This window comes from Lynx canadensis, chromosome E1, assembly GCF_007474595.2.
Source record: "Lynx canadensis isolate LIC74 chromosome E1, mLynCan4.pri.v2, whole genome shotgun sequence".
NCBI classification, from domain to species: domain Eukaryota; kingdom Metazoa; phylum Chordata; class Mammalia; order Carnivora; family Felidae; genus Lynx; species Lynx canadensis.
This window is the reverse complement of record NC_044316.2, coordinates 735052-873344: the sequence shown is the minus strand read 5'-3', so window position 1 is coordinate 873344 and position 138293 is coordinate 735052. Positions and strand designations below refer to the sequence as shown.

The following is a 138293-nucleotide window of genomic DNA, read 5'->3' as shown; positions in this document are numbered from 1 at the left end:
GATCTTATTTTTGCTAACCCCGGGGGGCCACGAAGATCGGAACAGAGAGGCGCGCCCTGGGGAGAGGCTCTGGGGGCTGGGGAGCCACAGCCAGCCTCCCTAGGGACTGTGACAGGAGCGCGGTGATTGAGGTCTGGGAAAACCGCAGCCCGTTAAATTAATGCTGTTAATTTGAATTTTATTGATTTCCTAGTTTGCCGTTCTGTAATTTGTCCATTTGTTTTGCTTTTGTAGTGAAATGAGAGCCATAAATAGACGGTCTTGCTTCTTCCGTGTCGTACGTGTTCAAGCAACATTCTGATGGGAATTAACTTGAATCAACAGGAGTCGGGGAGAGGTCTTGGAAAATACTTGCATCTTATAAAGGGACCCTCAGCGTTGCTTGGGTTTGAGAATCTATATTTTATTTGGCGTTAGATTTTTTCAGCCAAGATCACGGTCTCAAGCCTTCCAGCCGCAGGTGACTTCACGTGAAATCTGTGTGATTTTCCTGGTGGTACCCGCCCCCCGGGGCAGCTCAGAGCTTTGCAAAGGGACGAGCTGGGCGTTGGGGGCAGGGATGTTGCTCCCCGAACCTGCCCGAAACAGGCCCAGCTCCCGCCCGGTTACAAACGAAGGGGATGGGACACAGCCATCACCGTGGGCCCCCCAGTCTGGGAGCGCCTGGGCTGTGAGATGTCGCAGGACAGACCCTCGGTGCTGAGAAGCCGACCCTGATGACCGGTCCTGTGCCAGCACGGCCTGGCGGGAGACGGTTTTCTCTCTGGAGCGACGGGATTCACTTCACGAGCAAACTCCCCACCCCCGCTGCCAGTTCTCACGTTCTAACGGGCGGGGAGGGCGCGGTGAAAGCCAACAGGAAAAGCACAGCCACCAGTGCGGCTGTGACCGCAGGCCCACAACCGCCGGGAAGGTTCAGTTGCCACAAAGTCCCTGGGACCTTGCTCCCCACACACCTTCCTCTTGAGCCTGCTTGTTCCCTCGCAGCGGTGGAGATGTCGCCTCCTCCAGGAAGCCCTCCCTGACCCAAGCAAAGACAGGAACTTGTGCCTCTCCTCCACGCCCCACGCACCCTGCATGTGCCCTACTCAGCAGTCACCACACGACAGTACCATGTGGTTTGAGTGTCTGTCCCCCCACCGAGGCAGGGTCTCGGCTCCTTAATACTCCCCTGGCCCAGCAAAATGCGGGGTACCTCCGGGTACACAGCTCATATTTGTGAATGGGTGGATGAACAAAGTTTCAGAGGAAACCCTCCCACTGGAGAAGAACGAGGATCCTTGGTGGCAGCTGTCCCGTCCCCCCTCTGCCTCTTCTGCTCCCTGATCCCCGCCTGCTGGGCACACTCGGCCTTGGGCCGCCCACTCCCCAGGGCAACAGGCCCGGAGCAGCCTCACTCTCCCAACGAGCCGACCCTGTCACAGACCCCAGGTCTCCCCCGTTGGCCTGATCCGGGACCCAGAGCAAATCGCCAGCCGCCACAGCCACGCCATGGGCTCTCCCCGGGTCTGGAAGGCCGGTGCAGGCGGGGAGGAGTCCCTGGGGCCCAGGCCCCCCGCCAGGGGCAACCGAGTCCCAACAGGTGGCTCTCTTGGTCCCTTCTCTAATCACTGGCCATTTGGCCCCCAGCTTCTCAGGGATGGTTCTGAACGTGGTTCTGTCTGCCCAGCCCCGCCGTCCCCAACTCCACATCACCGGGCAGGTGCCACAGCACCTGGGGGCGCTATCTGGCCCGCTGAGACATGCCCCATCATTCTCCTGCACTTTCCCGGGCCATCCGAGCCCCAAAGATCAATCCGGACGGCTGCCGGGAGGCAGGAGGGGGCCGGGTCGTGCGTGGCCTCCCCGTGGTTCCTCGTCCACACCAGCCCGGCCCCCGTCTGTGACGGTGCGCACAGCCTCCAACCCGAACCACAAAAGCTGCTTTCCCTGTGCCTCTAACATCCCACCGGAAAATGAGCCGTAATTTGAAACACACGGTGAAACGTAATCTTCCCTCTGTGGCGCCCAAGCGCCTTCGCTTCCAAAGGAGGCAGCGGCCGGCAGATTGCATTCTGTGTTTTGCCAGTTACACATCTTGCCTCAAAAGCTGCCTGGAGAACAGGGAAGCAGCGAGGACGTTCACGCTCTGAAGACGGGCCGCCCGCGCCCACGCGCGCCCAGTCGCGAGCCGGTCGCTCGAGTCGTTAGCGGGAGCCCGTGTGACAGGCCCCAGTTACGACTCGCGTTTGCTCTCCGCAGTCAGGAGTGTCCTCTATTAATGACAACAGCTGGCGGTTTAATAACCCCGGAAAAGATCATTAAATTCCTTCGCGTTTCCCGGGAACAGATGGAAGAATTTCAGAAAAGGTTCGAGCATATGGGGGAACATACGGGGCTGCGGCGGCTCCAAGGCGGGGCCGGGACGGCCGGTCCACGCCGCGTGGCCGGGGGCACCGGCGGGGGCCGCAAGCCGGGAAGGTGGCCGCCCGATGGCGGGTCTGGTGAAGGCCAAGGGGGTGGCTGGTGTCACGGCCCTCGGCCCCGCGTGGCCGCCTCGGTGACCGCCAGAGGCACCGTCCGCCGGCCGAGGAGGACGCGCACGCACGCGCTTCCTCGGTCCCGGCACACTCACCCCGTGGAAAGCATGGCCGTTCCTTCTCGGAGGAAGCGTGGCCTCGTAACCCTCGCCAAAGCGTGGAGAGACAGCAAGCGGAGGGCCCCGCTGGCGTGGGGATGCGGCCGTGAACGGCCCTGTGAGCAATGGCAGGACGCACACAACTCCTTTAAGCGATACACGCGGGTCGGCCAGGTTTGCGAGAACGCTGCGACGTGACGCAAGTGATTGCCACAAGGTAGCGGATGATGCCGTCGCGTGGAAACGGGACGCGTCGTAAAGATTTCCGTTGCTGTTCCCGCCGCTGTGTATTCTGCTCACGTGGAGTTACTGGCGTCACGGGGTGAAGTGCGTCCTGCCTAAAAGGGTCCGGGGAGCGCTTGTCCCCGTACTTCACGGGGACCTTGTTCGCAGACAGGGACCTGGCAGGCGGAATTAGTTAAGATGGGGTCACGCTGGAATCAGGAGCGCCCCTCATCCGGCGCGACTGGTGTCCTTACGGGAAGAGGTCCGAGTGAGGACCGAGACGCGGGGAGAAGCCGGGACCACCGCCGAGGACGCCCACCTTTGCTGGTGGCACCGGAGGCCAGGGAGACGCACAGAGGGCTTGAGGTCGGCGAGGCGGCGCGGTCCCGCGGGCACCTCAACTCGGATCGCTGCAATGCACTGTGGGACCGTAAACCCCCCGGGTTCCGAGTCACTCTGTCTCTGGTACTTTGTCACAGTCCCAGGAAACCCCCACACACGGTTGGTTTCAATCGGGGACCTGCTGGGGCGCCTGGGTGGCTCAGTTAAGTGTCCGACTTCGGCTCAGGTCATAACCTCGCGGTTTGTGGGTTCGAGCCCCGCGTTGGGCTCTGTGCTGACCGGCTCAGAGCCTGGAGCCTGCTTCGGATTCTGTCTTTCTCTGTCTCTCTCTCTCTCTCTCTGCCCCTCCTCCACTCACACTCTGTCTCTCTCTCCTTCGGAAATAAATAAACATTTAAAAAAAAAAAAAAAAAGAAGGATGCCTGGGTGGCTCAGTTAAGTGTCCGACTTCGGCTCAGGTCATAATCTCGCGGTTTGTGGGTTCGAGCCCCGCATCGGGCTCTGTGCCGACAGCTCGGAGCCTGGAGCCTGCTTCAGATTCTGTGTCTCCCTCTCTCTCTCTCTGTCCCCCCTTGCTTGCACTCTGTCTCAGTCTCTCAAAAATAAATAAACATAAATAAACATTAAAAAATTTTTAATAAAGCAGTTGTTGCTGTCTTTGCTAGAAATTTAATTTTTAAACAGCATTTTTATTAAGATGGTTGTTTTTTGTTAGTGTTGTGGTTACAACAGAACATAATTTTCAGTGATCTGCCTTAAACACATTTTCTCCCATAAGTCATGTCATGTTTACTGCATGATTTTACAGAACACAATATTTTTTGGCACTTTATATGACATATATATACACATATATATCACATTACCGTATGACACCTCCATACCATAATCAAAATCCTCACACACAAAAAAAATTAACCAGCAACTCCACTCACAGCGATATGGACGTAGGGGAAAAAAACAGATACGCACAAAAATTTATGCACAACGGTGCTCGTCAAGGACTTATTTATAAAACTAAAACATTGGAAAAAATTATCCAAATGCATAATAATTGACCGAATGCCTGAAATTGCATCTATACGATGGAACGTATGAGCCATTAGACATAATCTTTGCAAAGAACGCTCAGAGCAATGACAATTTTTCATAATAGTTCATTAACTGGGGGGGGGGGAAGGCAGTCTATAAAATAATGCAAATTTCGTAATATACATTATTAAGTTGTGTGCTTATTTAGATGTGGCAAACACATAAATATGAACAGCGAAGTATCAATAATAGTCATAAGTGAAAGTAGACGGGGTTGGGGGCAGACATCAGCTAGCTTCTCGTGCTTGACATTTTCCAGGGATTCCACCGTGAACACATTACTGTTATAAATAAAAGGAAAATGAACAGTATTTTTAAAGCAAATAAAAACCTAATGGATTTTTTACAACACCGAAAGGAGAGGACGAAGGAAGGGCAGAGAAGGGGAGAGACGGGGCCACCCCAGGGTCGAATCGCGGCTCCTTGTGCTCAGAGACCCGAAGGCCGGGGGAGGGGGCCTCTTAGCCCGTGGAGACCCTCAACCCCTAGAGACTGTCTTCCTTCTCCCCAAGCCCGCAAGGCCTCATTGTTGGGGTAGTCCCTCCACCAGGATGGGCTCTCCGCCCAGAGACCCACTCGCTCGTCAGGTTCTGTGCCCTGGGGTCAAGCCCTCAGCTGCCCCCGTCCCTGCCGTCCCCTGCCCTGCCCACCCCTGGAACCCAGGCAATCAGGGCCAGACCCCCTGAGGAGGATCCCCAAGCCCACTCCCACCGCCACCCTGCCCTGGAGGGTCGAGAGCTTCTCTGTAATTCCGGCCCTGGGAGGGGAGGGGGTGCGGCCCCCAAGAGAGGCGCAAAACTGCCGATCTGAGAGGGCCAGGTAGCTCGGTGGGCATCCAGGTATGTCCACGGGGATGGGATACGCCCTGCTCCCACACCCCTGCCTTGGCACTACAAGGGGGGAAAGAAAAGAGGGACCTTGAAAGGACAAAGCCAGTGGTGGTTTTGCGAAGAATAACACGGTGGCCCGTTTCCGGAGGCAGCGTGCCCCGGTCCCTCGGAGGACCCCTCTCCCCACGATACAGAGTGGCTGGATACGAGAGCTGTAAAAATGCACCTGAACCCACTATCGAGCTGGCACAAACGTGAGGGACCTATGAAGCCCCAAAAGGGAAATAAGGAGCCCGGGGAGAACAGGGGGCCCGAGGTCTGCTCTGTCCCTGGACACCGAGAGGCTCTTCGCTGGGAGCCGCCGGATGTTTGGGGCTGAGGACACCCGGCCGCGGCCCGAGGCAGGTGGTCTGATGTCAAACCTGTCGGTGAGGCTGGGAGGGGTCCCAAACCTGGACTCCCACAAAGACACAGCCGGGAGACTCCTCCGGCCTGAAGAGGAAAAGCTTCCTGGAAACACAAGCCACTTCCGATGTGACTTTGAGGTCCCGGATGACACCACCTGTGAGTCACAAACAGCCTGGCGTCAGGCTTCCGGCCACCGCAGATGCAAACAGAATCCGGAGAAGCCTAACCCCAGGTGAGGCCTCAGAAGCCCCATAAATACTTGCCGCTGGACAGGGGCGGGCAGGGTGGACAGGGGCAGGGAGTGTGGACAGGGGTGGGCAGTGTGGACAGGGGCAGGGAGTGTGGATAGGGGCGGGCAGTGTGGACAGGGGCAGGGAGTGTGGATAGGGGCGGGCAGTGTGGACAGGGGCAGGGAGTGTGGACAGGGGCGGGCAGTGTGGACAGGGGCAGGGAGTGTGGACAGGGGCGGGCAGTGTGGATAGGGGCGGGCAGTGTGGACAGGGGCGGGCAGTGTGGACAGGGGCAGGGAGTGTGGACAGGGGCGGGCAGTGTGGACAGGGGCGGGCAGTGTGGACAGGGGCGGGCGCTGTGGACAGGGGCAGGCAGAGTGGACAGGACCCCAGACTGGAGCTCACCGGCCATCAGAGCACCAGGTCACAAGGTACATATAAGAATGGCCGACAGTAATGAATGCCAAGAAGGGGGGCCCCTGGGGGGCTCCGTGGGGTAAGCAGCAGACTTCAAATCAGGTCATGATCTCACGGATTGTGGGTTTGAGGTCCACGTTGGGCTCTGTGCTGACAGCTCAGAGCCTGGAGCCTGCTTCGGATTCTGTGTCTCCATCTCTCTCTGCCCATCCCCTGCTCACACTGTGTGTGTCTCTCTCTCAAAAATAAATAAATATTAAAAATAAAATAAAAAATATTAACTCGGACATGCAGACGTTCTGTGGAGACTGATGTGCAGCCACAGTTGGAGCCACCGAGGTCCCCCAACCGGGCCATGTTGGCCACTCTCCTGTCGTGATGCAGGACTTCTCAGCGCGCGTGGACAGCGTGGGTGTGTAAGGGTTAAATTGTAGTGTAGGGCTAAGGTAGCTTGAAAAATAACAGCTTTGTTCTGACACTGAAGGTCAAGAGATAACAGCCTTGCTTTACTCTTGTAAATTATGCTTCATACTCTTGTGAATCAGGCTTCACCAATGAAGGAAACAAAAACTCAAAGAAAAGAGCATCAGAGGCAAGTTCAAAGAGATCCACTGGTTGCAACTTGGCGGCAGAAAGTCTAAAATAATCACCTCATCTGGCAACTGTTTCTAACTCGTCTGACAACTGTTTCTAATTCATCTGGAAACTGTTTCTAAGTCATCTGGGAACTATTTCTCTGTTCTGTTCCCAGGTAATGATAAAACGATGTGATCGGCTTTAAAAACTCTGTACCCCGGCTGTTCGGGGCCGCACTCTTATCAAGAGTGTTGGTCCCGACCGGTCGGCCTTGCCTCTCACTGCAATGAACTCTGTTGTGACTGTCACTGGTGCCCGTAGCATTCTGTTTCAGGAGTCGTGTGGATGCAACAGGTGGAGAACCACGTGGCGGGGGAGCCGAACGGAGCAAAAGAGGGAGGCAGGTGAGCTCCTAATACATACAGGAGGCCACCAGCAGGGCCGTGTCCCCCAGGAAGTGCGGGGGGAGGGGGCGTCACCGGGAACCTGCCCACCGCCCCCCAGCGCTTGTGGCGGGAACTGTCCACCCCGGGATTTCCGGTACAACCTGCTCACCGGGATTGGTCCAAACGGAGGGCACGTGACTCAAGCAGGACCAATCCGGCCTCTCCCATAGGCACCTGCCAGACTACAGGGTGCCCAAGGGACTCTGAGTTTTAGATGAAAACCAAATAGCTTTCTTTTCTTTTTCTTTTTCTTTTTTTTCTTTTCTTTTCTTTTTTAACTGTAAGCCACAGCTCTCCATCCAGAGGCCAAGGTCTTGTCACCAGCCGCGACCTGCCACGGGGGGGTGCCGTGGCTCGGTTCCCTACCCCGGACTGGCCCCGGCAGAGGTGAGGGACGCCCATGTGCGGGTGCCTGTCCGCTGAGATCCTAGCAGCTCTACAGCGAGCTCTCTGGGAAATTACAAGACCGCGCGATGTGCAGGTCGTCCTGTAATAAATAGGGTCCAGCCCTCCGTGCAGAAGCCCCTCGGGACTGGCCACAGCTGGTGTCCCCGAGACCTCTTCCCCCTGGGGCGACTCACCGCCAGGAGCCTGTAAGGCCATTGGGAATGGCCCCCGCAGCCGAGGCAGGAGGACAAGGACCGGGAGGCCCTGAGCCCGGCTCACAGGCCCAGGCAATCCCACTGGGGACACTGGAGAAAGGAGCCCGTGGGCACTTCCTTCCCCCAAACGGAGGACACGGTCCCGACAGCAGGGGACACGGTACTGCTGCTGAGGTCGGAGGTGGGCGGCCGGCCTGGTTCAGGGCTCGGGGGCGTCCCTTCCCTCCGGCACTGAGGCCGTCCCAACCCTGCTGCCCCGCTGTCCAAGCACGCCCACCCGCCCGCCCCGCCGGCCCCTCTGCCCGCAGGCCCACAGTCCACACCGCCCCCAGCTTCTCTGCCCCTCGGGCCTCAGGGGAAGCACAGGGTCGGGACCCAGCCTCCGAGCCCCCACTGTGTGATGCCCGGCAGGCACCTCCGCCTCCGAGCCTTGGTGTCCTCACCTGTGAGACGACATCACAATACCCACCTCGCAGAGCGACTGGATGGACTCACAGTATCGTGACAAGGAGCCCCGGCGGGATGCTCAGCACAGAGCGGGGCTCCAGAATCCACGTCTTTCATTGTGCTTAGCACGCGCTTGTCATCCGCCTCCTCCAGGAAGCACTCCCTGACCACCCAGCTCCGACGGTCCTTGCAGCCTGCCGCGCGGGCACAGCACCTGACTCCTCTCCATGGGCGGTCCTCTCTCGAATGCACAGAAAATCCTCTGAGGGCAGAGACTCGGACCGGACCCAGGCTCTCCGGCCTTGCCCTCGGTGCCGGGCCGGGCACATAGTAGGTGCCCCGGTCCGCAGTTCGCCGAGTGCCGGAAGCTTGGCTTTTACGGGGAAGGCAAGGAGCCAGGGAGCTGGGGAGGGCTCTGGAGGAGGGGAGATGGGGGCAGGGGCCGAGGACGGACAAGGCACTGAGCAGCGGCAGCCCGCAGGATTCCCGGCCCGTAGCCTTCCTCCCTTCCCGGCCGGGGCCATCGGCAGAGTGATGGATGTGCCGGGGGCTGCGCATTATTAATCACCTTAAAAGCACACATTCATCTTCGTGCAGGATTTTTACTTTTCTCCTCTAATAATGGATTAAAGCGCCCGGATATTAATGGGCCAGATAATTTATGTTTTGCTTAAGCAGGAAAAACAAACCATCAAGCCCTCACGGCAACAGCACTTTGCCACGGATTGAGAGATCTGCCGAATAAATCGCCGGGACGGAAACACGCGGACGCCCGCTCACCTGCTGACACTTGGCGGTTTGCAGCACGATTTCCGCGCACGAACAATTACCTCCTCTCACCAGCGGGTTCCGCCCTCCTCGCCTTCGCAGCCGCTTGGGGCAATTGAGCCTCTAACCCGCGGACCGCACGCCCGTGTGCCCCGGTCACAGACTGTGACCTCGGCCCCGAACGAATCAGTCCCGGGAGCTGACGCCCGGAGGAATTTCCAGCACCCCCGGAGACGGCAGACGGGCCCAGGCCGTGCCCCGCCCCCCCAGGCTCCCGTCTCCTGATGGGGGTCTTGGGGACAGAGAAGGCCTCCTGACCCTTCACCTTGACCCTCTGGCCTGCACGCTGTGCAGCACTGGCCGTGCCGGGCTGTCTCGGGTCCCGGCCCAGGGCCGAAGCCATGGAGAGGGGACGGGAGAGCTGACACTCGTTCCCGCGTGGCACCACTCAGCACGTGACCTCCCCCAATCCCCCGCCGCCCTCTGGGCTTCGGCTCCCCATCGGAACGACGAATGCTCGGTTCTGGTAACTTCAGACTCTGCGGTGGGTGGTTTAACCCCTGCTGGGCTCCAACAGCCACATGGGACGGGAGCCCCGAGGGTCGGGGCCGAGCAGTCAGAAGGAACGTGCACGCTGGGGGCCCACGCGCACTGCCCACCGACCACGCTGGGTGCAAGGCAGTTAGAGGCCTCATCTAAGGCACCAGAGCAGACTCTGGCTCACCGGGCACATTCAGTTCTGAAGGAAAGGGCACCACCCACGCTTAGCCACAGGCAATATCCCATCCCCTGATGAAAGCTTGTCTCCCCACCTCCAGCTCCCCAGCCAGGACAGACACACCTGACGCCCTTAGTGAGTAGTCGACTTAAAGAAATCGAGTAACCTTCATCTGCTGGTGTAGACAGTCTCTAAGCGTGAGATACGTGGGTTCTGAATTGGCGTGTTACAGCAAAGCCTGGTTCCTTGCAGGGAGACCCTGTCCGCCAGTCCCACCAGCACAGAGCATGTCCCCGGAGCCCTCCTCACTGTCTTCGTGCCCGAAGAATACAGAAGGTGTGAAGGAGGGCCTTGCACACCATCGAGGGGTCACCCCATCAACAACTCACATTCTTCCCAGGAATGCAAGGAACGGTCGCCAGGACAGGCCATTTGCTTGCCCATAAAGCATGTCTCAAAACACACAGGAAGACGGAAATCATACAGGTTATATTCTCCAATCCAGTGGACTCAAACTTAAACGTGATAACAGTAAGCCATCTAGAAACTCACCAAGTATCAGGAAATCAAGCCAAAACACTTTTAAATAAGCCATCAATCAGTGGAAAAGGGTAACAAAGGGGAAAAGGCAATTGGGAAATATTTCAAAGTGAATGATAATGAAAGCAAAGCATATCAAAGTTGTAGGCGACAGCTAACACGGGGGTTAAAAGAAAAGCCGGAGCGTTAGATGCCTGTGTTAATAAAGAAAAAAGACATGAGAGCAATGGTCTCAGTTTCCACCTATAGGTGCAAAAAAGAAAGGAAATAAAATTCAGGGAAAGCAGGAGACAGACAGGAAACAAGAAGAAGGAGAAGAGGGAAAATCAATGATCTAAAACTTAGATAAACAATCACGAAAATCACCAGAGTCATCTCCTTGGAAAGGCTAATACAATTGATAGCCTCTCTGAGGAGACTGATCAAGAAAAAAGGAGTGTGTAGAAAACTGGAAGAAAAAAAAAAAGTGTGGTGCCTGATGGCTCAGCAGGTTGAGCGTCCGACTCTTGAGGGCGGCTCGGGTCATGATCCCAGGGTCGTAAGATCGAGCCCCACGTTAGGCTCCACGCTGACCTTGGAGCCTGCTTGGGATTCTCTCTCTGCCTCTCTCTCTTTGCCCCTCCCCCTGGCCCTCTCTCCCTTTCTGAAAGAAAGAAAGAAAGAAAGAAAGAAAGAAAGAAAGAAAGAAAGAAAGAGAAAACACACTGCCAATATCAGGAACTAAAGAGGATTTCAATACAGATTCTCTATTAAAAGAAGCATAGAGGGGCACCTGGGGGGCTCAGTCGGTTGAGCGTCCAACTTCGGCTCAGGTCATGGTCTCATGGTTTGTGGGTTCGAGCCCCATATCAGGCTCTGTGCTGACAGTGTGGAGACTGCTTGGGATTCTCTCTCTCCTTTCTCTGCCCCTCCCCACTCACACATGTCCTAAATAAATAAATAAGTAAACATTTCTTAAAAAGGAAAAAGTTTTTACTTTTAAAATAAAAAAGGGGCGCCTGGGGGGGCTCAGCCCAGTCGGCTCAGTCGGTTGGCTCAGGTCACGATGTCGCGGTCCGTGAGTTCGAGCCCCGCGTCGGGCCGTGTGCTGACAGCTGGGAGCCTGGAGCCTGCTTCGGATTCTGTGTCTCCCTCTCTCTCTGCCCCTTCCCCCGCTCATGCTCTGTCTCTCTCTGTGTCTCAAAAATGAACAAAGCTAAAAAAATTTTTTTTCAAAAAAATATTTAAAAAAAAGAGGTAAACGGAACAGAACAGAATACAAAGTCTAAAACGTGGGCCCAGCATAGACCTAAAGATAGTGCCAGAGCCACAGAAGTTCCAGAGAAAACACACTCGTTACCTTCAAGACTTGGGGCAGACGACGTATGAAATAAGAGGACAGACCCGTGTGTAGGGCTCTGCCCCTGTTTCTGGCGCAGAACTCCTAAATCCTTCGGCATCGCCTGGGTGATAGGAACGTCCTTTGTCCTAAGGAGGTGGCTCTTGGTGGCTCCTGGACGGGGGCTGCTCGCCAGAAAGACCAAGCTATGAATAAAAGCTTAGAATTTTCAGTCTCATCCTCTGTTCTCTGGAGAGGGCCTGGAAATTGAGTGATGACCGGTTCTGCCCCTAATAGGAGACCTGCACAGAAAAGCCCAAAGTACCAGGTTCCGGAGGTTCCTGGCCGGGTGACCACGCAGGGGTGTGGGGAGAGTGGTACCTGCAGACAGCACGGAGGCTCTGCCCCCTCCCCCGCCCCTCGCCCTGGGCACCCCTTCCGTCTGCTGTCCCCGAGCTGTGTCCTCTCATGGCACACGGGTCACCTGTTTTCCTGAGGTCTGGGAGCCACCCGGCAAAGTGATCGAACCCGAAGAGGGGGCCGTGGGAACCTCGGACTCAGAGCTGGCTGGTCAGGACCTACAAGTGGCCCCCGAAGGGGGCTGGGCAGTCTCGTGGGGCTGAGCCCTCACCCCGTGGGATCCGAGGCCGTCTCCAGGTGCGCAGGGTCAGAAGCGGGTTACGCTGGAATACATCCGGCTGGCGGGACGGAGAACTGCTTTGGTGCGGGGAAAACCCACTCATCCGGGGAGAAGGGAGGAGCCCCGCGTGGCAGGCACAGCGAGGTTCCCCGGCTCACAAAGGCTTCTCAGAACACGGAAAACAACACTCGTAAGATTTTTAAAATCGAACAGGCCAACTTAATCAAAAGGTACGCGTCTTCTCTCCGATGTGTACCATTAACCAAGTGAATCAGCAGGCTACAAACTGAGAGAAACGTTCAGCATGCAGATCCCAAACAAGGGACTCACGCACAATATGTAAGGAATCTCGCCAATCAACGGCAAAAAGACAAGTAACACCAGTTTGGAAACGAGCCAGACTGGAAAAGACCTTTCACGAAAGGAAACGCACGGGTCAGTACTAAGACACGGAAATGCTCCGTACCCGCGTCCGTCGGGAAATGCAAATTGAAATCACAAGGAGACACGTTTCATACCCACGAGGACGTCTTTTTTAAACGACGGCAGGTGGGTACAAGGAATCCTTTGGGGGGAGGCGGGTGGAAATATTCCGGACTGCATGTGATGGTGTTACAACTGCTCACATTTATGGGGCCGCCCGGGGGGGGGGGCTCAGCCGGCTAAGGGTCCGACTCTTGATTTCGGCTCAGGTCCTGAGGTCACCGTGCGTGGGATCGAGCCCCGCGTCAGGCTCTGTGCTGACAGCATGGAGCCTGCTTGGATTCTCCGTCTCTCCTCTCTCGGCGTCCCTCCCTGCTAGCGCTCTCTCTCTCAAAATAAACAAATAAGCTTAAAGAAAAAACAAAAAACCCACAACTGTCTGCATCTACGGAAAGCAGGGAACACCACCACACAAATGAGTCCTGACCAAGCTCATTCGTTGCCGCGAGAGCGTCGGCCGCGTATCACAACGGAGAGACACACGCCTGTGGGGAAACTGGAGCAAAGGGCTGGAGGACGGTGAACGCGAAATCCGGGGCAGCGATCGCCTCGGAGAGGGTGGAAGTCGTGAAAACGGACAGGAAGCTTCCAGGGCGTCCGTCACCTTTTTCCGGCATGTTGGCGGTGATACGTGGCGTTGCTCGCCACGCCGATGTTTTCTGCTTACAAACGTCGGCCTGACGCTATGCCCGAGTTTATAAAAACCACGCCACGCCAACGAACCGTGGAAGAGACCGGGGGTGGACCGGGGAAGAACACGCATTATGGCAACAACCCGCCCAGCGGGGAGGGGGTGGGGGGACTCGACTCCACCCCAAAACCGCTGACGGCGCCCCAGGCAGAGTCAGGAGAGCCCCCAGAGTTGGAAGCCCACGGGGGCCACCCCGAGCGACAGGCGGACGGATGGGGACGCACGGGGGGCAAGGGAACGCGACCTCCCCGGCTCCGCGCCCGTTACACGCCGGGCCTTTGCACTTCCCGGAGCCGCACTGCGTCCTCGGAGCTCAGTGCCCGTCCCGCTCGGAGAAGGTGCACGAGGACGTCCGTCCGCGAGCGGGGCTGGGTGGCGGTGCCCTCGGGTCCCTCGAAGCACTGGCACCGGGGATTCCTTTCCGCCACAGGCGCCCCGGTGCGAGGACGGTGGCCCTGGCGGTGACTCCCTCGTGCGGAGCTTTAAGCCCCAGACGCGGGGCGCCTGGGTGGCTCCGCCCGTTAAGCCGTAGCACCTTTACTACCCTCAAAACGAAGGCACAGAAAACAGCCTCAACCTCGACCAAAGTCAAGTGATTAAGAACTCAGAACAGCTCGCTAACGGAACCAGAAGGAGGTACCAAGAAAAGTAAATTCTAACGAAGACAGTGCACGGCTCAGTATTCGCTGTGCGAGTGAACGCGCGGGCGTCGCGCTGGGGGAGGGCTATCAGGACAGGGCTACAGACCAGAAATGCACGGTGCGGAAGCCACAGAACATCACCCGAGAGGACCGCCAGGGAAACGAGAGGAAGGAAGACGGAGGAGGTGCCCGGGAAGGGTGGCGAGGCGGGCGGGGCTCCCAGCAGGTCACGGAGCCAGGGGTCTGTGCTTCCCGCCCACATCAGCATCAGGAAGGACTCCGCGATGCAGCTTGGGGGAACCCGGCCGGGCCGCCCCCATCCCCGTGTGGCTCGTACGCCCCGTCCCGAGGGCCCCCCCCCATCCGAAGCTCACGCTGGGGACGAGCTCCTGTCGGGGCTGGACGAGCAAATGCAGCGCCACCGGGCGGGGGGCGGGGTGCCGGGGCAGGTGCACCCTCTAGATTTAGTTTCTAAGTCTGTGCCCCTCCCCCATCCCAGGGCTTTTTCTTGAGAAGCGAGGGGAGGTCGCGGCCTGACTCGAAGGCTGTGGATGACGCGGCCGGGTCCCCAGGGGCACAGGGAGCCCGCCGGGAGCCCGCGTGTGTCTGCCGCGGCACTCTTAGACCGCGACCTACGGCTTATGGACTCATTTCTGTTAATTAAACTCCTTAATATAATTTTGAGGTAAGAGTGCTTGGCCCGTATTTCAGACGGTCCCCGGAGGACCGGGAAAGGGAGAATATGCCATGTGGCAAAGCGCCATGAAGCTTAATCACCCGGGGACATCTGCAGGAAAAGGCACTGACGGAGGAGGGACACGTGGGTGGACCAGTCCACACGCACAATCCCGACTCACTTCACCAGCCCGTCAAGGCTCAGAGCCCGACTCGGTTTCCCCGGGGGCCCACCCACCTCTGAATCGCAGCCTCGGGGTGGGGGGGGGGTGGCTGTCGCTGCCGTGCCCGCCCCGCTCACCCAGGAGCCGGGCTCCCCTGACTCCCCCCCGAAAAGGAACCCTCTTCCTCCTCAGACCGTGTTTATGCAGGGCCGCGAAAGTGCTGCACTGACCCCGGGCCGTGCATCTTCGGAAGGAAATCAATACATAACTATGTCTTCCGTCCGAGCAGCGCGGCCCAGAGCCCGGCTGACTGGGAATTAGAGAAACTGGAAGCAGAGGGGTCAAGGCTGGCCCAGGGGGCCCAGGTCACGCCCGAGGCCCTGAAGCCGGGGCCGCCTCTCGGGCCGCACGGCCTTTGTACCCGGACCTGCCGTGCGCTGGGACGAGGCGGGACAGGCAGGGCCCGGGGTGACGGCTCCTCCCCTCTCCCCGCGGAGGAGTCCCTCCCGCGTCCGCAGAGGGCCGGACTCCGTGCGGCCACCCCGCACCCCGCTGCCGGCTTCCCGGCCCCTCCCTTACCCCCCTGCTTGGGCCCAGCAACCCAGATGCTCCCCCTCAAGGGCAGGTATGACCTGCTCATTTCCCTGCCTCTCGCCCCTCTTGGCAGGGAGCACGGTGGTGGGGGGCGGCGGTTAAAAGCGCCCCCGTGACCTAGAAAGGCCTAAGCTTGCGTCTTGCTGGGTCACCGAGTCCCTGGCGCCCCGTGTAAAACGAGCAAACAAAAACACCCATCCGTCAGGTTGTCCGCGGCGGGATGATGACGCGAAGAACGCCGACGAACGTGAGCCCGGTGGCTGGTCGCGGTGGGCGCCACCATCATCATCACCGTCACTTTCACAGCTTCCCAGCTGTGGTGCCTGGTGAGCCGGGTCAAAGGAAGAGGCGAGAAGGGGTGAGGACGGGGCTGGTCGTCCACCTGGGCCGTAAGCAGATCCGGCAGAGACGGGGCGGCTCGAACAGCAAGCGCTGACCCGTCACGGCTCTGGAGGCCGCGGGGCGCCATCAGGGCTCCAACAGATTTAGCTGGTTCGCAGACGGCCGTCTTCCCGCTGTGTCCCCTGCGGTGCAGAGAGATCTCGCGTCCCTTCCTCTGCTCACGAGGGCACCGATCCCACCCTGGGGCCACGCGCACGACCTCCTGTCATTCAACACGTTACAAGGCCCCTCCAGACACCATCACGCTGGGGATCAGAGCTTCACCATGCAGATGGGGGGGGAGGGGGACACGACCGGGCCCCAGCAAGGGGACGTCAGAGGAGGCTGGGGCGCCCTCCAACCGGCTGGGCTTGGGCAAAAGGCTTGCCTTCTTCATCCTCCAGGCCTCCTGCACGCCTGTGCACCTGTAGCATGTGCGATCTGGGGAGCCCCGGCCGTCTCCCCCACGTGTGGAGGCTCCGAGCCTCACGGATGCAGGACCCGGACGCCAGCTGTGTCCCAGGGCGGGGGGGAGAACGAGCTTACGAGGGAGGCCAGGCTTGCCTCCGGCCTTGCGGACGCCCAAGCGCAGGCTGGGGCTGGCGTCTGGACCTCAGTCCTGGGCAGGCCCAGAGCCCCGTCCGCAAACGGAGCCGGAACTCAGCCCGAGGCCGGGATCAGTCCTCAGCCTGCAACCAGATCCGAGCTGCGCTGGGGCCACCGCCGAGACCCCGCCTGAGGACAGGAATGGAATTTTCTGATGCGAAGTTTAACGGTTTCTGCGAACAGAACCCGCGGCCAAAGCTTCGCGGGCGTCGGGCTCTAACCACGCCACGGATGCACCGAGGTCAGAAGTGAATCGTTCCCTCCGTGGTTTTATGTGTCTTCAGCCCACGTGCAGCATCCCCACGGACATCGTCTGCGACAAGTGCACGGACGTCAGTGGTTTCCCCTCTGCAGCCAGCGCACCTGCCGAGGCCGTTCTGCTGCTCGATGCCCCTGGAGACCCCCGGCAGGCATCGCCCCGACCCTCGAGACTCTAAAGATAAACCTCTTGTGGACGTTTCCACAGACCCAGGCATCTGTGCCCTCTGTATCCAATCCTCTGCCCTCGCAACAGGGGAGCCACGGCGGCAGAAAGGCGGAGTGTGGCTCACGGCAGCGGTCTGTGGACCGGGATCACGCGTGGGGTCCGGCCAGAAGGGGCCTGAGAAGTGATCAGCAGGGGCCCGGGGTGGGGCCCCCCCTCTTGGCCAGCAACAGGTGCCGAGACGGGAGGAGACTGGGCAGAGCCCCGAGGGGACCCGTCCCCTGTCCCTGGGGGTGAGGAATGGACGTGTGAGTGGGGCTCCTCCCCACCTCACTCCAGACACCACGTCCTCTCTCATTGACCCCCCCACGTCTTTCACCACGGCGGTTCCAGAAGGAAGGTCCGAGCTCTGGCAGGAACATGAGTCTCTCCCACTCCGGGCGTGCTCGAACGCTAGGGACCTCCCCCGGCAAATATAATACATGGACTCGGAAAGTTTAACTCGCGGTGTAACCGGGCCAGGCCGGCCCCGCCCGTCCTGCTGCAGAGAGCCCTCCAAGGGCCGGCTCATAAATACAAGGACCGGGAAAGCAAACTCACTCCTGCTCCTTTTCCAGCTTCCTTTTTTTTTTTTTTTATAATTAAACAGTTAGTGGCTAAATTGCATTGTAATTGATTGCAAAATTGCTTTTTTAATGAGATTTAGACACTAGGAAATAGCTTTTTGTTTTTTTTTTCCTCCAATATGCCCAGAGTGAACTTGGTCATTTTGACAACAAATTGCCTCCCTGGCCTCCCGGGCGCTTGTCACTGGGAGCCGAGCAGAGGGCAGGGGACGGGGCCGCCTTGCAAAGAGGCGGCTGGAGCCCCGGCCCCTGCCCGCCCCCCCGCAGGAAGGGCGCCCGGCAGCCCTGGTGTCTGGGCCCCTCGGGGCTCCTCCAGGCCCTCCCCCGCCCCCCCCCCCCAAGGTGCCGGCTGTCCGAGCAGGGCTCTCAGACTGTCCTGTGTGCCCCCTTGTCATCCGGGGCGCGACCCTGAAGCCCCCTCTGGGAAGCGTGTCTCCTCCAGCTCGTTCCAGCTCACCCCGTGCCGGTCACCGGAGGGAACCTCGAGGTCTCCCGGCCCCCAGCCCACGGGGCCCACCGGGGAGGCGGGAAGGCCAGAGCCCCCTTCCGGGCTCCAGGAGCCCTGTGACTGGAGGCGAATAAGACAGAATTCCTGCCCCGAGATCACAGGTCACGGCTGGGGACAGAAATAGGGGCACAGACAGATCAGGAGGCGAGGGACACTTGCACGGGGCCTTGAAGGGTGAGTAGGAGTTGGTGGGGAGTGAGTCAGAGCTGGAGAACAGAGCTCTCTGCTCACACTGGGTGCTCAAAGGACAGATCCTGGAGCCGGGAGAGCGTGGCAGGAGCCCGGCGGTCGCCAGAAGGAGCCTGGCCGAAGTCCTTGCTCCGCCCCACCCTTGGCCGTGCTGGGCTGGTTTCTCCCCTGCACGCCGGGGCCGCGGTTGTGAACTGCTACAGACGTGCCTCTGCCCTCCGGAAGCTCAGAGGTCTCCACGTGGCCACAGGCAGATGTGTCCCCGGAATCACGCGCTCCGCCCTGTGCTAGGCATCCAACCACGTGGGCACACCCCCGGAAAGATCCTGTAAGGGGTGCGGGTTCCGGGCAGGCGGTCAGATGCACCCTCCCTCAGGAGGACTCACCTCCCCCGAGACCCAGAAGATAAGCATCACCCGCGAGCCGGGGAGGCCGGGACGCTGCTCCGTGTGGAGAGGCCCTGGGGGGTGATCGCTGGGGACCGGGGGCTTCTCACGCGGGCAGGAAGGCAGAGCGGTGGCCGCGGAAGGGCGCCTGGTCTCCGCCAGGGAGGACGGGTCTGTACGCAGAAAAGCATCAGTCTGTGATGTGCAGACAGGACCTGAGGGGGCGCGGGGGCCGGGGGCGGGCAGGGGGTTCTGCAGCTGGCCTGGCAGGGCAGGGTGGTGGCAGCCGGGATGCGGGGCGCAGGGGGTGGGGAGGCAGAGGCTGTGGACGGGGAGAGTGGACGGATCCGAGAGGGACCTAGCCGGCAAATCAGGGCCTACGAGGTAGGCTGCGGCAGGTGGAGGGGAGGAGTCAGGGCGGGGCACCGTGGGCCTTGGAGGAGTAGCCGGCCCGGCGTCCCCCCTGCACGCGCGAGAAGCCGGCCTGGGTCCCCACCCCATGTGCCAGGAGCCGCACGGTGTCCCCACCCCCGCACGCCAGAAGCCACAGGCTCGCAGAGACGAAGGACCTGGCCGCGGCCACCCAGCTCACCAGTGGCGGGTCTGGGGTCCGTCCACGCCCACCCAGCCCGCCTCTGTCCCGGCCCAGCTCCAGATCCCCGGGGCCTCCCTCACCTGCCTGCCGTGTGACCCCGTCTCTCCTGTGCCCTCGTGTGTCCTTTCAGGGACCCCCCCCCCAAATACTCGAGTCGACTTAGGTCTGTCCCTGTCCCTGGCCACCTGGGGACACAGCCCTGCGCAGGGCGCTGCTCCGCTCTGGGAGGAATCAGGGTCCAGTTAAAACCGAAAATGCAGTGGTTTTTAAGACACGACACGAGCTCCCTTTCTGAGGCTTTTGGTTTTCAAACAGGTGACGGACACACCAGGCTGAGAACCACGGTCCTGCCGGGAGCTGGTGGAAGGGGCAGGAGATCTGCGGGGGCCTCACAAGGACGGCCTCCGGCCCTTGCTGGGAGAACCCTGCGTCACAGCACCGTCAAAGGGGAATCATCTGCACCCCAACAAAAAGAGCGAACACCGGGGCGCCTGGGTGGCTCCGTCGGTTGGGCGTCCGACTTCGGCTCAGGTCACGATCTCACGGTCCGTGGGTTCGAGCCCCGCGTCGGGCTCTGTGCCGACAGCTGGGAGCCTGGAGCCTGCCTCAAGTTCTGTGTCTCCCTCTCTCTGCCCCTCCCCTGCTTGCACTCTGTCTCTACCTCTCAAAAATAAATAAACATTAAAAAAAAAAAAGAGTAAACACTTAGATCCCTCAAGTTGAGCCAGAAGGGGAACCAGCCTCGCCTGGAGCCAGAAGGCCTCGTCCTAAGACTCCGTCACGGGAACAGCCGCATTTAAAACCTCGGGGGTCCTAGGGGCGCCTGGGTGGCGCAGTCGGTTAAGCGTCCGACTTCAGCCAGGTCACGATCTCGCGGTCCGTGAGTTCGAGCCCCGCGTCGGGCTCTGGGCTGATGGCTCAGAGCCTGGAGCCTGTTTCCGATTCTGTGTCTCCCTCTCTCTCTGCCCCTCCCCCGTTCATGCTCTGTCTCTCTCTGTCCCAGAAATAAATAAACGTTGAAAAAAAAAAATTTTAAAACCTCGGGGGTCCTCTACACCTTACGACAGGGAGACATTCCCACGAGCTCGTGGGGACCCTCACAAGTGACGCGAGGTGGACGAGGCCGGCTCCCTTCCCTCCAGTGGACAGAAGACGACACCGAGGGCCCGGGAGGTCAAGCGGCTCCCCCGACGCCACACGGCCGGCGGATTCCCGGGACCAGGGCTGGTTCTGAAACCGCTGAGGACCCGCCTCCTCTCCCGGCCCGCGGCTCCGGCCTGAGAACCAAGTATCACCGAGTGCCCGTCTCCAGAGTTTAGACCCTTTTTAGAAAATTCTACACCCAGTCGCCGAAGCCCGTGTGTATTTCAAATGCTCAGAGTTGCAACTTGGCAAAGCAGATGAAATGAAGGGCCCGGGGCAGGCGGCCCTGACGCGACAGATTTACAGAAAACCCGGCCTCGGGGGCCGGAGCCGCTCCGGGTGTCGTGGCCTCCGGCAAGTCGCTTCTTCCCTCAGGGGTTTATTCTCGGTGGCGACACCCGGGCTGGGGTCGGATGCTCCCTGGAGCCCTTCCTACTCCAGCGAAGTGCTGTCACCGATCGGCTCCGGGCACTGGGCCGGCGTGCGGGGAGGGGGCTGCGGGGCGTCCCTCGGGCGGTGCGGCAGAAAGAGCTGGGCCACGGGGAGGGCGGGCGGGGGGCCGCTCGGTGCCCCGACGCAGGTGCACGCGGGGGAGCGGGGCTCCCGCCGCTTTGCGGGGCGCCTGAGCCCAGACGGCCCGTCTCTCTCGTCTCCAGAAGGCGAGCCGGGCACGTGGTAGGAAGAGCCCGCCACGGAGGCCACGGGCCGTGGCCGGGGGAGCGTGGCCGGTTCCCAGCGCGTCCTCCGAGGGCGGCCAGACGTGGGGTTTGGTGGGAATTGGCAGACGGGGAGGGAGGGACAGGACGTCCCCGGGGGCTGGTTCGGAATGGGAACGAGCCTCACGCCCAAGTCGAGATTTGTATTTCTTGTTTTTCCGAAGCCGCGTTGACGGGCGCCAAGTTCACAGTACAAACAGTGGTGATTGCAATCGCTTGCCGTTCCCATGGCAACGGGCGAGATGAAAAGGGCAAACATTCGGGCTGGAGCTCTCCTCGGATTCAACTCGGTGGATTTTCACGGCCAGGCAGCACGCGAGCACGCGGCGCCCCCCCGCCCCCCGTTTCGAGAGTGAAAACCCCTCCTGGGTCAGTCACCAGGGGCCCCCGGGCTGACCGGCCAGGGTGTGAAGCCGCCGGGCGGCTTCTTGAATACCTCCAGCGACGGCGAGCTCACTTCACCTCTGGCCGGATGTAGGTGCTCACTGAAGGGGGACGCTCGCTGAGCGGGCAGGGGTAAATCCACGAAGGTGTGGGATCAGGCCGCCCCAGCGGGAACGGAAGGACAACCGTGGCCAACAGCTCACGTTCATCACAGCCTACGTTCGTGCACGTGCGGCTCCCAGCACCCCACCCTCGACGGACCGCAGAGGACCAGGTCCGGCGGCCGGTGAGCTGAACAGTTGCACGTGTCACACACTGTGCAAATCGCCCCACACCCATGACCTCATCTGGTTCCCGCCACGGCCTGCCTCAAGCATTATTATCTTTCCTACTTCGCGGATGAAGACAGTGGCCTGGAGAGATCAGGGCCACGGTCGCGGAATCACGGCTGAGGCTCGGACCCGCCGACCCCGGGGCCCACGCCTGGCAACCACACAACGGGGCTGGGGATGCCGGTTGCACAGCTGGGCCTGGTCTCCCGAGCCCCACGCCCCCCCTGCAGAGAGGTACGCCGTCACCAGGGAGGATCAGACTCCGGAAAAACATCACCGACACAAAACAGTGAGTCCACAGAGAAAACGGCAATTAAATACCTGCCCGGGGCACCTGGGCCCCAGGTACAGAGACACAAGGTCTTTCCCAAACTCAGCCGTCAGGTCAGCGTGTGCCTACTGTGTGCCGGGCACCGGGGGAGGCCCTGGGGATCCAGAAGGGATGAGGCCTGGACCACACGGAGGGTGGTGGGCAGGGAGGGGCGGGCAGGGCCGCAAGCCGACACAGGGCAAAGAAAAAGCAGTAGGTGTTACAAGAGTGGTGAGGACTGTGGCCGCTGAGGCTGGGAGAGGGGAACCCTGGAGGGCTTCTTGGAGGAGAGGGCCTTTTCAGTCATTCCTTTGCTCGCTCACCAAAGCCACGTCTGCTGTGTCCCCACAGGCGCTCTGCAGAGCGTGGGATGTGAGGACAGCCTACCCCTCCCCGCGGGATGGGATCAAGAGTCGACCGGAGGAGCAGACAGAAACTCGTCCAAGTGCCGGGAGGGGGAGAAGGGCTCTGGGGACGAGGGAACCAGACGCCGGGCTCGTCTGCGGTGTCCAGGGGAGGCTTCCTAAAGCGAGAGGCGTTTGGGCCGGGAAGAGAACGCTGAGGGCCCAGAGGAGGGGTCGGGGGCTCGGCCGGGACCGGGAGTGGCCCTGGATGAGACTTGACCGCGGGGACGACGCAGGAGGGCTTCCTTGCGCCCCGGCGGCACCAAAGAATGACCTCAGTCCTTCCCGGCCAAGGCCTCCCTCTGGCCCAACCCCCCGGGTCAGGAGGCACAGGTGCCCCTGGTGTGGCCCATCCCGAGAGGCACAGAGCAGACCAGAGGAGAGCACAGATGCACCTGCCGGGGCAAAGGGCCATCAGGCGGGAGCGAGGGGGCAACGCGAGGGGCCTCGGCCAGGCCCCGCGGAGACGCCGGACGGAGAGGAGCAGGGAGAGGACAGCGGAGTCCGCGGTTACCACGATACCGGCTCCAAGCGGGTGGGTTTGCCCGGCGGTGTCCCCAGGAGGTCACAGGCAAACTGACCCCGTGTGAGGGGAGCCCCCCGACCCAGGGCCACCAGGCGGGCAGAGGGTCAGGCGTGGACGGGCTTCCGGGAAACACAGGTCTCCGGGAAAGACCCGGGTGTTCCTGCCTGGATAACCCGCCGAAGCCGGGAGCGCCGGGGAACCCCAGGGGTCTGCTCGCCCGACCCGCGACCTGCAGTGAAGCCCCCGCCCCCAACAGCACGGCCCAGCTGTGGAGGCTGCAATCAAGCCTTCACTGTCTCACCTTAAAAACGCACGGGCCAGCAAGGATGTCTAGACCCGGGGGCAAGAAGGACCCAGTGGGGGAACACTGGGGAACTAGGGCTATCACGGGCGCCAAAGCGAAAATTCAAAAACCTCCTCCATATCCTCAGGGAGATTTGGTTCCCCATAAAACAAGAACAGGGGCGCCCGGGTGGCTCAGTCGGTTGAGCGTCCAACTTCGGCTCAAGTCACGATCTCACGGTTCGTGGGTTCGAGCCCCGCATCAGGCTCTGTGCGGACAGCTCAGAGCCTGGAGCCTGCTTCGGATTCTGTGTCTCCTCCTCGCTCTGCCCATACCCCGCTTGTGCTCTCTCAAAAATAAATGAATAAAGGTAAAAAAAAAATTTTTAAAAATTAAACAAGAACAGAATTCCGTGAAAGGGTGGAGACGACCCCCAAGATAAGAAAGAGCCCCAAGGAACTCACGATACAATAGCAGTAATGCAAAGCTCAGTGGAAAGTGTTGCAAACGAAGTTGCAGAAATATCCCCAAAAGTAAGACAGCAAGGAGACAGCGTCGGTGGGAAGTAAGAGTACGAAACTCGGAACATCAGCGCATGAGTCCAACATCCAACAGACGAGAGCTCCAGACAGACCGGGGGGTGGGGGAGGGGGGGAACACAGGAAGCCAAACGAGGAGCGTTTGCAGACGGACCCAAAGACCCTCCACGGCACGTTGCCCGGAAATTCCCAAGTGTCCGGCAGGAACAGGAGGTCCGAAAAGCCGTGAGAAGGCCCGGACGGTCACACACAGAGGCCGGGGAATGAAAGTGACTTCTCTGTGTGTTCCGGGCTGAACTACGACCCCCCCACCCGCTTCCTATGTGGAAGGTCCTCATCCACAGCACCTCAGGGTGCCATGTGACCTGGAAATGGGGTCCTGACAGACATCACTGACTGGGGTGAGGTCACACCGCAGCGGAGCAGGCCCCGAGTCCAGGATGACCCAGGTCCTCGGGAAAAGGGGGCATTTGGGGGGCGCCTGGGTGGCTCCGTCAGTCAAGCGTCCGACTTCGGCTCAGGTCATGATCTCGCGGTTCGTGGGTTCGAGCCCCGCGTCAGGCTCTGTGCTGACTGCTCGGAGCCTGGAGCCTGCTTGGGATTCTGTGTCTCCCCTCTCTCTACCCCTCCCCTGCTCTCACTCTCTCTCTTTCTGTCTCAAAGATAAACAAACATTAAAAAAAAATTTTTTTTTGAAGGGAGCATTTGGACACAGACACACGCACGGGGAGACGCCGCGGGACGGTCAGGGCGCAGGAAAACTCCCAGGAGCAAGAAGAAGGGCATGGAATTCATTTGCCCCCAGCCTCGGAAGGGAGCAGGCATGATGTCGGAGTTCCGACCCCCAGAACCAGGGGACAGGGAAGGGGGAATCGTGATGCGTGAGCTGCTGTGACAGCAGCCGGAGCAGACTAACGTTAACGGCGGGAGAGGGACGGGGACCCCCGAGAGAGGTCTCCAGCCTCAAGTTCTGCAGCCAGCCAAGGACCAGCCCAGGGTGAAGGTGGAATAAACACACCGTCAGCGACGCGGCATCGCAGGAACGCCCACCCCCCACGCGCCTGTCCTGAGAAAGCCACTGCAGGATGACGCCTGGCCCGAAGTGCAGCGGCAGACGAGAAGGGAGGAAGACAGGCTCCGGGAGGCGGGGAGGCATCCCAGGGGGCCCGGCGGTCCTGGGGGCGGCTGGAGCAGGGCGCTCGGGAGGCTGGCACAGCAGGAGGCGCTGAGGGACCGAGGAGTGTTTGGAAACAACTTCCGGCAGACGCAGGGCACCAAGCGCACCCGCTCTCGCACACGTGAGCGCCACCCGTGCGACAGACGACACTCGGCACCTGGGCCGCGGCAGCGAGACGATGGCACGACGAAAGCCAGGGCCCAAACGGGGCCGTGAGAGGAAGCGTCGCCACCCCTCCGGCTTGGCCAGCGTTCACACGGTCAGAAGGAAGCAAGCGCGAGGTCTCGGCCGTGGTGGTGACGTCCCCGTGCGGCGGAAAGTGCCGGGCCGTGGGGTTCGGCGCGCCGAGGCCAGGTTCAAACAGGATCCTTGCATCCAGTGTGCGAAATCCAGACCCGGGAGCGCAGGGTCACAGTCTGCGTCCCCTCGCCCCCTCCCCCGCACGCAGGCCGGAGAACCTGGGACACGGCAGCGCTCGGCCGTGCCTGACGTGCACAGAGAGGCCCCGAGCCGTTAATCGATTCACCCCCCTCCCTGGTGGTTCCGGTAAATTCCGGCTCCGGTCCCCGCGGGCGAGTGAGAGGCCGATGGGGGGCCCCCCACCCCAGCGAGGACGGCCAGCTGACCACCGGCGGGCAGCTCTGTGACACCCCCGTCGGGACCTCTTGGCCCCGTTGGCCCTGAGTCCTTTCAGGGAATGACTCGCACCGGTGATCATGAAAGAAGGGACCAGGGACACCGGGACGTGCCCCGGCTCCAAGCTGGGCCTGCTGTGGGGCCCTGGCCACGCGGCCTCGGGCCCCCTCCCCGAGGAGCCCCCGGGGAGCGGCCCGTGGGGGCTCGAGAAGGAGGAGAGTGAGGGCCTGGCTCGCAGGGGACGACCCGGGCCTCCTCCGCCAGGTCACGGCCACCAAGTGATGGGAAAGCAGGTTTGGACAGAAGGGTCCAGGGGAGCGTCCAAAGCCCCAGGCAGGGCGGGCCCGCAGTTGGGAACCGACCCACGGAGAAGGAAGACGCTCGGGGCCTCGGGGAAAGAGAGACGCAAACATTTTCGAACTGGTCCCAGCGAGCACAGACGTGGATTCTTAGGAACGTGGAGACCAAGGCTCCGGATTCTGATTCTTTCCCTCCACCTGCGAGGTTTTGCCCGCGTTACCCAGAAGCACGCACGTCTGACCACAGAGGGGGCTCCCGTTCCCCAGCATCACCACGGTCGAATCTCGGGTCGGGGGGCTTCCTCCTCGAGCACAACCTGATCCTACCGGTTGTGGTCCTGGCTTTCGGGTGCCCTCGTGTTCCCGGTCCCTGACATCAGGCCCGGCCCTCTGTCCCCCCCCCCCCCCACCGACACCTCTCAACAAGACCACATTACAGTCCGGCCGTCACACACGGGGCCCCGGGGACGCTGGCATCATCGGTCGGCAGGTGGGAAGGCGGTCAGGCAGGGGGTTCTAGGGCGCAGGCCCAGAAGCGGCCACACCGGCTGCATCCCGCTCTACGGGCCAGCCAACCACCAGCAGGCTGGGGACCGTCTGTCTGTCCAGTCTGTCACAAGGTCCCTTCCAGCACATCTGCGGGTTCCCGAGCTGCTGTCACAAAGACCGTCTGCTCGCCCCGCGCCCTGGGAGTTCCTCTCCACCAGGGGGAGAAGGCGGCCTTCCTGGGGACTGGCTTCTGTGGGTGCCGGTGGGCGGTTCCCACTGACGGCAGCTGTTCCTGAATTAACGGGAACGAGGAGGGAGGGAGGGAGGGAGTGTTCGGGGAGACTGGACCCCCGGGGGCCTCTTTGCTGCTGCCCCCCCCGCCCCCCACTGCAAGTCTCCCCTCCCTGTTCCCTCCTCTGATGTGAACTCACCCAGCGGTGGGGCCCGGGGATGTGGCCCGCGAACGGGCAGGCCGGGCCGCAGATGCCAAGTCCTGGGAAAAGCAAAGAAATTTCTAGGAGACAAAGGCGAGCCATCGGCAGGATGAATGCGAAAGCTCGAGACCAGCCTCTCTTTTCTCGTATAGAATCCCCCGCGGGGTCCTGAAAAACTTGTTCTTGGTATTTATTAGGAACAGGGGACCTGTGTCCCTGAAAGCCTGCACCACTCGCCCCCCCCACGACATACGCAGCAGGTGCCCCGAGGCTGCGCGTCCCTCCCCCGACTCGGGGCTACGACCAGGCTGTGGAGTAAACTCTGCTCTCCAGCCAGAGGACAAGCCGGTCCCGGAGGCAAGCCCAGGGCTGAGGCCGGCCAGCGTGCGAGCAGGTGACCCCGGGGCCACAGCGTGCCTGGTGGTCAGAATGACAACAGCAGGGTCACCCGCTTTACGTGCATTAACTCGCTCGCTCCTCCCGAGCACAAACCAGGAAACCTCGGGCCAGAGGGGCAGGGATTGGGGGGGGGGGACCCACTTCGAAGGTTGTTTGTTGAAAGACTGGATCAACCTGGAGAGAACATGCGCTGAGGCTCAGCAGGGACCCCCGAGCACCGCCAACACGAGGAAGGTTTACGGGGGGCGCGGGCAGGACGCGCAAGGCCGTGGGAGACAGTAACAGCCAGGCCCCCACGAGCCCTGAGGTGGAGTGCGGGCGGCAGGGGAGCGGCCCCTCTCCGGTGCCCACGGCCTCACCCCCCAGCCTGTGCACGCGTGGCCTTCCACCCCAACAGGGGCTCTGCAAGAGTGATCCTGGGGGCACGGGGGCCCGGCTGGTCATGGGGTCCTGCTAAGGGGGACGCAGGGGACTCGGAGGAGGAAATGTGACTACAGGGACTGCGGTGACAAGGGGCAAGGAGCCACGGCCCGCAGGCCCGGAGCAGCTGGAGGCAGAAGGAACAGGGTCCCGTCCCCGAGCCTCCAGGAGGAACACCACGCGCCCACACCCCAATTTTAGTCCCTCGAGGTCCATTTCAGACTCCCGACCTCCAGAACCCAGAGACACACGTGCGACGTCTGAGCCTCCGCGTCTGTGACGGGCGACACCTCGATCACAGGGACACCCGGTGACCTGAGCGCAGCACTGCCCCGGCAGCACGTGCACGAGAGCCCCCCCAGAAGGCAGCTGAGGGGACAAAGCCTTGACCTCACTGTCCCCAGCGCCCGACCCGCTGGCAGGCTTCCATGGGAAGAGGGAGCCACTGAGGAAGCACCCGGACAGCTTCCGGGAGAACAGAGCATAGTGAAGACACGGCAGAAGGGCCACATGGAGATGCCGCTCGTGTCCCGTGCAGGGTTCGGGGCCACGCGCGAGTTCTGCGGAGGAGCAGGGACGTTCCTTCCGGCTGGAACACGAGTGGACAGTCCCAGGAGGACTGTCACGGCCCCGGGCACAGAGGGGGACGTACGTCCTTCCGGCGTCCTGTCTTCCCCCCCACCCCAGCCTGGCCACCCCTCGCTCGCCTTCAAGGACGGGATTCTGCTGGATGAGAGAAGGGCGCCCCGCGTCACACGGGGACGCCCTCGGGCCGTGCCCCTGGCAACGGACGCTCACAGGCCAACATAGCTGGAACGCGGGGCCAGCTAGCCGATACGGCAGCTGAACAAATTAGGAAGAGGTGCCCCTTCCTCCAGACATTTTCCCGCCCCCTGCTGGGAACTTGCAATAACCACATACCTACGACGACCATGAGACAAACAGGGGCCCCTGGGTTGTGCAGTGCCCAACGCGCACAACTGTAAGTGGCAGCCCAGGAAGCTTTCGTGGAGCCCCATCACACCCCGAACGATGGCGGTGATAGGTGCTCTCCTTTGCTCTGTTTGTCTGCCTCCCGGGCCCCCGCCCAACGATCTCGCACTCCTGCCGGCAAAGACCACCAGGAGCACAAACGCAGCCGGCTTCCGCGCTAACCCAGGAGAGAGCACAGAAGAGACTCCCCCGTCGCATCACGTTCACACGCAGCTCGACGAGTCACACTGAATTGTGAACGGTGCGCAGGGTCGGAGTGGGACGGGGGCACGGTCCGCCACCACCCACACCCCGACACGCGCCCCTCGGGACGCGCTGGGAGCACCACATGCCCCAGAGACGGCGTGAGGCACGGAACGCAGAGCACCTCGTTTGGGACGAGCCGGTAACGCTGCTGACACACGGGGTCAAGGTTAACGCACCCATTTTTTGCCTTTTTAACGTAACTTCCCGGAAACCGGACGTCACAGCTGCCGCCTGGACCGCGATGCCCTCCCCGCCTGGGCCCCCGTGGGACGCGGTGCCCGGCTGTGGGCTCAGGGCCGCTCGACATCAGACCTCAGGGGCTACGGGACACTGTCCCCCCAGCTCTTCCCTGGGGGAGGGCTTGGTGGGGACGTGGGGTCAACTCGCTATGAGGACACACGATGTCCCGGCCGAGAGACAGATCTCAAACATGCTCTTCCCCCCTTATCTTCCTTCCCCCTCCTTCCCCCCCTTCCTCCCTCCTCCTTCCCTTCTCCCTCCCTTCCCTCCTCCCCCCTTCCTCCCCTCCCTCCCTCCTTCCTCCCCTCCCTCCCTCCTTCCTCCCTCACCCCCTCCCTCCCTTCCCTCCCCCTTCCTTCCTCCTTCCCTTGGCCCCCTCCTTTCCTCCCTTCCCTCCCTTCCTGCCTCCCTCCTTCCTCCCTCCCTCCTTCCTCCCTCGCCCTCTCCCTCCCTTCCCTCCCCTCTTCCTTCCTCCCTCCCTTGCCCCCTCCTTTCCTCCCTTCCCTCCCTTCCTCCCTTCCCTCTCTCCAGCCCCCATTCCCTCCCTCCCTCCCATACATCACACTCACGCGTAGACTGTCCCGGGAGGAGCATTGTACAAAAAGTCCCAGCCCGGAAACATGGAAACCTTGAACACTAATCCTGAGGCTGTCCCAGAACTGCAGTGGGGTCTGGAATGTTACTGCCCTTCTCCGAGCCTCAGTTTCCCCATCTGTACAGGGGGGTGCCTGGTGGCATTCGGACGCTGCAGCTCTAAACCCTCCCTTCCCTGTGCCCTGCCCGCGGGACCTGCTGGCGACCCGTGAGAGTCAGAGAGTCAGGGCAGGTCGGGGCTCCTGGGGAAGCAAAGCTTTCTCAGGGCTCCCAGCCAGTCCCAGCTCCGGCCCTGGGGACCCCAACCTGCTTGATCTCTGCTGCCCCCTGCTGGCCACTCGGAACCAGCTTCCAGTTCGGTCCCTCGGAAAGGTTGGAAGGGGCGACATCCCAGGACCCTTCTGCGCCCACCTGCCCAGACCTGGCCCAGAGCACCTCCCGGAGGCTGTGTCAGGGCCACAGGAAGCCAGCGCCGGGGCCAGAGGCCTGGACAGGGTGGCAGCGCACCTCGGGGCCCTGGTCAGCTCTCCCCCCCCCTGCACCAGCCAGATAGGGTGAGAGGCACCTGGGTCCTGAAGAAGAAACTGTGGTCCCGTCCTTGGCCTTTGGACGGGGTGAGTCTGTTCTGTGTCTGGATCCGGCACACACGGGGGGAGGGGGGCGGGGAGGAGGGGAAGTGTGCCCAGCAGGGCAGAAATCACCAGGGAGGGGTGCGGCCGGGGGGGAGGCTCCGACCACCCGAGAAAGGCAGGTGGCAGGCAGAGAGGGGAGGGCTGACCAAGAAAGGCCTGAAGCAAAATGTGGCCGATCCCCACCCCCTGGGTGGCTGGTGGGTCTCCAGGGAGGGAGGGTCTCCAGCCTCACGGGTTCCACACGGTCTCCAGCACTGGGGGGGCAGGCAGCTTCCACACACCCTCTCCCCCCCACCCCGCCTCTCTTTTCTCTGGGGCTTGCAAAGTCCTAGGGCATCAGGAGGGGGCATGGAGGCAGGGGACCAGGGTCGTGGGACACATTCTGGCCTCAGCACAGACGGGGTGAGACCCTCACAGACCCCAGGGAAGAGGGCGGTGGAGGGAAGGCCGCACACTGAAAACGGAAGGAGCCTGGGGGCCGGGCGTCTCCGGCCAGAGGTCCTGGTCCTCAATTAATTCCCTCGCCCGGCTCTCCATCTGCTTTGCAGCCTCCGGTGGTCCCGCCCAGGGCAGTGGGAGGCCGGTGACCGTCCCGCTCCAGCCCACGGTGTCCCCTCGCCCGACCCGCTCCCCTCTGCTTCGCGCACATATACCTGGACGGCCCTCAGCCACGAGCCTGAACCCACCGAACGCTAACCCCCTTTCCTTGCCACAAGTGACCTCCTTCTGTGGCCCCTGGGGGCCGTGAATTTGGAAGCACAGAAAAAGAACCGCGATCACAGCACCGTACGGGGGCCTGTGGGGAAACTTACACCGTTTATTGGTTTTCTCATTTTAAAGTCAGTCTGCGGACAAAGCACAGAAACTTGGTTTTGGCTACAGGAGGAGCACAGGTGTTAACAGTGGGGACAGAGCAGAAGCAAAGGTCCAGTGGTCACCCCGCACAGAAGGGAGTGGTGGGGACTCCAGAGAGAATTCTAGAGGAAGTGGATGAAGCAACAAAAATAACCAGGGGAGGTCGGGTGGCATTGAAGGCTGTGGGAGACAGGGGAGGCCAGGGAAGTGGGGGAGGCTGGGGAGTCAGTGGAGGAGGGGGGGAGGAGGGGGGGAGGAGGGGGGCAGGAGGAGGCCGGGGGAGTCCAGAGAGTCAGTGGAGGAGGGGGCCGGGAGGAGGCCAGGGGTGGGGGGGTGGGGCAGGCAGAGGCCAGGAGGGGGGTGGGAGTCAGTGGAGGAGGGGGGCAGGAGGAGGCTGGGGGAGTCCAGAGAGTCAGTGGAGGACGGGGCCAGGGAGGCCAGGGAGGCCAGGGAGGCCAGGGAGGCCTGGGAGGCCGGGGGAGGCCAGAGGAGGCCAGAAGTCAGTGGAGGAGGGGGGCAGGAGGAGGCTGGGGGAGTCCAGAGAGTCAGTGGAGGACGGGGCCAGGGAGGCCGGAGAGGCCTGGGAGGCCGGGGGAGGCCGGAGGAGGCCAGAAGTCAGTGGAGGAGGGGGCCAGGGGAGGCCGGAGAAGGCCGAGGGAGGCCAGAGGAGTCTGAAAAGTCAGGGGAGGACGCGGCCGGGGCAGGCCGGGGGAGGCCAGAGGAGGCTGGGGAGGCCCGGAGGCCCGCTCCCCGCCCTAGCCCAACATGTTCCGGCAGCGCAGCCGTTCCTCCTCCCTCTTCTCCTCCAGGCGGCTCTCCAAGAGCCTCAGCTCCCTGCGCACCGCCTTCTGCATGGACGGCTCCAGCTCCAGCACCTTCTGAAGGTCCGCCCTGGCCTCCGCCTCGTTCCACACCTCCGCGTGGGCCCGGGCCCGCACGTAGTAGGCCTTCACGATGCCTGAGGGGAGGATCGGGCCGCCCCGGCCGCCGGGGCCTCAGAGGCCGGCCCCGCGAGGCCGAGCCTCGCCCGCCCTGAGCCCGGATCACGAGCCGTGCCCTCCGTGTCCGCCGGAGCCGCCGCCTCGGTTTCCCTCCCAGACCGCGGGCCTCGGGGGGGGGGGGGGCGGGGGGGGCGGGGCCTCTCCCTGCCCACCCCCGCCCCCCCTCCCCTGCGGCCGGCGCTTACTCTGGGCGCCAAGTGAGGCGAGGCGAGCGCCCGGCCCGGCGCGCAGTAGGACCGCGAGGCTTCTCCTGACAAGCACCTGCCACGGGCCGGGCCCCAGAGTCGCGGGCTCCCGAGCGAGCCGCCCGGTCGCCCGACCGGGGACGCATCGCACGGCGCGGGACTCCTCCCGCCGCGGCCCCGCCCCCCGCGCACGCGCAGGCGCACGCGCACCTGGGTGGTGGCGCAGGATGTCGCTGGTGTGCTCCAGCACCTCGTAGTACTCCTCCTTCTTCAGCAGACACTGGCAGTAGTTGAGGATCAGGGTGTTGATCAGCTTCTCCAGCTTCAGCCACTGCACCTCCCAGGGCTTCTCCTGCCCGGGGAGCGCGTGCGCCGTGAGCTCGGGCCGCCGCCTGCCCCCTCCCCCCGGCCGCCCCCACCCTCGGTGGCCTGTCCCCTCCCCCCAGCCGCCTGCCCCCTCCCCCCCCCCCCCGGCCGCCCCCGCCCGCCGCCTCCCACCTTGGTCTGCAGGTTCCGCAGGCACACGATGGCCTCCTGGTACTTGGTGGAGGCCTCCTCGTATCGGCCCAGCTTGAAGAGCCGGTTCCCTTCCCCGTGGAGGACGGGCACCGCCTGCAGCTTCTCCTCGTTACTCAGGCTCCACGTCTCCCGCCGGTACTCGCTCGGGGCCTCGACCTGGCCCCAGAGCGGCAGGCGGGTGAGGCGGGGACCGGGGTGCCTGCGTCCCCGCGGCGGGGGAACCCCCTCGGCGTATTCCCCCTCGGGGAGGGTGGGCCGGGCGGCAGAACCGTGCTCGCCAGCCACAGCCACGTACACGGGGGGCCTAAATCAGATCCGCTGTGCGAATCAGGGAAAGACCGCCCTTTGTCAACACACCTGACTTCAGTCTTCAGAAGATCGTCAGAATACTCATTTGGCAGAACTACACGCTTTATTGCCATCTGCCGGGTAATCGTCATTCTAAAGGTTCCCATATACGGTGTCGGTGACGAGCACCTTGGGGGTGATGCCCTTGTGCAGTGGAGAAACCGCACAACTGTCCTAGCAGGCCCACAAAGACCCTCCGCCGACACGATTCTCTTATTTATTTGTTCATCCACGTAGCCCTCGGGCTGAATCTCACCCTGGGCCATGAGCTGAGTCCCCACCCGGGCTTGACCCTCACCCGCCACCCCGCAAACACGAGCTATCAGTCACTCTGGGGCCTGGGTGAGAAGGTGTGGGCCGTTCTGTTCAGCCTCTCCCACTGCTGGAGAACCAGGTCTGAATCCAGGACCCCGGGGACTAATTGGAAACCACTGGAAACAAAAGCACAGCCCAGAACCAACAGAAGTGAACGCCTCCGAAGTGAACACCGGTAACTCCCGAGAGAGCTGGTCTCAGATGGGCTTTTGGTACTTTTGGGGGTCAGATTCCGCTTTTGCTGTGGTTTATGAACCCTCTTGTGCTCTACAGAGAAAGCAGGTGACGCCCGGGGACCAGTGAGGTCAGGCTCCCTGCGGGCCCGCTCCCCCGGGGCACAGCTGCCCTGAGGCTGGGCCAGCCCCCTGCCCCTTGCCCGCCCCTGGCATCCCTGCCCTGCTGCCCCTCCCCTGCCCCATGCACCTGCCCCCTGCCCCTCTCCCGACCCCCCCGCGCACCCCCCTCCCCCCATACCTGCCCCCCCTCCCCCCGCCCCTCCCCCTGCCCGGGGCGCACCTGCAGCAGCTCTATCACAAAGATCAAAGGCTGTGGTTCCTTCTGCAGCCCGTCCAGGTCCTCGTAGCCCAGCGTGTGGTAGGCAAACATGTTGGCCAGCCCGCACGTGTGCACGTGCCACTCTGTGGGGTCCTTGCCCTCCGCCACCTGCCGCAGGCTCCGGGACAGGATGGGGTAGACCCCTGTGTGCTGTGGGGAGAGACCGCGGTGGCTTCCGGCCCCAGAGAGCCCACCTCTGGGTCCGGCCACAGCCCATCCGTGCCCGTGGCTGGTAGCACGCGTTGTCCCCAGCACGCCCCACCCGTGACCGGGGTTCACCGTGTCCCGGGCAAAGTGTTCACCAGCTCCTTCTGTTAGCCGCTTCGGTCCTTGGATGACCCGGGGAGGGAGGCGGCACGACTATCATCCCCACTCTGTACATGAGGAGACTGCAGCCCAGAGAGGTCAAGTAACTTGCTTAAGTCACACAGCTAGGAAATGACAGAGCCGGGATTCAAACCCGGCCCCAGCGGACACACTCTCGCCACAGTGCCATGCTGCCTCTTGCTGGCGCTTGTGCTCAGCGCTGACGCATTTCTCTCCCAAGGAGACCTGAGCCCCTGAGTCTGTGACCCGCAGGGAGGGAGGTGCGGAGAGCAGGGGAAGGAGCAGGCTCCGGTGGCCGAGAGGGCCACACCGATCCGCAGAGAGCCTGGGCACCACACCTGCCACAGGGGAGCTGTCGTGGGTTGCAGGGGGTGGGTACAGATCCCAGCTCATCCCAGCCCCTCCCTGCGCCGGGCACCGGGCTCGGCCTTCTGGGGGTGGAGGAGGCCTGGGGACATCAGCCCCTGGGGCCTCAGCTTCCCAGCCGTGAGCCCCTCTGCTTGGACCCGGTTCTGACACGGCCCATCTCCGGCTCTCTCAGGGCGGCTCCGGGAAAGACCCGGTGTCGGGGACTCCAGGGGCAGAAACAGCTCAGCTTGTCCTCCAAGTCACCAGCGTGGGGGTGAGTCGGGTGCCGGCCAGCGCTCCCCGCCCCCAGGAGCCAGGATTAACCCAGAATGCCGGAGGCTCCTTTGTGAGGGAGGTGACCAGATGGCAGTTAATCCCATGGGGATCGAGGCTGAACTAAAGCCAGGAGAGGCCCCAGGAGCAGCCCGCTGGGGGGCGGCCCGTCCTGGCCCGGCAGGCGGCCCCCAGCTCACACGCCCTTCGGCCCACGAGTCCACGGAGCCACCGGCGCCCTGGAGCCAGCGGACCCTCTGGGCAGCGCGGTGGGGCTGGGGGTGCCGCCAGGAGCCAGGAGAGATCCGGGAAGGATGGAGTCCCCGTCTGTGCCCGTCTTGTGAGGCCGGCTTGCCTGGCTGGGGACCGGCAGGACAGCTAGAGACACACGCGGGGCCCTCTGTGGGGCCCCAGCCCCGGGGACTGGGACCCAGGCTGCGACGGAGGCAGGGGGCCCCAGGACCCCTGCCCGTCTCTAAGGCTTCAGGGCCCGGGGCGGGTTCTTTGTGAGGGGCTGTGTCTATACTGGAGGCTGCAGACCGGTGGGCCCGGGGCCATATTCAGCTGCCAGATGGGTTTTGTCTTAACCCGCGCCTTGTGGAGTTTTTACCAATTAGCTCCTGACATTCAAGTGTTGAGGGAGCCTGCGTGCTAATGAAGATTTCTGGCTCATCTTAAAAACTCAGAATGTGCAGCCACGCGGCAACCAAGGGGGGCGGTGGCTGAGGACAGGCTGCCCCCGTCGATCGGCCAGAGCGCCCGGCCCCTGGTGGGATCGGAGTTTGCAGCCCTTGGCCTCACACCCCACACTACTGGGCACCAGCACGAAATCCCACCTCGAGACCAGCGTCCTGCCCGCGGTGGGGGTGAGGCGGGGAGGAGAGCTCTCAGGGCAGAGGCCCCCAGCTCCTCACTGACCCTGCCTCCCCTGAGTAGGGGGAGGTGAGGGAGGCAGGAGGCCCCCGCTCTTCAAAGCGAGAGCTGATGAGGGCTGTCCAGGAGGAGGGCTCTGCAGGGAGTGAGGGGCCGAGCCAGGCCCTCCTAAGTCCTCTGACAAACACACACGATGATCCCACCGATCGCTGAGTTGTTCCAAAACTCAGATTCTTTTTTTTAATGTTTGTTTGTTTTTGAGGGGGTGGGGGCAGAGGGAGAGGGAGACACAGAGTCCGAAGCAGGCTCCAGGCTCCCAGCCGTCAGCACAGAGCCCGATGCGGGGCTGGAAGCCACGGACCGTGAGATCGTGACCTCATCCGAAGTCGGGTGCTTAACCGACTGAGCCACCAGGTGCCCCCCAAAACTCAGAGAGATGGCCCCCAGGGAAGGGGCTAGGTAAATTAGCCTCGCCAAACCTTTGCACACTTCCTGGCCCAGATGCCACCTCTCTCCCCACACGTAGACCTGGTGAACTCCTATTCATCCTTCAATACCCAATTCAATGTCGTCTTGAAAAAGTTTCCCCCAAGATCCTAAAGCAGCTAGTTGCCGGTCATCTGTGGCCCCAAAGCACCGTGCCCTCACTGACTCCCATCGGGGCACTGGCCGCCCTCGGTCGTAACTGCTCAAGTCTCTGCTCCTCCTCCAGACTGAGGGACAGAGCTTTGTTCCACCCCTAACACACGGCACAGTCCAAACCTGGTGCCCAGCGAATGTTCCCAGATAGATAAGCAGACAGACAGACCCATGAAGGGTGGATGCTTGATGCCTGGGTGCGGCGACGGAGAAAAGGGGGAAACGTCATTAGAGAAACCACCGTGGCACGTGCGTACGTGCGTGCGCAATCACGGCGGCCGTGGGCCGGGAGGAGGCATGGCAGGCTGTCCCCGGGGCATCGAAGTCGCCAGCCTGCGAGGCGCGCACACAGACCGCCCAGGACACGCAGACGCGTGCCCGCGTTCGGGAGGGTAGCAGCAGCTCGGGGTTCTGCGCGCAACAAATCAATCGGCCAATCGAGGGTTCGTTGGCGCCCAGGTCTCCGACGTGAACGAGCGTGCGCCCTGCGGAGCACGACCCCGCTGGCGGCCGAGGCTCGTCCCACGCGCCGCCCCAGTGACAGGTGCGCGTGCCGGAGAACCTCACCATAAGCAAAGCCAACAGATGGTATTTTGAACTAACGGAAGCCACAAAACCGGTTTTCTGAAGACCTGGCTCGTTGGAGACACATCTTTACACTCTTTCTACACATTAGGACGAGGCACAACACAGACGCCGGTAGGCAGAGGAGACACGCCCACCTGGCACCTGGCACCTGGCAGCTGGCACCTGGCGGGGGAACCGTCGGGCGGGCGCCCCTAGCGGTAGACCCCGGCATTGCAGCCCCTGGCGGTCACTGGGGGCCGGGGTCCAGCCTTCCATCCGGATAAGCGGTGGGGGAACCAGGGGTCCCACCTCCACCCTGTCCCTTTACTTGTCTGACCCAGCCCAAGTCGCTCTTCTCTGCCTCTTCTGCTTCGACTAAAACAGGGGAGTTCGGGGCACCTGGGGGGCTCAGTCGGCTAAGCCTCCAACTTCAGCTCGGGTCACGATCTCACGGTCTGTGAGTTCGAGCCCCGCGTCGGGCTCTGTGCGGACAGCTCGGAGCCTGGAGCTGCTTCGGATTCTGTGTCTCCCTCTCTCTCTGCCCCTCCCCTGCTCACCCTGTCTCTCTCTCTCTCTCTCATATAAATACACATTAAAAAATATTTTAAATAAATAAAAATTTTAAATTAAAAAAAAATAAAAGTTCGTCTCCGAAATTCCTCCAGCACTTTTCAGTTGCCCCGAACTATGCTTTGCCCTCGTAAGCACCACATCACGTCTTCCCCACAACAGCCCCTTAGCCTAGGGTTTCGGTTGTCTACGGATGAACAAGACAGCCAGAGGGAGGAAGGACTTCCCCAGGGTCACACAGCCCCCAGACTACCCCCCGGTGAAGGCTTGAATCTGATCGGCCGCCATCAGCAGCCGCTGCGTCCATCAGGGGAGAGCCCAGGGGAGCTGGTGCTGGCTGGACCAGGCTCTCAACGTCTGCACCCATCGGCCAATCACAAGACGGGTACCACCCAGTGAGAGGGAGAAGCAGGTGTGGCGCACGACGTCTGGAAACTACGGGGACCGAGGGACGCGGTAGACGATCCACGGCAGGGGTCCGGTCCCTCCAACGAATCCACGCCAAGGGGACAAAGAGGGGAGACGACCCAAAAAGAGACCCAAGACGCGTATCCACAGGGCCTGTGCATGGACGTTGTTTGGGCCCAGCTTGGAACAGCCATAGAGAGTGGCGGGAACAGGACCAAGGAGCGACTGGCATTAAGGAAATAGCGGGGTTTCAAAAGGATGTAACGATGACACCGAGGTTATGTTATTTTAGTATCTTTTTTACAGATACGAGTTCTAGCATTTGTGGGTGAAACGATTCGGTGTCTGGGAGGTGCTGTAACCACGCGGGTGAGGGAGAGAGGCGGAAGGATGGGGCTGGAAGCCGGGCTCGGGTCGATGGTGGCTGGCGTGGGGGATGGGCGCTTGGGACCTCACCGCACTTTCTGTTGGCTCTTGTATATGTTTGAAAGTTTCCCTAAGAAATGTTTGTTGGTGTTGTATGGAAGCCAATTTGACAATAAATTTCATATATTAAAAAAAAAAAAAGAAAAAAAAAAAAGAAATGTTTGTTGGGGGGGCGCCTGGGTGGCTCAGCCGGTTAAGCGTCCGACTTCAGCTCAGGTCACGACCTCGAGGTTCACGAGTTTGATCCCCGCGTCGGGCTCTGTGCTGATGGCTCGGAGCCTGGAACCCGCTTCCGATTCTCTCTCCCTCTCTCTCTGCCCCTCCCCCACTCGTGCTCTGTCTCTCTCTCTCTCTCTCTCTCAAGAATAAACATTTAAAAAGATTTTTTAAATGGAAATAATTTTACAAGGCTCAGAGGAGTGGGGAGGGGGCAGAAAAGTGACCCGTGGCCAAAAGTCCCCAGGATCCAACAATGGTGTGTGGGGCATGGGTGGCCCTGGTCCCACATCCCGCCAGCCAGCCGCCACGCTGACTGTGGCTCTGGGGCTTGCTCCTGGGGGTGACTCTCCACCTGCGCGGAGGAAGGCCACCCAGGGTTTTGTCTCAACCCCGCTCCACGGCCCGGCAGGAGCCCTGGCGGGTGCGCCTACTTACGATGGAGTCGCACCAGAACTCGGCCACCTCGCCGATGCGCATGGACGTCAGGAGCACCTCCCAGACCTCCAGCTTGAACATGTTCCCGATGATAATGTGCATGGGGTGGCCCACGCGCTTGCTGTCGTCTATCACCGTCCGCTCGTCGTCACATTTCGTGGTGCGGAAGTGGAAGATCACCTGGTGGCCGAGACAGGGACCCCGGGTCTAGACGCACCTCCACGGCGCCTGCGGAAGCCCCCCCACCGGCACTCTGGGGGGGGGGGTTCCCCGGGGCTCAGCTCACGCAGCCCAGCCAGAGCTCCCCCCGGGGGGGGGGGCCGGGAGCCCACTCCCTCGCAAAGGACCCCGTCCCACCTCTGGCAGCCTGCGGGTCAGGAGCCCCTCGCTTACGTCAGCCCTGGATCTGTGGCCACGGACCCAGGGAAGCCCCCCAGAGACGACCGCCGAGGGCCCCTCCTTTTAACTCGACGTTTGGGGCTCCAGGAAATTCCCAAAGCCCTTCCCCTGCCCCACGCCAGAGTTTAATTTTCCAGCGTCAAAAGTGTCCCGTGAATGGGCACCAATCCAGAGGTCCCCAGGTGCTCAGGGGTCGACAGTCCAGGGACGACGTGTCCGGCCGGGTTCTGACAAAGCCGGACGTGGTTTCAGTGCGAAGGCTGCCGTGGGGGCCCCTATCTGGTGCGGGGGGCGGGGCCCACTCACCCGGGACCCCGTGATGAAGTTGGGGAGATCCCCCGTGCCTCCGTGCAGGATGGTTTTCCTGACCCCTTCCACGTTCAGGAGCAGAGCGGCGTCCATGGCTGCGGGTGAGGGAGGTGTGGGCTCAGGCACAGATTATCTCCCCGGACGAAGGGCTTGGGTGGCGGAGACCTGGGGATTGGCCCGCGGGGGTGTGGGTGAGGAGTAGGTCGGTGGTGCCTCATCCCTGCTCCTCACAGCGATGTGGGGGCCCCCGAACCTCCACCATTGGTTTCCTCCCACCCCAACGAGGGGTTTTAGGGGAGTGATGGTGGGGGGGTTCAGAGCTGACGGCCAAGAAGGGAATCTCGAAGACGTCTTTGGTGCAAAAGAGGTCATTTTGTTTAAGCACGGGAACAGGACTTGTGGGCAGAAAAAGCCGTATGGGGTCGTGCCGGGTAACTCATCATATGCCCTCAGGTTGGGAGGGGGTCAGGGACGGTGTAAATCTCTAAGGAATTTTGGAAGCAAGGTTTCCAGGCCCTTGAGGGGCTGCTGTTAGCAAAACATCATTTATTACCGTCTAGTAAGACCCCAGTCACGAGACCCCTCAGATGTATATCGGGGGCCATAAGCTTGGAGGAGGATGGCCAGCATATACTTGGGGGTTAAAGATAAAGGAGGTTTGCAAAGGAATTTTTATGTTAAATAGACTTACAGGATCCTGGGGGGTCAGGACAATGTTGAGCCAAGATTCCCTTTTGCCCCCGGCAAAGTGTCATCATCCAGGCAGCTGAGCTCCTAGAGGGAGGTCACTCTGCGGGTTACAAGGACTTGTCAGTGGCTGGAGGCAGTAAGGCAGTTTAATTTCTCATCTGCCTTAGTTTCCCACATCCCCGTGGCGGCACTTAAACCCCTTTCCCCTGTTCTTGGGGAGCCGGGAGTGTGCAAGGATTATCACACATACTCCACTTGTGGGGGGAGGGGTACTCCGCCGGCAGGGGCGGGGGCGGGGCTAGCTTGTACTTCGCCCCCAGCCCACCCCAGGCTCCTGCTTCCTTGTCACCAAGAAGGAAGAAAGCCGGCTGGAGCTTTCCCACCAAAGGGGAAGAGGAGGGGAGACCTGAGCCTAGGGCTCCTCGGTCCCTGCCTGCCTTCCCTTTCCTATTTCCTCCTCCCCTCCCCCCATACTCCGCACACCGGAGGATGCGACACTGGGAGGGCAGGGGAGGGGAGAGAGGCAGCCGTCTGGCCCGGGTGGCTCTAGAACGGGGTGAGAGAAGGGTGCAGGTTTGGGCGAAGAGCCTCTCTCAGCCCCACTTCAGCCTCCCCTACAAAGTCTGGCTGTGGGGAGCGGGGCTCTCCTCTCCCCTTTGGAGGGCCTCATCCCTGCGCCTGGGACCCAGGTGGAGCTCAGTCCCTGCATCTGGGATCGCCTTCTGGTCTAAAGGGACAGGGGGCCTGAAAGCTTGGCGCTTGGCGCCACCTGGTGGCCAGTCAGAGCTCCTGCGCCCCGGCTCCCAAGTCCTTCGTGTGGGAGACCCCAGACTGACTTGTTTAGGGAGGGAAGCAGGGACCGGGCGAGAACACTGGATTAAGAGGAGCCACATGGAGCTGCGTTCAAAGGGCCGACCCCACCTCTGATTCCTGACCTTGTGGCCTTGGGGGTCACAACTCCTAACTCCATTCATTTTCCAAACTGAAATGGGAAAAGCCACCTCTCCCACCTTCCTCCCCAGGACGTTGAGAAGTCTCCCTAGAGCAGTACGTGGGACCCCACACCCAGCACCCTGGAAGTCTCCCGTGAGGAGCCATTGGCACGGGGGGGGCTGAGACTGAGCCCCCAAACCCAGACGGGGGCGGCTGGATCAGACCTCTCCAGGCCCCCTCCCTGGGTGCTCAGTCCTCCAAGGGCCCAGACCCGTCCTTCTCTGGGGGCTGGGGGTGGGGTGAGGGTGCAGGGGTCCTTCCCCTCTGTTCCATCCTGCTCTAGCCACACAACAGCCTGGAGGGGTCTGCGTGCACGGGGAGCGAGATGTATACTAGGTGCTACGACTACTACGAAGAAAAGTAACATCGATTCCCAGAAAGTCCAGAGAGGGGGAGGGGGGCCGCGCCGGGTGGGGTGGGGGCCGCGCTTCCGGGGTCCTGGCATGCTGTTTCTTCCTCCCGACGGTTACGTGGGTGTTTGCATTCTAAGTACTCGTGATACTAGACTTAAGGTCCGGCACTTTCCTGCCAGTGATAAGAAACGGGTCCCCTCACGTCCCACTGACGACGGCTCCGGGTGTGGAGGGTAGAAGTCACTGCTGGCTGGGGCGGAGCTGAGAGATTTGGCCCCTTGTGGGCAGGGGCGGGGGTGAGGGAGGTTGATGAGGCTGATGCCGGAACATCAATCAAGCCGGGAGGGGCTCAGGCCATGGCTTCCAGACGGGGCCCCCCAGCCACCCCTTGTCCCCCAAACTAACCTCCTAATGGACTTCATTTAGAGGCAACTCTAACCCCACCCCCTCTGAAAATCCAGCAGCGGCTTTCCACTGCCCTCAGGAGGCGCCCCAACCTCCTGGGCTGCATGGTGGGGCGGCCCCTGCCTCCGGCCACTATAGGGAGGGGTGGCGGGGGGGGGGGAGGGCACCCTCTGGAGTCACCCTGGCCTCCTCTGTCCTGTTCTCTGGCCTCCCAACACCAGCCTTCGTGGACCCCTCTGTGGGAACGCCTCATCCCCGCACTCTGTCATCCCCTGGTTTCTCAGCGAAAGCACCACCTGCCCCCAGCTCATGTGGGGCGCCCTGTCCCCCACCGCCGCAGGTCACATTCCTGGGAGTTTGCACTGGCCATTCCATAGGCCAAGGAAGCGCGGGTAGAATTTCCGCTGTCGGATGGGGAAGCCGCCAGGACAGGGGAGCCCCCAGGACAGGGGAGCCCCCAGGACGGGGGAGCCCCCACGACGGGGCAGGCTGGAGCTCCCCCTCAGCATCCACCCTCCTCCCCAACAGAGGCCAGGGTGGGGCTGGACCCCACAAAGCCTCCGCCTGGGACAACTGACAGCATTCTCTCCTTACAGGGAGGAGCAGGGACCCCTGTCCCCGCCACCCCTGCACCCAGGAGCCTGCTCCCCTCAGCACATCCTCCCCCTCCCACCCCCTCTCCCCACCAACCCCCTGCAAGGCAAGAGGGAGCCTTCTCATTCAGAAGAAAACGTTTCTTCCTCCTTCCCTCGTCGCCATGGCGACTGCACTCCAGCACCCCGGCTGCCGGGAGCTGTTCCGAGGCCCCGAGGGCAGGGAAGGGGAGGGTCTGGTCGGCGGTCACCCAGGCTCTCCGGAGCCTCCGGGAGGTCACGTGTCCCAGGGTTAAGCATTCAGGCTTTAAAGCCAGACATCCAAGGGCTTCGGTTCCAGCGCCGACTGTCCCTCTGTCCCCAGCAGACACTTCACCCTTGTGGGTCTGTGTCGTCTGTAACGGGGACGGAAATAGCCCCGACTTCAGACTGGAGGGCTGAGAAAGTAAGGGTGAAGACAGGAAATGTGCCCGGCGTGCGAGCTAAGTGCTGGACCAGTGTGAGCTGTCCTCTGACGCCCGGGACACGCGGGGCACTGTCACCGGCTCGGACAGGTGTGACGAGAGCCGGTCTAGCCGGAGAGACTGTTTCTAGGTGTTTCTCCTGCACCGAGTCTCTCCCACCCGTGTGGCGTAGTTTTCCTAAGAATCACCACGCTTGCTACCCCCCCCCCCGTCTTTCACCGGAAAAGGGCGTGAATTAAACCTCCTAAATATGACCAACACACACAACCGTCCTGAGCCGGCAATGATCCAGCTCGGGGAACCGGCGAAGGGGAGCAGAGCCCGGGAGCCCCGTCGCCAGCTGCCAGTGGCGTTCTTAAATGACAAAGTAGCAAATTAACAAATCAAAGCAGGTCACACAGAGCCCAGCATTGTTTCAGGAAACCAGTTTCGGTTGCACGTCTGTGTGTGAGCCGGGCGACCGACCGCGGACGCTGGTCCCCACCCCTCCCCCCCACGCTCAAACATTCTTGGCTCCCTTAGCTCACCCTTCAGGCACGAGCTCTAAATGACACGATGTTGGTGTCATAATTTTCTTGGATTATTGATGATGCGGCTCATTGACGCCCGTCTCTCCCCACGCGCCTGGACCCGGGTCCCGGACAGTGGGAATCCCGCCACCTACTAACTGAGGGAACTGGGGCCCGACCCAACCTCTCCGGACAGCGGTTTCCCCATCTGCTAGGCTGCCATCGGGGCCCAGCGAGTTCATCATAAAAGGACTTAGCACAGCAGCACCTGGTGCGTGCAACCCCCCTAGCAGAGAGGAGTGGGTGGGGTCACCCAGCCGTGTCGCAGTGAAGGGCAGAGCCACAAGGAACCCACCGGCGGAGACCCCGCCAGAGGGGGGGCCGGTGAGGTCGGCAGCAAGGGACCCGAGAGGGGCGCGGGCCGGGCTGCCCTGGGGTCTCCAGAAAGTGGGAGAGGGCTTTCCAAAGGGCGGGGTTTGGATGGCCCACTGGAGACGGGAGGCGGCCTCGTCGCAGGAGGACCGGGAGGTGTACCCTGGTCTGTCCCCGCCCCCAGGATCTTCCGGGGTCCAGAGTGTGGGTGCCGAGCGTGGGGACACAGAGGGAGTGTCTGAGACCCACGGCCGCGGGGCGCGGCCGAGCTCCCGGCCCCGCGCCTCCCGACCGAACCCGCTTGGCCGCGCGGCGGGGCGCAGACCGCGGAGACAAAGGGGCGGCGCCCGGCTGCGCCCGCCCGGCCGCGGCCCAGCACGAACGGGGCGGCCAGCCAATCGGAGGGCAGCATTCCCGCCGCTAGAGCGCGGGCCAATCGGATCCCGGGCGCGGCAGCGCTGCGGGGACGCGGCCAATCAGCTGCGAGGGCCGGCCAGGGGGCGGACCCGCGCGGAGTTTCAAACCCGCCGGGTGGGCGCGGAGCGGCTGCTCGGGGCTGCGGCCTGCGCCGGGGGCTGCCGGGTGAGCGAGCGCAGTCCGGGGCCCGGGGGCCCGGGGACCCTTCTGTTCCGCCGGGACCTGGGCGGAGCGTGGGGGTGGGGCGGGTGTGCCAGTCAGGATGGGCACGCAAGTGGGGGCGTCTGGGGACTGCGAGCTGCAAATCGGGGGCCTCTGGGCGACGGGAGAGGGCCCCGGATGGGGCCCTGGCCAGCCGAGGCTCGGCGAGGCCCCGTCCTGACCCTTGCTTCCCTCCCGCCTGAGGCAGAGAGCTGGGACGGCTGGGTGGGAAGATGGACACGCAGCTGTTGCGGACAGTGGCCGCCAGGGACCGCGGGAAGCGCTGACCCCTCCTCCGGGAAGCAGCTCCCTTCCCACACCCACCGCTGCCACGTGCCCCCACGCCCAGCCCGGGCGACCTGTGTCTCCGTGGAGCCCGGGAGGGGGAGAGGGGCTGGCTTGCTGACCTGCTTTTGACCTCCTCCCCAGGATCTGGTGGGCTGAGCAGACTCCCGACCGGGCAGATGGCTTCTAAGTGGCCGGGCGTGGGGGTCTCCGTGCGTCGGGGGCCGCTCCAGGAGCGGGAGCAGCTGGCGGAGGAGGCGGAGCAGACTGCGGGCGGCCAGCCGGAGCCCTCCAGCGGGGCCCTGGGCTCCCTGTGCAGACACTTCCGAAGGAGGCTGCCCCTGAGGGCAGTCAGCCGCAACCTCGGGGCGGGGCCCTCCTGGAAACGCCTGGAGAACCCAGAGCCGGCGCAGCAGGGCCTCCAGGCTGCGGCCCGCTCGGCGAAGAACGCCTTGGGCTCCGTGTCCCAGGTAATGCCGATGGGCCCTTAACCCAGGGCTTCCTCGGTGCCCGCAGCCGGTGCCTTCAAGGGGCCCCTGAGGAGGCCGGCCCCACGAAGACGGGGACTTTGGTGTGTCCTCGCTGTGTCTCCTGCCCTCAACCAGCCGTGGGACGAACGGATGGGAGGGGCGTCCTGGAGGCCAAGCGGAGCCTCGCAGTAGAAGATGCTAGAGCTGTGGTGTCACAGCGTAGCAAGCATGGGCGTCACGGGGACACAGCAAACACAGCGAGGCTCGCAGGGGAGGCCACCCCGCGGAATCGCCCAGGAAGGGGGAAGGAAGTGGGAGGAGAGCGTAGGGCGAGATGGCGTGGGTCCAGATCCAGAGCGGAGGGAGCGTGGTCTGGGTGGCCAGAGGACAGGGAGCCAGGAGGGGAAGGGCAGGCGTGCCGCGTGCCGAGGGTGTTTGGTTCGACTCTCCCAAGAGCCACCGGGGGCCGGTGGGGGGGACGATTTTCAACCTGGTGGGAATCCAGTCCCAGGAGCATTTTAGAGCTCGTTCCCCAGCCGCCTGGTGGAAAGGGGGTGAGAAGCATTCGCCACCGGGGGGCCTGGGGGCCTGGCCTGGCAGAGGCGTGGACCTCGAGAGGTGCTCAGAAGGTAAGTGTGCGAGGATTTGTGTCAGACGACACGTGTGGGCACAAAGACGCCACGTGGGCAGGCGTGAGGTGCCTGGGGCCTCGCAGGTGAACGGGTCCTCCAACCCGAACATGGGGGCAGGTGTCCCCCGGAAAGGACCGACGTCATGGCGAGCGAAAGCCTCCGAGGAGAGAAGGGGTGCGGGTACCCCCTTGGTGTCGGGCTGGGAATCTGAACCTGTTTACAGACCCTCTGCTCTGGGGTCTCTAAGCCGAAAGTCAGTCCCCGACTAGGAGTCCTGGGACCGCCTTTGTCCCGAAGGGATCACAGAAACACAGGTGCGCCCGCGGCCACACACCTCACCGAACGTAACTCGTCCCGGCCTCTGGCCTCTTGTTTGCCTGGGCCGACATTCTGGCCTCGAGGAGCCAGCAGGAGCTAGGGCCTGCCCCCCACCCCCACCCCAGGCCGTGAGGAACCCAGAGGGGCTTCGAGCCGTCGAGTGTTGGGAGAGCTGCCCCTCGAATCCGCACCAGTGCGGAGGGCGACTTAGTGAGACCCGAGGCAGGTCCTGGGGGGCCTTCCAGGGGGCGCCAGGGTCTTTCCGTGTCCCGAAACGAGCGTGGACTCCACGAGCCGCTGCTTGGGCTGCTGACCGCCGCGCCGGTGCCCTGGGTGGCCCTGAGCTGGCTCCCCGCAGCGGGCTCGCTTCTCAGGGACCCACGCACCCCCCTCACCCCTGGGGCTCCGAGCTGTCTGTATTTGCGCGGCTGGGGCGCTGGGGGCGGGAGGGGCCCGGAGACTCCGCAGGAGCTCGTCCTTGGCTCTGCGCTCACCTTCCGTGGTCCCGTCCCAGAGAATCCAGGAGTCCTGCCAGAGCGGCACCAGGTGGCTGGTGGGGACCCAGGTGAAGGCCAGGAAGAGGAGGAGAGGGGCACAGACGGGCAGTCGTCCCCCCGCCCACACCCTGGGCCAGAAGAGCCCCCGGCTGTGTGGAGCCGCCCCAGCCTCCTCAGCCCTGGGCCCGCGGGAGAGACCCTGTCACCGACTCTCTGGGCACGAGGGCCCCCGCGCCCACCCACGGTGGCGGTCCCGGAGGGAGCCCACCTTCCGGAGCCCCTACTCCTCAACGGAGCCCCTGTGCTCCCCCAGGTAAGAGGAGGGGTGCCTTGCCCCCAGATCACTAGCTGGGCCCCAGCGGCTTCTGACCCCCTCCTGGGGCTCCCCGGGGGCATCTGTGTCCTGACCCAACTCTACCCCTGACGAGGGGGCACCGCAGGCCTCACCTGTGCAGGGTCCCCGGCCCTGGACCTGATGGGCCCTGAGCCACGTGTTCTCTGGCAGGTGCTCCAAGTCGCACGCACGGGCTGTCACCTCCTGGCGGGCAGGGAGGGCCCAGACAGGGTGCTCCCGGCCCCCTCGGGGTGTCTCCGGGCCTGCGCGCACCCGGCCCAGCACCGGGCGGGAGGGCCTCGTGCTGCACATTTCCGCCAGTCGCTGCTGCGGCTTTCCTCCTTTCAGTGAGTCTGACAGTGACGCGGAGCCTGCGGGAGCGGGACTTCAGCACCTCCAGAAGCTGTCCCGGCAGCTGGACGAGGCCATTGTGGCTGAAGAGAGGTGAGCTGGCGGGTCATGCTTCCAAACGGAAGAGCTGAGCGGGGGGTCCCGTGCTCCTTGAGTCCTGCCACGTTTTTACACCTCTCCGACTCGGGCCCTGACCTGTTGTGTGACCCCGGCCCGTCCCCGGCCCTCTCTGAGCCTCAGGCCGCTCACGTGCAACACGAGGGGGCAGAAAACATAGATCAGGATGGTGTCTGGAACGCATCCTGGATGTGAACGGCCCCCCGGGAGCCCCACCAGGCCAGGCACCTGGTTTCCGGAAGACCTGCCCTTCCCCCCAGCACTCCCCATGGCTCCCCTGCGCCTGCCTGCCCATGGGATTGGGAAAAGGCCCATGGCCACTCTGGAGCGTCTGGCCTGACTGCCCAGGACCCTCTGGAGGCGGGGCCTCGGTCTGCAGCCCCCCTAACTTGGGGCCTGTTCCCCATTCATACAAGGGCCCGGATGGGCTCTGGGGCGGGGCCCAGCCAGCTCTGACTGCGGGGTGGTAGGGCCCCTCCTACAGGTGACACCAGTCCCTCCCGCCCTCCTGTCTCCAGCGGCGACATGACCATGACCGTTTCTCTCATCCGTGACTGAGGACAGTGCCTCCAGGTGACGCCCGCCTCCCGAGCCTTTTCTCCAGGTTCCTCCTCCTCCTCCTCCTCCTCCTCCTCCTCCTCCTCCTCACCACGAACGTGTGGAAGAACGTAGTCTTTTCTGGAAAATCCTGAAGAGCGGATGGGCCCAGCAGCGAAGGAAGCATGCAGGTCTAGCCCACCTGCCTAGAGCCAGACGACCTCACTGACCGCGTCCCCAGCCAGGCACGCCGGGCCGTCGGCGAGCCCCCGTCCATCCCCTCGTTCTGGGGAAACTGCCCCCGCTCTGAGCCCAGCCAGGGGCACGAAGGGGGCTCCGCACTGCAGGAGGCAAGCCACGGCAGACACCATGACCTCACAGCGGGATCCACACGGCCCCACGAGCTCCCAAGGAGGCCCCGGGTGGGGACTCCCCCGGGGCCACACCTGGTTCTGCCAGTGGCCACCTGGCCCAGCCTGAGAGTGACCAGGGGGACGGAGGTGGGGGGGGGTTTCACTCTACTCCCCTTTTGGGCTCGGAGACTCACCTGCGCTTAGGCCACGTGGCTGTGTCCTCTCCAACGTGAAGGCGGAGGCACCAGAAGGGACTGGGGACCCAAGGGTGGGACCCCCGAGGGATCGTGCCCGGGCTCTGGGGAGCCCAGCCGCCGTCCCTTCTGCCCCCACCACAGCCCTGCAGGGAGGGATGGGGGAAGAGATTCCTGGCCCCGAGAGCCTGGGCCTGCGGACAGCTATTTATGCTCAGCACGGGGACCGGGGGTGTGCAGGGACGGGCATCACTGTTGACCAGCGACTTCTGCGCTTGGCCAGTCATCTCAGAAATCTGCTGTGCCATTTTATTAGAAAGAAACCCCCGTGTGACTTCCCCGGATAACACTGCTTTTTCATAATAAAGACCGCTCCTGCGTCTGACATCTGTTCTGTTACCCACGCGCATGCACAGACACGTGTGCACGCACAACCGCACAGGCACACACACCCCCTATGTGCCCGTGCCCGTGCGCACACACCTACATGCACGTGCGCACGCGTACATGCGTGAACACAGCCGTGCACGCACACACGCCCACTTGCACACACACGTATACACCCCCACGTGTGTGTGCGCGCGCACCCCCACTCCGGGCGACGGGTCTGCTTCGGGGCCGGGCTCCGCTCCCCTCGCCTCCCAGCGGCTCCTAGCGGCCGGCCCCCAGCTCAGGGAGAAGATACCCCGCACAGGGAAGGCTTCCCCGCTCCGCTCAGAACAAAGCACACTTTAAAGGCAAATCAGGTTTTTATTTCAGTGACAACGTTCAAGAGTTAAAAACCAGCTCACGTCAAAATCAAGACCAGTAGTAAAAATCTTTTAACCCCGTAGTGCTGTGTTTGTCGCTTTAGAAATCTGGTATTTTACATTTCCTTTTCTAACGGATTTTGTACAAGGCAGCCGTGAGGAAGGGAATAAACCTTTTTCACCACAGAACCGGCTGCCACTGGCAATACTGAGAGTCACACGTTTAGGAACAGTCGGACCACGGACAAGACGGGACGGGCTGCCACCTCGGGGTAAACAAGGACAGGGGTTCGAGGGTGGAGGTCCCCAGGGGCGAGCCGTCCTGCCCCTCCCTGTGACTCTACTTCCCCCCCCCCCCCCACCGGCCACCCTGGTGGGTTTCTCCACGGGAAGAGCAGGCCCCGGCCGGGCCTCCCTGCGTGGACTTAACCCCAGCTGTGATTTTTAAGGTTCCCCCAAGCCCAGAGGGAGGGGAAGGAGCGAGGGGTTGCGTGTTTTGGCTGAGCCAGAGAACAGGTTTCCAGAGCACTTGGTGCCCAGACCCGGGGGATTCGGCGGGGAAGCTGGTTATTTAAGGCGGGGTCCGGCCTTGAGGCTCCTTCCCAGCTAGGGTCCCCCTCCCTGGCGGGGCTGCGCCCATGCTTAGGGAGGGTGTCCACGGGGAACCAGAGCCGCCTGCTCGGGCCTCTGGCTTTCATTTAAAGATGCACGCCCTGTTTTGCCTGTAGGACACTCCCAGGGTGCAGACCAGGGGCTCCAAAGTGGTAAAAACAGTTCAAAAAGCCAAGAGATCCAGCCTCCCCTCTTTCCGGGGGCCCACGCCCCCGTAACCTCTTTGGAATACGGGGTTCAGACGCGGTTTTCTGTGGCCCAGCACCCAGACAGGAGGGCCGTCCAAGTGCATAAAAACGGTCCACTTTTTTAAACGCATGTTTTGTGGAGCCCAAGGGCAGGTCGAGATCTTCAGGAAAACCCCACGAAGCCAGAAGGGTAGGCCCCCGAGACCCCCTCGGGGCGGGCGCGGGGGAGGGCGGCAGGCAGGCCCTCCGACAGGGACGGCCACCAGACAGGGAAGAACGAACATGCCACGCGAGAAACGAGGAGCTCTGATCAGGCGGGAAGAAGGATGCTCCGGGTCCCGGGAGAGGGCGCACCGGGGACCGGGAAAGGGTTCTCTGGGAAACAGCCAGGCGGGCTCACGGACCCACTGGGGGGGGGGGGCGGCGGCACCCCCTGCAGGGAACAACGCAGCCTGCTCGTCTCCCTCCAACTTCAGCGCACGGACGAAACCGCACAAACCACTCGTCCGGGAGGGCGCGTTAACCAACGCCAAGGCAGAGGGGCGCTCGCGCGCATGCGCACACGCCCACTAACCCGAGAGGCGGGCTCAGGACGCCGCCTTTCATCTCCCCAATCGCAGGTGTGAGTCGTCCGGTTCCACAAAGGAGAAGGGGTGGCCTCCTGCCGGGCCCCACATCCCAGCTCCGGACCCCCATAATCACAGCACCCCCAGAACCCCAGAACCCCAGCAGCCTCAGAACTCTGCACCCCCAGAACCCCAGACCTCCAGAACCACGGCACCCCCAGAGTCCCAGCATCCCCAGAACCCCAGCACCCCCAGAACCTCGGGACCCCCAGAATCCCAGACCCCCAGCACCCCCCCAGAACCATGGCACCTCCCAGAACCCTGGACCCCCAAAACCACAGCACCCCCAGAACCCCAGATCCCCAGCCACAGTACCCTGCTCACTGGGACTCCAAACTCCCCAGGGTCCTGGTGTTCTCTGTCTCTCTGTGTCTCTCACTCCCAGCCTGGGGCTCACAGGGCAGAGGGAACCTAACTCGGGAAGACATAACTCCACTAATTTATCAGTGGAGACTGACGGCAGGGGCTTCTGGAAGGAAAGGGGATGGCGGAGCCTCAGAGAATCAGAGTAAGTCCGCCCGACTTCAACGCAGGCTAGATTTCGGGAAGGACAGGAAGGCCTGGGGTGGGAGTAGCTGTGCCTGTGACCTCGTACCTTCTGGGGAGCCCCGACGACCAAGTGTGGAAGGAGGGATGGGCACCTGGGAACCCAGGAGGCAGGGCTGGAGAGGACACCCCCAGGGTACCTGCCCCTGCCTACAGGGGAGCCGCAGGGCTGGGGGAGGGGGGTGCCGCACACTGGAGAGAGCGGGGTGGGGGCCGGGAGCCCGGACCCCGGACCCCTCCAGCCCCAGCAGGTCTGCTGGGCAGGTCACAGCAGCTGCTGCGGGGAGGACGCTGGCCGCACGGGAGCCGCGAGAGGTAGACACGGAGCAGAAGCGACACGGGCCCACGCAGGTGCCTGGACTCGGGCACAGCCCCGCCTGGAGGAGCTGGGCCAGCCTCAGGGGCTCCGAAGCAGGCCGGGGCGGGTGTGGGCCTGGGCTGGGCTGCAGGAGAGCCCTGCCGACCTCACGGGACGGCCCAGGAGGAGGGCGTGGGCCCCAAACCAAGCTGAGTGGCAGGCGGAAGGGAAAAGAGTACAACAGTTTGAGCCAAAATGACACGCGCCCCCGGAACGCTGGGATCTCAGCTCTATGCCCTCCAGGAGCCAAAACAGAGTCAGCGTGAGCAGCGCTGGGGAGGGCGAGCCCGGCCCCCGGGGTGGGGGGTGTCCCCGCTGCCGGGACACGTGGTTTTGGTTTGGGCATCAGTGCAAAGCACACTGCCTCACGGAGCCGGGACCCCTTCCCATCCCCCTCCCTCCCCAAGCGGTGGGGCGACAGTGAGGGCCCCCCCCAGAGCCCCTCTCTCAGACAGTGTGGAAGGTGGAGCCGGGGTGGTCTGAGGGGCTCTGAGGCCCAGAAACCCCAGGGCACAGAAGTGCAAGACAGAAGACAGCCCGGGAGTCAGAAACCGCGCACCAGTCTCAGCCGGGGGGACCTTCCAATTCCGTAAGGAAGCCAGGGCCCAGAGAGGGCGACGAGGGGCTCGAGGGCTCTCAGCCAGCCCAGCCGGGCCAGCGCCCAGGGCCGCAGCCTCCCCGGGGAGGGCCCCAGGCAGGACCCCGGGAAGAGGAATGGCCGTCCTCTCGGGCCGCGGGTGAACGGCAGGAATACCGAGGACAAGACGGGGACAATGGACAGCCGCAGAAGGACAGACCGTCAGCACCAGACCCCGCCACCCCCCCCACCCCCGCAAGGGCCGTAGACAGACACGCGGACACAGGAGGAGCCCCGGGGGATGTCCCCTCCCTCCCAGAAAGTGGCCACTTTGCCACAGGAAAGCCAGGCCCGCGAGGCTGACCCAGGATGTCACGGGGGGGGGCCGGCACGATGCCACTTGTCCGTCCCCCAGGCCGCTGGGAGGCTGCACCTGCCGGCGGCTGCTGACCCCCGGTCTGGCGGCTTCTCCCTTTAGGGCCCGCGTGGACCCCAGAAAGGTGGTCGACTCTGTCAGACCGGCCAGCTCGGGGCAGGCCTGCCCCCCAGGACTCCACGGACACCGCCCCTGACGGGCTCGCGGTCCCAGGTCCCGCACGGGGAGGCAGCCGCGGCTGCGGAGACCCTGGGGTCTCACCCCCTCGTGGCCCAGGGAGCCCCCTCCCCGGGGCTCGGCAGGGTCCCTCCCCGCTCTGCTCGGACACCGCTGGACACACACGGGGGGCGGGGAAAAGCAGGAAACGGCCCGTCTCGGGGAGCAGCACCCCCCACCCCCGCCCGGCCCCGGCCCTCTGCGCGCAGCCCGGCTCTCAGGGCACCGACTCGAACTTGGGGGGCCCGCGCGCCCAGCTGAGCGCGGGCAGGGGCCGCTCCTGGTCCTTGTCGGACTCGGGCTGGCTCTGGGCCCGCTCGGGCTTGGGGTTGGCGGGCGGGTGGGGCTGCTGCACGGACATGGTCCTGCGCAGGTGGTTGCGCTTCCGCAGGAACTCGGGCTGCGCGTGCAGGCCGAAGCTGCCCTTGCGCAGCACCATCCGCGAGTTGTTCTTCTTCGGGCGCGAGCGGTGGCCGGCCTCCAGCGTCGCCAGGTGGGCCGCGTAGCCCTCGCTCAGGAACTGCGGAGGGGACGGGCGTCAGCCAGCGGGGCGGTGACCCGGTCCCCCCCCCCACCCTGTCAAAATCGTCGCCGGGGAGACGGGGAGCTCCCCGCCCGCCTCTGAACGTCTGAGCTCGTCCCTCTGTACCCGCGGGGCACACCGTCCTCGTCACCTGCCGCTGAGATCCCCAAACGCAAGTCTGCGCCACATCCGGCTTCCGCCCCGCGGAGCTCCCTCGGGTGCTGGCCCCGCTGCTGTCCTCCCTGCCCATCACCCCCCCCACCGGGTCCTCAGGCCCTTGCCCCCCCCAGAAGGGGGCCGCGGACCAGCAGCCTCAGTGGGACCGGGGCCCTGACAGGCCGAATCTCTGCCACCGCCACCCCCCCCGCCCCCACCAGGCCTATGGAACCAGTCTGCACGCACGCAAGCCCCCGGGGGCCACGTGTGTGCGTCAGCGTCTCCCGTCTGCACCCGCCGGTGGCTCCCACGCCCCGCACTCAGACGCCCCCAAAGGGGTCGTCACCTCCCCCCCACCCCTCCTTCTCCAACCTGCTCTCAGTCCCCGGAACAGCACCCCCGAGCTGATCGCGCTCCCAGAAACCAGGCGCCACCCCTGGCCTTCGCTCCCGCTCAGCCCACACCTCTGACCCGTTCATTTCCAAGTCCAGTCCCTCCGTCCCGCCTCCGAAGTGACTCTGGGGCCCTTCACCTTCCCGTCGGCCACCGCCTCCCCCTGCTTCCCTCCCCCCTTCCTCTGACGGGCTTTCCCCCTGCAGCCTGGGGACCGCAGGAATCACGACTCACCCCCGAAGTCCCAGCCCGCCGAGGCGCGGGCCGTCAGCCAGGCACTGCGGCCCCCCTTCTCCTGCTCCCGCCCGGCGGGGGGGGACACCTGCTCTGTCACCTCCTGACCTTCACTTTTGCGGCGACCTCTGTCACAAATGCTCCTCCCACCTCAAGCCTCCTGGACAATTCCCTCGAACCCTCCAAAGCAGCCTTGCCCCCATCGTCTCTGTTCCTCCCCGGTGGGGGGGGGGTCACGACCCCATGCCCCCCATCATCCATTAGGCCTCTTGCCACGGGCACTGCCGCCTGGATGACGGGACATCCGACGGCACCAGGGCCTGGCCCAGGACAGGTGCCCATGGTGCGCGTGGAAACGGCGAATGAACGGATGAACAAATGAGTGAGTGGGCAAATGAAGGAATGAACTAAAACGACTGAATGGACGGCAGACCCCGCCCACGCCGCCCCCACCCGGCCCGGCGCCCCCACCTGGCACTGGGCCTGGTACTTCTTGGTGGGCCGGCCCACGATGAAGATCTGGGAGGGCAGCAGACCCAGCACACTGTACACGGAGATGTCCTTCGTGGAGCCGTAGGCCGCGCTGATTCTGATGAAACACTGAAACACAGGGCAGCCCGTGGAGGGGCGGGCGCTCACGGGGTCAGAGGACCCGATTCCGCACGGGGGGGGGGGGGGGGGCTCCAGGTCCCGGGGCCACCCCGCGGCAGGACGCGGCCCTGCAGGAGCTCCCCTCCCGCCCCGCCGTGCCCCCCAGTTCAAGGGCTCCGCCTGGGGAGGTCGGGACCACGCCACCCTCTGACCCCGTCGGCGTTCCTAGGTCACTGGGTGACGGGCAAAGACACGGACGAGGGAACGAGGGGCGGCTCTACGTGTCACAGGACTGGAGGGGTTCTGTCTGGGCCTGACCCCCCGCCCCGTGCCGTCCGCACCACCCCAGACTGGTGCGGAGTGCCTCCGTCCGGTGGCCGTGTCCCAACGCTCACTCGCCCCCCAGCCCCTCGCCCTCCGGCTGCTCACCTTGAGCCCCACCCTCTGGTCCCAGGTCACAGTTTCCCTGCCTCCTGAGCCCCATCAGCCCCAGGGGACCTCGGCCTCCCTCCTGCCATCTTCACGGCCAGCGGCCTCCAGGACCAAACCCAGAACCGCCCCTCTGGACCGCACGTCCCATCCCCACGCCGACCCTGCCCCTTCCCTCCCGTGCCCGCCTGGCCACGCCCTGGCCCGGGAGACTGCTCTCTCGCCGCCTTCCCGGTTCCACGGGCTGGCCACTGAGAGCCGCTGGAGGGCCACGAAGCTCCGGTCCTGAACTTTCTTTCTGCTGCCCCCAGAACATTCTTCCCCAGTTCGACCTCCTGCTGGGGGGCCGCCACCCAGTCCCGAGCATGACCTGACAATCCCCGCTCCCGATGCCGTTTTCTCCCTCCCCGTGGCCGCCACTGGATTCCGGTCGGCCTCTGCCTCGCCTGGCCTCCCTGCCTCTCTTGTCTCACCGATCTGGTCTCCACACAGCCACCACAGGGCTCTTTCTGCAGCCCTCATCAGGCACTGCCGCTCCCCAGCTCCCCACTGCCCTCAGCGGAGTTCACGGTCTTGGCCAAGGTTTTCCAAGGTCTGCCAACCCTCAGGCCCCCGATGACCTCCAGGCCTCTGCTCCCACACGACCTGGGTCTGACCCTGTGCACACCAGCATCCTGCATGCCCGCAGCTCTAAGAACATCTGAGGCTCTCTTCTACCTCAGTGCCTTTGCACGTTCTGTTTGTGTCTGCCAGGCAAACTGCTATTCCTGATTCAAGACTCAGCTCAAGAGTTACCAACCCCTGGAAGCCTTCTCTGCCCTCCCCAGGCCAAGCTCCTCTGCATGACAACAGGCCTTTACTGATCACCCACCGGGTAAAGATTTACACATCTTTCTTCCTCTGGACCAGGGATTGGCTGACGTTGTTGCGAAAGACCAGATAATCGGTATCTCAGGCTTTGCGCTGTGCTGCAACCACACTCTTCCTTTGTGGCTCTGAGCAGCCACGCACACCGCGCCAGCAGGGAGCGTGGCCAGCAGGGAGCATGGCCGTGTCCCAACGCATCTGCCTTCGCAGGCAGCGAGATCGGACTTTCGTACCGCTGTCGCATCATGAGATAGCATTCTCCTTTTGATCCCCGCCCCCAACCCCCAACCATTTAAAACTATAAACACCATTCTCAGGCCAAGGTCACGTAGAAGAAGGGCTCCCGGCTGGGCTCAGCCCCTGGGCCACAGATCACTGGTTCTCAAAATGTTACCATCATTGAAATCCCCCCGGAGGGTCTGTCAAGATGCAGACCGCTGGGCCCTTTCCCCAGTTTCTGATGCAGCGGGTTTGGGGGGGGGGGTGCAGGGAATCGACATTTCTGAGCAGCTCCCAGGGGACGCCGTGCCGGGGTCACAGGTCAAAGCTCCGGAAGGAGAGCAGGTGCCAGCCCGTGCCGCCGACGCCAGGACCCCGAAGGAGCGTGGCGGGCACCCGTCGGCTGAACGAATAACCGGGCGCAGAGACGGAGTTCGGGCTTTGGGGTCAGGAGGTAAAGGAGGAGACGCGGACTCGGGGATCGTGGGGGAGTCACCGAGCCTCAGGGAGCCTCCCCGCCCTCCTCTGTCCCCGCGGGTGACAGTGCCCACCTCGGGGTGGGGGCGGGGGCCGTGGAGGCTCCCAGCACCCGCAGGTGGAGGGCGGGTCTGGCCTCCGGCCCGCACTCACCTCCTGCACGAGGTTGCGGAGGAAGATGGCCTTCTGCCGCAGGGGGTCGTGCACCAGCCCGTCGGAGAAGAAGATCATGCCCTGTGGAAAGTTGTGCTGGCACAGCCAGGACACCACCCGCTGCTTCTGCATGTCCGGCCGCCCCGTGATGTACAGGATCAGGTAGCCCAGATCCTGCCAGTGCCTGCGGACGGACGGCATCGCAGGTCCAGCCCCCCCGCCCCGCAGCCGCCCCCGCCCCCCACCCCCGCAGCCGTCCTGAGCAGCGCCGGGACCCCGGGGAAGGACGGTGGAGCCACACGCGGGGGGGGGGGGGGGGCTGAGCCCCATGAGTCGGGACGTGTCCCTGGACGGCCCGCAGGCACCGCTCGCCCACCACCAAACTGGCCCCCGTCCCCGAGGCCTCCACGTCACTCGGGCTTCCCCGCCGAGGACGGGCCACCTCTGCCTCCTCGGCTGTCCCCGTCGCCCTTCCTGCTCCCGTGAGCGGCCTCCCGTCCAACCAGCGACCAGCAGGACCTGACCCCTGACCCCCTCCTGCTTCGGCGCCCTCCTCGGCCTTCGCTCACACCCCCACCCGAGTCCAGTCCGACCTGGGCCGTGCAACCCCCTCCAGGCCCCACCCGTGACGGGGGGACAAGAACTGAGACGAGGGCCGTCCCAAGGCGGGACAGGAGGAGTCCGGACACGACCAGCATAGTGCGTACTGGACAGAGGCCGTGGCGCTCCCCCTGGTCCTGTTTCCATGGTGACCATCGCTCCTGTGCCCAAAGCCGCCCCTGGCTCCCCGGCGTCCCGAGGTGTCCAGCCCTCCGTGCACCTGTTACCCCCGACCATCGTGTCACCCCGGCCACACGGGGCTGCTTTGCTGCACCCACGGGCCTTGAGGAGCTCCAGCTCAAGCTGGGACCCCAGCCGCGGACCCCTCCCCTGGACGCCCTTCAGGGCTTCATCTCCTCACGTTCCCATCCCCTCTCAAGGCCCCCTCGTGCAGGAAGCCCTCCCAGCTTCCCAGGCGCCATCGGTCCCTCCCCTGTCTGCTCCCGCAGCACGGTGGGATTGTGCTGGCTGTGGACCTCACACGGGACTCTGCCTCCAAGATGCCAGATGAGCTCGGGCCTGTCAGGGGCTGCTGCGGCACCGGCCACCCCCGGCTCACCATAGACCGGGGGGCTCCAGACCTGGAGAGCGCCCTGAGGGGTCGGGGGGACGTTCCATAATCCCACACAGGCTCAGACGCCACCGTGGGGACTCTGGCTAGTTCTGAGCTGGACCCGGACACTTGCCAGGAGCTCGAGCCTGTCCGTCCAGGTCCTGTTCCCGCAGGGCCAGGGGCATCTGGAGGGCAGCTAACCCTGGGGTCCCCAGTCCAGGCTGGTCTGATCACTGCTGCTACGCTGAGGCCCGGCATCGGTCCTGCTCACCTGGAGTCCGGGGTTAGTTTCTCATGCCTGAGACTTGTTTTCCCCGTGGGGCTGCCTTGCTCCCGGGCCTGGCCCTGAGTCAGCCTCACAAAAGGGTGGAGGCAGGGAGGGAGGGGGGCAGGGAGGGAGGCAGGGGTGGAAACAGGGAGGCTGGTAGGGAGGCAGGGAGGGAGGGAGGGAGGGAGGCAGAGAGGCAGGAACTGGGGGAGGCAGGGAGGGAGGTAAGGAGGGGGGAGGCAGGGAGGGAGGCAGGGAGGGGCGTAGGCAGGGAGGCAGGGAGGGTAGGAGGGAGGCAGGGAGGGTAGGAGGGAGGGTAGGAGGGAGGCAGGGATGGGGGGAGGCAGGGAGGGGAGGAGGCAGGGAGGGGGGTAGGCAGGGAGGGAGGGATGGGGCAGGGGTATGCAGGGAGGGAGGTAGGGTGGGGGGTAGGCAGGGAGATAGGGAGGGTAGGAGGGAGGCAGGGATGGGGGGAGGCAGGGAGGGGAGGAGACAGGGAGGGGGCAGGGAGGTAGGGATAGGGTGGGGGGAGGCAGGGAGGGAGGCAGGGGTGGAAACAGGGAGGCAGGGAGGGTAGGAGAGAGGGAGGTGGGGAGGGAGGTGGGGAGGGTGAAAGGGAGGGATGGGGGGAGGCAGGGAGGGGGGAAGCAGGGAGCGGATAAAGTGGCTCCTCCCTCACTCTCCTATGGTGACACCCTTCTACACGGCTGCTTCCAGCCCCACCTCCGGCCCCGTCCTGGTCTGGCCTCCAAAATCCAACCACCCTGACCCCGTCCCACCACGTGCTCTGCTCTTCCTGTCCTTGTCGCCCCGCGTCCTCCTTTCTGGCCTATCAAAATCCGTTTTCTATTTTCTTCTCGCTTCCGCACGTTCGCTAATCTTTGTGCAGCGGCTTGGACTGAACCCGTCCACCCCTCGGGGACTATCTCTGACGCCACCTCTCTCAGGAAGCCTGCCCTGCTCTCCCCAGTCAGCTGTACGAGCTCCAATCTTCCCCTTATCACTGCGCCTGAGTCAGGCTCAGAGGGTGGCCCCTGGGAGCCACGTGTCCTGTATTCACATGTTTAGGTGGTCCCTTCCCCGTGAATCCGGGCGGATCCTGCCACTACTCATGACCAGCGGAACACAGCGGAAAGGTCACTGTGACGCCCCAGGCTGGGTCCTGAGAAGGCTTGCGGCCTCCACCCGGGTCTCCACGAGACGGCCCAGGCTGGCCCCGCGGACAGAGAGCGGGCCCAGCCACCGCGAGTACAGAGGCCATCTCGAACCCGGCCCGAGGGGAGCCTGCGGATGAGCCCCGCCCCCAGCCCAGATCGCCACCCGGCCGTGAGTCACGGGAACACCCCACGTGACGACATCCGAGCAGAGCCCAGCCCACCCACGGAACCGCGAGAGATGGAATAGTATTCTTTTCGGCTGCTACATTCGGAGCCTTTTCTCCCAGAGGCCACCAGAACACGCCGATTGGACCCCGCCTGGAGTCAGAACTCGGGAGCCCAGGCCTGGCTGGCTGCAGAGATTAAACGGAGGCGGGAGGGAGGGGGAGCTCGCGTCCAGACGGTGGCAGGGCGTTTCTCGGGGACCCTCGGTACACGTGACCGGGACTCCCCAGTTCCTGCCCCGGAGATTAGTGGAATTCCGGAAAAATACACGGCCCGGCTCTCCCGGGGCCTCTGGGAAGGGACGGGAGGGAACGCTCACCGGACGACGTCCACGGCCCCCGGCCGGACCTTGGGGTCACTTCCCATGATAGACACGCTGGCCGCGAAGGACCCGTCGATGCTGAACACCACGCACTCCATGCCCCGGGGCAGCACCGTGAGGTAGCTCATCGCAAAGGTCTGGTCGCCCCTAAAACGCACCTGCCTGTGGTCAGCCCGCGTCGCACTCAGCTCGTAGCCTGAGGCCAGGGGTCGGCCCGGGCCCGGCTCGGGGAGCAGCGGGCCGGTATCTCCCGAAGCCACAGCTGGCCACCGGTCCGTCTTCCTCTCTCTCCCCCCCTCCCCGGAAAGCACCCCCGGGGCTCCATCACCCGGCCGGCCCGGCTGGAAGGGCACCGAACGGCACGATCCGCCTGGGTCTTACCTGACGACCATCTTCACGGGGTAGACGCCCACCCCCAGGCGCCGGGGCCGCGGGACGCTGTAGGTGATGCGGCCGCTGCTGTTGGTGATCTCGGTGTCCAGGTGCACCCAGCGGCCCGAGGACGGCTCCGCCATCACCAGGATGTCCACCTGCACGCGGTGAGGGGCCAGGGGACACCCTGAAGGCCGGGGGCTGCAGGCGGGGGCCAGGGGCCATTCGGCCGGCTCCTCGGCCCCCACGCCCAGCCCTCGGGCGCACGGACTTCGGCCCCCACCCCCCCCACTCACCCTCCCGGCCCTGCTCCGCCCCGCCGTCCGGCCCGGCCCTCGCACCTTCTCTCCGGTCAGAGCCACCATGTCCAGGGGCCCGTACATGAAGCGCCCCACCAGGACCTGCGGGCCGTCTTCCGCGGCGATCACGTCGTTGGCCCGGTGGTTCGCGGTGACGTTCTGAAAGCAGAGATCAGCTCGGCCTTCGCCACTGGGGCTGGACCGTGAGCTTCCTCCCGACGCTGTCCTCAGGACTGCGGGGCACACGTGTCCCTGCCGCGTCACCCCTTCTGAGCCGTGTGCTGTGGACCCCGGGTTCCCGCAGACGGACAAGCACCCTGATCCTGACCGTCCCACGCACCCTGAGGAGGCGGCCGGGCCCCTGGCTGTCCTCCTCCCCGGCTCCTGGGCCGGACCCTGCCAGGACGCCTCCCGTTCCGCCTTCCAAGTCACAGGTCCCATCCCACAGCCACTTACCGTGTGTCTTCTTACTGGGAAATGTAAACGTGTCAGAGCGTGGAGAAGTGCGTGGGGACCCCGCCTGCGCCCCGCACCAGCTACGGCCTCCCTGGGGTCCCCCACCCCCCACACTGCGGATCATTCCGGACACGGAGTCACTTTGTCTGTAAGCATCCAGGGTCCCCAGGCTTCTCCACTTCTGGTTTCAATTCGCCCCGCAGCTCAAAGGCCCCCCTCGGCCCCCAGCCTCGCTCCAAGACCGAACCCCTCAAGCCGGTGACCGTTCCCATAGGCGTCTGTCCCCACCCACCGAGCTCCCCCTGGCCGGGGTTCTGCTTACAGCCCTCAGTGGGGACCCTCAGTCAACACAAGCCGTGCCAAAGCACAGAACTGCCGACGCCCAGGCCCCCGCGGTGAGTTCCGGATCCTGAGCTCGGCGTCACGGCCGTGCCCGGTGACCTGTCTGTGGCCCCCAGTTGTCATGGGCCGGGCACTGCAGGGCCCCCCCGACTCTGTCTGCCCCCACCTCCCAGCCCACCTGCTACGGCCTGGCCCGGCCGCGTCCGAGAAGCACCCCGCGGACCCCCGCCCTCCATTCTCACGGTGTCTGCGTGCAATTCAGCGGACCCCCCCCCCCACCTGCACCGGCCCCTGGACTGGGCTCAGGGGACCCGGACCCACAGACGGTCGGGAGGGGGCACGGGCCACACCGCCAAAACTCCAGGGAGGAGACACTTAACTCGCGGAAACAGACACACGGAAAGACGCCTGTGTCACCTATCTGCGGGGAGACGCGAAGCAAAACCACACGGAGACCCCGCCTCGCACCCGCCGGGGCGGCTGGATCCCACGAGAGACGAGGACACACGAGAGCCCGGAGCGTCGCCCACGGTAGAGAAAAGGTGCGAACCGCCCGAAGGCCCCACAGGTGACGACTGGGTAAACGGAACGTGTCCGTCCGCGGGAAGATCCTCAGCCGTCAAGCGGAACGAGGTACCCACGCCTGCCGCAACGTGGGCGCGCCCCCAGAGCACAGGGCTCCGAGAAGGAAGCTGGACGCAGAGGCAACATGCCGGATGGTTCCGTTACACGGACGGCCCAGAGCAGACAGACAGCTGGGGCCAGGGGCAGGGACCACAGTCGGGGGATGGTTACGGGGAAAGGGGCCTCTTTCCGAAGTGATGAGAAGGTCCTAAACTTGGCCGTAGTGATGTTTGTGCGCATCCGTGAACACGCTCACATCCACCGAACTGTCCCCCTTCAGCAGGCGAGTTGTAGAAAACGTGACCGTAGCTCAATAAATACGTTTGCGAGAACAGAGTTGATTTGCGGAGCACCGGTCCGCGCTCAGGGTCCTCAGCGTCTACGTCTGGTGCTCCCACCAGACGGCCCACCGGAGCAGTGGCTGCGTCTGTGGACCCGGCACAGGGGGCCACATCCACAACTGACGATGCTTTGCTGAGTACATAGATGAAGTGACGCATACCACGCTCCTATTCATCCTTCAATACCCTACGGAGGCGACTCTCCTTCAGGGAAGCCCTGCCTGGTCTGCCCCAAGTCCTTTTCTCCGTTTTCTTCCTGATCTGCGCTTCCCTCTCTCACCGCAGACACCACGCCGGGCCGTACGTACTCAGAGGCGAATCGGACTGTGAGCCCCACGGTCATGGGCAAGACCCTGACTCACATCCGCGTCTCCAGAAGCCTGACATACAGCAGCCGTTCCACCCCCAGCGCCCTGGACCCCGCCCTGGTGCTCCCCTGGAGCCGGGCCTTCGGGAACCGGCCCCCCCACCCCGCGTAGCCCCGACCCCACCCCCACCTTCCCTGCCACCCGCAGCCCTCCCCTGCCACGCGGGTGCCCCAGCCCCCAGGGCACCCCGCTCCCTGAGACCAGCTGAGACCCCCACCCCCACCAGGACACGGTGCCAATGACCACATACCCGCAGCTTGACCTGGGTCCTCTTGCGAAGCCACTTCTCACGGGGGTTGGCGGGGCTCAGTGCCGCAGGATCCAGGCCCGCGTTCTCCTTGACGGTCACGTTCTCGTAGCGCATCACCTGACGGGCAGCCGAGCAGGGCTCCAGGTCGGCCGGGCCCACCCCGCTCCCTCCTTCCCAGAAGGCTGTCAGGGCCGGCAGCGCCCCCCCACCTGCCAGCCTGGGACCCTCAGGAGGCCGGGAGCCCCGGGACCCGTCTGCCACCATCCTGACAGCCGGGGCCAGGCCGCGGGCCCTCAGATGCTCTGCCGGGGAGCAGCCTCTGTGCACGGCGTCCAAACCGCGGCCCCCCCCCCCCCGCTCGGATCCGTTCCCCGCCGCGCTGCTCCAGCAGCTAGCCGGTCCTCCCTCCCACCCAGCCCCGTGGCTCCGTCCCTCCCCCACTGGGTCACGCCCTTCCGCATCCCCAGGACGGACCCTGTGCCTGTCGGAGCCACGCCCCACGGAAGCCTCACCCTGCGTGGCTCCCACCCGCCTGCTCCCCTTGCACCTGCCCCACGCGGGCTTCCTCCAGACCCCCCCCGCAGTCCCCGGACTTTGTCCGGCCCAGCGCCGAGGCTCGCGCCCTCTCCCGGCTCTCCTGCCCCTTCCAGGGCTCCTCCTCCACCCCCTGGGTCCCCGTCCCTGCGCTTCTCGGCCCAGAGAGACACCCCCGGCTCCCACGCGGGAAACCAGATCCGGTCTCAGAGCTCCCAAAACCTCTGGAATGTCCTCGATGCCAGAGAGCCCTCAAGATGCCTTTTGTTAGTGAGGTGGCATCTGGACCCCACCCAAGGGGGGGGCCGTGGCCAGGAGCAGGCCGCACGTGACCGGAGGCTGGCACCTCCAGTCCCACCCCCTGACCTCTGGGGACCCACGAGGTCCAGGTGGGAGGCATTCTGGAGGCCGCCCCGGCGGACGGCAGGACCCGAGGCAGGGTTGCCGGACCGTCCGTCTCAGGGGCCGGAAGCCCGGGCAACGACCTGCCCCCAGAACTGGCGGGGCCGACGCTGCCGTGGGGTCGGCGGGGTCACAACTGGGCTACGCTGTAGGATGCCCCACTGGCGGGGAGAGCCGCTCGGTGGGGGCAAAGCCCACCTCAGGATCGGGGCGCCGCGCCCGTCACCGGGACACCTACCACCGGCGACTGCCGAGCCCCAGCCTCCACTCGCCTCCCTTCGTGCTTCTCAGGCCCAGACCCAAGACTCGGTTTCCCGCGCCCCAGCCTGGCCCTGCTCCTCCCCAACCCCAGGGAGCCCCCCAGGTGCTCAGGTGGGCGTCAGGCCCCGCAGCACGGCCCTCGGTCCCTCACGCCCAGATGCCAGCAAGCCTTGCTGTCGCCCCATCCCCGGCCCCCCGGGCCTCCGCACCAGCTCCCGGCCCAAAGCCGGGCCCCCAGGCTGGCCTTGTAACGGGCCTGGGGCTTTCTCTCTGGCCCCTCAAGCAGCAGACACAGGACTCCCTTCCCAGAACACGGTCAGGCACGAGCTCTCTCTTTGCTCAGCCCTGCGGTGGCTTCTCGCGGGACACAGAACAGAATCAAACTCCCGCCCTTGGCCACCGGCCCCGCCTCCCGGCCCCCTTCCCCCCCCCCCCAGGCTCCCCCTCAGTCACCGGCCTCTCCGAGGACACCGAGACCCTCAGAGGAACAGGCATTTGTGACTCGTCTCCAGGCGGAACACGGGTCCATTCTCCTGTGCGGTTTCTGTTTAATTTTCCAGAAAGTGCCACGCCATTGACCAGAAGCCAGTGCTCTCCATAAAACCCCCCGTGTGGCCTCGTAACCCCACGCCCTCCCAGGGCGCAGTGTGGCCCGCAAGACACCCTGCTCCCCCGGGAGCAGGACGGGCCCTCCCGAGGGGCCTGGAGAGGGAGAGCAGTACCTGTCTCAGGATGAAGGCTACCACGTCCGTGGACTCCCAGTAGCTGGCGTGGAAGAGGTGGGGCAGGGCCACGGTGGGGAAGGCCGTGAGGACGTCGGGGCAGTACAGGGCGTAGTCGATACGCTTGGCGCCCCACCACTTGGCCGTGACTGTGGGCCCGAGATCCAGGTGAGGACCGTGTGGCCCTGCCGGGCCTTGACCCGCGAGCCAGCGTGGGGCCCCGGCACACGGACCCCGCGGTGAACGGGCCACTCGGGGCGCAGGTCCGGGGCCGGAGCCCCGGACGTGACCGCTCCGCTTCCCGTGAGCCACCGGCCCCTTCTCCTGCCTGTCCCCAGGACGAGCCCTGCAACCCGGTCCCCAGCAGCGGGGGCTGGCCCCGTGGAGACAAACGCTGGGGTCGCGGCTCGGCCCCGGGGCTCAGTCTGGATGGATTTCCTTTATCGCGCCCAGCCCGCCCTCAGCAGCCCCGGCAGTGGACCAGCGCCCGCCCCGGGGCGGGGGGGGTCCCTGTCCCTCAAAGCAGGCAGCGCCCCGAAAACCCTCACTCACTGTGGGCGACGCCCGCGGGGGCCAGGCTGTCTGAGGAGTCTGAGCTGTCGCTGCGTGAGCTGTCCCGGCTCATCCTCCGCGCGGGGCACTGGGCCCCCGGGGCCTGAGGAGGCGGGGCGGGGGCGTCCGGGGGCGGTGGGCTGTCCCGTGAGCCGCCCTCCAGGAAGAGGCCACTGTGGGCGTGCAGAGCGTCAGCTGGTGGGGGAAGGTCGCGGTCAGGAGCTGCCCGTACCGGACAGGAGTCTGGGCCTCCCCGGTCCGCTCACCGTCACCCCCGCCCCAGAGGCAGCCCGCGCCCCTAACCCCCCGGGGCTCGACGGGGCGCCTGCACCCCAGGGCCCGGCTGGGTCTCACCTCCTCTAAGTTGTGGGTCCCAACCATCCCCTCCGTCTGTGGCAGAACCGCCGAGGGTACCTCCGGAGGCGGACGGTCACCACGCGCCCCTCCACGGACCCCCCTCCCCCCCGAGGCACAGAGGCCTGCGGCCGAGCCCGGGGGGGGGGGGGGAACAGGCGTGTCAGCCAAGGCGCTAGGACGCTCTCCGGGGCAGGGCCTTGCCCCGCCCAGAGCAACACATTTTCGGGTGCACGGGAAGCTCCCGACGAAGCAGGACTTTGGAAATTAAGTTTCCGTTAAAAATGGGGGGGGGTGCTGTTTTTGGATCCTGAATGAGCCTCATGCACGGCACCCCCCCTCCCCCAGTCTGGCCCAAACTTCTGAACAGGCTCTGACCAAACCTCCTCATCCAGGATGTGGAACGAAGGCCCTGATTTCCCAGCCCCGACTGCCAACGCCGGCCTCCCCTGCCCGTGCCTGGTTCACTCCGTGTCAGCCCTGGAGACCACTGGCCTCCCCCAGACCCACCTGCCCTGTTCCCGCTGCTCCTTCCACCTACAAGTGCCCCCCGACCCTCATCCTCCAGCTCTGCTCCGCCTGTCCAAATGCCGTGGCCAAAGGCCCCCTCTTCCATGATGCCCACCGGGATGACACATTCCTGGCCCTGCACCTCCAGGGGCGAGGCTGGGGAACAACACCCAGCACAGACCCCCGGGCTTGCACTCAGGTCTGATGGCTCGAGCGGCGTGCTGGCCCCAGGAGCCCGTCAGGGGCAGAGCCTGGCCTCTGGGCCCCAAGACGCCCCCGACAGAGCAGGGGTGCACACAGGTGAGCAGCTGTTTCCGCCTCCTCCTCCTGCTCTGGAGCACATGGCCCCTGGTCGGAGGGGAGTCTAGTCCCTCCTTCGGCCAGCGCGTGGAGAGCCTGGACCAGAGAGGGTGGCCCTGGAGTGCCACCCGGCGGGGCCCAGCCCCTGGCTCAGCACGCTCACACAACCGCCCGCCCCCAACCGCGGAGAGCCTACCCAGCAGGAGGGACTGCCCGTCGCCCAGCGGGAACCTCTGGTAGCGGGGCACGCTGACGGGCGGCACCAGGTGGAACTTGGGCTCCAGCAGGGGCTCCAGCCGCGAAGCAGAGGGGTCCGCGCAGTGGAAGAAACTGTAGACCTGGCTGCAGGCGGGACGCATCTGGAAGCCTGAGGGGGACAGAGAGGACGTGGGGGAAGCCCCTTGCCAGTTCCTGCTCCCTTGGGCCCAGCAGGCTTCCTTGAGTGCGGCTTCGGGTGGCCCAGCCCTCTGCTCAAGAACATGCCGTGGCTCCCTGCTACCAACAGAACCAAAGCCATCGTGCTGCGTTTGGCATTCAGGGCCTTGCCAACCTGCCCCACCAGGAGCGGCGCTCTAGGCCCCAGGGCTGCGGCCGGCGCTCCTCTGCAGTTCCCCACCCCGGCCTGGGCCTGCCGGCTGCCCCTCTCTGTGCCTTTGCTCAGGCAGCCCCTCTTCCACGCAGGCCTTCCCTCCACTGTTTCCCCTGCTCGGTCTCCTGCAAATCCTTCCGGCGTCCGCGAACTCTCCATGTGATCTACCAGGCAGACCCAGGATCTCTCGGTCGGAATCAGCGGCCCCTTCCCCAGCCGCTCAGCCCCCAGGCAGGCGGGAGACAGGGCTCGAGGCTGGCCAGAGCCGCAGAACACTTCTCCCCCCAGCCCGGCAGGTGTCTTCCCCCGAGGCCTCCCCGTGTCCCCCTCCCCCGGGGTGGGGGGACTGAATGGTCCGGAGTCCGGAGTCCTGGGAGACCCAGGTCCCCTCGCCAACTTGGAGGCGGCGTGGGATTCCGCCTCACCCCTCCCCACTTCAAGGAGAGCCCCTCCCTTCTCTGTCCCACGGTGGCGGCTGCTGGGGAGCGCTGTGGAAAAGGAGTTTGAGAAGCCCTGACGTGTGGGCCTCGAGGTGCCCCCGCTGCTTGTCCCCTCAGACTCACTGCTAAACCACAGGCCGGTGCACATCACCTCACTGTGTATCTCAGAGCACTGGGGGTGGGCGCTCAGGCCGCGGGCACTAAGGCGGGCCTGGGACTGTGTGGGAGTCGGGGAGGTCGCCCCGGCCGCAGAAGGTCTGCCTGGGGGTGCCGGGGAAGGAGGGCGGCAGGAGGGTAAATGTGGCTTCTCCTCCCGTGGAGCATGACAACTGCCCACGTGGGGCATGTGACAGGGAGGTGAAACCCACCGGGGCTGGCTCACCTTTGTCCCACCCGGGGAGGCTGCCCCTCCCTCCCCCCTCCCCATGCCCCACCCCTCCCTGCACCCCCCCACGGTCCCCTAGCCGGAGGCCCCGACACCGTGGTCCAGAGACACGAGGCCTCTCAGGCCCCGGCAGCGCCACCCACCGTCCAGTCCCGGCAGCACTGTCCTCCGCATGGCCAGGACCAGGCCCAGGGGCGAGCCAAAGAGGAAGAAGTCGGACACGTCGAAGTCCAAGCGACCCAGGCTGACCTCGGGCGGCGGGAGCCCCCCGGCCGCGGGGGGCTCGGCCTCGTCCTTCAGCACGTTCGAGTGGATGCTGCCCAGGGGAGAGAGCCCCGGGAGGGCGGTCAGCGAAGGAGCGGGGGTGCGTAGGCTGAGCGGGGAGAGCCCGGCCCGCCGCCTCCGCGGCGGGGCCCGGAGTCAGAGCCCGCCGGCCAGCCCGGAGAGCTGACGGCCACCCTGGCGCGGGCCACCGGGGCCCGGCCGACGGCCCTTTTCCTCTGAAGGGCCAGACGGTAAATGGTTTAGACCGCGGGGCCGTTCGGCCTCCGTCACATCTACCCAACTCTGCCGTTGTCACCTGCCGGCAGCCAGAGACCGTACTTGGACAGACGCTCACGGCCACGATCCGGTAAAACCTTTTCTCAGCTGGGCTGAGGGCCTCAGAGCACCTAAGCATCCTGCAGGCTGGCAGGCCTGCCCCATCGGGCCGGCTTCGCAAGGGCCCCCGGTGAGCTCCCGCGCCGTCTGCCGGCGGAGCCTGGCCTGGCCGGTACGCAGACCAGCCGGACGGAGCCGGTCCTGCAGAATCGGGCAAGTTCATTGTCACCCGGGTCCCAGGCCACCTGCAGAACCAGGTGCAGACAGCGTGCGCTTCCCTCCCGCACCACCTGCACAGGGAGCAGGGCTTGAAGAGAAAGGTGGGACACACAGAACTGCCCCCAGTCCCAGCCCGGGCGCCGCTGCTCCCGAGAGCCGGGCCGATGCTGTTCCGGACCCAGAGCGGCCGCCGAGGCCTGGCGGGCAGGAAAGCCGGGCGCCCCTGGACCGTCCAGGTGGCACTTAAGTGCAGCTCAGGGTGTGAGACGATCCAGTGGGATCCCGTGATCTACGAATCAAGTAACTGAACGCAAATTCAACTAGAATATTCCAGGTGGAGGAGAGAGGGAATTTGAGAAATAACAACGGAAAGAGCGCGGGCCAGTCCCCCGCCGGCCGTGCGTGAGGGGTCGGGGTAGCCGGATCTGAGTCCTCGGGCTCCTGTCTCTCCCCGCGAGGACAGCGCCGGTGTCTGACGAAACTGCCATCTGTCCCTACGCTAGAGGGAAAAGCTGGCTGCGCTGAACCGGCTACCAGAAGCCTCCAACTTCTTGTCGCCCTCCGGATTTGGGGCCTTCTTAAAGGACTTTTCGAGGGTGAACCAGAAAAGTCACGACTTCACCCTGCAAGCCTGATGCGAACTGAGGCTGACAGAGGGGCTTCGAATAGTCAGAGATTTGAATGTGCGGGGCCTTTGATGGAAGGATTTCTCCTCGGGGAACGAATGCACCCGAATGAAACAGCCCCACACACGCGCAAACGTTTACGCACGCTGTAACTTCCCAGAACTGGAAGGAGCCAAGTATCCAATTACTGGGATGAAGGGAGCTGTCTGTCCGCTCACCCAGTGAAACGCTCCCCGTTAAGGAGATTTACCGAATACGTATCACATAGGGAAAGGATCAGAAAAGATCCCGGTAGAAGGGTTCTTTTTCCAAGGAAAACTAAACGCAAAGGATGTACAAAATACGTACAAAGAGGAAGACCCCAAAGCGGTCACAGGGGACCTATTTTGCAAACCTCCTGATGGCCCCGTGACACTTGCCACTTGGGTAAGAAAGCAGCGAGGACAGACAGGGCAGAGAACGGAGGGACAGCGCGGAACAAGGCCTGCTTTCCTAGGTGGGTCCCTTGTGCCCTGATGAGCGTGCCGGTAACTCACTCAACTCTGCAGAAGGGACCGCACCAGGGACCAGGAGTCGGAGTCCGGCCCCAGCTGCTCGGCGCTGGCCGTGTGATCCCAGGACGCCTCCCGGCCTCCAGGAGCCTCCACTGCCCCGTCTGACAAACAGAACGACCCCCGGAGCGGCTCGCAAAACACACCCGCATCCGCTTTTCCACCGCCTTTTCTTAAGCAGCAGTGAAGCGGGCCGGGCGTAATTTTCCCTTTGCCAGAGCTTGACACTGAGCGTCCGCGACGCTGGAGGGCCGTCCCCTCCCTCCGCAGGTCGGGGCGGCGCAGGGACGGGGCGCAGGGCCCACGGGGAGTGGCCGGGGTCCCAGCCTCTCCGCGCCCGTCTACAGGCCTCCCGAAAGGGCCTGGGCCCCAGGGCCGGTCCTCGCCGCCCCGGACGCTGGAAGGAAGACGGGGCCCGGGAGGCGGTTACCTGGACAGGAAGGCATGATGCTGGCCGATGGCCTCACAGTCGTAGGTGGAGGAGTCGCTCTGTTTCCGAGGCAACGGCCTCTGGGGCTCCGAGGCGTCCTCGTCCGGCACGCCGGAGACGTCAATGCTGCTCTTGCTGAGACGCTTGCTGCCGGCCAGACCGCACGCCTCGTCCGCCACGACGGGGGCGTCCTTTGGGGTCACGCAGAGGACAGGAGAGCACTGCAGCCACCACAGACTCCGGGGCCCCGCGTCCTCCCCCGGGCGCGGATGAACCCCTTTCTCCCCAGACGTCAGGTCAGCACTCTTGCGAAGGAGCGCGGGAGCCACCGAGTCACGGCGGGGTTTCGGCCCGGGGCGGCCCACCGGGGGTCCGGACGTAGGCGCCCGACCCCGGCCTAAACCCGCCCTCCTCCCGTAGGGCAACACTTCCGGGGTAGCGACCGCGTACCGGGGTGAAGGCCCGCCTCACCTCCCCAGGACAGGCCCCTCCCCGACCCCCACCGGCTGGCCCGCACCTGGGTGCTGCTGATGCTGCCCTTCCGGCTGCTGCCGCCCGGACTGTCACCCGAGGGCCCCGCGCTGTAGCAGATGGCATCGAAGGCCAGGAGGCCCCCCACACAGTCCCCGATGAGACACACCTGGGGCACACACAGCTGGGGCTAAAGGCCCGCCCGCCGCTGACCCACCGCCCCCGTACCCGGCCGGAGCACCAGTCCCCTGTCCCTGGCAGAATAAGGGACCTGTCCCGGAGAGCCACTGACAGAACTCCTGTGGGGGATGGGTGTTCATGCTGGGTCAGGGTCGGCCTGAGGGCAGCAGTCAAACTCGGGTCAGGGTCAGCGTAAGGACAGCAGTCAGGCCAGGGTCAGGGGTCAGACTCAGGTCAGGGTCAGCCTGAAGGCAGCTGTCAGGCCAGGGTCAGGGGTCAGACTCAGGTCAGGGTCAGCCCGAGGACAGCCGTCAGGCCAGGGTCAAGAGTCACACTCGGGTCAGGGTCAGCGTAAGGACAGCAGTCAGGCCAGGGTCAGGGGTCAGACTCAGGTCAGGGTCAGCCCGAGGACAGCAGTCAGGCCAGGGTCAGGAGTCACACTCAGGTCAGGGTCAGCGTAAGGACAACAGTCAGGCCAGGGTCAGGGGTCAGACTTAGGTCAGGGTCAGCCCGAGGACAGCAGTCAGGCCAGGGTCAGGAGTCACACTTGGGTCAGGGTCAGCCCAAGGACAGCAGTCAGGCCAGGGTCAGGGGTCAGACTCAGGTCAGGGTCAGCCCGAGGACAGCAGTCAGGCCAGGGTCAGGAGTCACACTTGGGTCAGGGTCAGCCCGAGGACAGCAGTCAGGCCAGGGTCAGGGGTCAGACTCAGGTCAGGGTCAGCCCGAAGACAGCAGTCAGACCAGGGTCAGGGGTCAGACTCAGGTCAGGGTCAGCCCGAAGACAGCAGTCAGACCAGGGTCAGGAGTCACACTTGGGTCAGGGTCAGCGTAAGGACAGTAGTCAGGCCAGGGTCAGGGGTCAGACTCGGGTCAAGGTCAGCGTAAGGACAGCAGTCAGGCCAGGGTCAGGGGTCAGACTCAGGTCAGGGGTCAGACTCGGGTCAGGGTCAGCCTGAAGGCAGCTGTCAGGCCAGGGTCAGGGGTCAGACTCAGGTCAGGGGTCAGACTCGGGTCAGGGTCGGCCTGAGGACAGCGGTCAGGCTAGGTCAGGGCTGGTTAGGGAGGCAGGCTGTCATACCTGCCCACTGAAGCCGATTCCATCAGGGGACTTGAGGAACTCTGTGTAGACCTGGTTGGCCCGCTCGATGACGGCGGCCACCGCGTCCTGGTACCGCGGAGAGGAGATGGCCAGCAGGGGCAGGGCGGCCAGGGGGACGTGGTCCTGGCTGTTGCCGAGGCAGCCCTCATCGTGGCTGTAGGGGTTCAGGCTGCAGACAGGGTCAAGGTAAGCCTGGCCAGGCTCAGGCAGGGGCAGGTCTGGGGCTGCGCGCCGGGCAGAGGAGAGCACGGGCCGGCCGTGGCTAGGCCCCTGCTCGGGGCCCTCGAAGCAGAACCAAGCAGGAGCCACAAGAAACAAAGTGCAGGTGGGGGCATCGTCCCCGCGCCAGCCCGGGATGTGGGCCTGGCGTCTCCTGGCCGGCCACCTTCCCCTGCCCTCTTCCGCACGGCCCCAAGGGACACCCCGATTTGGAGGAAGCCGCCTGGTGCGGATCAGGGTGGGGACGTATCATAGCAGACTTCCCGGAGGAGGTGCAATCTGGACTAGGCCTCAAGGAAGGCTTTACGGACGCTACAGAGGAGGAGAGAGAGGGTTCCAGGCAAGGGGACCCGCGTCAGCCACAGCTTGGAGATGGACACGTAGCTGTGCGCATGACATGGTGTGCACCGTCCTGGGGCGAGGGTCCAGGGCTGTGGGCTTTGCAGAAAGGTGTGAGCCCAGAAAGGACCGAGAGCTTGCTCTACGGCGTCCTCGCTGCCCTGCTTCCCCACGTGCAAGCCCTTCCCTCTGCTGTAGCTCAGACCCCTCGGGGACCAGCTCCTGCCCGGCCCCCACCCCCACCCTGCCTGCCGCGGTCCCCTGGGGCATCAGAGCCAGCTGGCTGGAGCCCCCGCCCCACCCCACCCCCACCCAGGGCCCAAACTCAGGTTGACCAGGGCCCGACATGACCCCACTGGGGACGGGAGGGGGGGCAGGAACCAGGCCCGGGGAGCTTGATGCCTTATCCCCTGGGCCGGCTTCTCTGTGGGGACCCGGACACCCTCTCCCCGGCCCACTGTCCTCGAGAGAGCGCCATCCACGCCGGAGGACGAAGCCGCGAGTCACACTAGCGCTCAGCGTCCTCGCAAACACTCCACGCGGTGCTCCCGACGCGATCGTCCCCACGTCACAGATGACACAGGCCGGGGAAGGTTCCCTGGCTCTTCCCGGGCGTCCAGGGCGCATGGCCCGCCCGCATCAGAACACACACCCGCACCGGGCTCTGACCGTGCGGCGGGAAAGCCAGGCTGCCCGGGTTCGATTCCCGGCTCCATTCTCTGGGTAACCCTGGGGGCAACTGCTGGGCCTCCCGGGGCCTCAGTGTCCTCGGAGCCAGGGGGACCGGGGCCTACTGAGCACAGGGAGCCAGCACCGCCGGGCTCGGCAGGGCAGGGCAGGGCAGGCCGGGCGCACACCTGCTAACTGCTCGGGACCCTCGCTGACCACTCCCCGCCAGCGTGTTCATGGCCAGTCAGCGCCTGACATCCCGTGGACGCCCCGGCAGGCACCCCCCGCCCCCCCCCGCCGGGACAGCACTCCCTCGTCAACCCCACCAACCTTGGCCAGTCCGCGTGGGCAGAAGGGACTCACTTAGAGACGAGCGAGAAGGCCTCGGAGCAGACGGCAGGACAGGGCACGAACTTGAGGAGGATGTGGCCCAGGGCCGCCGGGAAGTGGGCGCGCGTGACCTTCTCCAGCACGGAGCCGAAGGTGTGGATGTCGGCCGCCTTGCAGGCTGGGTCCCCCGCACCCGTGTCCAGGACGTTGCCCCCGTGGAGCACCAGCAGGAGCACGTGCGTCTTGCAGGAGCGCCGCGGGCAGCCTTCCTGAGGAGGACATTGGGCGGGGTAGACACGGGAGGCGGGGAGAGGGGGCGCAGGCGCGGGGACCCTCGGCCCCCGGCGTGGCCCCCTGTGCACGCAGAGGGGGCCGCCCAGGCTGCTGGCGGAGCAAGCCCCTCGCTGTCAAGGCCCCAAGGGCCCCAAGAGACCCTTCTTGAGGGGGTCTGAGCCGGAGGCCCAGAGACAGACAAGGACCTGCCCAGGGTCGCACGGCAAGTCCGATGAAGAGCAAGTGAAATGTCCACCGGCCTGGGGGTCCCCCTGAAGTCCTGACCACAGGGAGCCCAGACACCGCCAGGAGCCCCGCCCACCTCATTGTCTTCGTGGATCTCGATGCTGCCCTGGGCCGGGAACCTCTGTCTTCTCAAGGAAACCCGATACAGTTCTCCTGCGGGGGGACAGAGGACTCAGCACCTGCAGGCCTCCCTCCCTGGGGCCCCAGCGTCCCCGGGGACCCAGCTGGAACGACAGCGTCCAGCCCCCGCCTCCAGACCAACACAACCAGAAGCCGTTGTCCCCCCAGGGCCGGGCCAGCCCACACGCCGTCCCCGAGGCCAGGGAGGGTGTCCCGGAAGAGGCTGTCCTGCTTCCCTCGCCAGTAACAACAGCAACCATGTGCGTGCCATCGGGGGACTTCTAGTGAGGGACGGAAATGGGGGCCGAGCATCCTCCTGAAAAGTGGAGAGCTGCATATTTTAAAACTGTCTGCTTGGAGCCATCAGAGCCGTAGCAAGGCCTTGAATGAGGGGACCCGGGGCCCAGGGCAGGTGGACCCCCAGAGAGGCAAGGCAGCATTTGGGTGACCTCTGGGGTGAGGCCCCTGTCACCCAGCCCCCCCCCCCCCCACCAAGAAAGGCTGTCCTCATTTCCTTCAGCTGCCACCCCTCCTCTGGGGCCTCGGGGCCTGAGCCCCTGGTCCCTCTAATGCAGGGACCCGCAGGCGACAGCCGAGAAGCAAATCTGGCCTGCGCCCATCGCTGTTAATAAAGTTTCACTGGAACACCACTGGGCTCTCTGGTTCACATCCGTCTGTGGCTGCTCGCACACGGGCCTCAGCGACAGAGTTACACAGTTGCACGAGTCCTCACAGCCTGCCAAGCTGGGAGTATTTACCGGCTGGCCCTGACAGAGAAGGCTGTGTGATCTAACACCTACATTCCCAATGTCACCGTGCTGGGCTCTCGGGTGGAGAGAGACCTCAAAGACACCCCGCGGCCCCCTCGCTGCCCACCTGGGGCCGCCTGCCATCCTGAGGAACCCACCCACCCACCACGCTGACCTTGCTTCCTCTCTGTTCTCCCCACAAGGAGGATGTTATTTTGTATGTGTCTGGACCACGTGGCGAGACTGTGGACCACTCGTGTGCTTTCAGTGACGGGGAACTCACTCCCTCACTCCCGAAGCAGCCAGCTGCATGCTGGGACGCCCCTTTCCTTCTTTGCCCCCCCTCCCTCACCCACCCCACCCGAACCTGCTGCACCTCTTAGGGGTCATGTGGGGGAGGGTCCTTCCGGGGCTCTGCGGGCAGGGGTGCAGCAGGTGTGGGTGGGAGCCTGACCGAGGGTCTGGGTTAGGACACCCTCCCCCCACCATCCTGGCCCCAGGGTACTCAGCAAAGAACACGAAACCAGAAGTGTAATTCTGAATGATTCGGTCCTTCCGGTTACCGCCCTGGTCTAAGGGTAACTGCTTTATGGGCTCAGGGCTCCCGCCCACACAGACAGGAATTCGTTCCCTAAAGGATGGAGGGGTGGCCAGGAGGAGGAGGAGGAGGGAACGAGGCCAGGCTTGCCCGGGACTTCCCCCGGCTCCTTCCAGCGGCTCACATCCTGGGGACCTTGCCCTGGGCCCTGTGCTCAGGACAGGCTCCTGACAAAACACAGAACCGGCTTGGGTTTTGCTGAGCACGCATTATGTCCCAGGCACTGTCACCTAGTCCCCACACCGCCCCTGAGCTCTGGTCCTCTGGGTATCAGCCCCATTTGCAGACGAGGAACCGAGGCTCATACATCCTGGCTCACGTGCCCCAGGCCGCAGGGTTAGGCTGAGCGGCCGGCACCCAAGTCCCACGCCCAACCCAGGACGGTGCTGGCGAGTGGTACCTCTAGGCCTGCCACGCACACACCGCCCCAGAGCAAAGCAGCCACGTTCCGTGGTGCGTGTGGCCTCGTGCGCGGCTCCAGGGCCGGTAAGACCAGGAGCTGTGTGCAGCTGAGGTCCCCTCTGGCCCCGGGGACCCCTCACTCCTGAGGCCGGGAGACACCCGGTTCGGACAGCGCCCGCGTCCACATCTTGCCCCCGCCCATGGTGTGAGAGGGCCCTCGGCTTCTTGGTTTCCTCTTCTGGACGTGAGAATGACAGAGGCCACCCCCGGGACGAGGCCGAGGATAAACGAGCTCATACACACACACAGGCCTCAGAGCGGGGCTCCTGGCTCCAGGTGGCGGGGGGGAGCTGGGACTGACAGGGTGGTCCTCAGCACCCCTCGCCCCTTCCCTGGCCACGGCAGCCAAAGACATCTTGCTCGGGGGACAGAGGAGGGGAGGCCTCGCCCGCAGACCTAGATCCTGCCCCCGGGAGTGGGCTAACGTGACTGGAGGGCCCTCCAGGAAGGCGCGTCTCCAGCGTCAGCAGAGGCCCCTGGGGAACCCAGGAAGGCGGCCCGCGCCCCCCGCCCTGCCCTGCCTACAGCGCTGTGCTCTCGAAGAGCCAGGTGTCCCCGCCACAGTAATGGAGGCCACTGGCTCGCCCACCAGACACGGCAGGCTCGCTCCTCCTCGCCTCGTGCTGAGCCCCGTGCCTGGGACGGCCTTCCTCCCCGGGCAGACCAGCAAACTCCTACCTGTCCTTCAAAACCCTGCTCAATCGTCCTGACATCTGGAAAGCCTTCTCAGAGCCACTGAGGCAGAGATGGAGACCTCACAACATGCTCAGCAGGGCCCGGCTCACTGTCATTGCTGCGATCAACTCGGAGCCCCTGGACAGCCGCGATCCCCTGCTGTCACGGTCTGGCGTGGCGTTTTTGGGAAAACTCGCTCCAAGCAAAGATCCCAGGGTGCACCCAGCCCGTGAGGTACCTCTATGCGCGTCAGCGCCGGGGAGAAATTGGGCTCAGGGAAGTGTCACCCGCTGGGATGTGCGTCTCCTGAAAGTCCCAGGGCAGCTGGCGTCAGGGAACCGAACGAGTTCTGGGCCTGGGCCTCGTCGGTCCCCCTCCACAGGCTCCCCCAGAGCCCCCGGAGACACAAGCCGCCGGCAGGGTCTGGCGTGGCGGGGAGCCCCAGACCCGTTTCCGCCAGCATGGCCCCATCCAGGCGGGTCCCTGCCGAGCCCAGATTTGGGGCGGGGTGGGCCCCCGGCCGTCTGCTGACCCCGGCGCCCGCCCCCTGCACTCCCACCAGCTGGAGAGCAGAGGCTGCTTTTCCTTAATCGCAACCTTGGAGAGCACACACTGGGATCATCCTTCTCATGACCCAAGTGCCACACTCCTCTTGAGACAGAGGCCGAGGTCGGCACCCACGCGCTTGGCACGCAGAGCAAAGCGGCACCGGCTTGGTCGAGGGGCCCACTGCCTCTGCCCCTCCCGCTGCCGGGCCGCGGGGACCCGCAAGGGCTGGGGGCTGGGGGCGCCCCTGGCTGGAGCTGGGCGCCCCGTCCCGTCACCCCTGCCCTCCAGGGAGCACAGCTGGGCCCAGCTTGCGACCGTGTGGCCCACAGGAGCACCCGGTCCTCTGTGAGCTCACGGACGCACACACACCACACGCTCGGCCGCAAGCGCGAATCCTGGGGAAGAACCCAGTGGCTCTGTGACCTCGCCCTGAGTGCGACGTGGGACGTGTCCCTCCCTGGGAGCTCACAGGAGGAGGTACAGCCTCATTGCACGGCCAGCGGGGGCTCCGGCCACGGCCCCAGGCCCCCAGGCGAGCGTCCGGGACAAGAACACACAGCACGCGGGCGTGGAAGGTCCAGGGGCAGGAGCGGCCGGCCCAGCCCGAGGGTGGTTCTGTTCGGATGGTGGGACAACGGCTGGTTGTTTTCCTAACCGTCCTGTATTTTCCAATTTTTCTCCAGCGAGTGAGCCCATATCTAAGTCCAAAACCATTTACGAGCATGTCCGCTGAGCACACAGCACAAATGTCTGTCACGCTTACAACAGGAACGCCTTAGACAAGCTGCGGTCCCCTACTTTGCCCCACGCGAACCCCTCAGACAGAACAGGGAAACGCCCTGCCCTCTGGGAGCTGACGGCCGGCGGCGAGGGGACCCGAGAAGGACCGTCTGCGGACGGAATACACCTGAAACACAATCAGTGAACCAAGATCCTGCGTTTGGGTTTGGGTTCCAAAACCGGGTCGACACCATGGAGGCCTCCTGGTCCACCGGCTGGGCCCAGAGACACCTCAATGAGCCTGAGGACCTCGGGGCCCTGGGGTCGTGCGACACAGGCCTAGGCTGGGCAGGGGGCCTCCGAGGCTGCGGGCACGTCCCTGCCCCCACAGCTCAGGCCGCTCTGGGGGCTCACGCGGGGCCCCGCCAGGGGGAAAAGCAGGCTCGAGGACGCGTGGCACCTGCCCGCCAATCCCCAGGAGCTGGGTCTGGGTCACCAGACAGAGGGCAGAGCCCCGCCAACGGAGTGGGGCGGTTTCTGGGGGGTTCCGAGTCTCAGCACTCAGGAAAGGTTCACAGTCGTCCAGGAGGGGCCAGGAGGAAGGAGCGAGTGGATGCGGGGCAGTGCAGGATGGGGGTGGACGCTGAGGCCCCGCTGAGACAACTTAACCCTTCCAGGGTCAGAACCCAACCCGGTCAGCCTGGATCCACCAGCCCACGGGGCCCAAACCCCGGAGGGATGCTCAGCGCCCCACAGAGGTGCAGTCCCAGACTAAGACCCCAGAGGGTCTGGGCCCCAGATCCAGCCCCTAAAAGCACACCGTCGGGGGCAGTAGAGGGGCCACACCCGGGGGGGGGTGCCAGGCTCAGACTGGGGGAGGCACCATCTTGAGTCAGGCCCCAGGGAGACGTCAGACACACTAGAGACCCTCCTGGCCGGGGCAGGGCTCAGCACCCCGTTCCAGTGCCTCCTCGGCATGTGCCCGGGGTCCCAGTCCTCCTCCAGGGTCTCAGGCCTCCCTACACTCACAAGGGAGCAGGGTGCCCTCCCTGGTTTACAGATGAGAAAGCAGGGGCTCAGGAGGGGCCGTGATCCCCGTGTGGGTGAAGCGCTGGGGACGTGGGCCCAGGCATGGTGTCAGCACAGGATAAGGCACCCACAGCAGGGAGTCGCTCGGCGAAATGACCCTAAAAGGCCTTTTCCTCACCCCCCAGGTCAGCAATCACCGTGCTGCCCAGCGTGGGGGGGGGGGGGGGCAGCCCTTCCCCATTCGTGGTCGGTGACAGGAGAAACCGTTCGACCCTGAGCGGGGCGGTTTGGAACGTCGTTCGAAACACCGAGCACCCGCGACGCCCCGGGACGGAGCCTTGGCGCGGAAAGGCACACGTGCACGCTGAGCATCGCCACACCGCTCGTGACACCAACGGAGAACCACCTGCGTGCCCAGCCCTGGGGGACCGGCCGGCGCATCCACGGCAGTGAGCCAGGACGCGGGTAGGGAGACCGGTGCGCCCCCCGCGGCCCGAGATGCGGACGTCACCCTGTGTGTCGTCCTCTGAGGGGGGCCGGGAGGGAAGGCGCCGTCCGCTCCCGTCTGCGTGCGGCACGAACAGAGACGCGCACAAGCGGGTGTTCGTGGAGGTGTTCGGTTCCCGGGGAATCCCGCTGCCTCTGGGGGGGGCCGGGTGAGCCCACGCGTGCGTCGCGTCTGGTCCGCCAGGAATCCGACCGTCTCCCTGCGCTGTCCGCTCAGAAGAGCTTCCAGTGCCCACGTAGCGGGCGGCGACTTTTCTGAGACAGCAATTCCGATTTCTTCCCTCTTGGGCTTCTGTGCCGCTGGGGAGGTCTGCCGCATGGCTTCCTGGGCTGTTTCCAGAAGGTCTTTTGTTCCCAGGAGAAAAGGATTTGGGGAAACGGATTCTCTCAGGCTGAAGACAGACCCCCGCCCCCACCCACGTTGGTCTCAGCCTCCCTACGAGGGCTCCGGACGGGGCCGGACCGCCGGCCGGGGCCGCAGAGCAGGACGCCGGGGACCGCCGGCTGGGGCTCCGCGGTGTGGACCGACGGCGGGGCAGGGTGCTGGGCCGCTACCTGCGCGCCCGTGGGTTTCCCTAAGCCTGTGAACAAGGTCCTTTCGGGGGACCCTCCCCCAGTCCTGTGTTGGCACAGCCTTCCTTTCCCCGCCGGGACCCTGACAGAGTCATGCACTAAATTCTAACAGCTCCACACAAATCCTGTGCTGTGGTCCCACCTCCCCTCGGAGCTCAATCCCTGAGCCACAGGATGGTTTTCAAACCTCTCCTCCCTCTCACCAAGCGGCCTTTGCACATTCTGCCCCCCAAGCCTGGACTCTCCTTCATGCTGCTGTGCCCTATGAAACTTTCCTATGTGTTTCCTATGTGTTTCCTATGAAACTTCCGTCCTTCCTGTCCTCCTCCCGAAGCAGCTGGCTTTCCTTCCCAGGGGGAGTCCTCATACTTAGCTCTGTGGTCACTCCATCTGCCGTCTCCTCCACCCCCCAGGCCGTGAGGTCCTTAAAGGCTGCAGCCGGGCTCATTTACGTTCCATTTTATCCCCAAAGACTATGAAGATGTTGGCACATAAAAGATGCTCGTGAAATATTTTTCAAACAGACGAGGGAACCAACAATCTGTTCCCGTCTTAGACCCTTACGAGTGTCAAAAGCCGCACGTGTCCCCAGCAAAGCGCAGACACGACACGGATAGACCCACGGGAACACACACGTATCCTCGTGAAAATGAACGTGCCGACACGTTAACATGCACACTGATGCACACACGCGCACGGGCACACGCTTACGTACACACGCGAGAGCGGACACTGTCGAACAGACATTCGCGCGCACACGCGAGAGAAAAGCTCCCAAGGCGGCCGTCTGCCACCCTGAGCTCATTAAATCCGGCTAAATATAGCCCGCCTGCAGCTGCGCCCAGCAAGCTGCCCACACAGGCCAGGAAAAGACACCGGTTAGTGGGGGGGAGCCGGGAGGCCAGCTGTGGGCGAGGGGCCGCGGGCACACGGGAGGGGAGCCCTGAGGTGGCGGTCCCGGCATCCGAGCGGCTCCTCTGGTCGCCGGCCCCAGGCGGTGGGACGTGAGGTCAGACCCACACACACAGTGGGGGTGGGTGGTTCTGAGCACCCACGTCTTCTCTGTCCCCTTGGGGACGTTTGTCTGACGGGTGATGGGGCCTAGGAGCGGAGTGGGGGGGGTGGGGTGGGGAGTCAGGACGCAGCCCTGGACAAAGCCGGGCTCGCTGGCGGCCAGGGCAGGACGGAGACCCGCGGGTCAGACGGGAGCCTGTAACGGCACTCGGTCCGGACTGCGGTCTCCGGGTCCCGGTCTGGGGACGGGAGAAAGTTCAGAGTCCCCACCGAGTGGGTGTGGGGGGGAAGGAGAGCGGCAGGGAGGGGGGCCGGGGGGCCGGAGGGCCGCGTGGAGAGTGCGGCTGGTGCGGACCATGTGTCCGGGGCCCCTGCGCCGAACTCCACGTCAGACGGCTGGACGTGCGCTGGGGGTGCTTGCTGAGCTCAGGGCAGCCGGGACCCGCAGACAGAGGAAACCAGGAGGCACGGAGAGTGCTAGAACGTCAGAGCCCACGGGGCTGCGTGGGCTCCACGCGCACGCAGAACGGCGCCTGTGGGCCGGGGGACCAGACCCTCTGTCCTCTTTCTGCCCCCAGGCAGGGCCCCCCCCCCCACAGAAATCTGGTCCCAAATAACAGGGAAGCAGCAGGCTGCAGACCGTGCAGCTGCGGGGTGGAGTCTGAGCGGCCCCGGCCGGCCCCCTCCCTGCTCACGCCCTGGGGCCTGCACAGGACACACCTCTGTGCGGGGACAACCGAGCGGCCACGGCACCGGCGGAGCAAGAGGACGGATCTCCGGAAGCCCCTCCGCCTGTCTGCCACTCCGGGAAGAAGACATTACGGTCCTCTCCCCACGAGGGAGTAAACTGAGGTTCAGAGACGCTTGGTGACCTGCCCAGAGCGTCACAGCACTGAACGAAGGAACAGGGCTTCACCCCCAGGCCTGGCTCCCTCCCAGCTCAGAGGCTGCAGCAACAGCCCCGGGGCCTCCTGAGTCCTGGTCGGGGGGCCACTCGCACCCCCCCTGCATCTGGCCCCCAGTGAGGCTGCGTAAGGCCGGCAGAAATACCGGAACGACCGTGTGCGCGGAAGAACACGGCGAACGCTGAAGCGCGTCACGGGGTCACAGGCGCCAGGCGGACCTCCGCGTCGCCAATTCTGGATCAAGAGTAAACCGCGGCCGTCAACAACCCTCACTCCACAAACACAGAGGCAGCGAAATGCCGAAATCTGCGGGCGGCACGCATGGAACAGAACCAGCAGACCCGTCGGCCGGCCGTGTGGACGTCGCAGGGAGGGGTGTCACAAGGTCGTCCTTCCCACTGTCCACACTGCTGGCCGTGTACTTAGGGCCACTGGCCCCGTTGTTATTACCCTTAACTCCCCGCTGGCAAGACGACCCTCGACGGGCAGAACCACAGAGGAGCCTTCAGCGGTGGATTCTGACGTCCATACCCCTAGTTTATTCTATTTTTTGAAAAAAAATTTTAATGTTTATTTATGGGGGGGGGGGGAGGAGAACAAGTGGGGGAGGGGCAGAGACAGAGGGAGACACGGAATCCGAAGCAGGCTCCAGGAGCTGAGCTGTCAGCACAGAGCCCCACGCCGGGCTCGAACTCATGAACTGTGGGATCATGACCTGAGCCAAAGTCGGACGCTTAACGGACTGAGCCCCCCGGCGCCCGCACAGCCCTAGTTTAAAGACAACAACAAACAGATTTTGTGTCTCTACTAAATACCCACGTTGCTCAGCCAGGTCCGGACTGGAGCAGCGGTCTGGCCCCGGGCGGGCGGTCACTCTCCCTTTGAGGCTGGGGTCCTCCCTCCCTCCTGAGGACAGTGGCCACACCTGAGGGATGTGACGCGGGGCCTCTTGGGGGGACCGGGCTAACTAATCCCTAGAGAGGACACACAAGGTGCATGGGAACGGGCCCTCCACCCGAAGACCACTCATCTCCAGCTCCGCCCTCCTCCCTCACCCCCTGAGCCAACCCTCCTCACCCAGGACGGGCTGAGGACACCCCGAAGGCCCACGCTTGTCAAACCAGCCGCCATTCCCCAGGGAGACAGCACCCAGGCTCCGGCCACGCACACCCTGGCTTCCTCCCCCTCGGGCGCAAACCTGGCGCCTCCCAGTGGCCCTTCCTCTCGGGAAATGCAAACGCATTGCTCTCTGGGTCCTCGTTCAGCCACAGAGATTAGAATCCGGGGGCACACTGGACGCGCCCCGCTCCTGCTGAGCTCAGTTCCTTGCACGGTGTGAGGATGCCCTCCCCCTCCCCCTGCCCCGTGCCCCCGCGGCCTGAGCTGTGGGGTGCCCCTGACAGAGGCGCCCAGGCCTCCCGGCCCCCGGCACACATCCCCAGTGCTGGCCCCGGGCCGGGCAGACCCCCTCCTGCAGCCGAGGGATGTGCGAGCCTGGGGACGGGTGGGCAGGGCGGGCTCAGCCCCCAGGCTCCAACCACACCTCCAAGCGGCAGGAGAGAGAAGGGGGTTCTGAGGGCTCACGCCCATCACGCGCCAGACCCTCCCCGACCCCGGCCTGCTGAGAAACTCAACGCTGCTGACCGCAGACGCTTGGCTGAGGCCGCCCACCAAGTCTGCCGGAGCCTCCGGGGAGGACGCCCCGATCGCGGTCGGCCCGCGGGCATCTCTACAGGGTGCCCCGGGTCCGGGCCTGTGGGAGGAGTCTTGACCCCGGCACAGCCTCGAATGAGGGGCCTCTGACCTCAGCACCACGTCACCCGGGACACACGGCGTCAAAGGCTGGGAAGGGCCCCCCGTTCCCGTGCTCTCTCTGCCCGCACACAGATGACACTCTGCAGGGTCCCGCCCCCACTCTGGCTCTGCCGCCCCTGAGCTGCCCGGCGGGTGGGAGCCGGGGACCCCCAGGAGCTCAGCTCACGTGCAGGGAGGGGCCCGAGGAGGCTGGACCCACGGTGGGGGGGTGGGGGGGCGGGGAGGGACAAGCCTCCTGGCAGGTCAGGGGAACTCACGCTGCTTCTCCTGGAGGGCGCTGGACGTGCACGGGGCGCTCCCGTCTCCTGCGGAGAGAGAGAAGGCACATGAGCAGAGTCCCCGGCACTGTGGCCGGACGCGGGGAGGCCGCTGGTGCCCTGCCCCGGCCGTGCCACTCCGGGAACTTCAGGCAGCACAAGGCACGAGCCAGGGGAAGCCAGGCCTGACCCCCCGACGGTCAGCGTGCACACCGCCAGCCCCTTTCCCGACTCCTGACCCTCATCGGCCGCTGCTCCCCCCACGTCCGCTCAGATGTCCCCTGACCTGCGCGGGTCCGTCCCCAGCCCCGCCTCAGCAAAGGCACCACCTTCTCCTTCTCCCCCTGGGGCCCTTTCCCTCCCTCGGGCCCCCGTGGTCCCCAGGTCCTGGGGTGTCTGACTCTGAGAATTGGACCCCTCGCTGGAAGGGATGACTGTGCTGCCAGCTGGTGTCCCCACACCTAGAATGCGCTTCTCAGCCGACATTTGTGCAGTGCACGAACCGCACACCCTCCCCTCGTGCAGAATCCGCCCCTGGACTATGGAACTAGTTCTTTCCCGTCTGGGAACAGCTTTTTTCTGCAATCGTGAAAGTCGTACAAACTCCTCACTGAAAATCTGGAAAACACCGACAGACATAAGGAAGGAAGAAAACGTCTCATAATCCCCTCACGCCTGTTCTTCCGGGCTTTTCCGCATTCCGTCTGGGCTTACGCCACCCGTCTCTGAAGTCCCACCAGCCAGACTCATCGCAAACCATCGGGAAGCACAAAACACACTCTCTGAACTGCGAGGTTGGGCGTAAGTTATTCCCCGAGTCACGAGGCCCCGTGTGAGCGAGGACAGACCCAGCCCACCGTGACCTCACCTGCTCCCGTCACTGCCGCCAGCCCCGCTCTCCTGGCATCCTGAAGCCCGGTCAAGGCGCAGGGACCCCGCACAAGGCCCCGTGGGTGCCGGCAATGCTTTGCAGGGAGGGTGGCCCCGACCCACTCCCCCCTCTGCAGGGGACGCTGGCTCTGCCCGGACCTCCCTCCCGCTGATGGGCCTGCAATGGCTCCCCTCCTTGGGGTCCCACGTGATAAGCAGGCCTCTCGGGAAAGCGGCCCCCTCCCGTCCCCACGCCCTCCGCCCGCCAAGTCCCCTTCCCCGAACGCACCCCTTTCCTGCACAGGCGAGGCCGTGCCTGGAGCCCCACCCGCCCTCCCACCACGCCTCGGTCACATCCGCCGCGTCCTCTGAGAACCGCCCCGGCCGCATCCGTGAAGGCCTCCCATTCCCACCCGAAGCCTCAGTTCTCGGACCCCTGCCCTCCGGGGTCAGCTCTGGGCCCCCAAGGGGCAGTGTCGGCAGAGGCCAGCACCCCTTCCTCGAGCCCACTCCCCAACCACGGAGGCTCAGAAAGGAAACTAAGCCTGAAGCCCCAGGAACCGGAAGGTCCCCTGAAGAACCGCCCCCCCCCCCCAGCCAGCACCCCGCAGCCTCCGGGGCGTCGCCTGTCAGAGCTCTACACTCGCATCTCCACCCCGCATGCTGAACGGCCCTCCTTCCAGAGTGTCTGCCTTCCCTGCTTCCGGGGCCAGGGGAGGGCACACACGTGGCCGCACCAGGGTCTGGGGAGACAGAGGCCGCGCCCAGCCTGAGAACCGAGGTTTCTCCTGAACGTGACCCTGCCCGCACATTACAGCTTCCCCAGCAGGCCTGAGTTCCCTGAACAAAAGGTGTCTGCAGCGTCCCCAAGGACCCCCGCTCTCCGAGGTGCCAAATCACTGGCACTTCCTGGGGCCCAGACGCCCGCCCCGCAGGGCTGTCTCCACGTCCGCCTCCCTCTCCGTCACCTCCCTCTCCGGGCAGGTGGTCCCAAGGTGTGTGAGGTCCCCGTGTGCAGTGGCGCCTTGGGCAGCACAGCACTGAAGTGCACCTGCGCTCGGATCCCGGTCTCTCGCCTACGCTCTGTGCACCTCAGTCTCCTGACCTGCAGACTGGGGAGAGCGGTACCCAGGGCAGGGCCATGGTGAGCACCGGATGCTCACAGGTGTGAAACCCTCAGCACGTGGCCAGATGCGCCACGAGCACTCAGCAGGCGAGGACGAGCCAAGGTCACTGCTGCCCTGGCTCCCGGTACCCCCAGCCTGGGTCCTCACGGCTCTCGGTGCCCCCAGCCCGGGTCGTCCCAGAGCCTGGGTGCAAGAGGGGGCAGACGGAGAGCAGAGGCCCGGCCCTCACGGGCACCCCAGTAGTGTGGGGAGGCGGCCAGGACCGCTTCCCAGCAGAGCCCTCAGACCCGGTGCCACAGGAGAAAACTGAGGCCTGGAGAGGCGGGGGGGCTGGCCCCTGGGACCCGGCTGCAGCTGTATGACTGGGGCCCCAGCACAATGAAAACTCAGGGGTCCTCGTCCAAAAAGCAAGAGAAAGCGTCGTTAGCGGTCCTAAAATAAAAAGGTTCTTCCTTTTCCCCGTGCGCTCTCTACCTGTCCTGGTGGTCTGTACGCGAGGGGGTCTCCCCGACCCGGCACACCCGACCCACACCGGCCTCCCACCGCCCACCGGACCCACACACCCGACCACGGTGAGAGCAGGAACGGTGGGACACACATCTGCCCTCCACAGGCCTGCCACCCCAGCCCGGGCAGACAGGTGGCCTCTGGGCACGCTGCAACCTTCCCGTCAAAATGCACCAGGTCCCCGCATGGGGTGGGTGACGGGCTGGCTGTCCTATAGGACAGCGTCCTGTCCGTGCTCAGGGCAGGGATGGCCGCTCGGCCCTGAGACACAGGCATACAGCCCCAACCCCTGCCCCACCATGTGGCCGGGCCCCTACCGGCCGGAAAAGGAGGCAGGGCTGGGAGCCAGAGGGCAGGAGACATCCTGGGAGGGAGGGAGGGGGCCCGAGGCAGCGCCCGCCAGCCAAGCGCAGGCCAAGCCGGGACCCCATCCCATCTGGCCACACTTACAAACACAGACCCGAGGCTAAATTATTCAGAACTCACAAGTTAACCCCTAACCCAGGCCCTGCCCACAGCATAACGCCCCTGGGCGTTTCTTGGGCACCTACTGCGTGCCAGACCCCGGGGGCAGGGAGGCATCTAGTTGGGGGAGCGGCTGGGTCTGATTCATCGCCGTCCTGTCCTTGCGCCAAGGCCTGCGAGTGAGTTAACCTAGACGGTGTAGGAGACGCTGATTTTGTTACCAGGAAGGAGGCATGACTGCTTCCGGGCAGGATTTCAGGGGCAGGAATGCCCGGGGCGGGGGTGGGGGTGGGGGCAGGGCCACTGAGGCTGGGGCCCGGAAGCAGGGGTGCGGAGCTGGAGAAGCCAGGAGGGAGGGTCACTGCAAGGGCAGTGTGCAGGAGACACGGGTCACCTGGGAGGAGGAGGGATGCCGGGCAAGGAGGCAGGGCCAGCCCCAGGGGCAGGGGGCGGGGGGGTGGGGGGGGGCTCAGCCGGGCCAACTGAAAGCAGCAGCTTTATGGCTTCCCCACCCCCCACCCCGCTAGATCATCGAGATTCCACACCTTCGGGAGGAAGGAAACTGAGACTCAGAAGAATAAAGTCGTTACCTCATCCTTAAGGTTTGGATCTGGTCCCTTGTGACGCCCCAGTCTGCTGAGGGCTCTTGCCGCGACCTCTGCCCCACGGGATGGCTCTGGCCGGGGTCAGGCAAGCAGACAGGGCAGGGCTGGGGTCAAGGCAGTGGAAAAGGGCCCGTCCGCCAGGGAGGCCGGGCCGCCCCATGTCTCCGCACACCCGGGGCTTCCGCCGTGAAGCCTCGGCCGGGCGCCTGGTGGGCTGGCTCAGCTCCCCCTTCCCTCGGAGCCACCACGAGGGTCAGCCGTGAGCCGGGCTTCCTGACGAGCAGGCTCCCCAGACGACAGCCACCAGGCAGATGTGCCCCGGTTCCGGGCTGCCTAACGGCACCCTGCTTGGCCCCACGGCCGCACCTCAGCGGAAGCTGCCAGAAACTCCTGCAGACAGGACAGGTTGTGCAGGGGGCCGGGACGGAGGCTCGCACATCTGGGCCACATCTTCTGCACGGGAACGCGTCCAACGCCTGCCAGTGGTTCCCCCATGATTTCCTACTTCCTGTCCCAACCCCCGTCCAACAAACCGTGAGACCCCCCCCCCCCATCCTCCCCAGAGTAAGAGCAGCTCTCCCACCAAACACCTGAAAGGGGAAGGCTGGGGGCGGGGGGGAGCATTCTGGATGGTGGGGGCCTCGGGGAGGCTGGGGGGGGCATCTGGGACAGCGGGGGCCTCGGGGAGGCTGGGCGGGAGCATTCTGGATGGCAGGGGCCTCGGGGAGGCTGGGGGGGGGCCATCCGGGACAGCGGGGGCCTCGGGGAGGCTGGGCGGGAGCATTCTGGATGGCAGGGGCCTCGGGGAGGCTGGGGGGGGCATCTGGGACAGCGGGGGCCTCGGGGAGGCTGGGGGGGTGGATCATTCAGGATGGTGGGGCCTCTGGGAGGAGGAAGATGTTAGAAAATCCCCTCCCGAAGAGCCAGAGGGGGCCTGGCAGACCCCACGGTGGGGGGGTGGGGGGCGGCAGCTGGGGTGCGGGGCTCGCCTGGTAACGGGGCTCCGAAGCCAACAGCCTTCCTGCCTATCTCCTGTTCTGGTGCTCCCACCAAGCTGCAGGCTCAAAGTGCCCTCTCACCCAGCCCGCTGCACCCCTGCACACATTCCCAGGCCCTCCTATCATCTTCTCGTTGACTTCCAGAATAATTTTTCTAGAAGGTGGCTCTGGATTAAATAACTCCACGGATCCCCAGCCGCCACCCCCAACACCGGTTAGCTTGCCATTCCAAGCCTTCGGCACCAGGGTCCCCTCCGGCCTCTTTCAGACCTCCCCACCCCCTCTCCCCACCCCCTCTCCAGCCCCCAGCCCAGCACCTCACAGCCTGACTTCAGGCAACAAGAACCCATGTGCTTCTCCAGACTTCCTTGCTTCTCACACGCCCTCTGCATCTTTGCACATGCTGATCTTGCCCACGGCGCCCTAACGGGTCTGTCCAGAGCCCAGCAAGGCCTCCTGGGCCTGCGTTTCCCTGCTCACGCTCTGTGTCCCTCCGACCCCAATGTCCTGTGCTCCCCCTCTTGTAGGCTGTCACCTCACTGGACTGTGCCTGCCCCGCCCCAGCCTGGAGCCGTTTCTGAGCCATCGGTGTGTCCCCAGGGCTGACCAGCAGAATTCGTGAGCCCAGTGCACAGTGGGAGTGGGGGGGAGGCACGAATGTGGGGAGCCCCTCATCGCTGCAGGTGCAGACACCCTCGAAGGCAGGGCTGCAGGCAGCCGGCAGGCCGGCACCACCAGCGACGGCCCAGCCCCACGGTGCGGCCAGTTAGAGCCACACTAGGGCAAGGAGGTGGCCTGGGGGAGGCTGGGCTTCCGGAAGGCCTGCTGAGAAAGTGCTGGGCGGTCAGCCTGCAGCCCCCCAGAGGCTCTGTCTAGAGCACAGGCGAGCAGAGAGGCGGGAGTACAGCCTGGAAGTGAGACATACCAGAGTGGAAATCAGCCGTGGGACGGATCTGACAGTCCCTCGTGGAAGCCGGCCCGGGGCTGCTTGACTCCTATGGCGATGGTGAACTTACTATCCCCAGACAATGACAGCTGCTGGAGGGGGTGGTGAAAGCCACACCGATGGGCCTTCATGCCAGGCGGGGGTCCGCCCTTCATTCCGCAGACGAGGGAAACCCGCTGCCAACCTCACCGCAGGGCCACGTTACCGGGTCCACATCTCAGAAGCATCAGGGTCCGGCTGAATACAGTGAGCTCACTGCGTGATCCGGGCCCTTCCTCCCGCCCCAAATCCCTAGAAAACGGCGCTAAATATTTCTCTGCCAGTTGGTCTTTAGCAGTATGGTAAGGTAAGAAGGGGCGTCCTTCGCAGACCTGAAACCATCAGGCATCTGCGAAAGGTGGACGGCAGAGAGAACCCACGGAGGGGGGCAGGGCCGGCTACCGAGCGCGAGGCCCTCCTAGGGAGGTCTGTGTGACTGCGAAGGTCTAACCAACGTCCGTAACGCTGCCCGAGCAGAGAGGAGGCCACAACCTCAATCTTGCAAAGGAACATCTGTGGCCAGAGGACAGGCCAGTGCGGGGGCGGAGAGCAGGCTCCTGGATGGAAAACAGGGGAGCAAAGGAAGCTGTGTAATGGCCTGGGCGTGCGTGGGCCCCCCCCCCCCCGAACACCCACTGTGCCAAGCAGAGGCATCTGCCCCGGGTGTGGGAAGGGCTGAATGTTGGAGGCACAGGACAGCCCAGGAAGCTGAAAACACCAAGAAGAATAAGCCAGAAGCTCTGTCACCCTCCCCAATAATTAGATGGCAGCCGTTTGCGAAAACTAGACGCATCACATCACCCAGACACAGGCTAAGGGGGAAGGGCAGATACAAAGCGGGGTACACGGTCAACTTCACTCAATATTGGAGGAAAACTAAGTGTGGAAAAAAGAGGCCAAACTCAGTGACTGAGGGAGGGGAAATCCAGGAAAATGGATCTGTGGGACTCTCGCCAGTTACTGGCCTAATAGCCAATGGCCGTCAGATGTCAGCAAGCACCCGAAGGATCTAAAAGGGTAGTTAAATCACGGATTCACCGAGTCTGGGCCGGGCTCCAAAATTCACGCTTCTGACCACTTTCCGAGCGGTCCAGGGACCACTCTTTGAGAACCACATCATCTAGACACAGGCATCAGCTGGAGTCCAGGAGGAACTATGGGAAAACAGCCCTCTGCAAAGTTGAAGTAGGAGAAGCCGGTCAGGACACCTGTGCAGAGACCGCTTCCCTCCTGTCAGTAAGAATGTGGCCTTGGTGACACTCCCTTTGTTTCTAAAACAAGTTTGTCCCTTAAGCGACAGCTCATAGCCTGTTAGCATAAATTATTCTGAAAGACGTGTGTAAACCCCGAGCATAGAAGATTAACAACTGTGGCAAGGACTGAGTGGAATCTCTCCAAGGAGCGCCAAGTTGTTCAACAAATGGAAACCCACCGCAGTAACAGAAAAAGGACAAAACCCACAAAATCATCTCAACAGATGCGGAAAAGGCATTTGGCAAAATCCGACACCTTTTCGTGATAAAAGCATTGATCAAACCCAGAATAGGAGGGAACTTCCCTGACCAGATAAATGACAACTCCAAAAAAACCCCAAAGACAAAAACAAAACAAAACACAACCAGCTAACAAAATATTTAATGGCAAAAGATTGCAAACTCTCCTGAAGATCGGGAACAAAATGTCAGCTCTCAGCATTTCTGTTCGGTATTATACTAGAGCTTCTAGCCAGGGATGCCAGGCAAGAAAAGGAAATAAAAAGGCATCCAGGTTGGAAAGGAAAAAAGGAAAACTACCTGTTGGGAGTTGATATGATCTTGTACGTAGAAAATCCTGATGGGGCACCTGGGGGGCTCAGTCAGTTAAGCATCCGACTTCAGCTCAGGTCATGATCTCACAATGTGAGTTCAAGCCCCGCGTCGGGCTCTGTGCTGATGGCTCGGAGCCTGGAGCCTGCTTTGGATTGTGGGTCTCCCTCTCTCTCTGCCCCTCCCCTGCTCACACTCTGTCTCCCTCTCTCTCCCTCTCTCTCTCTCAAAAATAAATAAGACATTAAAATTTTTTTTCAAATAGAGAAAATGAAAATGAATTCAAAGTGGATCAAAGACCTAAATGTAGAGCTAAAATTATAAAACTCTTCCGGGAAAACAAAGGGTAAACCTTCATGACTTCACATTAACAGGTGGTTTCTTACATATGGCCTCAAATGCAGAAACAATAAAAGCAAAAATAGACAAATCGGGCTTCATCAGAATTTCAGAACTTGGCACTCCAAAGGGTATTATCAAAAAAAGTGAAAAGACGCCCCAAAGAATGGGAGAAAGTAATGGAAAATCATGTAACTGACAAGAGCCTAGCGTCCACAATATGTAAAGAACACTCACAACTCGACAAGAGACAAACAACCTGATTTTAAAATGGGCAAAGCATCTGAATAGACATTTCTCCGAATGATGATGAACAATGACCACCAAGCACACGAACACATGCTCACCATCATCAGTCATTAGGGAAATGCCAACCCAAACCATAGTCATACACCCGCTCGCAAGGCTATTCGCAAACAACAGACAACAAGGGTTGGCAAGAGCGTGGGGAAGTCTGAACTCTGGGAAGGTGATGTGGTGAGTCCCCAGCAATCCCACTCCTGGGTTGTGCCCAAGAGAACAGGAAGTATGTCCTCAAAACCCTGTACATGCTGACAGAATGGGAAAGATATTTGCAAATGACATAGAGGTTAAGGGTTAGCATCCAAAATCTATAAGGAACTTATCAAACTCAACACCGCAAAAACATACTTCTTCGGGTGAAGAAATGGGCAGAAGACATGAATAGACACTTCTCCAAAGAAGACATCCGGATGGCCAACAGGCACATGAAAGGATGCTCAACGTCGCTCCTCATCAGGGAAATACAAATCAAAACCACACTCAGATATCACCTCACGCCAGTCAGAGTGGCCAAAATGAACAAATCAGGAGACTATAGATGCTGGAGAGGATGTGGAGAAACGGGAACCCTCTTGCACTGTTGGTGGGAATGCAAACTGGTGCAGCCGCTCTGGAAAACAGTGTGGAGGTTCCTCAAAAAATTAAAAATAGATCTACCCTAAGACCCAGCAATAGCACTGCTAGGAATTTACCCAAAGGATACAGGAGAACTGATGCATAGGGGCACTTGTACCCCAATATTTATAGCAGCACTCTCAACAATAGCCCAATTATGGAAAGAGCCTAAATGTCCATCAACTGATGAGCGGATAAAGATGTGGTTTATATACACAATAGAATACTACTTGGCAATAAGAAAGAAGGAAATCATGCCATTTGCAGCAATGTGGATGGAACTGGAGGGCATTATGCTAAGTGAAATAAGTCAGGCAGAGAAAGGTACCGAATGTTTTCACTCATATGTGGAACTTGAGAAACTGAACAGAAGACCATGGGGGAAGGGAAGGGGGAAAAATAGTTTCAGACAGACAGGGAGGGAGGCAAACCCTAAGAGACTCTTAAATACAGAGAACAAACTGAGGGTTGATGGGGGGAGGGGAAGTGGGGGATGGGCACCGAGGAGGGCACTTGTTGGGACGAGCGCTGGGTGTTGTACGTAAGCGATGAATCACAGGAATCTGCTCCTGAAGCCAAGACTACCCTGTGCACACTGTATGTTAGCTCATTTGACAATAAATTACATTAAAAAAAACCAAACCTGTACGTAAACACTTAGAGCACCGTGACTCATAACAGCAAGAAAGTGGAAACAGCCCAAAGGTCCAGCTGACGGACAGATGGACAGTATGTGCAACAGCCATACGGGGGCCTATTATTCAAGCGTGGAATGCAATGAAATTCTGGTTCATGCCACGGCACGTCTGAGCCTCAAAAACGTGATGCCGAGGCAGACCTCAATACCAACGGCCACATACTGTCGGGTTCCACTTCTACGCAATTCCGTGTTTGAGGAGAGGAAAATGGTGAGTGACTGCTGACAGGTTAGGAGGTGTCTTTCCGGGGAGAAGAAAATGTTCTGGAACCAGGTAGCTGCTCAACTTTGTGCATCTACAAGATATACAGAGACTGCTGAAGTATACACTTGAAGAGGGTGGATTGTCTGGTATGTGAATTATGTCCCGATTAAAAACAAAACAAAACAAAACTTGGCAAGACCCGCTTTACTTGGACAACGTCAACGGCAGCTCTGTGCTTCCTGAGATCACTGGAAACACACCAGTTCCTGTTCTGTGCCATAACCTCACTTAGGGATCTTTGGCTAATTAGCCCAAACTCAAGTGCGTGGGGGCTGTCTGCATCCACTTCTAACCCACCAGGAGACTCCGAACTTAAAAAGCACAGGGAGGAGGGAGGCTGTGAAAAGCACAGAATGAGTCCACGGCACCCATGGACAGTACAGGTTGTATCAGTATCTGGAAAACAACCGAACAAAAAAAAAAACCAACAGAGCGCGTGAAAACGAAGACAGGATTGCTTTAACAAAAAAAAACCCAAACAAACTCCACAGAAGAGCTGACCAGAGGGATGGCAACAGCAGCAGAAGAGAAACTGGTCTGGCGAGCTATTGATCGTGTTAGAGCCAAGGAAAGTTTCTAGAGCCCAGCAGGGACCAAGAAATAAGAACGGGGCCAGACAAGGTGAGACACGGGTCCAGCATCCGTCTAATGCAAGCTTTAGAAGGGGAATGAGAGAGAGAGAGAAACACTTGAGGGGCACCTGGGTGGCTCAGTCGGTTGAGCATCTGACTCTTGATTCCGGCTCCAGTCACGATCTCAGGGTTCGTGGGACCGAGCCCCACGCTGGGCTCTGCGCTGACAACACAGGGCCTGCTTGGGATTCTCATTCTCTCTCTCTCTCTCTCTGCCCCTTCCCTGTTCATGCTCTGTCTCTCTCAAAATAAACAAACATTGAAAAAAAAAAAGAAATATTTGAAAAAATAAGTTGTGTGTGTATGTGTATGTATACACATAAATACGTATATGTTTGAATATGTTTACATGAATATTTCATATATCGTATACAGACATTGATACATCATATTATGTATCACACGTACACATGCTAAACGTTTTATATTATATGCACACGCATGCACATACACCGTATATTCACACACATGTACAACAGGTACTTACATAATTACACAAAATGTAAATCTATACACGTGTATATGCTGGGCCAAATTCACCAACAAAATGCAAACCTGTAACTGAGCTCAAGGTGAAGAAGGGTTAATATACAAGTACCAGAACCAACAAGGGGAATACAACCCAGGGGAGAGAGCAGAGGGGCCCACGGAACGTGGAAGATTCCGTGGCGGATGGAGGCTGCAGGACCAGTGGCTGGAAACCACACCGTCACCCCGACAGCATGGCCCCAGCCCGTGGCAGGCGAGGCGCTAAAGTGAAGTCCCCGTAGGGCAGGGGTCCCTGAGGTCTGCTCCGTCCATGATGGGGCTTCAAAGCAAACCCACTCCTTTGGAGGAACAACAAAGGCACCACCCCCGGACGGTGGGAGGCAGCCTTCTCCTGAAGTGCCCCTGGAGCCTCCCTCCCGAGGCCCCGAGCTCAGCCTCCTCCTGCACAGTCACAGTCACGGAGGCCGGGACCCCGCTCTTCCTTGGCTGTGAGCCCCTCCAAGCACTGTGCCCACACCCCGCCCCGGGGAAGCCCCTGTCGTGGCTGAGGTCAGTGAGTGGAAGGATTCCTCTGTCCTGCGGAGGAATCACACCATGAATCCCCAGGGGATGGGGACGTGGCTGGTTTCCTCTTCCTCGCCTGCCCTGCCCCCTCCTGCTCGCCCTGGGGGGTGGGGGGGGGCAGGCACTGCCTTAATGCACCTCTCCCCAGTGAGCAGGTGAGCGCCTACGGCTATTTGCCAGAATGCGACCTGTCCCCGCACCACAACCACCTGTCGCTGAGAGCGCTTAGCCAACCACCGGCTCACTCGGTCCTCCCGACTTGTGTAGAAGCCTCACTCTGCCCACCGTGAACCTGCCCGGCCGTGAAGCCACGTTCAAGCCCCGACCGCGCAGAGTGTAGCTTCGGCCCCTGTGTCCCTCTCTCTCTGCTTGCCTCCCTGTGCCTGCCCCTCTCCCTGCCTTTCCTCACCCCTCCCCGGCTCACACTGGGCTGAGTCACGCTCTCTGACTGCCAGCGGGCCGGCCTGGGAGAGGATGGCCAGATGGGTCATGACTAAGATCTGGGTTTGTCTTCACGGCTACAGAGAACCCGTGACCCCTTCTGGGCCCCTCCAGGGCTTGGGGCGAAGGAAAGAGCACACAAATGCACGGCTGTGTCAATGGGGAAGTCGTTTCTGAACTGGCCCGGGGGACCAGACTCGAGCAGTGGCCTGAGGGCCTTTCCTTGAAGCCTCTGTGTTTCCTGAACTTGACCACCTTGCAGAGGCCCCGGACACCGCCCAGCTGGGAACCAGGACACGAGGGATGTGAGCGCGATGCTGCCACCAACTTGGAGGGCCCTGGGCAAGACACCGCTTCCCCAGGCCTTGGGTTCTGCATCTGTGAAATGAACAGCCACCCCTGGCGTGTCCAGCACTGTGGCACGGGGACAGCACCGAGCCAAGGGGGCGGGGAAGGGGCTCAAGGAAAGCGGCTACAGACAAAGCACCGGCGCCAACACGGCCGCTGGAGCAGCACACGTCCGGAGAGGGCGGCCTGGCCCAGACCATGACTGAGGAATGACGGGGCCAGGCCACCAGGAGGAGGGGAGGTGGGTGGAGGGCAGCCCCAGGATAACAGGTGCAGACGTGAGCACCGTGGACCCAGGTGGGTTCTCGATCTGTCTCGTTCCTGAGTGACCTCAATCAAATGCAGCCCCTCTATCGTTCTGACCTTCAGCTAAGCTGCGTCCTCCACTTGTGTCTCCTAGCTTGGCCCCGTAGCTTCACTGCCAGGAGCCCTTCCCTGCTCCCCTCTCCCGCCTCCCTCCCACCCCAGGCCCAGCAACCCTCAGCCCAAACCTCACCCCCTTACGTCCTGATTATACCCCGTCACCGTGTCACGGTCGGAGATCTCAGCCACGTCACCTTCACTCCTCCTACCAAACACGCATACACAGTAGGTGCTCAACAAAAAATCTGTTAGTGATGCAAAATGGCCAAACGGGTGGGATGCCTGAAGGGCCAGGCCTGCTCTGTTGATTAAGCTCCTGGTCAAGCCCTCCTCCACGAAAAGTCTCCTGGATGAATCCCCTTCCCCAGGCACTCAGCCCAAGGAAGTTACGATCCCCACGACCGCCCTGCCCGGTGCCTTCTTAAAGGCTCCCAGACTAACCAGCGGACCCCCAGCCCACTCCAAGGAGCCTGGCCCCCGCCACCTGCCCCTCATAACCCATGCCCCCCGGGGTCATCCTAGGGACACAGGAAGTTCTGCCCGAGCATCTTGGAGCTGCTCTGCACAGACAGCCATGTGCAAGCACCCACGAGGGTCCCTGCAGGTCACAGAGCTCAGGGGGCACAGGTAGGGGGAGGGGAGGCGTCTGGAGAGACAGAAGACTTTTTACAGAAGACCCGACTTCTGGCCCCGAGCTGTCCGCACCAGCACTCCCGCAGCACACGCGTGCACACACCCCGGGGCCTCACCCTGGGGCCCCTCCGGTCTCCCCAAGGACCCCATCCGCTCACACACACCCCGGGGGCTCACCCTGGTGCCCCTCCAGTCTCCCCAAGGTCCCCATCTGCTCCGCCAGGTCGTTAGAACTCCACTGGCTCATCCCGATGAGGATGGAATTCTTCCCTTCGGCCATGTCCTCTGTGGGGGAAGCAGAGATGGGCGTGAGCGGACAGGCTGTGTTCAGGTGACCCTAGCCGTTGACGCAGACCTCGACTGCTGGACGTGTCTGTCCTCTGGACAGTACAACACGTTCAGGAAGCTTCCGCCGCAAGCAGGCATCGCTGCTGTGCCCCACGGGGCCCCCCAGCTGCGGCTGAAGAAAGTAACCAGGGGACAGTCCTGGGAAAGGGTGCAAACCCACACAAGTTTCTGTTCCTGGCAACAAGGGTGGTGTTTCCTGAAAAGAAGGAGAAGAAAAACCTTGCCACTTGCCAGGAGTTTTTCTTTGGGTAAGTGACTTGACTTCTCTGAGCCTCAGTTTTCCCATCAGAAAAACGGGACTGGCAAGGTCCACCTCGAAGTGCTGCCATGAGAATTAAGTGAGCTAAGGGGGATAAAGGTCTCGGAGCACACGAGGTGCCCACAGATAAAGACATTATGGTTACTCCTCTGCATGAGAATGGGTTGCCACAGGTATCTGGGGTTTGAATGGGGCAGAAGCAGGTCTGCAGTAACCGGGGTGTGGAATTCTGGCTCCAAACAAGCCTTGAGCTGTACAGAACCACTGACTCTCATCTCAACCTTATGAACCTAGTGATACCCCCATCCTCCTCACGCCCCCCCAACCCTGTCTCTATCCGTGCCCTTACCCAACCTGAGCTCAGCGATTACTCTGAAGAAGTCAGTGGGGCCATGTTCCCCAACCACACCGAACACAAGCCCCTGGGTCCCACACGACAGCTGCACACACCTGGTGCGGTCCCTCGTCCCAAAGCGGGGCGTTCCCTCAACAACAAACCCACAGGTGTGCCCTGCCCCCGCTTGCAAAGTGACGGGCCTTCCTGGCAAAGGATGCTGTGCCCTCTCTCATGGGGCAGGTACTAAAGGGTGGTGGCGAAAATCCTCAAGCTCGTGACAACTGAGAATAAAGGGACAGGACCCATTTCACTGCCAAAGATGGAACCAACATGGCAGAGCATGGGGAGCTGTCCAGAGTTCTGACCGCTCTGGAGCTCAGCACTTTTCTCCCCCACTTCTGGCTGGGACACCTCGGCCAGCCTCATGGACTCGCCTATTTGATTTATTTAACAACGCTGATGAAATGTTTCCTCTGCACTGAGATGGTCATAATGCCTTACAAATACCAGCTCACCCCACTCTCATCATGGTACCGAAAAGGTACAACCCTTATCATCGGCATTTTACAGACGAGAGATCTGAAACACGGAGTAGCTCAGTACCTTGCCCAAGGTCACCGGCGAGAGCCAGGACTGAAGCCCAGGTACACTATCTCAAGAGTCCTGCAATCCTGGTGGCCTGCCCTGGACGTCCTGGATCGGCCGCCCAGCCCCCCCGCCCAGGATCCACACCTGCCCAGATGACTTCCCGAGCCCCATGTGCTCCATTCTGGCACACATCTACACGTCTAGGCAACGCCGTGTTCCGGGCAGGCTCCTGGCTGGATTCCTGTCCAAACTCTGCCCCACGTGAGCCTGGGTCTTTGCACGTGCCCTCAACTCTTCCTGTCTTCTCATCTCTTCCTTGGGAGTAAGAGCGCTGGTTCTGGAGCCCTTTCCGGCAGGCCATCATGAGGGTGAAGGAGAACACTGTGAATCTGTAAAATCTACAGGGGCCAAGGTGCCCACCCCCAGACACTGGCTTCTCTGCTCCCACCCCTAACGGAGAGACAGGGCCAGGCTCAGGAACACGCCTGTGCTCTGCTCCCGGCATGGCTCCGTTACCCAGCGCCCACAGCATCAACAGCCCACTCGTCCCGGGGACAACCAGCCCCACCCCGGCTGTGTGCAACACAAGGGGCCCGGGCCCCAGAGACTCACCTGGGGCCACACGTTGGCCAGTCACTGGCCCAACCTCTGCCCCTGGCGGCCTGCACCTGTGTCTGCTACCTCCCTTCCAGGTGGAGGCTGTGTGCCCACAGGAAAAGCCCAGAGATGTGCCCCCTGTTCTCCAGGAGACCGGCCGCGGTCTGTAAATTCAGTGCTTTATCCTGTTCCCTTCGCTGGGAGGAACCGGGGATTGGAGCACGCAGCCGGGTCTCCGCAAGACCGAGGGCAGCTCTCCGCCCGGCCTCGCACCAGGAGGGGAGCAGGGTGTCCACCGGGCATGGGGACAGCAGAGCAGGGGACACGGGAGATGAGGCGGCAGGTGGAAACCTCCAACGTCCCGCCTGGGGAGGGCTCCGCTGGGCCCCTGGTTGGGCTCGGCTGCGACCTCGGGGACCAGGCCGCTTGCGCGGGTCCACGGCAACGAGCCGGCTCTTGTCTAGATGTTGGGAGAGGGGACCGAGAGAACAAGAGAACAAGCGGAGGGAAGGGGCCTGGGCCTCAGCGGGGGGCGCCTCCTGCTCACTCACTCACCCCCCCCCCATGTTCCCTTATGTCAGAGGGGGGCAAATCCTTCACTTTGAACAGCGACGCTGAGCAGAACGGTGATCAACAAACCACTCGTATTCACAAGTACAACTTGAGGCAGGCGTCTGGGTGGTTTAGTGGGTTAAGCGTCCGACTTCAGCTCAGGTCATGATCTCACAGTTTGTGGGTTCGGGCCCCGCGTCGGGCTCTGTGCTGACAGCTTGGAGCCTGGAGCCTGCTAAGGATTTTGTGTCTCCCTCTCTCTCTCTCTCTCTAATAAACATCAAGACTAATAATAAAAAAAATGCAAATACAACTTGGTAGGTGCTGACAAACAGACACACCCCTGACACCATCTCCCGAGTTTCACCCCCTCCCTCCCCCTCCCCCCCTCTCCCCTTCTCCCCTCCAGTTTCTGCTTTTCGCTGTCTGCCGGAGTCTCCTCCCATGCCTTACTTACAGCTCGCCTGTCTCCCACCCCCACCGCTGACCGGTGGCTCCGGAAGCACGGGGACAGCGCCCATCTGCCACACCCCCGGTGTGAGAGGCAGCGTCCCCGGGGAGCAGATACTCACAAGTGAGTGGATTCTAGCCCCTGCTTGGCCTGACCTCGAGTAACCTTGGGTGACCCTGAGCAAGCCTCCCAACGCTCTGGCCTCAGTTTCCCAGCCCGGAGACGGTGGTGGTGGTGCTGAACTCCAAGACCTTGCGGGCCCTTCTGGGCCCCCCTGAGTCTTCCCTTGCTCTGCACCCCAGCCCTGGCAGACTGGGCCGTGGCCCCCAGATATCCTCTGACAGGAGGGAGGCACCTCTCCTGGGTCTGGGGACCTGGACCCCAACGCCCGCCCCGCGGCGCTCACCAGCCACGCGAGGCCCCGGGCCTGCCGCCGTGGCCCACAGAGCCGGCATCCTGCCCAGGGTGTCAGGGACCCAGACGGTCTCCTGCCCGAGTCCGGGACACTCACCGCCCGGACCTGGGGGCTGCGGACTGCCTGTTGGGCCTCGCCCAGCCCAGGGGACAGAGAAGGACAGCTTCACCTCTGACTGCCTGAGCCACGGAGACTCCAACGGCCTTGTCTCGGGGACAGCACAGAGCACACAGGGGGTGGGGAGGGCAACCGGGAGGAAGGGGGCCTCCGCAGCCTGTGGGGTGCAGGGCGGGGGCAGGACGTGCCCACAGCTGCTCAGGGGGCAAGCCGGTGAGCAGGCCCGCCCCCAATGCCTCCTGCTGCCAGCCGTCCTGTCATCGGGGAAGCCAGCCCTGAGGAACTGCAAAATATTTTAAATAAAAGCGTTCTAAGCATCAAAACATTGACGTCACTGCTGTCACATTGTGCGCTAGTTGCTATGGAGAAGCAGTCCCGGCCGCCGCTCTGGCCAGACACCCCTGGGAGACAGCACACGGGTCCCACATGGGCTGAGTGTCGGTTGGCTTGGGGTCTGCCCAGCTGTGCCCTGTGCCTCCCTGAAAGGCACCTGAACTGGGCACTCCCCACTTCCGGAGGCACAGAGCTGACCCGGACACTAAGGCCCAGAGAAGGGCAATGGCGTGGCTGAGACCACGAGGCCACGTCCCCGGTGTCCCGCTGCAGGCCCAGATGTCTTCCCAGCACACGGTCTGTTTCTGCTTCGAGACCCCATCTCACTAGGCATTTTACAGCTGGCTGTCCCGGGAGTGCGTCAGCCCCCCAGATACGGTGACTTCCCCGGTGGGGCCAAGCCGGCCAGGTGAGGACCGGGGCCCCTGGGTGGGGGAGGCAGCCAGGCGAGCGTGACCGTGGGGACCTTCTGTCCGCCGCCCTCTGGCGCCCACACCTGCCCTGCATGCGCGCTCTCGCCCAGAGCCGGAAACGCGCACCCGCTTTGGCGCACCCGTCCCCACTCCCTGTTTCCTGTTCTTCGTCCCCTTGACCACGCCCCTGCTGTCCGCCGGCCCTCTTGTACCCACTGGACCCGCCGCCCACCAACCCCCCCCCGTGCCCCCTTTGCCCTCCCCCCTTACGCCCGCGGGACGTGCCCCCCTCGCACACGCTGGAGGTGCCCCCCTTGCACCCTCTGGATATGCTGCCCGCTGACCCCCTCGTGCCCTCTGGATGTGCCCCCCTCATACCCGCTGGACATGTCCCTTTGTACCCGCTGGACGTGCCCCCCTCACGCTCCCCTGGACGTGCCCCCCTCGTGCCCCCTGGACGTGCCCCCCTCACGCTCCCCTGGACGTGCCGTCTTTGTGCCCGCTGGACGTGCCCCCCTCGCGCACGCTGGAGGTGCCCCCCTTGCACCCTCTGTATATGCTGCCCGCTGACCCCCTTGTGCCCTCTGGACGTGCCCCTCTCACGCTCCCCTGGACGTGCCCCCCTCGTGCCTGCTGGACATGCCGTCTTCGCGCCCGCTGGATGTGCCCCCATCCCGCCTTCTGACACGCCGCCCGCCGGTCCCCTCGTGGCCCCAGGACGTGTCCCCCTCGTGCCCGCTGGACGTGCCCCCCTGGTACCCGCGGGAGGTCTCCAACAGTCCTGCTCACTGCCCCGCATCCCCTCTGCGACTGATCCTATGTGCCTGGCTTCAGGGTCTCAGGCAGGCAGCCAGCCTCTCCTCTGCCCCTCGTGCCAGGCCCCTGACCCCTGGTGCACGGGCCCCTGGGTCCCCGGAAGGGCCACCGTCCTGCTTCAATGCCATCACACCGGCCGCCTCCTCCGTCAGAAGGCTCCTTCCCCTCGTGACTACGGAGAGGGCGCTACCAACCCCACTAAGTTAGGGACCCGCGTCCACTCCCTGCTAACACCTGCTGACTTACGCAGGGGCATCACCCCCTTGGGAGGGTGACTTCCTCCGTGTCACTGCTGGGTTTGGCCTCTCCCGCTAAACCACCAGCATCAGGAGGGCAGCACCCACACCCAGAGGCCTCTACAGCTCAGCGAGCGCCTGGCACAGCCCCTGAGGTGGACCAAGGACACAGCCAGTGCCCCTGCCTCGGGGACTCAGAATCGGGCACACGTGAAGTGCGGGGCACAGCGTCCAAGAGGGAGAGACGCTAACCCCCACAAAGATCCCCTTCGTGAGGCTTCTAGAAAGCTCACCCAGCCAGTGGCGGGAAGATGGAGTTCACTCACCTCTGGCATCAAAGAATTCATCGTCCGAGCTCTCCACTGAGTCGCTGAGGACGTTTCGAAGGTGCCAGGGGGCACCGCCGCCCGGGGGAGGGCCACCTGTGGAAGAGAACATACCTGTTAGCCAGTCCTGAGACCCAGTCCCAGCTGAGCGGTAAAGCTGCACGAACGCCACCCCCCCACTGCCCCGTGCTCAGCACCCCACCCCCTGCGGGGGCTCAGCACTCCACTCCCCACCCCCCCACCCCCCCCCCGCAGCGGTCCGGACAGTGCTCCACGTGTGCCAGAACGCACAGCGCAACGTGCAGGGTGAGCGCTGCACCTCGCGCTCACACACCGGCGGGAAGGGGCCCTGGTCACGGTGGCCGCTCGGAGGCACCACCGCCTTACAACGCCACCCTCTGCCAAGGGGACGTCAAGGTCGGCGGAACAGGGGAGAAGGGCCCAGAAAATCACGCCGGTCGCGTGCACTTCCTCGCGCGGGGCGACGTGCTCCCGCGTGCGTCTCTGTCCGGGGCCGGTCAGGTGGCGCGGCCCGGGGAGGGCAGGAGGGTGCAGGAGCGGGGCAGCCGATACCCGGGCAGCGTGTCCCGGCCGGGACCTCGGCCTCCGTCGCAGACGCACGGCCTGAGCCCCAGCCCCGCGCCGTCCCTGCCGCTTGCAACCTGCATGGCCGTCCTTCCACACCACAGCCTCAGTTTCCCCACCTCTAAAGAACCGACCACCATCAGTCCGGAGCCCGAAGGATCAGAAGAGATGTACAGTCAGAGTCTGCGTCTCAGGCCCAGTAATTGTGATGACTCACGTCCACAGAAGCCAGGGGCGGGGACGGGGGCCGAGGGGTCCCCGGGACGGTCAGGGGAAGGGCGCACCCGGACCCGGAACACCCCCCGCCCCACCCCCACAGGCACCTGGGTCCTCACCGTGGACCAGCGGGTGCCCAGCACGTCCTCCCCATGCCCCCCCGCCCCCCATGTACGCGAAACCCTGGGCATCGCCCAGGGGATTGAGATCTAACTGTCGAAACTGAAACCAGAAAAGCGTCAGGACCAAACCGACCCGGTAATTTTCCTGAGGAAGCAGTCAGGACTGCACGGGTGGCCCTCGCGTTCCGGCGGCTCCGGGGCCTGGGAAGAAACCCCAGAGCCCGGGCGCAGGGACGGGGCGTGCGCGCGCACACGGCCGTAAAGGGACTTCTTCGCGGCGGCCGCGAGGACGCAGTCGCTCCTGGTGCGCGCGCGGGGAAGGCTGCCCGCCGGGTGCGGCTGGGAGAGGAGGGGGAGGCAGGCGGGTCCCGGGACGGCGCGTGCCCTGGGCCCCACGTCCTGAAAAGCGCCCCCGCGTCTGAGGAGGATGCGCGCGGCGTGTTGGTCAAGAGCTCAGGTCGGGGTTGGAAGGGGCCAGGGGTCAAGCCCTGAGATGACAGAGGGCCCCCCACCCTCCGTGCCTCAGACGGCAGGGGGGGGGGTGGGAGCCTGTCGGAAAACTCGGGCAAATTCAACGCAGCGCCGCCCGTCGGAAAAATCAGGCAAATTCAACGCAGCGCCGCCCGTCGGAAAACTCGGGCAAATTCAATGCAGCGCCGCCTGCCGGAAAACTCGGGCAAATTCAACACAGCGCCGCCTGCTGGAAAACTCAAGCAAATTCAACACAGCGCCGCCTGCCGGAAAACTGAGGCAAATTCAGCACAGCGCCGCCTGTCGGAAAACTCGGGCAAATTCAGCACAGCGCCGCCTGTCGGAAAACTCGGGCAAATTCAGCACAGCGCCGCCTGCCGGAAAACTCGGGCAAATTCAACGCAGCGCCGCCCGTCGGAAAACTCAGGCAAATTCAACGCAGCGCCGCCCGTCGGAAAACTCAGGCAAATTCAACGCAGCGCCGCCTGCCGGAAAACTCGGGCAAATTCAACGCAGCGCCGCCTGCCGGAAAACTCGGGCAAATTCAACACAGCGCCGCCTGTCGGAAAACTCGGGCAAATTCAACGCAGCGCCGCCTGCCGGAAAACTCGGGCAAATTCAACGCAGCGCCGCCTGTCGGAAAACTCGGGCAAATTCAACACAGGGCCGCCTGTCGGAAAACTCGGGCAAATTCAACACAGCGCCGCCCGCCGGAAAACTCGGGCAAATTCAACACAGCGCCGCCTGCTGGAAAACTCAAGCAAATTCAACACAGCGCCGCCTGCCGGAAAACTGAGGCAAATTCAGCACAGCGCCGCCTGTCGGAAAACTCGGGCAAATTCAACACAGCGCCGCCTGTCGGAAAACTCGGGCAAATTCAACACAGTGCCGCCTGTCGGAAAACTCGGGCAAATTCAACACAGCGCCGCCTGCTGGAAAACTCAAGCAAATTCAACACAGCGCCGCCTGCCGGAAAACTGAGGCAAATTCAGCACAGCGCCGCCTGTCGGAAAACTCGGGCAAATTCAGCGCAGCGCCGCCTGCCGGAAAACTCGGGCAAATTCAACGCAGCGCCGCCCGTCGGAAAACTCAGGCAAATTCAACGCAGCGCCGCCCGTCGGAAAACTCGGGCAAATTCAACACAGCGCCGCCCGCCGGAAAACTCGGGCAAATTCAACACAGCGCCGCCCATCCGAAAACTCGGGCAAATTCAACGCAGCGCCGCCCGTCCGAAAACTCGGGCAAATTCAACGCAGCGCCGCCTGCCGGAAAACTGAGGCAAATTCAGCGCAGCGCCGCCTGCCGGAAAACTCGGGCAAATTCAACGCAGCGCCGCCTGTCGGAAAACTCGGGCAAATTCAACGCAGCGCCGCCTGTCGGAAAACTCGGGCAAATTCAACACAGCGCCGCCTGCCGGAAAACTGAGGCAAATTCAGCGCAGCGCCGCCTGTCGGAAAACTCAGGCAAATTCAACGCAGCGCCGCCTGCCGGAAAACTCAGGCAAATTCAACGCAGCGCCGCCTGCCGGAAAACTCGGGCAAATTCAGCGCAGCGCCGCCTGTCGGAAAACTCGGGCAAATTCAGCGCAGCGCCGCCTGTCGGAAAACTCGGGAAAATTCAGCGCAGCGCCGCCTGTCGGAAAACTCGGGCAAATTCAGCGCAGCGCCGCCTGCCGGAAAACTCGGGCAAATTCAACACAGCGCCGCCTGTCGGAAAACTCGGGCAAATTCAACACAGCGCCGCCTGTCGGAAAACTCGGGCAAATTCAACACAGCGCCCGTTAGCGCAGGGCCTGGGGCACGGCCAGTGTCCACATCAGCCGCCATCGCACGCACATGCGGAGGCAGCGCCGTGGCGGGAAGGGCGTGCCCCAAATGCCAGCCAGACACTATCCCCACAGAGCAGAACCTGACGGGGGGAGGCCGGGAGGAGGCAGCGTTTACACGGAACACGTAATTTCACGGGACTGTTAATTTTATAAACCATCCTACCTTATCAGTTCTAAGGTGCGCATTGTTTCACGCACTCCAACACCTTCAAAACCGGAGTGCATCTCGCTTTTAAAAAAATTTCTTTTAATGTTTATTTATTTTTGGGAAAGAGAGAGAGCACCAGCAGGGGAGGGGCAGAGAGAGAGGGAGACACAGAATCCGAAGCAGCTCCAGGCTCCGAGCTGTCAGCACAGAGCCCGACACGGGGCTCGAACCCACGGACCGTGAGATCATGACCTGAGCCAGAGTCGGACGCTTAACCTCCTGAGCCACCCAGGCGCCCCATGGAGTGCGTCGTCCTTAACCCTGTGTCGTGGCTCACAGCGTACCCCCCCACTCACACAGGGGTTTCCTCTTTCAATAAACACAGTCCAGCACTGTAAATATAGTTTCTCTTCATGTAAGTTTCTTAACGTTTTCTCTTCTCCAGCTTTAATTTACTGCACTTACACAGTATGTAACTCACATACCACACACAGAACACGTGTTAATCGACTGTTTCTGTTACTGGCGATGCTCTGGTCAAGGGTAGGCTATCAGTAGCTAAGTTTGGGGGGGTCAAAAGTCACATGCAGATTTTTTAAATTTTTTAAAAAATGTTTTTATTTATTTTGAGAGACAGAACCGGCAGGGAAGGGGCAGAGAGAGAGAGAGAGGGACACGGGATCCCAAGATGGCTTTGCACTGACAGCACAGAGCCTGACGTGGGGCTCAAACCCACGAACCGTGAGATCACGACCTGAGCCGAAGTCAGGGGCTTAACTGAGCCACCCAGGGACCCCAGTCATATGCAGAGCTTTTACTGTGGGGGGATCAGCGCCCCCAGCCCCTGACTATGGGGGGGGGGTCAGCGCCCCCAGCCCCCACATAGTTCCAGGGTTTATAAAATAATAGTGCATCCTAGCTACTGATCGGATCTTGGATTCTGTGGCAAATGGTAAAACCACCAGGCACACAGGGTACGTCTTTCCTAGGGCCTCAGCCCTGACCACCAGGCACACAAGTCTTGTGTCGGAGAGACCCACATTCCTGTAGCAGCAATGCCCCTGCCTCAGTTTCCCCATCTGTATGAGGGGAGAAACCTGACGGAGACTAACCGTTTTCAGTTCTGACTCATGTTGGAGGCGCCCGTCGGGGACACACGGCTGGGGCCAATGAGCAAGTGAGAGGTGGGCGCTCTCCCCGGCCATGGCTCCCATGCCCCCTGTGCCCAGTCCCTGCTCTCCTCGCCCCGCCCCACCCCTGCAGGATGCTGGCACTGTTCCCTGCCCGGGGCCCAGATCCCAGCACATAAACTGTTCCTGAAGGGTGAGGCCGGCCCCGCCGGCCCAGGGACACCGCTTCCTGCCTGTCCCTCCTGCCCCACCCCCCACAAATTCCCAAATACACACCCAGCCTGGGCGCCAGGCGAGAAGCCCTTTCTGAAGCCCGGAAGCCACCTCCGGGTGTAAAGCTGGGTCTGGCCCCCACTCCCCACGGGGACCCTCGAAGCTTTCGATTCTTACCCACCAGGCGGGCGTTGTGGCACGGTGGTTGGCAATCTCCCACTCACGCGCCCTGGATTTCCCGCAGGGGATGCACCAAAACTGAGTACTTCCAGTGAGGGGAGGGACTGTGTCCCCGACGTAGGTGGAGGATATCCAGCCTGTGCCGTGAGACGGGGCGGGCGAGAAACAAAACTGCCTCTGTTCTCAGATGGCCTCATTGTCTACACAGAAAACAAAGGCTCAGGGCGCCTGGGGGCTCCGACCGTTAAGTGTTTGACTCTTGGCTTCAGCTCAGATCTCACGGTTCTTGTGTTCGAGCTCCTCTCTCTCCCTTACTCTCTGCCCCTCCCCTGCTCGCTTTCTCAAAATAAACATCTTTTTTTAGAAAAAAGCTCTATGGGGTCCCCCGGGGGGCTCAGTCAGTTAAGCGTCCGACTTCGGCTCAGGTCATGATCTCGCGGTTCGTGGGTTCGAGCCCCACATCGGGCTCTGCGCTGACAGGTCAGAGCCCGGAGCCTCCTTCGGATTCTGTGTCTCCCTCTCTCTCTGCCCCTCCCCTGTCCGTGCTCTCTCTCTCAAAAATAAATATACGTCCAAAAAATTTTTTTAAAACCTTGTAAAAATAAAAAAGTTCTACAAAATCCACAAACCAAAACACGCTATTGAGAACAAATAGTTGAATATAGCAAGATCGCCGCATATAAGGTCAATATACAAAAGTCACCTGCACTCTCTATTATCAACACAGGATGAGAATTTGAAATTAAATAAACAATACCGCTTACAATATCACCAAAAAAATAGTGAGACCACAAAAAGAAGTGCACGTAGGTATAAATCAAATGGATATGGAAATTTTGGTGATACCAAAAGTACGACGAGATAAACTTCTGCTGAATTTACATTAATTTTATATGGTTTCTCCATCAACAGATACTAAAGGTCTAAAACCCACCACACACGCCATATTAACATGCCAACATCCCTTGTGGTCCAAATCCATCCTGTTCCCAAGAAGCGAGCACCTGGATGGCCAGGACAGTCATACTGGCCCCAAGATTCGGTCCCTGAGTTTGGGGGGGGGGGGGGCGCATGGGCTGCAAGCGTGTAAGTAGTGATGGGCTCATCTGAAGCTTTACCCGAGTCTCCCTGGTTCTTGAGCTTGAATAGCGAGGGTTCAGGTTTGGGAGAAGTTCCCAACATGGTGGCCCTCGCACCTGTTCGGGAGACACTCCATCCAAGAAAAAAGGCAAGGACATTTCTGCTAGCCCTCCACACACACACACACACACACACACACACACACACACTCTCTCTCTCTCTCTCTCTCTCTCTCTCTCTCTCTCTCTCCAGCCTGAGGAAAGAGAAAGTCTCCAGAATTTGTCACTCACACGCCACCCCCACTACGTCCCTTTGGGCCACCATCACCCTAGGTTGCTGCCACGCCGACGACGTGGGTGACGGGCTGGGCTTCGTGGGGGCCCCGGCAGGAGGGCCCGGCTGCGGGGAAGCTGGGCTGGCTCCGCTGGGAGAGCCGTTCTCCCCGCTGCAGGTGGGCCAAGACGGAGGGGGCTCGGTGTCAGAGAGGGCTGCCCGGACCACAGGCACCGCGCTGGGTGCTGGGGACACCGCGGCGAGCAGGCGGCAGTGAGGGTGGGGACCGCATGGAGCTCACCTTCTGCGGGGGCGCGGGGGACGCAGAGCTGGGTCGGGTGACTGACAAAGATGATTTTCGCAGCAGAGAGTGACGTGGAGAAAATAGGACCCTGCCTCCTACCTCTCTGCCCCCTTCCCCGAGCAGCTGACGGTGGCATCATGGCCTGAAGAACAGGCCAGCACGGAGGGAGTTGTGGACACTGAACTCTCGTGTGCCTCTCCTTTCGAACAGACCCTCACCTGCCGGTTGACTCTCCTCTGTGGCCAAAGTCGGTACCCGAATTTCTGTTCAAAGGCACATTTTACCTTGTTTACGGTTTATTCTTGCCTTCAAAATGCATCCCTGCAGTGTTCGTTTTTTTTTTTTTTAATGTTTACTTATTTTTCAGAGAGAGAGAGAGAGAGAGAGAGAGAGAGAGTATGATCAGGGAAGGGGCAGAGGTGGGGGTGGGGGCAGAATCCGAAGCAGGCTCCAGGCTCTGAGCTGTCAGCACAGAGCCCAACGCGGGGCTTGAACTCATGAGCTGCGAGATCACGAACCTGAGTTGAAGTGGGACACTTAACCGACTGAGCCACCCAGGCGCCCCTTTTTTAAAAAAATATTTTTTTACCGTTTATTTATGCATTGGTTTTTAAATACAGCAATTTTGTGGCAAGGTCTGTGCAGACAGCTCAGAGCCTGGAGCCTGCTTCGGATTCTGCGTCTCCAGCTCTCTGCCCCTCCTCCACTCACACTCTGTCTCTCTCTCTCTCAAAAATTTTTTGAAACATACGGTAAGTTTGCTTGGACACCTGCAAATCCCTCCTCTCAGGCAGGGGCCACCGCAAACAATGTCGGGAAAGGGTGGGGTGGGGTCTCAGCTGTCCACGCACGCAGACACGAGAACCTGCGAAGGGGGGCAGCGCCAAGCAGCAGCCGTGACTGGCTTCCACGTGGGGGTGTGCCCTTCCCCTGTTCCTCCAGCAGATCCTTCAACGAGGTCCTATGTGACAAAGGGAGGCAGTGATGGGCGGGTGACTTGGGGGTGTGTGAGAGGAAGGCCTTTCCGACAGGGTGTCAATCAGTGAGAAGGGGCCAGACACACCAAGTGCGTGTGCACGTGTGTACGCACACATGCTCCTGCACACACACGTGTGGGGTACACGGACAGAGTGCATGCGTGCGAACATTCTTCCAGCTGGGCACGTCTGAGGGGCGGGAAGAAGCCGCGTGTCTGGAGCCGGATGGAGGGGAGACAGGTGCAAGGGGGGAGGGGGCCGAGCCGGGTGGGACACTGCCCGCTGTGGACAGGGAGCTCCCGACCCAGACTCTATCACCCACACACTCAGGAAGAGGGGGACCCCGATGCCGAGAGGACCAGGGAGTCTCCCAAGCATGGGGTGGGGCCCACAGATCAGGTGCACTGAGGGCCACACTGTTAGCGTCTGGGCTCAGTGACCCCAGAGCTTGGAGGGTAAAGTGTCCTTGAGCTGGTCCCCACGCTGCCTCTCTCTGCGTGCTGTGTCCAGCACAGGGTCCCGGGGAGGGGAGCTCCGAGAAATGTTGGGCAAATGGATAAAGTGACGTGCTGAGTCATAGAATGTGCCAGATACCCCGCTTACCTGGAGGAACCCTAACCCCCCCAGAGGGCACCGTGCGTCCCCCGCATACCTAGAGGAACCCTAACCAGCCCCCGGAGGGTACCGTGCGTCCCCCGCTTACCTAGAGGAACCCTAACCAGCCCCCGGAGGGACCGTGCGTCCCCCGCTTACCTAGAGGAACCCTAACCAGCCCCCGGAGGGTACCGTGCGTCCCCCGCTTACCTAGAGGAACCCTAACCAGCCCCCGGAGGGACCGTGCGTCCCCCGCTTACCTAGAGGAACCCTAACCAGCCCCCGGAGGGTACCGTGCGTCCCCCGCTTACCTAGAGGAACCCTAACCAGCCCCCGGAGGGACCGTGCATCCCCCGCTTACCTAGAGGAACCCTAACCAGCCCCCCGGAGGGTACCGTGCGTCCCCCGCTTACCTAGAGGAACCCTAACCAGCCCCCCGGAGGGCACCGTGCGTCCCCCGCTTACCTAGAGGAACCCTAACCAGCCCCCCGGAGGGCACCGTGCGTCCCTGTCCTGCACCTGTTCGCTCCAGGTCACAAAGCTGGTAAGCGACGGAGGCGAGGCCCGACCAGACGCCAGACCCGTCCGGCCTGCCCACCGGGTCTGCGGGTCAGCGTCTGGGTATCCCCAGGCCCACGTGGACATCGGAAGGTGCACCTACGTTCCTTGGAGAGCGCCGTCCTCCCAAAGCCCCTCCCCGTCCCTGAGCCGGTCCTGAAGACACACAGACTCACACGCGCTCCCACATCACCCCCTCCCCGTCCCTGTCCCTCATGCACACCTGCCAGCTCGCAGCCGCGGGTGAAAACATCGCAGAAAGGCCAGCGTGTGGCCGTGCAGCAGCACAAACCTGGGCTCCTCGCTACCACTTACGTGTCTGTGGCAGAAGCGTGGGAAGCCGGCGGGCCTCACCTTTGTCATCTGTGAGATGGGTAGGCGCTACCTCACTGTCGGGAGACTCTGCGCACACGGCCCGCGGCCGCACGCGGCATCCCGGCACTTGGGGGACGCTGAGCCCCTCAGGAGCCGGACCGAGGGTTAGACGGGCGCGGGGGCTTCCGGGGCGCCCTCCCCCCAGGGCCACAGACCCCTCTGCTCCTCCAAGGTCCAAGAGACGCCCCCCAGCACACCCCGCACGCTCTCCTCTGGCCCCTCTCCCCCACCACACTGACTTAAAGGTCTAAATCAGGACAGGAGGGAAAAGGGAAAACCCTTCCCCAGCCCGAGGGCAAGAGCCCACCGGAAGGAGACCCCACCCTGCGCCCAGGGGCCCAGCCGGAGGGCAAAGCCCTGTAAAGCCAGGGACGCGGGCTTGGCCCGGTCTTCTAGGGCCAGATGGGGGCCAGACGGCGCCTGGAGGAAGCAGTTAGGGAGAGAGCAGTCCCTCCCCCTGGGACGCAGCCTGGGGACCCAGCACCCTGTGGAGCCCCCTAGGCCAGCCTGGCCCAGCACTAAATGTCAACACTGCGCCCCACAGGTGTGGACACAGGTCCCCAGGCAGAGGGCCTGCAGGCTGGAGAGCCTGGAGGCCTTCCCGGGGAGGGGGCCTCAGCTGAGCCTTAAAGAGAGGGTGGGCAGGCTGGGAGGAAGGAAAGACATGGGTCAAAGCCATCAGGCCGCTTCTACAAGAAGCTGGATCTAGAACCTTCTCCAAAATGGGAAGTCTGGCTCAAAGGAGCAAGGAGGGGACCCAGGCGTCTGCCGTGACAGCCACACTCCGCAGGTGTTCGGGTAACACCTGCCAAGTCCCAGACCTCCAGGGACCCTCAAGTGCCCCTGAGAGGCTGGGGTGGGGCGGCCGGCACTGTGCCTGCCCTCCCCCGCCCTGCCTGAGGCCAAGGAGACACATGCTGCGTCCCAACAACACGTGCCTCAGGGGACACGGGTTGAGAGAGAAAAGTGCTCTGCTGTGGCTCACGTAGGCCCTTGTCCCCATTCTCTCTGTGTCCATCACACACACGGACACACATATGCTTGTGCACCTACACACACAAACACACGCACACGTGCACACCCACACGTGTGCACTTACAAACACACGTGCACACGCGTGGACGAGAACGGCTCCAGAGTGTGGGTCTCGCTACCGTCAATGCTGCGGAAACAATCAGGCCACCAGACTCCCTGTGGGCGGTGGGGACCCTGGGGACACACAGAGCGCAGAGCCTACATGTGGCTCGCACAGACACGCTCACACAGCTTCACACCCAGCCTCGCAACACGGAGCCACATCTCACTGCTGCTCTGATCCCGCCCAGGCTCCCAGGGGCCCACGAGCAGGACAGAGTGAGACACAGGGTCTGGCGGGGGCCCCCCCTCCCCAGAGCCGGGCCTTCTGCCTCACGTGTGATGTGAGCCACCGTCCCGCTCACCCTCCCCCTTGGTGCTGGTTCAAGCCCCAGCCCTGCCGCCTGTCCGCTGGGCTTCTCAGTAAGTGTTACCACACCACGCCGTGCCTCAGTTTCCTCCTCTGTGAAATGGGGGTAAGGACAGGACTTACAGAGGGTGGCCATGAGGAGTAACCGAATGAAATTTTTTTAGAGCGAGTGTGAGCAGGGGAGGGGCAGAGAGAGCGAGCGAGAGAGAGAATCCCAGGCAGGCTCCACGCTCAGTGCAGAGCCCAACACGAGGCTCGAACTCACGACCCTGGGATCAGGACCTGAGCGGAAATCAAGAGTCGGACACTGAACCCACTGAGCCACGCAGGCGCCCCTAAATGAACGGATATTTGAGAGAGGCCGAGCACGGGGCCTGGCCCTCCACCGGTACAGTCACACACAGAAACTCCGAGGGCGGCCCTTGTCCTCAGGCCCTAAAACTGGCACAGGGGGCACGACGGGAACTGCTCCGAGCAGGCGGGTCCCCATCCCCTCCCCTGGTGCGGCTCCCCGCCCCCCCAGCCTCTGAGCTCCCGGGGCCAGAACGTGCTCCCTCCACCTGCCGGCCTGGGCTCCGGCAGCTCACGGCCTCTGGGAACTGCGCTCCTTTCCCCCTCCCACGCCGTCTTCGCTCCTGCCCGTCCCTGCCCGTCGGTGCCCGAAGGGTCCCCCAGCCCACCCTCTGCTAATGCCCACCCATGCTGCTGGTCTGGCCCCGCCTCCTCGGTGCTCCCCCAGGCCCGGGCTGGCCCCGCCTCCTCCGTGCTCCCCGAGGTCCCGCACCTGTGCCCATTCGAGCACCTGGGTCCAGGCCTGCCTGCCCCCGGGCTGTGGGTTCCCTGGGGCAGATACCTGGTGCGGCCCCCACAGGCCCATAGCTTCTCCCGGCCCACTTCAGGGGAGACCACGGGGGTGGGCCTCTCGGGGGAGCATCCCCCCCCCCCGGCCTGTCCTCAGGCCCCCCTGGGGTCAGGATGAGTCTGGGAAGCAGACCAATCAGGGCAGACCTCACGGGGCTGTGGGGACACTAGGGAGGGACCGAGAGGCTCGGAGAAGCTGCTTCCAGAAAAAAAGCATCATCGAAGGAAACCAATGCTGGCTGGGGGTGGTTGCTATGGAAACATGTCCCAACTGCTGTATGCGCCACTGATGAGCTTATGGGGCTGAGCTGTTTTCGGGGACACGCGGGGAGCCCTGGGAGGGCCTGTCTGCTGGGGCTCCGGGTGCCCGGAGCCCAGATCCTGGAGGGCCCGGAAGGAGTCCAGCTTCTGGGGGACCAGGCGGCTCCATGCCAGGAGTCCAGAATGAGCCTGAGACCAGCCACAACGCAACCTGGCCCCCACCACAGCCCGCACCTGCAGCAGCCCACGTATGGAGCCACGGCCCTGAGCACAGATGTGGCCATGACCCGGCCACACGGCAGGCCACGGCCCCCTCTCCTTGCCCGGTCACAGAGCCAGCTGCCAATCGGGCACCACCGAGCAAACGCACTCGCACCACCTTCCCCTGACGCCGGCCACGCCGGCCCCCGGGGAACCGTCAAGGGGCATCTCCTCTGTGCAGCCAGGGACCTGCACGGCCCATGAGCCCAACAAGGAGGGGCAGGGACCCCCGCCTGCAGCTGAGAGCCGCACGGAGGAAGCTGGCCTGGCTGCCGTCACACCCCCGTCCCCAGGCGCGGGCCAGAGCGGGGTTAGGATCCCCGTCTCCCAACAGGACACGGCTGGCCAAACCAGTTACTTTGAAAAAATACGCTTCTTGAAGACCTGCGGGTAATCTCATAAATACAGCATTTAAATGCCCGTTAATCACGTTACTCCGGAGGCAATTAGTGATTAATAGCTTTGGCTATGTGTTGTACTTTTCACAAGTACGAGTTGACCTCCCGGTGGAAGCAGAGGTCCCCAGACGCCCCCCTCTGTCCCACCGGTTTCTTGCCCCTCCCGCTGAGGGGAGCTCCCATAGCATCTGCCACGAGGGCTCCTCAGGAGGGCGGGTGGGGGACAGGAGATGGGGCGGGGGGCCCTCCTGCCAGTCCCCCCCAGGAGCCCCTGCAGGGAGCGGGAAACAGAGGCCCGGGCCCCGGAGGATGCTGCGGAGACCCCCACCTCGCTGAGCCGGCCCGGGTTTTCGAAGGGCACCACAGGCTACCTACCGTGAGCCCGAAGCAAGGAGCAGGGAGGGGAAAGGGTCACGGTGACCCCAGGTGGGCACTTACCACCTGCAGCTCCCAGGCTGCTACCCAGCAGGGTGGGGCCCCAGGCCGCCTCTGCCGGGCAGGCCCCCCATCGGGTGCCGATCCACAGCCCCAGGAGCCGCGGTGGGACCCTGGGGGCTGCGCGAGGCTCTCGCTGCTCCAGACGACACCGCACGCAAAGGGAACAAAGAGCCAACAAGGGATAGACACCCCCTGCACACTGGGCAGTAATGGGAAGGCTGAAAATAGCTCTTTTACCACCAGGGATGACTCCAGAGTTGCTCAGCGGGGACCAGCCTCCCCAGGGAGGGAGGGGGGTGAGGGCAGGAGAGGGAAGCCTCAGGCCACAGCCCAGGCAGAGGCATCCCGAGGAGGAGGAGGAGGAGGAGGAGGAGGAGGAGGAGGGGGAGGAGGAGGAGGGGGAGGAGGAGGACGCGGATCCGGACCGGCTGGAGCAGGTGCACAGGAGGTCAGAGGTCAGAGGTGTGCGCGTGATGACGGGCGGCCGGCCGCGGATGCCGCAAGCCTCCAGGGACAGGCTCCCGGACAGCTGCTGCCCCTGCGGGCTCACCCCGCATCCCGCACACCTAGGTCTCTCCCTGAGCAGGGCACACACGGGGCGCCCAGCGGACAGACCCCGGCGGCAGGCGCCTCCGAAGAGGCCTCTCTGCTCCGCCACATGTTTTTGCTTCCAACCCTCGTTCGGCAACCCGGCTGACAGGCTGCTACCTTCCCTCCCTTCCAGAATAACGGGTCATCTGGGAAGGGAACACCTCCTCGCCGGCCCGCCCCACGCAGTTCTGCAAACAAACGGCGGGGGGGGGGGGGGACCCTCTCCAAGGAAGGCGGGCTCCAGACACCCCGCGGGCACCTTCCCCTGGAGGGTCAGCCCCACGCTCTGCTCTGCGGCACTCCGGCCTGGGGAAGAGTCGCACCAAGAAGCCCAGGGAGCACCTGTCCCCGCCGGCCCCGACCACGCACACTGAGCCCCCGCGCTCCCCGCCCCGGGGCCTGAATTCGCCCCCCAGACAGGCCACCCCCGGCCTCAGGCCGAGCCAACAGGCGCAAGGGGGCTCTCAGGCCGCAGGAGAGTGAACCTCGTAAATGCAGCCCCGGGAGAGCCTGGAGGCGGGGGGCGGGGGCCGCGGCAGGGCCCCTGCTCCCACCCCGGAGCCGCTTACAGGCAGGAGGCTCCCCCCACCCACACGTGTACCCCGGGGACTGTGGCCACACAGCTGTGCAGGGGGGCGGGCGGGCGTGGGGCCCTGGAGGTGGCTTTACCTCCGGAGTGACTCACTACGGCTCCTTCCTTTGCAAAAGGGGTTGCAGTGTAGCATTTTCTTTCTCTTTAGAAAACAAGAATTTTAAAACGGGCAGTAGAGAGAGCTCGAGGGCGCGTGGCGGGGGGGGGGGGGGGGTGCTGGGATCTCACGTGGCTTCCAAACTCACTTGCTATGCTCTCGGCCCCCTCCCACTCCAGCCCTTAGGTGGGGGACCGGCTGCCCCCTCCCCAGCCCAGCTGCAGATCTGGTGATGGGCAGGCCAGGCCCCCCAGAGGCATGTGCTCTCTCTGTCCTCTGCCCTGCCCCCCACGCCTCTGGGGGTCCCTGGGAGACAGGAGAGGGGGGAGGGGGCCCCCAAGGCACAAACCAGCGAGGAGGGGGCTGGTCCTGGCCCCCGAGTTCTCCTCCTCGCCTCCTCCTGCCCCCTCACTGATGAGGAAACCGAGAGAAGGTTCAAGATCAACCAGCGTCTTCTCCGTGGCACAGCTTCCCCGCTAGGAATGGCGAATCCGAGAACAGACGAGACCCGAGTCCTCCCTCCAGCTCTGCCTCTCACTTCACGGGAGTCTACAACCAGACCCTCGATCTTTCTGGGCCTCCGTTTTCTCATCCACGGAATGGGAGCCACAGCAACCCTCATCGAAAGAGACGCGTCGAGCCGCCCGGTGGAAGCATGCTGGGGACGGCAGCCGACATCACGAGCCAGGCTGTGCCCACCGACCCCGCGCCTCCCACCCCCACGCCTGGACTCCACGGGACATCCCCACACTCGGAGCCCCATGGGTCTCCGGGCGACCCCGTGCCTTTCTGGCCTCGGTCTCCTGCCCCGCACATGATTAACAGGTGGGGTCGGCCACCTCCAGACTTCTCCCGGGGGGGAACCATCACAACAGGCTAAGACGTCCACGAAACACATCACGCCTCCTGGCCGATCCGACGTGGCCCAGCCAGGGGTGTCTAGCCGTGGGCTCACACTCTGTGTCCCACCTGCGAACCCCGAACACCTGCCTCGCAAACAGGGGCCTCCTGCTGGGACAGGGGCTTGGGCCCAGACCTCGGGGCAGCAAAGGGTCTCTAGTTGGGGTCTGCCGGGCCGCCGGTGAGCCGCCGGGACAGGTGGCTCCGCAGAGGGCGGGAGACCCGCCAGAGCTCCAGCACTCCCACCGCTGCAGGGAAGGCGTCTCAGAGACAAAGTTTTAGACAAGCCGTGAGTTGGGACGCTGGCTTCTGATTTGGACCCAGCGTTTCCTCCGAGTGAATCTGCAACCTCCTTGCAGAACACCATGCCCTTCCCGGACACCTACGAGCCATACTAGTGCCCGAGGCCTGGGGGCTCCTCAGACTGGCCCCTTGAATCCCCCGGCAGCTTCCCAGAGTGCTGAGAATCCCACCCTCCTCCAAGAGATCTGGCCACGGCTGGAGCGGGGGCGCCCAGGACGCTGCCTGGCTTGGAGATGGTGACAAGCTGGGTGACGGCAGAACAAGGTCCGAACCGAGACTCTGGAGATGCAGGTTCGAGGCCCGGCTTGCCACCACCTTTCTGTGGCCTGGCCGGGCCTGCCAAGGGCTCTGAACAGGAGGATCTGGGAGTGTCCCCCTGTCCCTGCCACTGGACGATCAGTGCTCACCCCCCCCCCACCCCCCTGGAGTACGGGTTTGATGCAATCCAGCCCACAGGCCCTCGGAACACGGCCAGCTCCTGGGAGCAAATAAACAGGTTCCTCCAGCCTGGAAGGCCCAGCACCGCCCCCCCCCCCTCCCCACCCGCCTTGGCCCTGCCCAGCTGAGAGGTCCCAAACCGCTGGGGCACTGGGAGCGGGGGGTGGGGGGGGGGGTGGGCAGGGGCAGGAAGCCGAACCAGCCCTTCCCAACAGAGTGGGTTCTGCCATGCGGGTCTGAGCCGCCCTCGAAGCAGGCAGAGGGACTACCTCGCCACCCCGCCCCGCCTCCCATGCTGTTCTCTGTCCGGAGTTCTCTCCAGCCTCGCCCCTCCCCATGCACCCCTCCAGCACCCCAGCCCTGCCCCGCACGCCCTCCAGGGCCTCCGTGCAGGGCCAGACCGTTCTCCCCACCCTCAGGACCCCTCTGCCACCCTCCCTACCTCCACCCTCCCTTGGCCCCTCCACGGGAAAATCTTCCTCGCCCAGCCCCTAGCTGACCCGAGGCCTGCCCCTCGCGCGCCACCTTCCTGCCCAAATCGGCCAGCTTCTGAGGCGCGGCTCCTAGAGAGCGCCAGCCCTCCCTGTTTCGAACCACCCCTAGTTTCTTCCGGTCTGTACCGCACTGGAGGATGGCCACAGGTAGGCCTGGGTGTGAACAGCTGTCCCCCCAGGGAGGCCTCGCCCACCCCCGCCCTAGTCCACCGGACCTGGAGCTCCCACAGGGCCCTCCCTCCCCTCAAGACCGGACACAGGGCACAACACTTCTGGGCTGGGTGACTGAAATCTCCCAGACGCTGGGAACTAGTAGTAACCCGTTTGAGATCCACACCCTGTAATTTATCCAATCCTTTCTGGAACCTCACAGCATGTTTTCCTGCACCTGGGTCCTCCCGACCAAGTGAAAGTCCTTTTACTGCCTCCCTTCGGCGCCTGTCTGATATAGCTGACGGTGCCAATGGCCGGCTGCTCAGGCGGTACACTGCACAAGCCCAGGGACACCATTCACTGGACTATAATACGATGATCCCAGAGTCACGCACTGTGGTGGCTCTGGGGCCCAAACCTCACTAGGTGGTCCCTTGGCCAGTTTTCAGAGGAAATGTCTCCTAGGCCACAGAACATACCCTTATAGGCCTTGCACCCCCACCTTCAGCCACCCTTGGTTCTGATGGCACCCCAGAGTGAAGGCCTGATCATTTCTGATCACCAGTCTGCCCATCTGTGGTAGACAGTCCCGAACAGCCAACCCTCTCTGTTATGTCCCCTCCTTGGGCCCTAGTGTCTCCAGCTGTGCAGAGAGGGACACCCCCCCCCCCCCGCGAGGACGCCTCTGTTCTAAAGCTCACCGATCATTCCACACGGGCTTTGCCACCATGGGTCCCATAAACATGTTACCGGAAGCTGTTTTCAGGTCAGTAGGCTTAGAGCCTAAAGAGAAGGGACATCGACAAAATGCAAAGTAACCCAGAAAGATTGAGAAAAGGAGGCGTAACCCCATCTCGCTGGCTCAATCCCAAAAAGGCTCCTTGGAGCGGTGGCCGAGTACGGGCACGGGATCCACAGAGGAGGGGTCAGGGCTGCCCTGAAGGGAAGGGCCGAACACAGAATGCCCCAGAAAAGACGAGATGTTAGAGCCGCACGAGGCACAGACGCTCGGGGCAGTTTTCACCCGGCACTGAACAAATGCCCACGGACTGGCAGCTGGGGAACCAAACGACCCACAGGCCACAGTAGAGGGACCAGACTGCACCCCAGACCGTTGGTGCGGGGGTGGCCTGACGGGGCAGTGATGGAGAAACCCTGTCACTCAGCACCCTTAGGGTCCGGCAGACCCGGCTGGGTGCCCAGGCTCTGCCCAGACCCTCTGGGCCACCTGGAGGGAGAGCTTCTCTGAGTATCTGCTTCCAGATGCCTTAAAGGGGGGCCAGGACCATCTCCACCCTCCCGGGATCACTGTGCATGTTGCCCGGAACCCAGTTCTGGCGGCACAGTTAGCCTCTACCGTGGTGACTGTACCCGGCAGGTGGTTTGTGCAGGGCTGTGCACGCACACGCGGAGCGGGGCGGCGGGCGGGACACACACCCTGCCATGTGCCCTTTGGGAGGCGAGGGGGTGGGTAAGGCCCCAGGCTCCTGGAGGAGGAAGAGGGAGACAGCCTTCTCCAGGAGGGGAAAGGGAGGGAAGTGAGAAAGGGGTGTTTAGATGCGTCTCACTCAGCCAGCCCCACCCCGGCAGGACTCCTCCGGGCCCTAAATCGCACGCCCAGCGTGCGTACAGGGGGGTCCGGACCGGCCCAAGGTTCCGAGCAGCACCCGTGGGGCGGCAGTGGATGTGCACACGGACCAGGGTGTTCGCCCGAGTGTGCGTACGGGCGAATTCACACTCATTCCATCACGGCCACTGCTTGTGGGCAGAGGGGTGGGGTTCGTGCCAGACCAAGGCCGGGTCCCCAGGGATAGCACCGCACCTGCCAGGGTCACAGGCCGGGGGTGAGTTCACGGTGCATTTACACACGCCAGTGTCGCCACTGTGCGCCGGCCTGGTGGTCTGTCCTCCCCCCGGGGCCTCTGGGGGCGCCGCAAGGCCCAGACCCTGCAGACGGGGGCAGAGCCGGGTGGCCGTCCTGACCCCCCGCGCCCAGCCCGGGTCTGGCACGCAGGACGCTGGGGAATTAACACCTGGCTGAATGAATGAACGCAGGAACGAACGAATGACTGACGCCCACTCCCTCACCCCGCTGGCCTCCATGCCCGCGCCCGGGGGAGCGCAGAGCCCGCGGGACCCCACGGGAGGCAGGCCTGCAGACCCGCAGACCTTCGCACCTGCGGCTCTGCGTCCGGGGTCGGTGGGGGAGGGGGCGGGACGGCTCCCTAGCGGTGCGGCGCGCGGTACCCCTCCTTCCCCAGAAGAAATCTGGGTCTCCTGACTGAGCTGGGTGGCGCGGGGGGAGGGGGGGAGGTTGCCGCGTCCCGGATGGAGAGAGCGGCGGCACTGGGGGTGGGGGTGGGGGGGCGCGTCCGGGCTGACGCTGGGGGCGCGGGAGGGAGCGGTGGCCTCGAGACGGGCCCTCCGGTGCCCGCGCTCCGGGGCTGCCCGGAGAGCCGAGGGGGGGTGGCGGCCGGACGGGACCCGGCAGCCGCAGCCCCGGCCCCCCCCCCCACCGCCGCCCGCGGCGCCCCTCCGGGGACCGGGGGGCGCAGGAAGGACGCGCGGGGCGCGCGGGGCCCGGCCCTCCCGGAACCTCCGCCCACCTGCGCGGGGGCTCACCTGGGCCGCGCGCGGGTCCCTCCCCCGGGCCGCCGGCCCTGCCCTCCCCGCGCCCGCCCTCACCTGCGCGGCCCGCCTTGGCCATGTCCCGGGCGGCGGGCTCCGGCTGCGCCGCGCGCGCTCCTCGCCGCTCCCGGCCCGGCCCCGGCCGCCGAGCCTCCTCCGGCCCCGAGCGGACTCCGCGCGCCGCGCCCCGCGCCCCCCGCCCCGCGCGCCTCGGCCGCCGCAGCCGCCGCCTCGCCGCTCCCTCCCGCTGCCTTAAAGGCGCCGAGCGGCGGCCGCCGGGGAGGGACTGGCGGAGGAAGGCGCCCGACGCCGCCCCCGCGGGCCCGCACCCCCGCCCGGCTCCGGCTCCGGACACCGCAGCGCGCGGGGGGCGCAGACGCGGGCAGGCCCTGCGGTGCGCGCGGGGGCGCGGCGCCGCCGGGGAGGCACCCCCGGGGGCAGGGGGAGATCAGAGGAGCCGGGAGACCCAGGGCCCCGCGCGGGAGGGGTACCGAGAGAGGAGAGGACAGGGAGGTGGGGCCGGGGGGGGGGGGTTGTCACCGGAGGATTGGGGCCCTCCGTCAGCCCCCACGCTGGCGTCCGGGGTCATCTCCAGGGTCTGACCCGCCCGGGACGGGGAGGGACTTCAGGGCCTTTAACTCCGCAGGAACGCGAGCGGCACACGCCAGTCCCCTTGCAGCAGTCTGGAGTGGGGGGCGGGCAGCGGCCCTTCCGCGTGCCCACGCCGGGCTGCAGACGTTCCCGCGAGCAGGCCGGTTGGAGGCTTCGCAGCCAGGGCTCTGCAGGCCAGCCCAGCCCCAGGCAGCAGAGCCCGGCTGGCAGCCCGGGAAGGGCTGGGCTGGGTCCCCGGCCCTCCAGCTCTCGTCACAGGGCAATGCCACCCTGCCCCGTGCGGCGGGAAAGGTTGGGGTCGCTGGTCCTCAGGGCTTCTCCACCCGCCAGGCCCTGCCCTGAAAACAAGCCCTCGGCAACTTGTGAGGAATCCACGGCCAGGCCCCCACCCTCCCTGCCCCACCCTCGCCTCCTGGGGGAAAAGGTGCGTTACGTGACCCCCCACCGGCTAGCCTCGGTCCTTACTCCATCAGCCCCTCTGTGGGAAACTGGACCCAGGTGGAGCCACCAGAGGTCTCCGTGAGTATCCAGTCCCCGCGCCCGTTGGGTCTTTGACTCCATCCACAGGATTCTTAGCAAGTGGCCTGCACCTCCTGGTTGATTCCATCCAAGGACAGGGTGCCCAGTAGCTCGGGCCAGAGTTCTCCTGTCTTTGGACGGTGCTGTCCGTGAAAACGTTTTTCCTCGTTTGAGCTGAAACCTGCATCTTGTACGACCCACGTGTGGGTCCTTCTGACTGGTGTCCCAGCTAACAAAAGCAGGGCCTCCTAAGGCCCTCCATCCAAACTCCCCAGGGCAGCTTCGCCAGAAGCTCCGAAAGTCCCCCAGTCCCGGGAGCTCTGGATCCCGGAACCAGATGGCAGCGCTGACTCCAGAAGACGGAATTTCAGAAGCCCCAAGGACACAGAGCCACAGCTGTTCACCGGTGTGCCGCTGGTCCCCACCCCCCCCGCCCCCCCGGAAGAGCGTGAATGGATTCCTGCAGACCCTCCCCGTTCCTGGGGTCTGGTGGGGATGGGAACAGCAGTGAGTGCTGGCCGGACGGGCAGTGAGCTCGCGGCTTCATCCACAGCCGGTCTGTGGACCCGCAGGTGCCCTCGGAGGTGCGCTGTGCAACCCAGCTTGTCCGTGAAGGAACGGAAGTGAAGGTTCGCTGTGGGCGGTCCGCAGGTTTGGGTTGCTGGCCTGTGCTCTGCCCGCTGTGCCAGGCTGCCCTCACCCTTCCCTGCAGGCGGGGCACGGCCAGAGGCCTGGGCCCCCGCAGAGAGTCCAGGTTTGGCCACCTGGGCTGTGGGGGTGAATGGCCACCGAAAGGCAATAAACCTGCCTCGGTGGGGGGGGGGGGGGGGACACACCGGGCCTGAGCGCCTCCCCGGGGCCCTTGGCTTACAGCAGCAACAGTGACTGCAGTTTGCAGGGACCTGTGATTTCCTGGCACTGCCGTGTGTGTGTGTGTGTGTGCGCGCGCGCGTGCGCAAGTGTAGGTGAACAGGTGCGTACAGGTGTGTGGATGTGTCTGTATGTGTGTATATGAGAATATGTACGCGTGTGTGTGTGGTTGTGTGTCCGTGCGTGTACCTGTGCGCGGGTGTTTTTAAGCACGTGTGTGCATGTATGTGTGCAAGTGTGCAGGTGGGGGTATGTGCACGTGGGTTTGGGTGGGGATGTGCACAGATGTGGACATATACGTGTAGATGTGTGTGGATGTGTGTGGGTGTGTGTGTGTGCAAGTGTAGGTGAACAGGTGTGTACGTGTGTGTGGATGTGTGTGTATGCGTGTATATGAGAATATGTACGCGTGCGTGTGTGTGTGGTTGTGTGTCCGTGTGTGTACCTGTGCGGTGTTTTTAAGCATGTGTGTGCACGTATGTGTGCAAGTGTGCATGTGGAGGTATGCGCGCGTGGGTTTGGGTGGGGATGTGCACAGATGTGGACGTATACGTGTGGATGTCGCGTGTGGATGTGTGTGGGTGTGCAAGTGTGGGTGAACAGGTGCGTACACGTGTGTGGATGTGTGTGTATGCGTGTATATGAGAATACGCGTGCGTGTGTGTGTGGTTGTGTGTCCGTGCGTGTACCTGTGCGCGGGTGTTTTTAAGCATGTGTGTGCATGTATGCGTGCAAGTGTGCAGGTGGGGGTATGCGCACGTGGGTTTGGGTGTGGACGTGCACAGATGCGGACGTATATGTGTGGATGTGTGTGTGGATGTGTGTGGGTGTGTGCGCGTGCGCACACACACACACACAGGCCAACGCACCCTACTCAGGGGAGGTGCACCCTGCGGTGGGCGCGGAGACCCCTCCCCACCGCTCTGTGCAGGCGCCGCAAACCCCTGGGAGAGGACGAGAGGGCAGTCAAGGGCCGGTGTCGCGTTGGTGGGAAGCGCACACGTCCCGTGGCCGGACCGCCCGCGCCCCACGCTCGGATGGGCCCCTGCCTCAGGACAGCCGCGCCTGGGCTCTGTGCCTCCCCGACCCCGGCCTGCCTGGCGTTCACCCCGAGGGCTGCATGCGGTCCAGCCGGGAGTGCGCCCGGCCGCGTGGACCTTACCAGCCCGCGAGGAGGTTCCGGCCCAGCCTCCGGGCAGAGCAAACACTTCGGGACGGTCGGGGCCGCTGGACTACCTGCTGGGGACTAACTTCCTGCCCACCGTGTCTGGAGAAAGAATAAGCAGCCGTTCGGAGGCGCTGCCCTCGGCTGCCCGCAGGGGGGAAGCAGGAGCCAGAAGGTGTCTGTGGGCCCCCGGCTCTGTGGCCGGTGTCCCGGGCAGGGTTCCAGGCCGACCGTGGGTCCACAGCGTGTCCCACTTCTGCCTCCAGAGCCCCCGCGGCTCCCAGGCCCCACGAGCACAACGGCCCCGAGAACTGGTGAACGGGTGCCCGGGTCAGTGCCGCCCACCGCCCGAGAACGCGTGCGCCGACTGGACAGACCGAGAGCTCCAGGCAGGTAGGCAGTCCGGGCCTGGACCCGGATCCGGGACAGCTGGTGTCCACGCACTTGGAAAGGTAAGTGGCCGTCATCAGGAGCCAACACGGGCCCACAGAAAGGCAGGCACGCCCGGCTACACTCATTTCCTTTCCGGACGTGCTGGCTGGTGGGGTGGGGACTGCGGGGCCTGTGGGGCCTGGCCGGCTGCTCCCGGCTCCCCGAAGGGACACCGGGCTGGCCCGGTGCCGCATCGCTGCCCTCTGCTGGTGGACGGCAGGTGGACTGGGCCGCCCCGGCCCCGGGCAGAGAAGCCCCCCCTGGTCTCCCCTGAACCTCTGGCAGCACCTTCCCTCCCTGGAGACTCCCGGCCCCTCCTCCCGGGTCCCTAGGTTGTTGTCACCACCGCGGGGGCCGCCTCCACTCACAAAAGCAGCCTCGGAAACAGATGCTCTTTTCTGGAGCCTTCCAGGGAAGCTCTGAGAGTGGCTGCTCCCAGCCCTGCCCGCCACGCGGGACGCCTGGTGGACCGAGCTCTTCCATCGGCAGCCCCCCCGGCCCTCCTCCTGCTGATGTAGTCTGTTCGCACTTTCCACCCCAGGAGGGTCAGGACCCCGCCCGCCCCCACCCTTCAGCAGGAGCCCGTTCTCAGCCACGTGGATGACCACGGCCTCACCCTCACAGCACAGTCTGTAAAGGAGGCGCTGGGTGGCCAAGGGTCTCATTTGCCACCTGCAGAGGCCAAATGAGCCCTCGGGGGCGCCCTGGACCCCACGTGCAAGGACCCCCGGCCAGGGCAGCCCCCAGCCCGGCGGACCAAGCCCAAGCCTCCGCGGTTACACAGAGTGTGTCCCGTTCCGGCCTCCGACGGGGGGCTCCGGGGTCAACATTCCAGTGCCATAGCCTCAGCGTTTTCTACAAACACCCACAGAACCCGCTGAACGGGGCCATGTCCACCTGGGCTTGAGCGCAAGGCCGCTGAGGGTCAGGTCGCTGCTCAGCCTGCTTCTCTGTCTCACCAAGCAGGGTGCCCATCACAGGGCCTGGGAGGGGCTGGAGGGGCTGAGGGGCAGGTTCTTCAGGGGGCGACAGCCGGACGAGGGGGAGACGTACCGGCTGCTCCAAGGAGGTGCTTAAGGAGGCTAGGCTGTGGCGCACGACCCCCACCCCCCCACCCCCCCCACCCCCATCCACGGTCGGGGACGCCATCGACACTGCACCTCCTTCTTCGGCCCTGCAGGGGGCTGCGGTTTGTGTTTGTCCCACGTCAGGACTGCTGACACTGGCCCCGAGCAGGCCCAGCCGGCTTCAAGTTATACGCAGACCAGACACGAATTAGGACCCGGCTGGAAATCGACCGCTGGTGGTGGGTGTGACCGTCCCCATCCTGCAGCACCGTCCACACGGCCTCACCTGTCCAGCCCCAGCCCCATGCACAACGTGGCTCACGCACCAGACTCCAGAACACGGGAAGCCAGACACTGCCGTAGACAGCAAGGCACCTAAGAAGCAACAGGTCGACAGGGGAACCAGCCGGGGCTCCGCCACTGAGGCCGCCGATCCAGCGAGGACGGGAAACCACAATCAGACCCTGCGTCAGTAGGCGTGGCTTCCCCTGCACCGAGCACTCGTCTACACACCTGTTGCGGCTCCCTCGCGTGCACACCGGGCCTCGGGCTCCCCTACTCCGACGGGTCCTCGCTCCGGCTCCGGCCACGCTGTGTGGCCCTGTTTGTGTGCGTCTCTCCTGCTCTTAGCTGCCCTCCCCTTCCCTCCTCCAGTGTCTGCCTCCCCGGTCTATCTGCGGAGGCTCCTTCTGTGTGTGTGCACGACATCATTCACCTGCAAGTCTGCATCCGGAACGTCGTGGTCCCCGCACCTGGGCGGACAGCTCGTTCCCCGCCCTCCCCTTCCCTTTGTGGTGTCTGAGCTCTGTCCGCGTCGATATTTGCAGATTTGCCCGTAGCCCCGCGTAATACTTCACGGCACGAAGCCACCTCCCCTTGTTGTTCTGACCCCCCCTTCTGACGTTTTATTATCATATTTTTGAGACAGAGCGTGAGTGGGGGAGGGGCGGAGGGAGGGGAACAGAGGATCTCCAGCAGCCTCAGCGCTGTCTGCACAGAGCCCGACGTGGGGCTCAGACGCACGAACTGGGAGATCATGACCTGAGCCGAAGTTGGGCGTTCGACCGACTGGGCCCCCCGGGGAGCCCCGTTTTCCAGCCCTCTCAATGGCCACTGAGGACAGCTTCTCGCTGTGCGGACATCGCCCTGCACTGTGTGCTCTCGTCTGGGAGACTCCGGGGCACACGCGGAGCCCTGGGACGGTGGGGCGTCGGGAACACGCAGATTTCCCTAACTACTGCATCACAAATCGCTCTCAGGTGGTCCTGTCTTCATTCCGGACGGAAAGACCGAGGCCGCAAGCAGTGGGGTGACTCACCCCAGTTTGAGAACCTGACTTGCAGCCCGGGCCCCACCGCCCCCCACCTCCGCTGGGACACGAACTTCATCTCCCTCCCCCACATCTGAGCGCAGTGGTGCCCACCGGGAGCCTCCCAGGGCGGTGCTGGGGAAGGAGGTGGGAGGTCTGAGCTCCGGAGGGGGCTCCTTCGCGGCGGGAACAACCCCGGGCGGCCCGGTCGCCGCGTGCGGCTCAGGTGTGGCGCGCACTGGTCTCGGCTCCGGGGAGCACCCGCTGCTGGGGCTCACGGGGCTCGGATGAGCCAGAACAGGGTCCCTGGGGGAGGGAGCCCCGGGGACGGGGGTCATCCTGTCCACCCCTCTGCCCCCAGAGCCTCGGCCGGGAGCTCTTCCTGGGGCCGCTCTCGTCACCCTGTGAGCACAGCAGCAGCAGATACTTTCTGTGTGGTTCCTGTGCCCCCAGCGGCCTTGTTCTGTCCAAGCAGCATGAACCCTCCCACTTCGCAGACAAGGAAACTGAGGCTCAGAAGCTACCCATCTTTCTTTAGGCCCTGAGTGGTGGACCGGCCTGCCCCCTGGCGTCCACGCCCCCCCATCAGCACGTGGGGGAGGCTGGGCAGGTGGGGCCCCCCGACCCGGGAGGGGCCCTGTCCCCGCAGACCCTGCCGCGCTGTGCACCGATGGCGAAAAGGCCGAATTTTACGAGGCTCTGAGAGTGAACTGACTGCACTCATTACGGACAGACATACTAGATTCCCCGCGGAGTGAAAAGGCACCCCAGGGACCCCGGGCCGTGCAGCCTTCGGCGAGGACGGGAACGGCCCCTCTGAGCTGCGGCAGTGAAGCACGTGCCCATTTGGTTACCAGCCGAGGGGCTGCGGTGCGCCCGGAGCTGTCCGGGGGCTCACGGGGGCTGAGGGTGAAGGAAGAGGCGGTTCCAGAAATAAAATCCCTTTTTCATGTAAATCAGCCGCCGAAGGCAGAGAGCAAAGCCCGGCAGTGGGCAGTGTCGGGAAGGCCAGGGGCCAGGGGCTGCGGAGGAGGCCACCCGCTGTGCTCCTGCTCAGACTGGGGTCTCGGGGAGGCCAGAATCCTACGTCCCCTGTGCCAGCGAGGAAGGGGGTGTGGGAGTCGGAAGGACCCCAGGCCCCACTCAGGGACGCCCCATGCTCAGTGGACACGTCTTGCGGCACGGGTTGGGACGCTGGGCCCAGGTTCCGGGGAGTCAGACGGGGCTCCTAGCACTGGGCTCTCTCCTCACACCCCGGGAGCCCCTTCTGCTCTGTCCTCGTCCTGCCCCCCGCTGGCAGGAGCAACAGTGAGTGCCTGCTTACACGAACAGCACGCGGCGCAGGCGGTGTGCACAGGGCACGGGCACGCACACGGCAGGGTGCTTCCTGACCCTGTGGGCACACGCTCAGGCTCTCAGGCAGAAGGGGAGTTTCCTGGGGTCTGAGAGACCAGAGGAGGGTTCGCTGACTAGTCTGGGGGGCAGAGAGGAACCCAGGCTTCTCAGAGCCAACACCGTAAAGCGCAGCGGCCGACTCCCCGATGGCCCCCGTCTACACCACAGGTGCCCGCACTGCTCACGGGACCCCCACCTCTGCTTCGCTCATTCAGGCCCGGCTGGTTGGCCGAGCCGGGACACGTGAGCTCTCCCGGCTTCGGGGACGGTAGCGGGAGGCGAGTGGGCCTCACGGGTACATTGTCAGGACAGTGGGGGTCCCGCACGCTTCGGAGGGGAGGCCGCATGCTGAATTCCAAGCTCCGTAGACGCTGGGCCCCTGTGATCCCCAGAGCTCGCTCCTGAGACCCCACCAAAGCAAAGGGCTCCCGAAACCTTCTGGAGGGCGTGCGATCCACTGTCAGGGGCGCGTGAGCGGGGCTGCCGGACGCATGGGGTCCGGGGGGCAAGTGGCTGCGGACGGTTTTACGTGTTTCGGCGTCCCGTTCTTTCATACTCGGGGAGTAAGAACACTTGCGACCGAGTCCAGCTCTGTTTCGAGCTGCACAGAGTAAAACTTACGCGAAGCCTCCTTGGCGGACGATGCAGGGAACTGGGCGCGGGGCGGGAAATCCTGGAGCCGGAAGGGAGAGGTTTCTCACACGTCAAGAGGGAGAAAGGGATGTGCACCAGACCCGAGACCTTGGATCCGGAGCCAGTGTCACCGCTGACGCCTGCGAGCCCTGCACGCGCTCTGCAGGAAAGGGCAACAAACCCTCCTGCGTCTCCCCCAGAGATGAGAAGATGCCTCCAGAGGCACCTGGGAGGCTCAGTCGGTTGGGCGTCCGACTTCAACTCAGGTTCGTGATCTTGCAGCTCGTGGGTTCGAGCCCCGCGTCGGGCTCTGTGCTGACAGCTCGGAGCCTGGAGCCTGCTTCGGATTCCGTGTCTCCCCCTCTCTCTCTGTGCCTCCCCCACTCATGCTCTCTCTCTCCCTCAAAAATAAATAAATATTAAAAACAAATTTTTTTTTAATGCCCTAGACAGCCCCTGCGAGGCACACGACGCGTCAGGGAGCGCGACACGGGGGGGGGGGGGGGCTTCCAGCAGGCCTCCTTGACCAGGTGTCCCACCTGCCTGGGTCTAGGGGTTGGTTGGGAGCCCCCAAAACCGCAGCTGTGTGCGTACGTGTGCAGATGTAAATGCGTACGTGTGTATACGTGTGGTGTGTGCCTGTGCACGTATGCGTGCGTGCGACATGTATCTGTACATGTGTATACACGTGCTCTGTCATGTGTATGTGTGCACGCACATGCACATGTGCACTATGCGTGCGTGTGTCTGTGCATGTGTGTGCAAGCATGTCTGTGCACGTGTGTGCACGTGTTACAAGTGTATATGTGCGTGTGCATTTTCTGAGGAAAGGTCCGTAGCCTTTACCTGATTTTTGCAGGGGTCTTGACCCTTCAAGAGCAAGAACTTGGGTGACTCGATCCCTTTGACTAACTTAGGGGCTGGGAAACAGGCCCCTAAGTGCGGGGGATCCGGGACGTGCTTGTCTGAAGCTGGGAACAGCCGTGAGCTCATTAAAACGCGCCCCAGCGGCCCCTGCGATGTGGCCAGGCGGCCATGGCACCCCTGCACGTGGGCCTCGCCTCCCTCCAGAGGCTAGGACGACAGCGTCCACACTGGCAAAAAGTCACACCGCACTGTCCTCGCGAGGCACCCCCGCTCAGCGGCCCCGCATCGGGGATCTCTTCGCGACACCGACGCGCGTGTTGGCTGGCTCTGTGGGCCTTGGGTCACACCGAGCAGGTAGAAAATCCATCACCGGGAGCTGACACGAGAGCAAGCCAAGAGGGTGCCCGTGGGGCCCGCAGCCTCAGCACGTGCCAGGCTGCTCGCCCCCACGGATTCCCTCTGTGCTCCATGTCCACACTGGGGAAGTGAGGCTGATCCCCACCGTGAAAGCCCGTGCCTGCAGACCCCACACGTCAGGGCTGGGATCTGTGAGGACGGACTGGGACCCCGGGGCGAGGGCAGTCTGGGGCGCAGGACCGACTGGGACGCCGGGGCGGGGGCGGCCTGGGGCGAATCCCACCCCCCCCCCCCCCCCGCCATCGTGCTCCGGCCGCGCGGGCCTGGCCTCCACCGTCCCTGCGTCCCCGGTGCAGGCAGTGAACCTGCATGAATGTTAGTACAAACCGCCCATCTTTCTGAGGCGCCCCCGGCAGGTCTGCCCTGGCGGCCGTGCGGTCCTGAGGCTCAGGTAGCGGGGCCTCGCCTCCCCTAAGGGAAGCTGCCCTCACCTGTGGTCCAGCCGCGCGGTGAGTGCATGATGCAGGTGAGTGCGAGCTGGCGGGTCAGAGCCCCGGGGTCAGGCTGGAAAGGGCCTGTGACAGCCCAGCCCGCTGCCCAGCTCCCCTGGGGACCGTGGGGCCTTGGCTGCTGCTGTGCAGCCCGTCACCAGCTGGGGGTGCTGCCTGAAAAGGCCGCCTCCAGGACGAGAGGAGGAGACCAGGGCAGGGCTGGGAATGCGGGTGTCACCGAGACCACCGGGCAAGGAGCAGCTCAGCAGGACCCGGTGGGGGCGGCGAGGCCACAGGGGCGCCCGTGTGGCGTGGGCACGGGCTGCCCCTCGACTTCGGGGTGGAGCGGCTCCTGGTGCCGGCTGGGGGAGGGGCCTGGATGGATGCCAGGGCCCTGTAGGCCGCCTCGGGCAGTGGACGGTCACCTCCTGGCCGCTTAGGCCCCACCTCACCGGGATGTGGCTCCACCTGTGAAACGTGTTAATGATCCCCGCCTCGGTGTTTGCGTCAGAAATGGTGAGGCTGCTGGAAACCGGGCACCCAGGGCGCGGGAGACGGCAGCCGCCACCCTCCCTGGACTGCGCTCTGGGTCCAGCTCCGGTAGGGAGGCAGGGGCTCGCCCGGGCGGCTGGGCCGTCTGGGCTGGCGGGAGGCTAGGACGTGCGAGCCCAGGACCGAGCAGGGTGCCCGGCACAGAAGGACCGCGGTGCCTGCCAGCCGAAGGAGGCTGCATCCGCAGGTGATGCCCGCTAAGGCCTGTGGCCCGGCTAGGAATCGTCTGCTTGAGACACAGACAGAAAGCAGAGGCCGGGCTGGAAGTCAGAGGGACGCTCGGCGAGTTTGCTTCGTCACTGTGTCTCTAGGCCCCCGGGCGGACGCGTGTGAAGCGTGCCCCGGATGCGTCTCTGTGCCCCGGGCCTGGCAGGGTTTCCCCTGCGTGCCTCAAGGAAGCGGTCCGGCCACGGTCTGGGCTGGAAGGTGAGGCAAGGAGAGACACGGGATCGCCAGCAGAGGACGCAGAGGAGGAGCAGGGCGACAGGCAGGCCCCTGGGAACTGAGGCCACGAGGCCAGCCCCCAGGCTCCCTCCTGTAAGGGTCCCGGAAACACGCCCGAAGGTTGTCATCCACCCACAGCTTACTGTCTGCCAGGCGTGTGCGTGGAATCACTTCCCTTAATCCTCCAGTAGCCTGAGTCCCAGATCGGGAAACTGAGGCACGGAGGTCCCAGAGGAGCTCACGTCATGGCTCCGGACCCTCCACGAGCCCAGATCTGCAGGCACACAGGCCGGGTGGGGAGAGACAAAGAAGGACACGTGAACTGAGGGCGTACAGCAGGCGGGGGGGGGGGGGGGGGCAGGGAGGGCAGCTGCCTCTCTCCCAGCCTCTGCCGGGGGCTCTGGGTCATCAGCCCAGGCTCAGAGGAACCCACCCCATCTCTCCCTTCCACGAGCAGCCGAGCAGCCGAGCAGCCGGGCAAGGAGATATGGCCACTGAGCCTGAGGGTCCCACCCAGTGGGGCGGGGACTTCTCTGGCAGGGACCCATCCCCCCACCCCCAGGCCCAAGGGAAGAGCAGGAGAGTGTGGGAGGGGCTGCAGGGAAAGATCCCAGGGTCTTGGGGCGCCTGGGGAAGCAGAGGGACGGGAGCTGGGGGTGGGGAAAGACCCCCAGGGGGCAGGCAGGAGAGAGGGGGAGGGGAGGAGAAGGGGATCCGCCTGCCACTGCCTCTCTGTGATGTCTCTGGGGCCCAGGAAACCCTGAAAGTCCCCAACCCCGTCCTCAGCCCCTCCTGTCCCACTGGCGCCAAGGGCTTCAACTGAGACCCTCCTTGGCCTTCAGCCCCTCACCCGGAGAGAAGCCCTCAGGGACAAGAAAGACACCCTCGCCGCCTTCCCTCCCCCTTGCCTTCCCTCCCAGGTCCCGGTGCCGGCGCAGAGGGAGAACGCAGGACGCGTCTGCGGCCGCACACATCTGCTCTCAGATGTGGCGTCCCCCGTGCACCAGCCTCGGACGCGGGGTCTGCAGTTCAGCCGGTGGCGACCACGTCAGGCCACGTCAGGCTGACATATGGGACAGACCCTCTCCCCCCTGCCAGAACCTTTCCCGGGAAGGGGGCTTTCTCCTTGTGTGGACCTAAGAGAACCCACTGGGTGCCAAGTACGCGTGGGCGGAGGCCCCGCCCTCAGAGCAGACAGACCAGAGAGCCAAGTGCACATGCCGGGCACCCGGGCGCCAGGGACCCACGTCTCCACACACGGGGACACCGGCCACACGGGGGGAGTGCCAGCGGGCTGTGCGGCCGAGAGCCACACGCACGGGCCCAGAGAACCAGCACGGGGATCGGGTATGAGGCCTGGAGGCTGGGGTGCAGGGCCACCAACGGGGGACTCCCCGTCAACAGCTCCGCACCACTCGCCGGCGACCCCGGTGACTTCTGGCGGCTTATCCCTGCGTCTCTGGAGAAAGCTTCTCGGCGGAGACTCGCTGTGGGCCGAAGCTGTAACGCAGGCCCCACGTGGAGGCAGGGGGACGGCATTCCGGAACAAAGGGCAGTCTGGACCGGGCACCCCCTCGGACAGGGACACGGTGCCTGGGCTGCGCTGCCTGGGGCCGAGGAGGCAGAACACGCCTGAGCGAACTCTGGACACAGGATGTCGTGAGCACACAGCCCTGAACACAGGCACGGCCTCCCGTCCCTTCCCGCCCCGCCCCCCCCCCCCCCCCCCCCCCGCCCCGGTCTCCCGCACGGACGGGCAAGTACGTGAGGACGAGGAGACAGCGCAGGCCTGCCTGGGTTCCGTCAATCACATCTCTGTCCACGGGAAAAGGTGTGAACCATCTCAGACACGCCCGTCCTTTAAGATCCTGAGTTTATTTTACAAATCACAGCAAACGCTAGCACACAAACGACTCCAGCTACAGACGGCAGACGCCCCGCCAAGTGCACACGTGCCCCTCGCCTCGAAGACCTTCCAGTAACCTGGGAGCACTTTCCCTTCGGAAGCTGTGTCACATTTAGGAGCGTGTGCACACGAAACAAAGCCCAATTTTGCACAGGTCGCGTGACGGGGCAGGTGCACCGCTCCCCGAAACACGTGTACTTGGGAGAAAAGACCCAGACATGACGCCGTGCATGTCATGAAGACGCATGTTATCCTGGGCGCGAATCCTCCCCTCGGGTGGGTCCTCAGCAGGGCTCCGGTCGAGGAAAACTCACACACGTGCCTTTTCCGTTTCTGAAAAATCAGAGGCTTTCCTCTTGGTGAATCCTGACAGAGAGGGGAGGGGAGAGGAGAGGAGGGACGAGGGCACCGAGCGCCCCCCGCTCTCAGGTGTCTTCCTTTCTTGGGGGAGGGGGGGCGGGCAGCACATCCAGGCACGTCTGTCCTCCCACCCAGGCTGCTCGGTGGGTCTGGAGGCGGGGGAGGTGCGACCCCGCAGAAAGGACGTGAGCTGGGCGCCCTCCCGGCCCCTCAATTCAAGGTCTGCGTCCATACGCCCCCCCAGGGCGAGGCCGGGGACCACGAGGGGCTGAGAGCCAGAGGAGGTGCCGCACACGGGGACTGGCAGGCTCACGGCCGGGTGACGGGGGCTGACGGGGGGTGACGGGGGGTGACGGGAGCATCTCGACCCCGGGAGTGAAACACGTCTTCCACCACCTGCCAGGACGCTCGCGTCACCGGTATCTCAACAGAAAAACCACAGTTCGGAAAACACCGTCTCGTCAGGCGATTCACGGTTCCTGGGCACCGATGAACACCCACCGTCATCAACCACCGGCTCCACCGCCACGACGACGCGGAGACGCACGTCCTTCCTCTCCGAGGGCAGCGGTCCCGCCCGGAGGGACAGCCGAGGCCAAGGCCACCCGTGGGCCCCGGGGAGGAGGCCCGCCACAGAGACGGGCTTCAAGCGGCGGCCTCCAAGAACTCCGACGTGAACACGGCTTCCGCGTAGTCCTCACACGTGTCCTCCAGCTCCGCGGCCACGGCGCCCAGAGCCTCGTCCACCAGCTCGTCCGAGAAGCTAGAACACAAACCACGGCTGAAGGTGGCCGCCACGCGGGCCCCCGCCCCCCTCCCCCCCTCCCGGGCTGCTCCCTCCCCTGCTCACCCCTCCTCGTGCGCTCACCCGGAGTGGCTCACGTGCAAACTCGATCCCAAGGTGAGAGGCCCCCGCGGCCAGGACCGGACCGCGAGCGCGCCCTCCACACACGGACGCCGACACATCGCGCTCCGGACCCACCGACAGACCGCCCTCAGACCTGCCTCGTGCCCCGCCGGCGCCCGCTCGCAGCTCACCCTGAGCCTGGGAGCGTCCCTCGGCCTGCCTCTCGTGACCTTGCCATTTTCCAAACGGCAAGGCCCTCCTCTGGGGAGCGACCCCCAATCTGGGCTCCTCTGAGGTTTCTTCGCAGTCGCTCAGGTCATCTGCCTTTGGAACAAGGCCACAGAGGGGCCGCTGAGTCCCCTCAGTGCGTCCGTCCGTCTGTCTCGCCACTGACAGCGACTCTTCTCACCTTCGGTGAGGCCGCCGCTCCCCCCGGAAACCCCGGGAACGGCTGCACGATCGCAGGGGGCATCGAGACTTCTCCTCCCACGTGCCCGAGTCAGCCGGCCGGCCGGGCGCACAACGGCCGCGCTGTGACGCGGAGACCTCCCTACGCGGTCCTTCCTTCGCTCGCTCCCGTGTGGACGCGGCCCCGCACGCTCGAACCCGGCACTTCCCGAGGCTCAGCGCCCCGCGCCGGCCAGAGCACCCGTCAGGCTGGCTGCGTCCCCTGGACGGCCCCGAGCTCGGACCCCCCCTCCCGGCACGTCCTTCAGGCTCGCGGCCTCAGCCCAAAGGGGCCCCGGCAGCCCGGCCGGCAGAAGGGCGCTCGGAGCCGCGTGCTCGGCGCTGCTGGAGGCAATTCTGACACACCCGAGCTCCTCCTCCTGAGACGCTGTTCTCTGTCCGTTCGCTCTCCTTCCTTGCCTGCCTCCGATCTCGGGGGGTCTTTCACTTACGTTTCGTCCTGGCCGCTAGCCTGGACGTCACGCACGCCACGCTTCCCTTACCGGCAGTCCCGGACCTCAGCGCCGCCCCTGACCTCCGGCCAGCCCGACCGCGGACGTTCCAACGGTTTTCCCAGACAAACCGTGGGCCTCGGAGCAGCGCGGACGCTCCGTGGGGTGCTCGTCCGCACGCGCACCCGGGGAGACACGTTCGCTGTCTCCCGCAGATGACGTTCACTTCCCCGCACGCTGACCTCGGACACCTCCGTGGCTCCCGTGTGGCCCATCTCTCTTCCGGGACCGCTTCTGACCGGCCCGAACCACACCCGTTTCCCGTTTCCCACGGCGAACGTGTCCCGGTGAACGTTCTTGGGGGGGCCTCCGCCGGCTTCTCCGGGACCCCGGGCCCCTCCGTGTCGGCCAGCAGCTTCCGGAAGCCTTCCCGCACGCGTGCTTCCCTCTCAACGTAGCTTGTGTCCTGAGTTATCCTGAGCGAGCCGAGGGCACGAGCGACCGCTGCGTTTACCCTGCCGTGCTTCCTACGTCCGTCCGTCACAAACCCGCCCAAACTCCCACAGACACACAAAGGCGCTCTCAGGAGGTCGGACGCCCGAGCTCCCGGCCGGCTCCTTGCTTCCCGCCTTTGCGCCCCATGTGCTCCCGTCCTCCCTCCACCAGGCCAGCCGCTCGCCGTGTGTGCTGAAAAGCTCCCCCCGGGGAACCAGCCTTCCCCTTTTCTCTGGAGGCCCCTCGCTGGAGCTCATCTCCCCCGGTCCGCCCCTTGCTGGTGCACACGCCCTCCGCTAGCTCAGTCACGAACGGAAACCAAGTTCTTGGACCCTGCGCGTCCCGGAACGCGCCTTCCTTCTGCCCACAGACGCCTCAGGCGAGCACAGAGTTCGGGGTTCTGATACCTCGTAGCCATTCTTTTTCTGACGCTGGAAGGGGCCCGATGAACCCTCTGGAACCTTCTGTGCTCCTCACACGCCTTTCCACGGCGACGCCCTGACGTGCCTTCTGCTGTGTGCGCACACACCTCACCCACACACCACGACA

General features: G+C 63.7%; 4 protein-coding genes across 8 annotated transcripts in view; 1 reads left to right on the top strand and 3 right to left on the bottom strand.

Moving 5' to 3' along the window:
* Positions 1–31852: 31852 nt before the first annotated feature.
* Positions 31853–40039, bottom strand: AIPL1 (aryl hydrocarbon receptor interacting protein like 1). The gene is made up of 6 exons (XM_032591142.1): positions 39944–40039; positions 39239–39418; positions 34115–34303; positions 32915–33091; positions 32627–32768; positions 31853–32188 (listed from the first exon to the last, which is right to left on the bottom strand). Exons 1-6 carry the CDS (start codon positions 40037–40039, stop codon positions 31986–31988), a joined length of 987 nt encoding a protein of 328 aa, XP_032447033.1. The 3' UTR covers positions 31853–31985.
* Positions 40040–45367: 5328 nt separating this feature from the next.
* On the top strand, positions 45368–49403 carry PIMREG (PICALM interacting mitotic regulator). The gene is made up of 4 exons (XM_032591212.1): positions 45368–45698; positions 47163–47458; positions 47828–47923; positions 48466–49403. Exons 1-4 carry the CDS (start codon positions 45408–45410, stop codon positions 48503–48505), a joined length of 723 nt encoding a protein of 240 aa, XP_032447103.1. The 5' UTR covers positions 45368–45407; the 3' UTR covers positions 48506–49403.
* Positions 49404–52684: 3281 nt separating this feature from the next.
* PITPNM3 (PITPNM family member 3) lies at positions 52685–104279 on the bottom strand. Its single transcript, XM_030296252.1, is given in 22 exon segments — positions 52685–53799; positions 55057–55185; positions 57322–57505; positions 60444–60593; positions 60828–60976; positions 61160–61276; positions 63499–63615; positions 65418–65566; positions 65970–66164; positions 67330–67500; positions 68691–68863; positions 70974–71164; positions 71491–71613; positions 72703–72892; positions 74314–74549; positions 74876–74952; positions 84773–84820; positions 98001–98108; positions 103612–103711; positions 103713–103755; positions 103854–104009; positions 104185–104279. Coding segments are annotated over 22 exon segments (3204 nt in total). The 3' UTR covers positions 52685–53496.
* A 30814-nt stretch (positions 104280–135093) lies between these two features.
* KIAA0753 (KIAA0753 ortholog) overlaps positions 135094–138293 on the bottom strand; it is a 41893-nt gene continuing 38693 nt past the window's right edge. For all 5 annotated transcript variants that reach the window (XM_030295363.1, XM_030295362.1, XM_030295366.1 and 2 more), the window contains one exon: positions 135094–136266. In XM_030295363.1, coding sequence (XP_030151223.1) covers positions 136149–136266 — 118 coding nt within the window. In that variant the 3' untranslated portion in view covers positions 135094–136148. The remainder of the gene's footprint in view (positions 136267–138293) is intronic.

What these genes read in the sequence shown, in the direction of transcription:
- AIPL1 (XM_032591142.1), bottom strand. Translation starts at nt 40,039, where the DNA reads ATGGACGCCGCTCTGCTCCTGAACGTGGAAGGGGTCAGGAAAACCATC. An exon ending in TTGTGATAGAGCTGCTGCAG is followed by an intron (nt 33,092 to 34,114) that starts GTGCGCCCCGGG and finishes CTCTGGGGCCAG; the next exon opens with GTCGAGGCCCCGAGCGAGTA. An exon ending in CATCCTGCGCCACCACCCAG is followed by an intron (nt 32,189 to 32,626) that starts GTGCGCGTGCGC and finishes TCCTCCCCTCAG; the next exon opens with GCATCGTGAAGGCCTACTAC.
- PIMREG (XM_032591212.1), top strand. Translation starts at nt 45,408, where the DNA reads ATGGCTTCTAAGTGGCCGGGCGTGGGGGTCTCCGTGCGTCGGGGGCCG. An exon ending in CCTTGGGCTCCGTGTCCCAG is followed by an intron (nt 45,699 to 47,162) that starts GTAATGCCGATG and finishes GTCCCGTCCCAG; the next exon opens with AGAATCCAGGAGTCCTGCCA. An exon ending in GAGCCCCTGTGCTCCCCCAG is followed by an intron (nt 47,459 to 47,827) that starts GTAAGAGGAGGG and finishes TCCTCCTTTCAG; the next exon opens with TGAGTCTGACAGTGACGCGG.